Source organism: Camellia sinensis, chromosome 4 (genome assembly GCF_055761805.1).
Source record: "Camellia sinensis isolate YWXY chromosome 4, ASM5576180v1, whole genome shotgun sequence".
Classification (NCBI taxonomy): Eukaryota; Viridiplantae; Streptophyta; class Magnoliopsida; order Ericales; family Theaceae; genus Camellia; species Camellia sinensis.
The window spans coordinates 47,029,029-47,173,207 of record NC_138964.1 but is presented as its reverse complement, the minus strand read 5'-3'; the positions used below and the strand labels follow the sequence as shown (position 1 = coordinate 47,173,207).

Below are 144,179 nucleotides of genomic sequence, written 5' to 3'. Positions count from 1 at the left end.
AATTGTGGCCCAAGAGAGAGGAAACCAGTTTTCTAGCAAGGTTCAAAAGGGTCAGGAAGAAAAGCTGGTCAGCCTACCCATATTGGTGGCCTCCCAGATGAGCACAACACAATGGTGGTATGGGAGACCAGAAATTATGGCCCAAAAGTGAGGAAAACCAGCTTTCTGTCAAGAAAACCGGCTGTAGGAGAGAGAAAATGGTTTCCAAAAGAATTGCTGGTCTCCCACCATGATACCACCTTCCTAACAATGAAAATAGGGTCCATACCAAAAATGAACCCTAACCGATGCAAAACGAGGGTTTGGGGGCCAAAACAAGCGGCCCGGGCCCCCGAAAACAGGCTATTAGTTACCGGAAGTGGCGTGCGACCACGAAGGTGGTCTCTCGAGCCATAGTGTCCCTCAAAAGAGAGGAAACAAGGTGTGTGCCAAAAACCGGAGCAAACGGAGGTAGTTAAGCGGTCCCGAACCGAGGCACACGGCCGACGGCTCCAAAAATCAAAAACTGGTCTCCAAACAGAAAAAATGACCTACGACCACGAAACGTAGCCTACAGCCACTGAGAGATGGTCTACAAGACCTCTCCCTTCCTTTGGGAAGAGAAAATAGAGAAAACAGGACCTGGTTCGCAAATCGAGGCAAAGCACAAAAGAGCCCTAAAGTCCGGAGGCAAGGCTCGCAACCGAGACTCTGAAACCTTAGAACGAGCACAATATGCATCATCACCGAGCACTCAATTGGTGACGTCTGAGTGTTAAGGTCAGTCAAAAATGGGGTGTCTACAGAGTCTTATTAGAATTTACAAAATTTAGGGGTCTCACAGGTCGTCAAGCTTTTCCTTTCCCCTTCTCCTCTCCTCGATGCCTCCACCTCGTCCCGTACGTCCACCTCCTCCTTAAACCATAAATCTACACCCACTCTATTTGTCTTTCTTTTGCAAGGATTATGATGGGATAGCGGGTTCATGCTCAAGAGGGGCTAGGAGTGGGGTTCGCGACTAGGTTGGGGGGTTCACGGCGGGGAAATGGCTTGGGGTGGGGCTTTGTGGCAGGAAGGAGCGGTCGCAGCAAAAAAAGGAAAGAAGAAGAAGAAAGGGGTTAGGAAAGATTGGCTAGAGTTAGAAAGCGGCAATTTGAGGTGTGTTTAAAGCTTCCCTGTTATAAAACTTACATAAAGGGGCAACTTGTATTCAACTTTTTGGGAACAGGCTAATTTAGTAACTTTTTGGTTATTTGGCTAAAAAGGTAGGTAAAAAAAACTTGTATGTTTGGGATGACTTTTTGGTTAATTACGAAAAGATGTGCAAAAAGTAGAGAAAAAAAAGAATCTTTGACTTTTTGGTATGAGTTGTTAGCTTTTTAACTAATTTAGTAACTTTTTGACTAATTAGCTAAAAAAGTAAGTCCCCAAACGGGGCCTAAGTCTTTTAATCAATGATGTTAAACTAGAGAACAATTTTATGGTGATCTTGCTTCTTATCTACAGTTGTATTGATACAAACTTTATAGTCACTCATTATTCAACTTTCACAATTGATGGGATGATGTGCAAAGTAGATGAATAAAAAAGACCTCTAACCCAATGACTAATTTTTAACTAATATAAACAATTCAGTTAATTGTCTAGGGTTCACCAAACAGGTAGAGAAATTCAGTATAAGAAAGTAGTGTTATAGAAGATTATATATAGTAAAGTATTTGTGGGCAAGGAAGGTTAGTAGAGTATTTGTGGGTAAGGTAAGGAAGGTGACTTGCACGCATTATAAAATTGGGAGGTACAGTTGTGTATAGTCTGTCACTATGTTCTTAATTAAGTAGATGCTTGCATTAAATCTTTCTTAAATTATTAAATGAGAAAATTTATCATTTATTAAATAAAAGGTGAGAAATCAATTAGGTTACTTTAGCTAGCCACTTTCAATTCTTATCAAAGATAAAAATTGATTATTTATTAGCGATTTTTTTAACCAAATCAAATTTGATGAAATCATGTATACGATCCTACAATTTTAATAAATTGGGGTTTTGGATACACGACAATGATTTTAAAATAGGACTTTAAGCTTGAAATTTTGTTTTGAAAACATTTATTTACAAATTACCATGGGTTTAGGAAATAAGTTCAAAACAACCTAATTTTGGAAACTATGTTTGAAAAAAGAAGAAATCTACAATATGCAGTATTTTTTTTTAGATAGGGTACAATATGCACTATTAAAAAGGTGCAAATTGTAAAAAAGTTGTGATTTTTAGTTGTGAAAAATTATGAATATTTGAGGTATGTTATGTCACTTTGTGATAAAATTACGAATAGTAAATTTATGGTATATATCCTAAAGTTACTAATGATAAAATTATGATAGTCTGTAATTTTTATTATTACATTTTGTGGTAATAAAAGTTATGACATATTAAAATTTTTGTTATAAAGTTTTGTGAAAAAATTACAAAAAAAATACCATATATGCCTTTTTAGGGATGCATGTAATAACCTCCCTGTTTTACATATATGATTGCACTTTTTTCATAATCCTTGCATATTAGAGATGCTTGAAAAGGGTTTGATTGACTTAATGGTTCGTTGGTTCACATCTTTTTTGTTACTTGAAAAATAGCTACTTCATTTTAACTACTTTAATTTTGGATATACCTCCTTAACAAAATGAATGAATTTTGATGGCTGATATAATTTTTCATTACTTAAATTCCAAGTATTTCTTTTTTATTTCAAGGAATAAATCTTGATAACTAATGCAATATTGTTTGTGAAGCAAAGACTGTATTGGGATTGGTTTTTGCGTAAGAATTAATATTTTATTGTTTATATTAGATACTTAAGCAAAGTTGAAATATAAGTGGTTATTTGTTAATTCCATTGTTCAATTTCATTTGAATCTAGTTTCTGGAGTCCAGCTAAAAAAATTATGGGCAAATTATATCAATAATTATGCCTTGTATCAATTTAGTCCTTGATTTTCTCCTTGTATTTAGGATAGGGGTGCAACTCGAGTGGGTTCGGTCGAGTTGGAAGGTTGTCCAAGCCTAGCCCAAGTTGTACTGAGACCTGCCCAAGCCTGCCCAAGCCCGAATTGTAACCCAAGGTTGTCTGCCCAAACCCGAGTTGCCCGAATTGCCTGAGTTGTAAATGAATTTTAATTTTTTTTTTCTTTTGCAGCTACATTATTAAATTATTAAAATTTGACTATATTTACAAAATTTTTTATTTATAGAAAATTATTAATACCATCAAAATAAATAATTTATATAATGTAAGAGAGATGTCACTATAGTAGTCCTTACAATTTATGAGTGAAAATAAAAAGAAAAAAAGTAAGATTTTATGTTATTTATATATATAAAATATATTCAATATGATTTAATAATATAAATTACTTTAATATCATATAATGGCTAATAATCTATATGTATATTTAATATTTATATATATATATATATAATTCGGGCTTCGGGTTTTTGACGTCTTTGTCCAAGTCTGTCCAAATTTAATTCGGACTTCTAAATTTTTGCCCAAGCCCGTACCAAATTTGAAAATATTTTGTCCAAACCCTAAAAAAATTCGAGCTGGGCTCGGGTTGCTCGGGTTGAACCCGCCCAAGTTGCACCCCTAATTTAGGGAGATGTTACAATGTTCATCCTTAGAAAGGTGCATATAGTATGCTTTTTATAACTTTTTTACAAATTTTCATAACTTAAACCTAAAATGTCATAACTTTTTCACTACAAAAGTCATAACTTTTTTTCACTGAAATTTGACGTAACAAAATCTCAAAATGTCATAACAAAAATCACAAAATGTAATAACATTATTATTCCTAACTTTAGGATACACATCATAAATTCCCTATTTATAACTTTATTACAAAATGTCATAACACACATCACAAACAATCATAACGTTCATCATAAAAAAATCTTTACTTTTTTATAATGTGCATCATTTGAGAGGGTGCACATTGTAAATTTCTCCTTGTATTTAACCTTAAAATTTTAAATTTGTATCAATTAAGGACAACTAGAGATGGTTATCACTTTTTTTTTTTTATGGAAATTGATCATGTACATGACACATGACCATGCCTTAAGGGTAAAATTGTCAATTCATACACATTTCTTTCTTTCAACCAATTAGATTCACTTATTTTGATGTTTCAGTACACCGAACTACACCAAATCAATACTCCCTCATCCAAACCAGAAAGCATAGCTTCCTAATTAGATTCCCCATCCTCACTCGCTGCTCTCTTCCCTGCCCATTTTCCAAACTTCGCCTTTGCTCATTTCCCTAGAATACATCGCTGCCCCCATTTGTTCTTCCATTTTTTTGTTTCATTTGGAATTCTTCATTAATACAGACACAACATAGAAAATATTTTTATGGAATTCTCTATAAGGGTTGCTAAATGCCCTTACCTTTTTATTTTGGACCCCCTATTTTTTTATATTTTATTTTATTACAATTTTGTCCTCATCCTATCCTCCCAAGTCTAACCCTAACCCTAATCCCACTAGCACTTCCACTCCCATTGGCAGCCTTTGGCAACCAACCCACCTCTGTTATTTTTCTTATTTGGTGAGCCTCTTGCCGCCAACTATTGTTCACAGAACTATCAATGGCGGCAAAGGTTAGGGTTTTGGTGGCGGCAACGGAGAAGGAGCGACTGATTCGCGAACTCTCTTTCATGATCTTCATCTTCATCCTTTGGAACCTACTTTCTTTTCTCTCATTTGTGTGTGACTCTCTCTTTTTCTTCCCGTCGATTTCTCTCTCACCTTTACAGGTTGGTCAATTTCTTTTCATTCGATTACACAGAGCCAAACTTGTTGAATATGTTTGGTGCTCCACAATCGAGCATATGCCTTTTGTTCAATTGCTTAGTACCAAACATCAAGCTTTTGTTCCGAACTGGTTTTCTGAACAACAAGGAGAATGGTCGTGAAGGCAAAAAAAATGGGTTTTTCGAACTAGTCATCCATCATTCATCTCCAGCAAACATCAATGTGATTCTCTACAATAGAGGAATCACCCTTCGAACTTGGGCCCATTATACTTCCAATGTTGTTACATTCCTTGAAACATAGTTCGCATTTATCTAATACTTCGAGGAAGTAGACAGTTGCTTTATTGCTACTGTTGCCATTGTTTGAGCAGGTTGCCAGAGAGGGAAGGTCACCGGAATAGAAGGGGGACTGTCGAAGAAGGAAATGAGTAGTTGAACGTAGAAGGTGTAGGGGTGGGGTTCAAAGGGTGTATTAGAGATTATGGTAGATGTCTAAACAAAAATAAAGAGAGATGCAATTTTGGTGGTGTCGCATCACCCATGGGGTACACGTGCACGCTAAGTTCGGACCGTCGATTTATTTGATCTAATCTCACGAGTGCAATGTGAAACATAGATGAGAGTCCAAATCCGACAATTTTTTTATAGAAAATTCATTTTATTACAAAATCTTTGCCAGAAAATGGACTACATCACCAGATTTCAGAGTCGCCACCTAATATTTTAAAAAAATTAGAAAACCCGTGACTCATACCAAGGCCACTGTTCTTTATAACCAAAGATGCTTGGCTTGGAATCTTAGGTATAAGAAGGGAAAGTCATTAATTGAGCGCCCTCCCCCCCCCCCCCGGCTCACTCGATCAAAAGATTGGCATCTACTAAACCATGATATGAATTTTATAGACAATATATGTTCATATTCTGATTGTTTAATAAACCCTAAGATTTACTATGTGAAGCAAACAAGTATATATCATATCATTCATTTTGGAACAACTTGATTCCATATATTTTGAAAGAGTTTTGAAGATGTGCAACTCAAAAGAAATCGCTCTCACAAACATGAAATCAATATTATTTCTGTGTGAGTGATTTTCTGACCACATTGCCCACCTCAGTACTCAGCTGGAGAACACTGGCAGAATAGATGACACCTGGCTAACCTGTAACAGAAAGAGAAGATTCCGGCAGTGGTTCGTCCACCCGGGGGCACTCCGACGATCAAGTCAGTATATTTCTCAAAGATAATCAATAATGCTAAACTCAATGCTCAAAGCATAAAACTGTGTACCTTAGACCCACGGGGGTGCCTCTCTTTTATAGTTACCTCAATCCTAATCTCAATAGAAGCCTGACTTCTATGGATTCGTGTTCAGTACTAACTTTGGACTCTTTCAGAGATAAAGATAAACTCCCTAAGAGCTTTATCATTATCTTGGCTAAGTCTCCTCTTTATTCTAGGACTCTTGTCCCTTATCCGCTTATCTCGGACTCCGATATCTTCGGAGATAACCTCAGTTTAACCGAGTTCACCTCGACGTCATGACCCTGACATGTGGCACCTCGGCTGACACATCGGCGTCACCTTGCCACGTGTCGGTACTCAAAAATATATCCCCACAACTGTCCCCTAGGTTTTATTATCTCGGCATCCTGAGGTGATGGAACCTATATCATTCATTTCTTTCAGTACGTTAGTTCACAGTATTTCAGCCGAGATCATTATATTGGCCGACATGCCTTCGTTAAAAAACAAGAATTCCAAATGAGCGCCTTCATGCGTATGAGCTGTCAAACATAACTTTTCAACCGTTTCGTTCACGCGTTTCATTCTTATTGGATCGTGCTTATGGCGCGCCAAAAAATCGTCTTGTCTGCGTGCGCCGTCTGACGTACTTGTTGCTCTAGGTGCATTTAATTTCCTTTTGCAACCGTTTCAAATTTTTTTTTTTTTGACAAAAACTTGTTTTCCCTTTTTCATCTTCTTCACTTTTACATCAATTCATTTGCTCTTTCTCTCTCTAGCCTTTGAATACGCCATTGTTTCAGACCTCAAGCTCTGCAACTGCCTTCATTCTTCCTTCTTGTGAAGCTTTCTGCCGTTCTGCTACTTCTGTAACCATTGACTGACTTCGGTAATTCTTATACCGGCCTCTTTTCTTCGGTGAGTTTACTGTTCCATTCGTTTTCAATTTCTTGATGTTTTCCATTACTTGCCACCACTACTGCATTTGTTTAGACTTTTTAATTTGTGAATCATATACCTGAATGTGTTTTTCCCACAATTTTGCCCTTGCCCATATCTTGAACACACACACTGTTTCACCACTTTTTTGTATTTTTGCCACTGTTTATGGCCCTATACCTCTTGTATTCTTTATGTTCTTGATAAACCATCTCTGTTCTTGTTTCTGAAACTCGTTCTTGTTTCTGTTTTCCAGATTCATTCCTTCAATCTTTATCTTTATAGCTTTAGGTTTGGGATTTGTCTGTAAAACCCACAATTTAGGACAAAACTGAAACATCCCTTACAAATTTCTGCACCAGCTCAAACCTAGGTTTTTTGCCGAGGTCCCAATAACCATATTTGAAACATCTTCTTACTGAAATCCAATACCTTTAGTTATCCCGATATAATGGGTATATGGAAACATCGGGTAGACACCCCCTCTAAGCTAGAATTTTTTAGGCAAGAGTTTGAAATCCCAGCCGATGTCAATTTGAGGTTGGCTGGGGATGATGACTCCATCATGCCTACTGATCACTCCATGCCCTTCCCTGTAGTTGCCTTTATTGAGTGTGGACTTCGGTTTCCACTTGACCCTTTTTTCCGTAATATCCTTCACTTCTATAAGTTGAACCCAATGCAACTCGCCATCAATTCTTACCGAGTTATTGCTGGTACCATAGCTTTAGTCAAACAAGAGAATACCAAGATTACGCTTGCCGATTTCCAGTACTGTTATACCATGTGTCGCCGTAGAAAAGACACGGACTATGTCTATCACCTTAAGCCGAGATCCACCGAATATAAGATCGTAGCCGACCTCCTAGACTCCAATAAGGGAGCTGGAGATGATTACTTCATTGTCTCGGGCAATTGGGAGTTTCAGCCAAATGACGACCTCCATCTTTATCCCTTAAGCTGAACTGTTTTGGGGGAAGAAGCTGGTAAGGGCCACCCTTCATCAGTTTTCTTATTTTCTTGCATAAAGTTTTCAATATTCTGTTCTAATGTCTGTGTTGTTCTATCTTTGCAGTTCTTCTTCAGCCTCCAAAGAACTTTCGCCAATCCTTCTTCCTCAATAAAGATTTGAAAAAGCTACTGAACCTTCCAGTCCATAAACGGAAGGCGTCTTTGCTTCTCAACTTTATCCCAACCTATAAGTCAGCCTTGCCCGACGTCCCTAAGAGGAAGAAGAAAAGCCTCTCTTCACCTTCTGCCACAACTCCACAGACTGCGTCCACATCTCGGACAGATCAAGGGTTAACTTCTGATCCAGTTGATCAGCCATCAACCTCGGCTCCATACTTGATTCCAATATCACAGCGCTGCCGCCGACGCCGAACAGTTTCTACTGCCGAGATGGGTCACCCTAAACCTATTGCAAAATATCTCTTAGCTAGTATCCCTTCCGATGTTGATGCACAACCAATACAAACCCTGCCTCCATCGAAGCCGAAAAGAATAAAAAAGGCTCAGCCCAAGGCTAAAGTTACTCAAATTGAGTCTAAGGATGCTCTGTCAATCTCCAAGTTGGCTAAGAGTGAAAAATCTCAACCTTCTGCTGGGAAGAGGCGCTCTGAAGCCCAACCATCCGAATCGCCCAAATCAAAAAAGCCGAGGTCATCTTCTGCAACAACCTCAGGGTCTAAGAAGCCTGCTGCCCCCTGGGCCCCCGAAATTACTTTGAAGGATAAACCAGTCATGGCAAATAATAGTGCCGAGGATATTAATGTCAGCGTTACGCTCAGTACTGCTCTGCTGCTACCAGGCGATCTGGAGCGAAACGCCGGGTTCAGCGAGTACGAGAACTATGCCTTGATGCTTTAGCATTCTATCCAAGTAAGTGTCTTTCATCCGGCACTTTTTTCCTTCTTTTTCATACTTAGAAATTTTCTAATAACTTTTGTTTTGTTTACTTTCAGGCCATTCAGCATGCTCATTCCTTTTCAATTCAGTCTTTTGAAAACCAGGAGAAGTTGGTCAAGATGAAGAGGGAGTTCTCTTCTCTTCAAAAGACCAATAAAGGCTTATAGTCAAACATGAAGAAGATGGAAGACCAAGCTGAGGCCGCCATCAAAGCCCAAACTGATGCCGAAGAAAAGGTTGAATCTGCCGAGGCCATCAGAAAGGTCTCTGAAGCCCAAAGAAAAGAGGCCGAGGAGAAGATGATCCAAGCAGAAAAAGAGCTTCAAGAAGCCTTGGCTACCAAAGAGGTTGAAATTAAGGACACTGACGAAAAGGCATACGCTAAAGGCATGGCCGATGTCACAGAGGCTTATGAACTTCAAGTGAAGTAGGCATGCAACAAGGGTTTCACCCTTGGTTGGATGTCTCTTCTAAAGAAGCTTAATGTCCCCGAGGACTTGCCCTTCAAAAATGCCGACCTCATTTCTCTTCCATTCCCTCCAGCCCCAACTCCAACTCCTGCTCAGTCTGGTTATGAATCTGATTCTGAGGATGAGGCCGAGGAGGAAGTTTTGGTAAGGAAGTTCAAAGATGCTGTTGGGGCCAAGTCTCCTCCTCAGAATGAACAAGTCCTGGACTTGACTCAAGATGAGGAGGATGATGAGGTTCGCAAAGATGCTGCTTCCGAGAAGACATCAGCCGATGTCACCATTGCCGAGAAGAGTCTTGAGGAAACTTTGCAAGAAATTGATGCCGAGCTTGCGGTAGAAAAGGCGGCCGAGGTGGCTTCTCAACAGCCTTCCGAGGTCCAAACCGAGCCTGTTGCCGATGTTGAGGAGTCTTAATTTCCATGTCTTTTCCAAGTGTTTAAACAATGATTTCGGTTTAACCTAACTTGTAAATTGTCCACAAATTTCAACAAGTGTTAAACAATGATTTCGGTTTAACTTAACTTGTAAATTGTCCACAAATTTCAACAAGTGTTAAACATATTCTTCTTCTTTCTGCCTCCTAATGTGAACCTGAGTTCCACTTGGGTTCTCATTATGCATGTATTCTAGAGACAATGTCAAGTATCTTGGAAAGAGAACTGAATATTTATTTATTTACTTCGGCAAATGGCAAAGGAACAAAGAAATTCTAATGATAGAAAAATTTCAAATTACAAGTGTTCCAAGGTCTTGGCAACTCTTTGCCCTCATTATCTTCAAGCTGATATGCCCCATTAACCAGTACAGAGATGATTCTGTAGGGTCCTTCCCAATTTGGACCAAGCTTGCCCTCTCTAGGATCCTTCTTATTGCCGACGACTTTCCTCAGGACTAGGTCGCCGACTTGAAACTCTCTTAGATTGACCTTCTTGTTATAAGCTTTTGCAAGTTGCTGCTGGTATGCTGCAAGCTGGATTACAGTTTTCTTTCTTCTTTCTTCTAAAAGATCCAGATCTCGGGCTAAGAGTACATCATTAGTCCCGTTTTCTACTCCCTGGGTTTTGATTCCTGGGATGCCGATCTCCAGCAGAATGACTACTTCTGTGCCATAAGCCATGGCAAAGGGGGATTCTCCTGTTGATCTTCTCGGCGTAGTCCGATATGCCCAGAGTACATTGGGCAATTCATCTACCCACTTGCCTTTTGCTGCCTGCAGCCTCTTCTTTATTCCATCCAAAATTACTTTGTTGGATGCTTCAGCTTGTCTATTGCTTTGTGGAAAGCTTGGGGTTGAAAAGTAGTTCTTGATCTTGAACTTTGCACAGAAGTTCTTGATTAGCTTGCTGTCAAATTGAGTTCCATTGTCTGCAACAATTACTCTCGGAATCCCAAATCTGGTGATGATATTTCTCCATATGAAGTTCTTGACATCCACATCTCGGATCTTGGCAAGAGGTTCTGCTTCTATCCATTTTGTGAAGTAATCTGTTGCTACCAGCAAGTACTTTCTTTGTCTAGTTGCTTGGGGTAATTGCCCAACGAGATCCATGCCCCATTGGGCAAATGGCCAAGGACTAGATACAGGGTTCAGGTCAGCAGCTGGCTGGTGTATCAAAGGTGCAAACCTTTGGCATTGTTCACACTTCTTCACGTAGGCTTCGGCATCTGTTTGCATGTAAGGCCACCAATACCCCTGGGTAATGGCCCTGTGAGCTAGTGATCTGCCCCCAGCGTGGCTTCCACAAATTCCTTCATGGATTTCGTATAAAAAATCTTCAACCTGCAAAGGGTGTACGCACCTTAAAAGGGGTCCAGTGAAGGATCTTCTGTAGAGGTGTCCTCTGTTGTTAGACTGAATCTTGCCGACTTCAATCTGATCTTGTGTGCCTCCTTGCGGTCGTCTGGCAGCTTTCCTTCCTTTAGGAACGCAACAATTGTGTCCACCCAACTTGGTCCCATGTTTACACACATTGCTTCATGCTCCGTGGTTACTGGTTCAATGCTCGGGCCCGACAGGTATTCAATCATTATTGTCCTTACTTTTCCAGGTTGTACTGCGCTAGCTAGGTTGGCCAACGCATCGGCGTGGCTGTTATCATCTCGGTTTACCTGAAGTAGTCGGCAGTTCTGAAACAAGGCTGACAATCTGATGACTTCCTTTGCGTAGGCCGACATTCGTTCATCTCGGGCTGCAAACTCACCTGTTGTCTGGTTAACTATTAATTGTGAATCACAAAAAACTATTACCTCATCTGCTTGCACGGTTGCTGCCAACTTCAGTCCTGCAATGAGTGCTTCATACTCTACTTCATTATTTGAGGCCTTGAACCCTAAACGAATTGACTATTCTAGTACCTGTCCATCTGGGGATATTAATACTACTCCTGCCCCCGCTCCTTGTCGGTTTGAACTCCTATCAACAAATAGTCGAAATGAGTCGCCAATGTAAATGCTGCAGGGTCTGAGTTTGTCCTCTTTCCTTTGTTCTTTTGCCTTTGGCTGTGCTTCTCTTTGCTTAGTTGGACATCGTTCATCCTGGCTCAACGGAGCCCGATGTTCGATGGATTTTGGTGTGAACTCGGCCACGAAGTCGGCCAGAACCTGGCCTTTGATTGCTGTCCTTGGCCTATACTCCAGGTCATACTAGCCTAGGGTGACTGCCCATTTAGCTATTCTTCCTGTCAGGTCTCCTTGTTGTAGTAAGGACTTCAAGGGGTGTTCTGTTAGCACTACAATTTTATGGGCCTGGAAGTAATGGTTCAACTTCTTTGAAGCCATTACTAAAGCTAGTGCCAATTTCTCTAAGGGTAGATACCTCGTTTCTGCATCGGCTAGGGTTTTGCTTACATAGTAAACAGCCCTTTGCTCCCCTTTTTCTTCTCAGATTAGTACTGCACTTATCGCATGTTCTAAAACGGCTAAGTACAGAAACAGCTCCTCCCTAGATTCTGGATTTGAAAGAACTGGAGCTGTGGTCAAGTACTTCTTCAGGTCGGCCAAAGCGGTTTCGCATTCTTCTGTCCACAAGAAGTTTGTGGCTTTCTTCACCAAGTTGAAGAAAGGTCTGCACTTATCTGAGCTTCTGCTGATGAATCTGTTTAGGGCTGCGGCCCTTCCAGTTAGCATCTGCACCTGTTTTGCCGACGTCGGGCTCTTCAACTCTAGGATGGCCTTGATTTGATCTGGGCTGGCCTCGATGCCCCTTCTAGTCACCAGGTATCCTAAAAACTTACCAGATCCAACTCCAAATGCACACTTCGATGCATTAAGTCAGAGCCGATATGTTTTAAGGATTTCAAAGACTATTTTTAGATCGGCAAGATGACCCTCAAGCTCCTTGGTCTTAACGACCATGTCGTCGATGTAGACTTCTACTGTTCGACCAATCAGGTGTTTGAACATTTTAGTTACCAGCTTTTGGTAAGTTGCTCTTGCGTTTTTCAACCCGAAAGGCATTACTCTGTAACAGTACAGGCCTTTTGGGGTGATGAATGCGGTCTTCTCTTCGTCTAGGGGGTACATGGCTATCTGGTGGTACCCCCTGTAGGCATCTAGGAAGCTCATTCTTACATGCCCTGAAGTGGCATCTACTAGTTGGTCAATCTTGGGTAGAGGAAAGCTGTCTTAGGGGCAGGCTTTGTTGAGGTTGGTAAAGTCCACGCAGACCCTCCATTTACCGTTTTTCTTCTTTACCACCACTGTATTGGATAGCCACGTTGGGTAGTGTACTTCTGTAATGGCCCTGGCCTCCAGAAGGCTGTCTACTTCTTCCTCTACTGCTTCGACGTGCATCAACGTCGGTCTTCTGGCTCGTTGAATTACAGGTTTGGTCGACCTGCCAACATTCAGTTTGTGGCAAGTGACCTCGGGGTCAATGCCAGGCATTTCGTAAGGTGTCCAAGCGAACACCTCAATATTTGCTCTCAAAAAAGTTTCCAACTCTTTTTCCTCTTCTTCGGCTAAGCCCGAGCCGAGAAGAAAGAAGTGTTCTTCATCCCCATCCTGGACGAGGATTTTCTTCAGTGCCTCTTCGCTCTTCTCGGCTGGCTCCTTGCCGACGTCTTCTAGGACTTCCATGTCCTCATCTTCAATTTCTGCCTTCTCTAGCTCTCGTACGCTGCAGGTAGATTTCATTGCTGCCATGGAGCAATTCTTCGCCTGCAGTTGATCGCCTCTGACTTCCTCTATCCTATGCTCTGTTGGGAATCGCAATAATTGATGCAATGTTAAGGGAACTGCCCTCATTGCATGCAACCATGGCCTTCCCAAGATGAAGTTGTAAGGGGAGGGTGTATCGATGATGGTGAATTCTGTCTTGATCTTCCTGGTGCCAGCCTGCACCTCCAAGCTTACTGTTCCCAGTGGCCATGTCGGCGTTCCATTGAACCCGACCATTGGGCCATTGGATTGTTCCATATCATCTGGGTGAAGGCCAAGCTCCTTGTAACATCGGACGTACATGATGTCGCAAGAGCTGCCTTGATCAATCAGGATGCGTTTCACTTGGCACTCCCCAACCTGGAGGGATACTACCAAGGCATCATTATGCGGATGCTGGACCATCTCTAGGTCGGCTTCAGTAAAGGTTATCATTGGTCCCTAGTACTCTTCTGCCCGATGTCTTTTCTCCTCGACTTGGTAGATATGTTGCAGGTGCTTCACTTTCTGGGCCTCTCCTCAGATTTCGTTTTCGTTGACCTTCGAGTGGATTACGTTGATTACCCGAGGTCCTCCTGCTTGCAGTTGCTGTGCTGGGAGAGGTGGGGCTGCTGGTGCCTAAGGCAACCTTGCCCGTTCTTCCCTTGTCCTGGTCTCATTGACAAAGTCTCACAGATGTCCTTGTCTCACTAGGTCTTCCAAATATGTTTTCAAGGCTTTACAACTCTAAGTTGTATGCCCATCTTCATTGTGGTAGGCGGAATGTCTGCCAATGTTTCTTTCCATGAACTCTCCTTGAGTTCTCTCTGGCATTCTAAAATAGGGTTAGTTCTGAATTTGATCCAGGACTTTGGAAATTGGGATTCGAAACATAGTTGTTACTGCTTGTGTGGGTCTCAGTTCTGCCTCTTGCCTGCTCGTTTCATTGTTACCTCGGCCTCGCTTCGGCGAGCCATTTCCTTTCTCTTGTTTTATCTCCCTTGTTCCTGACGTGTCTTCTTCGGCTCTGGCATATTTCTCGATTCTCGCCATGAGCTCCTCCATACTTTTTGGCAATGTCTTTGCCAAAGACTTTCGTTGTGGACAGTTGTCTTTCAAGCCGTTCTTGAAAGATACGACTGCCACCTCTTGATTACATTCGGGTATTCGATTGAATACCTTATAGTATCTTTTTGCATAGGCCCTAAGGCCTTCATCCTTGCTGATCTTTAGAGCCATTAATGCGTCCACCCTTAATGGCTGCAGCTTGTTTGTCACAAACCTGGCCACAAACATCTCGGCCAGGCCTTCCCAAGTCTTCACGCTTCCCTTCGGTAGTTTGTGGAACCAATCTGATGTAATCTCCCTGAAGGATGAAGAGAACACTTTGCAGAGCAACGGCTCGTTCCCACTATACAATGCCATTGAATTCAGATATAGTCCAACGTGGAAGTTCGGGTCTGACTTACCATCGTATATTTGAAACCTCGGCATACTGAATTGCTTTGGTGCCTCAAATCTGTCTAATTCCACCGAGAATGGTGTCCTCGGCTTATCTAGAGAGGTTACCTCGGCTTCGGCATTCTGTTGCTTCCTCTTGAGGTAATCTTTTAAGTCTTCTTTGCTTCGTCCAGGAGCTCGGCTATCTTTCGACTTTAGTCTTTTCGATATACTACTCTCGACCTCGTGGTGAGCCCTTTTCGATCCTTCTCCATGAGTTGTGTCGAAGCACAGTGACTGCCCCTGAACATGCCGATGTCCTTTGGGGTCTACCTCCTTTGTGCGATGCGTCCTCCGTGATCCTTCTCTTCTTGATTCTCTTTGTCCATCCTCCCTAGAAGGTCGGTGAGAGTATCTCTCATTTCTGTTGTGCTGAGGGGCTACGGGGATTGTTTTCTGTCCTCCCTTCTGGGTATTGGCTGCTGGAATCGGTGTGTCCTGCAGCGGGAATGGTGGCTGCATGACGTTATTTTGCATCATGAAATTGACGACCGACTGCAGGTCTACCAATTTGTTTGCCATCTCTTTTACCTCTTCGTCCCTCCGTAGGCCCCTATCATTCCAAATTTGGAGGTCGTCCTCGTTGTAATACCTGTTTTGATCAGGTTTCTTTGGCGCGTCGCCAGTCTGGCCGACGTCTTTTACTCTATGAGTTTGTTCATGAGTTTCTGTGTTCGACCTTTCTCCTTCGCCATCAAGGTCAATAGGTTTCCCACTCCCAGTAGGAGTGTCGTCCCTAATCTTTTCCTTCTGTCCGTTACTGGCCATCTATTCTACTTTCGTTCCCACAGACGGCGCCAAATTATGTGAGTGATTTTCTGACCACACTGCCCACCTCAGTACTCAGCTGGAGAACACTGGCAGAATAGATGACACCTGGCTAACCTGTAACAGAAAGAGAAGATTCCGGTGGTGGTTCATCCACCCGGGGGCACTCCGACGATCAAGTCAGTATATTTCTCAAAAATAATCAATAATGCTAAACTCAATGCTCAAAGCATAAAATTACATACCTTAGACCCACGGGGGTGCCTCTCTTTTATAGTTACCTCAATCCTAATCTCAATAGAAGCCTGACTTCTATGGATTCGTGTTCAGTACTTACTTTGGACTCCTTCAGAGATAAAGATAAACTCCCTAAGTGCTTTATCATTATCTTGGCTAAGTCTCCTCTTTATTCTAGGACTCTTGTCCCTTATCCGCTTATCTCGGACTCCGATATCTTCGGAGATAACCTCGGCTTAACCGAGTTCACCTCGGTGTCATGACCCTGACACGTGGCACCTCGGCTGACACGTCGGCGTCACCTTGCCACGTGTCGGTACTCAAAAATATATCCCCACAATTTCAAATTAAATGACACAACCTTTATCTACTAGCATTCATAAAGATATATCACATAAGCAAGTAGTCACATGGTGGAATGTTTGACATAATAAGAAAAGCACATACAAACGAGATGTTGAAATATAAAAACTCACATATTTACTAACGTACCACGAATAGTTATAAAACAAAGTTAGGACATATGCATGATTTTATATACAAAATCCTAATGCAATACATATATAAAATGTAACTAGAGATTCGGCTACTAAAATATGACATGTGAATCATCTCAAAAGCATGAGGTAGCGCACATAATCACATAATAATTGATATAAACCACAGATGCAACTGAGCCGAAACTAAATGCATGAAATATGGATGCAAAATATGGATATGATGAAAAACAAAATATGATGCATATTTACAAATAAGAAAAGTAAGTAAAAGAATGTGATAGAAAGAAGCGGGGCGGGGGATTATTACAACACTTTAATTACAATACCAAATAAAAGGCATGGGGTTTGAAAATTATTAACAAATCAAATATAGTAATAATAACAATATAATAATAATATAACAATATAACATAGACAAATATAATAAACATAATAATAGTAGTAGTAGTAATAATAATAATAATAATAATAATAATAATAATAATAATATAATAAATACATACACATATTTGAGAGCAGTGTGCGTGGTGGTTTCATCCATCACTGCACGAAAAATATATATTGTTATTATGGTATAATAATAATAATAATAATAATAATAATAATATACAACATAATATAATTAATATATTATTATATTATTTATATTAAAAATAAAGAAACTGCATATTTAAAACAATAAAGAAAATATAAGAAAATAAATAAGAAAATTGTAAAAACTCACATTTGGAGGGAATGATAAATTTCTTGATTTATCAAACTTTCTTCTTTACACCCTCACGATTATGAAGTATGCTTTGAGATCTCAACAAGAAGTTGCAAGTTTAAGCTTCGATGGAATTTTTGGATGGTATATATCAGTAGATGAAAGATTTAAGATTTGTTGAAACAAAAATTCTTTTTTCAAAATTTTCTCTTCTCAAGACTTGTGAAATTTTAATTTTTCAAAATTTTATCTCTTTTTGAAATAAAATTTTCTCTATTTTTTCTCCTTTCTTTTTTGAAACAAAATTTTCTTTCTCAAAATTTTCTCTCTTTTTTTTTTTCTCTTTTTTTTTTTTTTTTTTTCTTTTAAACAACAAAATGAGGTGGTATTTGTAGGATTTTTGGATCACTAAAACACATGGCTAGCCATGTGATATTTCCAAAAACACATGGCGTGCCATATGGTATCTCAAAATCATGTTGCTTGCCATGTGGTGTGAGAGCTAATTTTTTTCAAAACTGTTAAATTTTTTGAAAAAAGAAAAAATTTAGAAAAATATTTTTGAATAGGTCTAAACTAATTTGGCTAAAACGGGTGTAAAGTTGGAATTAAAGCTTAAACTTGACTTTTTTGTTGCGAAATTCGTAAAGTAGCACATTCTAATTTTTGTCATTGGGTGTTCGGAAGAAAGCGTCCAAATCTTAAGGTTAGTCAAAATGAGGTGTCTACAGGTGGTTAAGGGGTCAAAGAAGTGGGGGGTCCAAGGTAGAAATGTAAGGACATTTAGCAGCCCTCTTCTCTATTACTATTTTGCTTCTTATCTTCCATTCCTATTATATTTTTATATTTATTTTTTGTTTTACACATAGATTGAAGAAATTTAGCAGCAGGATGGTCATTCAAGATTTACGAACTTTGCCCCCTAGTTGTTTGATAAAATGTTTGTAAGAGGTTTATAAATTTCTTCTGTTTGTTTCATGTTTTGCAAAGGTCTACAGCATAGCGATTGTGTTGTTTGATGTTGGGTGAGGTAAACGGGTGGTGAGAAGTGTTGTTTAGTGGTTGTGGGTGACAGTAGAGTGTTGTGAAATGATGGTAGAATGGTGGAAAGGTGCCGTGAAATGGCAGTGGGTAGTATGGGTGTTGCGGAATGGTAGTGTGGTGGTGGATGATGCTGTTTTTATGGTGGTGGGATGTTGAGTAAATTAGGTCCATAGTGATTTTATGTTGGAGACAAATGTGGAAAAAGAGGGAGGAGAGAGAAAGAACGGTGAAAAATCCATTTTGCCCTTGAGACATGGTAATATGTCATGCACATGATCAATTTCTGCCAAAAAATGTAACAATCCTCATTGATTGTTCTTAATTGACACAAATTTAAAAATTTAAGGTCAAATGTGTTATAATTAGAAAGTCAATGACCAAATTGATTTAAAGGTCAAATGTGTTATAATTAGAAAGTCAATGACCAAATTGACAAAAGGTGCACATTTCAAGGACTACTGATGTAATTTGCTCAAAAATTATTATTATTATTTTTTAATTTTTTTGTCTTATGAGTTTTTAATTTTTTATAATTAAATTCCCTATCCCTCTCTTGTCGTCGCCTTTACGCGCTTTTCTGTCACCACTTTGCAATCATCTTTTGTAGCCTCCTCACTTCATTGCCTTTACGATTGCCCTCTCAGCCTAGTCGTCCCTCTCCAATTTCTTTCCCTACCACCATCTCCTATTCAGCCACCATTGTAGTCGTCTACAACCCCCCCACTTTTGCTACCCCATCACCATCACAACTTCCACCATTGCAACCAACCACCTCCACTACCCCACTTCTATTGCAACCCCTACTCCTACGACTAAACCACCTCTGCAATCCCCATATCCCCTATAACCTTTACTACGTAGAGAGAGATAGAACTATTTGAAGAAGAAAAAGAAGAAGAGTGGATTGGTAGTTGTCGTAGCCGTTGCTATTCCAAACACTAGATCTAACTTCCCAACTAGAAATCTAAATTCAGAAGGAGGGGAAAAAAGATGAAGAAAGATAGAGTATTTCCAGAAACAGTATACTATATAAATTCTAGTTATAAATTATCAATAAATATCAATACATGGTTTAGATTCATTCTATATATGAACCTAGTTAAAAATTATTAATAAATATTAATACGTGGTTTAGATTCATTCTAATATGAACCCACAGTATACACTTTCAATTTTTATCACACATTCTCATTCTTGACACAAATTTTTAATCTTTCAGAAAGTAGTACTGTAATTTCATATATGTGAGGGGTGTTAGTAAAACAAAAATGTTAGAAATCCACATTCATAAAACACTAATGTTACATTTCACCAATTTTGGACCCTTAATTAATACTAATTCCTAATGACATGATAAACACTAATTGGATTATATTTTAATAGAGTTCTCAAGCAATATAATTTATGACACATCACTAAAAATTAATTTGGTGATCCAAAACATTTGTCCTCAAAAAAAATTATGAAAATCTCAAACATTTTCTAGTATAATTTATCATAAAAAAAATATAAAACATTACTAGTGAGATCACATGGATTAAATTAATTACATATTCAAGAGAAACAAAAAGGTCCCTATGCAAATTACTAGTACAAAATAATAGATTTGCCCTTTTTCTTGATTTCCCACTTTTTAGCAATGTTCTTTTTCATTAACAATTGTCACAAGATTCTCGATCTGATCTAAACCGCACATCACTCCCATTAACTAATCAACGGGTAAGATCAATTCTCACAGTCACACACATTCTCTGTCTCTCTCTCTTTCTCTCTCGATTTGGTGCGAGCTCATTGTCAATTCTTCTCTTGTTATTAGATCCCAAAACCAGAAACGAGTCCACAGAGAGACAGAGAGAGGAGGAGAGAGAGAGCATATCTGGATCTAGATCATCATCATCTTCTTCTTGTGTGGCTCTGGTAAATGCGACCATGACGGTTCGACGAACTCCTCTCGCAAGTCATGTATGGTTTTCGGTGTCTCTTCTTCTCTTCTTCATCCATGCTCACTCCTTCTACCTCCCCGGTGTTGCTCCCGAAGATTTTCACAAGGCAAGTCTTTCTACCCATATCTCTATGTATATCTATATATATGTATATGCAATTGTGTAAGTATGTATGTTATGGATTATTTGGTTTGACCTAACAGTTACTTGGTGATTATGTTTCTTAATAGCGTTTTGGTCTTAGATCTGGCTCACTTGTCCCCTTTTCGGTTCTAGGAAATCGATTTTGACCGTATTTATTTTTCTTAATGGCGTTTTTGTGGCTCTGAAATTGATGATTTCTGTGAATCTCGCTAATTGTGGGTCTTCGTCGAGTAATTTTTGTATGCAGATAGGGTTTATGCCTTGTGGTACGTTTATGTTGGGGTGTTTGGGGAATAGAATAGGAGGCATATGCATTTGTGATTTGTGATTGGTGGGAAGGTACCCTATTCGTATACAAAATCTTCTTTGTGTTTATGATATGATTGTTTACATAAAACTCACATGTTGCATATATCCAAAACCGCAAATAAAGACTGGTATGGGTGTTTTGATGGTTGGTTGATTCTCAAATTTCATCTTTTAATTTGAAGGAAGGTGTGTGTGTGTGTGTGTGTGTCTGTGTCTGTGTCTGTGTCTGTGTCTTACTTACTGGAAAAAGATGATGGCCATGTTTGATTTGGTTTTCGGAAACTTGTTTTAGAAAAATTTTCCTGAAAAACTAAAAACTAAGTTGGTGAAAGGAATAAAAAAAATCAAAAACTCTCATCATTTTTACGTAATTTTATTTTTTGAGAGGTCAGAACTAATTTTAAAAAATTTAAAAATATGTTTTTGAAATTTATGTTTATCAAATTAATTTCCATTTTTCAAAAAAATTTCTAAATTTTTTTCCTCAAAAACAAATCAGACAAGGCCGGCATCTTTTTAATTGTAGGGGAAATATTAGATTAAGTGTTTGAATGTTGGCTCCAAATGTTGATTCATGCGGGGTATAATGCCTGCAGATGTAATTACTTAAATGGTAAATTACACTGGCAGTCCCTATATTTTGCTTCTTGTGTTATTTTGATTCATACACTTTTATTTGACTCAATTTTGACCATTAATTTTAGATTTTGTGTAATTTTGGTCCAATTGATAACATCGTTAAGGTTTTTGACGAAAAATAATCACTGGGTTGGTTGAAATTAACTTACTGGGCTGACCGAGTTTCCAATTTTGTCCTAAAAGCATGACACATCTACTATGTGCGCATTTTCCATAAAAGAAATTGCTAATAATTGTAATCAATTGAACCAAATTAAGACAAAGTTATAAATTCATGGATAAAAATGAGCCAATTGAAATTACAAGGACCAAAGTGACAAAAGCACCGAAATATAGGGACCATTGGTGTAATTTACCCTTACTTAAATGTTTTGTGTTGAGCTTTCACTATGTGAGGTTTGGTATGCTGTTAACATGCCAAATTATGGCTGGCGGGAAGGACACAAGTGATTGATTCTACAAATTTTGATGTACTATTAACCAATGTGGAAGGTTCATGACTTAAAATTCTGAAATTTAGTTATAAGTTTCATAAATATTGAAGCTATCCCGGTGGCTGGCTGCATAAGCTATAGTCTTAATTCTTTCTGCTGTCTGATATATGGTGGTCTAATGGTTATTTATAATTTTTCCCCATTCAACTCACTTTTCTTAGTTTTATTTTAATATGAATGTGAAATAGAGAAGCCTTTGAAAGACCACTTCACATCCAAAAAGCCCAGGAATTTTCTCTATAAAAACAAGTGGGCTCTCTCCCACTTTGTCACATGATCTCACAAATTAAAATCTCACAAGAGCTAGTTTATGCATGGGTTGTTTTAGTAGATGAAAACCGACATTATCTCTATCATGTTGAAGGTTAAAAGTTCAAATTTCTCTATATATTTCTATAGCTGCATTAGAGACATCGGCCTCTCTACTAACAGTAAGAGCAAAAGGAAATGTTAAATATCTGCAAACAATTAATAGGACTGGGAAAAGGTATGAAATAAATAATATATATATATATATATATGTATGTGCATCTTCTTTTCTTCTTGACTTTATCAGGCCAATAACTTCTGTTCAAGGGTTGAGTAAGTTTTATGTATATTTGTTACAGGGGGATCCTTTGACGGTTAAAGTGAACAAACTGACTTCTATAAAGACGCAGCTTCCGTACTCATTCTATTCTCTTCCTTACTGCAAGCCAGAGAAAATAGTTGATAGTGCAGAAAATCTCGGTGAAGTTCTTCGTGGTGACCGTATTGAAAACTCTCCTTATGTGGTCAGCTAATGATTTTGGTTGTCCTTACATGCCTTTCTTTTAGTGCATATTGTTGAAATGTCTTACCAAAGTTGTTTTTTGCAGTTCAACATGCGAGAACCTCAAATGTGCAATGTTGTCTGTCGCGTAACACTTAATGCGAAAACTGCAAAGGAATTTAAGGAAAAGATAGATGATGAATATCGGGTGAACATGTGAGGCACCTTCTTAAGCGAATCCCAAATATGAATTTAATGGCATAATGCTTTCAGTTTTTGCAAAATTTATTTCTCATCTGTGTTGCATTTCGCAGGATTTTGGATAACCTTCCTCTGGTTGTTCCAATACGAAGGCTGGATCAGGAATCTGTCATTGTGTATCAACATGGCTTTCATGTAGGTCTAAAAGGACTATATGCTGGAGTAAGTACCAAACAAATCACCATTTTTTCTTTAATTTGCTGCAAATATTTTAGACTTTGGTTAAATGTCTAAGCCAGGAATTCTAATAATTTCTTCTTAACATTATTGTTTTCAGACCAAGGAGGAAAAGTATTTCATCCATAACCACTTATCATTCACGGTGAAGTTTCACAAGGACCCACTTACAGAATCCTCAAGGATTGTAGGATTTGAAGTTAAACCATTCAGGTACTTCATGAATTCCTCCTGTGTTCATTTCATTAGGTGCTGATATCTTCTGTAGGGGTTACTTGTATCCAGGTTATAATATTGGTTTATTTTGGTGCAATTAGTATCAAACATGAATATGAAGGTCAATGGAGTGACAAGACTCGTTTAACAACCTGTGATCCCCATGCAAAACGTACAGTTACCAACTCAGATACTCCTCAAGAGGTTGATGATAAGAAGGAAATTATCTTCACATATGATGTTGAGTATCAAGTAAGCTCCTATATCTTGCACTCATAATGAAAAAATAAATTCACAGATAATATTTTAATTTTATGTTAGTTCCAATAATATTCTGTTGTGCCTGTCTTGCCTGTTCCACAATGCAGGAGAGCGATGTGAAGTGGGCATATAGATGGGATACCTATCTTCTGATGGCTGATGACCAAATTCACTGGTTTTCAATTGTCAATTCATTGATGATTGTTCTTTTTCTCTCGGGCATGGTGGCCATGATCATGCTACGGACACTGTATCGCGATATATCCAAGTACAATCAATTGGAAACCCAGGAAGAAGCCCAAGAAGAGACGGGATGGAAACTGGTTCACGGAGATGTTTTCAGACCACCTACAAAATCAGATCTCCTCTGTGTTTACGTTGGAACAGGTGTTCAGTTTTTTGGAATGATACTTGTCACCATGATCTTTGCTGTCCTTGGATTTCTTTCTCCTTCAAATAGAGGTGGTTTGATGACAGCCATGCTTCTGCTGTGGGTCTTCATGGGTGTTTTCGCTGGATACTCTTCTGCTCGGCTCTACAAGGTGTTTAAAGGAACCGAATGGAAGAAGATCTCTCTCAGAACAGCTTTGATGTTCCCTGCAACAAACTTTGCCATCTTCTTTGTCTTAAATGCTCTAATTTGGGGTCAGAAATCGTCAGGGGCTGTACCATTTGGAACCATGTTTGTACTGGTTGTTTTATGGTTCGGAATCTCTGTTCCTCTTGTTTTTGTGGGTGGTTATGTCGGTTTTAGGAAGCCAGCACTGGAAGATCCTGTGAAAACCAACAAAATTCCGAGGCAGATACCCGAACAGGCCTGGTACATGAACCCGGTCTTCTCTGTCCTTATTGGTGGTATACTCCCATTTGGAGCTGTGTTTATCGAGCTCTTTTTCATCCTTACCTCGATTTGGTTACAGCAATTCTATTACATTTTTGGTTTCCTCTTCATTGTCTTCATCATCCTACTCATCACTTGTGCCGAGATCACAATTGTGCTATGCTATTTCCAACTGTGCAGTGAGGACTACCTTTGGTGGTGGAGGTCATACCTTACTTCTGGATCCTCAGCGCTCTACCTCTTCCTTTACGCTGCCTTCTATTTCTTCACAAAGCTCGAGATTACAAAGCCAGTTTCTGGGGTCATGTACTTTGGTTACATGCTGATTGTGTCCTACGCGTTCTTTGTGCTCACTGGTACAATCGGTTTCTATGCATGTTTCTGGTTTACGAGGCTCATCTACTCGTCAGTGAAGATTGATTGAGCGATACAACCTGAATATCATTGGTTGATTTGCATCATCTTGACGAATCATCTATCACCTTGTGTTGATCGCGGGAATGCAAGGATGAATGCAAGGATATTCGATACCCCAGAGTTACCTGTGGATTTCAGTTTTAAATCTTATATCATAGAAATTATTTTTTCTTTTTTCTTTTTTTTTTTAAATTTTATTTTCTCGTAGTTTATATTTTTGGTTTATTTACTGTTTTTCTTTTTTCTTTGCCAGTTGTCATGTATTGAGACATTTTGAGAGGATGGTGAAGCAATTTCCCTGTCCTCTATGACTGCATACTTTAGAAATGATCAAAGGAATTCTTGTATTATCAAAGTGTTAGTGTTTGTATTACATTTTTATTTTTTTTTTGGTATTGCTTTTAAGTTAGTTTGTTCATCATATTTATTAAGGGTAATTCTATTTCGGCACTCTATAAACTTTCAATACACACTACTAATGGTGTTTGCATATGAATTTTTGAGCACAAATCATATATTCAGATATAAATTTATGAACATAAAAGTAATTGTTCAGATATAAATAATTAAATAAAATGAATATTTAAATAATTTATTTTTATTCATAATTTAAATCTAATATTTGATATTTATTTAGAAATTTATAGTGGAATATTCGTGGTGTGATGTGAGAGTTCGCAGGAATTTCTCATTTATTAATAAATCTATTGATTGAGGAATTGACCATTTTATCCTTGGCTCCGTTAAATTCATAATATTTATTTCTTGTGTGGTTCAAGTATTCCGTTGTAACCCAAGGGATTGTGGCATTGTGGTAAGGTCTTAGGGTTTAAGCTCTAAGGTTACAAGTTTAATTTCCTCTTTGGGCCAATCTCCTAGGCGAAGCACTGTTGGTAAGGAGGTTAGACCTCAAGGATGCCTAATCAGCTACTTGGTGTGGGTTTAATGCTTTCCCGCTGTGCGAGTCCTGACTTAATCGAAACTTGCCTTGGGAGGTCGGGACAAGCTTTCAGGTTATAATCTCTTACTCGGAACGGACAACAGGACACCCTGGTGATCTCCTCATGGGGCGCTGCCTTGGACCTGCGGGAGGGTGGGAGGATTACCCTGTAACAAAAAAAAAAAAAAGTATTCCGTTGCTGTTTTATTTTATATTGCTATTTTATTATTATATCATTTTTTTGGGTACATTTTTGTTATATCATTAGATAGCTTATCATTTTGATGTTTATTTTGTTGAATTTTGTGTAGATCATTTACAGAAAAAATCAAATTGATTTGATAATTAATAGTTATATAATTTTGTTATATTTATTTTCAAAAAAATAAATGATAATTATAATTTTAAAAATAGACTATTTATTTTTTTAAGACAAGTATAATAAAATTATATAGTTATGATTATCGGATTAATATGATTTTGGTGTCGAAGATTTACACATAAAACTTAATAAAATGAACAATATACAAGTCCCTAGTAAATCTCACGAGGCCCAGCAACAACCTATAGTGGATTGGAGACAAACTTAAGCCTTTGGTGATTCATTCATTTGGACTCTCCCTTTTTTGTTTATAAAAATGTTATAAGTTCTAAATTTTCTACTAAATAAATGATCAAATGTCTCATATGAGTGTGGGTTCCATAAAATTGCCCACTCCACATCCATATGAGACATTTTAATCATTTGTTTGGTAGAAAATTTAGTATCTCTAGCATTACCCATAAATAAAAGTTGCACTTATGAGACATTTTGATCATTTGTTTAGTAGAAAATTTAGTATTTCTAGCATTACCCATAAATAAAAGTTGCACTTTGTTAATCAGTGCTTTCAGTGTATTTATTAATAAATTTATAATAAATATACATTTTTTTTATTTTATTTATAAGAGTGCTTCTTGTAAAATATTTACAACTATTTTAAAGTTTATTAACTAATATTTGAAGACACTCAGGGTTAATTATCTAATAAAATTTACCTACATGTATTTGTAATTACTATTCCTATAACATTTGAGATCCTTAATGTGGGATTGATGAAAGAGAATTCTACTTTTTATTAAAAAATCAAACCAAACTAAATTAAATTAAGCCTTAAGTCTTATCAAATGGGGTCAGTTGTATAAATTTTTTTTTCCCACCTGACTCTATCCAAAACCAACCTTTTATTAAAAAAGTAAAACAAAAATAAAATCATTAATATTGATGATGTATTTTTTTTTTAAAGTGAAAATTACTTGTGTTAACGATCCTTCTTACTTACAATCCAATTAATCCTGTTTGTAACTGTAAGAGGGGCTAATTTGAGCCCACTAAATTATTTAGGCCCAATAGCCCAAGATTAGTGGGCCCGAATTTATCGCAAGTCCAAGAATCGGTGGGCCCAGATTTATCGCCATCAAACGGATTGAATCGCTCTAAGCCTCGAAAGGGTTCGGATCCACGAACCTAGAGACTTACTCGTGCCCGGACTCGAAAGGGTATTAAGCAAGCCTAGAGATCCGAGGCACTCGGACTCGAAAGGATTCGGATCCACGAATCTAGAGATCCGAAGTACTTGGCTTCGAACGGATTCAGACGCAATCTAGAAGTCGCTCCGTTAATGAGTCCCAGAACACTTGCGGGCTCGGAGCTTTCCGGGATCTACGCACCAGAACCATGGGCGTAATGGAGTTCGAACAAAGGACCCGATCCCGAGGACGGTGAGTGGAGATAAATTCACTCTTCGGTTAAACTAGCCTATACCCGGGTCGCGGTGGCACGACCACGGGGGGTCCATGAGACTCGGCAATATTTTGCGGCAGGACGTCCTCTGGGACTACCCCTGACCCTTTGGGATGATTGGGGATCATTGGTTAGGTGTGGCTAAGAAGAAGGGTTCGCCGAGGGATTGATCTCCTCTTCGGGGTTTTCTCATCCTCGGAGAAGTCACCTCCTCGGAGAGGTCACCTCCTCGGAGAAGTCACTTCCTCGGAGAGGTCACCTCCTCGGAGAGGTCACCTCCTCGGAGAAGTCACCTCCTCGGAGAGGTCACCTCCTCGGAGAAGTCACCTCCTCGGAGAGGTCACCCCCTCGGACAAGGTGGTTAGAGAAAATATCCCCCATGTGCCTTGCACATGGGCTCCATCCTACATCATGAGGTGCCTATAAATAGCACCCACCCATAGCTTTACAAGGGATGGATTTTGGAGATTTTTAACTCTTGGGAAAGAACTAATTTCCCTTCTCCATTATCAACCTTGAGAGTGAAAGTGGGAGATCAATGGGAGAGCCTTGCCATTATTCTATTCTCTAGCCATTTTGCCTTCTTCTTCACCCAATCTCTTATCTCCATCATCTCCTTTATTGTTGTGTTCCTAAGTTGAGATTATTGAAGAATCTAAGCCTCTCATCATATTCTAGAGAATTCGATCTTCGAATTTTCCAACTCCTTTCTTGAACCCTCTCCTACATTTTGGCGACTCTGCTGGGGAGGCGGATTGGTTAATGGTCTCAACGAGATCTGGAATCCACACAACTCCAACAAGGATGGCGGGAGAAGATGAAGTTCACCAACAAGGATCCTCTAATGGTGGTGATGACAGAACCATGACTCCAGATCAACCACTTTTGCTTGAAGCCATTCAAGGACTTCAGAATACTCAGCAAGAGATTCTTACCACTCTTCAGAATCTCACTCACACCATGTTGGTGATGAGTTCTAACTTTGCACCGGCGCCAAACGGGAATCAAACTGGTGGTGGAGTTATTCTCGCCGGAGCGCAAAATCAAATCCAAGGAGAAGTAGGCCCCAATCAGCCTATGGCTCATGGCAACACGGCCACAGTAACACATGCTCAAACCACAGTAGGCGGCGGCAGTTTGCCCATACCCGGGCTCCATGGCGTGCCAAGCCAAGATCCAATGGTGACTAGGGGAGTTTCTAGTGTAATGAATGGTGCTCCGGCGACTGTTGGTGTCCAGGAAAACATAAGGAGCATGATGGCGCAAAAGGGAGCTATGCCCGTACCTAATCTTGTTACGCCACCAGTGAATGTTACCCAAGCACCAAGCGGGCCTCCTTTGGTGCCAACAACAAATCTGCAAGCACAACCCGGTATAGCGGCGCCGTGCGGTGGACTCTATGGGCCTCAATTCAATATCCCATCACCAACTGGCTTGTCTATAGGCGCTGATGGCCAGTATCGTCAAATGTCCTCACCAATGATGAATTCGCAGCACCAAAATGGCCAAGACGCCCCTAGCTCAGTCTTCGGGTACATAAGCCAAGTCCCGGGAATACCACCATCAAACTCTCTCCCTCAACAGTTTCTCACTCTCGCCGATGTGCAGGCCATGTTCGATCTCGAACGGGGCAAGAGGACCTTACCCTCTTTGCCTGATCCAGACGTCAAGCCGCCTTACCCCATTGAGATGCTGAGTTATCCATACCCTGAGGGGTATACAGTGCCGAAGTTCATCAAGTTCGACGGCAAACAAGGAAATGCCCGAGAACATGTTGTGCGATTCATCGAGACTCTAGGTATTCATGGTTCAAACCACGTCCTCCGACTGAGAGAATTCTCTAAGTCCCTCACCGACCGAGCATATAGTTGGTATGTTAATTTGGCCCCAAACTCTGTCCGAAGTTGGGAGGAAATGGTTAACAAATTCCACTCCAAGTTCTTCCAAGTGGCGGAGAAGGTGACCACACTTACATTGTGTAAAGAGAAGCAACAAGAAAGTGAAGACATCATTGACTACATTAAAAGGTTTCAGGACAAGGCCGTGGATTGTCATGAAGCAGTTGAGGAGAGTTATCTGGTTCAAATTTGTCTAGAAGGGGCATTGAGCAGGTACAAAATGTTTCTAGTTAATCACAAGCTACCCACCTTCTCGGCATTAATAGAAGCAGCTCGGAACATTAGCATTCCTCAGGCTCAGGAGTCCGGATTTAAGGCCAATTACAAGACTAGTTTCAAATCGTCTCGTGGACCTATTGTTGCTGTTGCCTCTGCCCCAGATACCCGAAATTCACAAAGAGGAGGTCATACAGGCCAGAAGAGAAAGCAATATAATGGTGAAAAGGAGAATGTTTCTTATCCATGTGGAATCGAGGAAGTGAAAGCTCTAGTTAAGGAGTGGGTGGCCGACGGAGAGCTAAAATTGCCTTATGTCGAAGAAATGCCATCAAAAAAGGACCGCGAGAGCCCTGAATTTTGTGTCTACCATCGTACATTGAAACATCCGACAGAGAAGTGTTGGACTCTCAGGAAAATCTTCAAAGATAAAGTCGAAGCAGACGAATTGAGGTTCAAAAAGCAAGGGACTCAAGACATCCGAGAACAACCATATCCTCAACACCGAGACAAGGGCAAGAATGTTGCTATGATAGCTTATGAAGGCCCAATGATCGAGGCTATCGTTAATCTCGATGACGATGACTGTTATCTGGACGACATCCTCGAGCCAGAGGGTGAGCAAGTTTACTATGGAAGTGCTCCCTTTGATCTAGAAGGAGGAGAAGAATACTATGGAAGAGGAGGACACCATGTTTATGTGGCATCTTATTTTGAGGAGACCGAGGAGATGGTTAACTACGAGCCTCCAAGAGTGGAAAAAGATCCGGATCACTATGCCAAAACCTTGCAAGACTGTGTAAAGTTCAAGCAGTTCTTTGACCAGTTTGGACTTTCCAAGGAGGCAAGAACAGAAATCACCAAGTCTATCATTAATATAGCCGAGGCACACCATGAGGGATGCATGTCGACTGAGGGATCTATCCCGAGGAAGGCAAAAAAGCAGTCTAGTGCCATTACTTTCTCCGAGGTTGATCGGAAGTATCCTTTTTCTCACAATCGCCCGCTTTATGTGACTGCTTTTATTAACGGGGTTGAGTTCAAAAGGGCCTTTCTAGATAGTGGAGCCTCTATCAACATTATGACTCGCGCTACTCTAGAAAAGGCCGGAATCTCTGAAGAACGCATTGTGAAGCAGCCGATAGTCATCACTGGCTTCGGTGGAGAAAGGAGAGTTACTATCGGATGCGTAACAGTTTATTTAGCCGTTGGAGAGATTCGCTCGGCCACCAAGTTCCATATTATCGATTCTGAGACAAATTATCACATCATTCTAGGGAGGACCTGGATGCATAGATATGGGGCTGTACCATCGAGTTATCATCAGTGTGTTAAGGCAAAATGGGGAAAGAAGACGGTGACAATTCAGGCTACAGAAAGGCCTTTCGAGATCCATGAAGCTCATTATTCTGATGCCATCTACTTCACCGAACTGGCTGTCGAAGAAGTTCCCACCACCTCTAAGCCTCGAGGGGTCAAAATTCCTCGTTGGGAGGATATCAAAGATGACAAGGAGCTGATGGCAGAGTCAAGTAAGCAGGCAATGTCTAGACCAGAAAGTCCGCCTATTCCTCGGAAGGTGATGAAAGTTCGAGAAGGAGGCAAGATGGTGTACTATTTATGATGGTGCATGATGGCCACAACCCGAGCAGCTGGTGAAAGCTTTCCAAATGATCTTGCAACTCTAGGGGCAAATTTCAACATTCCGTAAAAGAAGTCTACCTATGACATTTACAGTTTGCATTTACTGCATTGTCCATGAAGTTCTATCTTTCTTATGTTATGAAGAAATTTATTTCCTCCATATTATGTATCTTCATTAAAAGTTATTTTCTCTACATTGTATATCTTCATTGTGTTATGTTGCTTGAAACAGTTTTCAATTTTTGTTGCCCCTCAAAGAAGAAAAAGGAATGGTAGACTCAGTTACCAACCTGAAGGGAGTTTTCTTGACGTAGTAGAAGTATACTCCCACTCAGACCTCCGAAGAGCAGCTATTGCTTCCATCAATGCAAGCTTTAAGGATCTTTCTTATTGAAGCAGAGTGTGTGTTCCCACTCGGACTTCCGAAGAGCAGCCCTCGCTTCTATCAGTGCGAGTCTCAAGGATCTTTCTTACTAAAGTAGAGTGTGTTCTCCGCCTCAGACTTTCGAAGAACAGATCTCGCCTCCGCCAGTGCGAGCTTCGAGGAATAGCCTTTGCTTCCATTAGCTGCCGAAGTAGAAGTGTCCATCCACTCGGACTTCCGAGAGACAGCCTTGTTTCTGCTCGAACTTCAGAGGGAGAGCCTTCCGAGGGACAACTCTTGCTCTCATTAGTGCGGGTCTGAAGAACAGCCCTTGATTTCATCAATACGAGCTCCGAGGATATTTCTTTTCAAAGTAGAGTGGACTCTTACTCGGACTTCCGAGGGACAACCTTATTTCTGCTCGAACTTCAGAGGGACAGCCTTGCTTCTGCTCGGACTTCTGAGGGACAGCCTTATTTCTGCTCGAACTCCCGAGGGACAGTCTTGCTTTTGTTCGGACTTCCGAGGAACAGCCCTTGCTCTCATTAGTGCGGGTTCCAAGGGCCCCGAGGTCGTGGATTTCAATCAAGAATTCATTTGCCTGAAATAGCAAAGCCAACAAATGAGACAAACAATATTAATTTCAGATCATGATTCAGGCATTATCAGAATGGGGCAACATCAACAAATAATAATTATCTATTTAAGCTACAACAATTCTACTCCTTTGAGCGAGCTTGTGAAAAAATGCAACAATCAAGTTTTTGTCTCTTCGGGCCGGCTCCTCTCAAGCCGACGTAAAGCTACAACGGTCACACAAAATTTTGGCATCAGCTATGTATTTCCCAAGCATCCACAAGTTAAACAAACAACAATATATCATCTTTATTATTCAACGAGAGGAAGAGGGAGCCGAATTTCATACTCACAAATTTGGGACTGTTAGAGGGGTGAAGTCCGAAGCCGATGTTGGAAATTCAAGTTGAAATCAGAGAGGTTTTATAGACTGTAATCAACAGGACTGAGCTAGGCTGGGCAAGACCACACACGTTGCGTTGAGTGGGCGAACGTGCGTGGTCGGCGTTGGACAAGTTGAGGCCGGAGGCAGCAATGGTGTCGGAAAGAAGGTGGCGACCATACACGACGTGTTGAAAGGGTGACGAGGTCCACGTTGATTAATCACGGCCGAATCCAGTGAGTATGCAAAAATCGAGATTCAAACTCCGAAAAAAAAAAAAAAAAAAAAAAAAAAAAAAAAAAATAGCGCCGGACTGTGAGACTAACGAGCTGGATGGTGTTAGGCAAAACCACACATCGCGTTGAGTGGGCGACGTGTGGTTCGCGTTGAACAGCCGAAGACGAAGGCAAAGCATCGGGCATCCACTATTTATCTTCCGAGCATCTACAAGATCGACAAGACAATAATTAATTATTCAACATCAGACCTGTATGTATGTCAAAATTATTGTCAAAATTATCGACACAGGTTCAAGATTCAATAGCATGGATTCAAGACAACAAAGGCAGATTTCTTCAATAAAATTAGCAAGGATTCAACATTGATTATTCCAATATTCACACAAAAAAAAAAAAAAAAAATCAAGATCTCTTCATCAAGATGTGCAACAGCAGAAATTTATGGGTTACATTATCCAAAATTTTATAAATCAGAATTTATACAAATAAGAAGTTCAAAAAGAGGACTTCAAATACTTGCTCACAGATCTGATGTAACAATGGTTAAGGCGTGAAGCTAAAAGAAGGAAGAAACAACAAATGGCATAAGCCATAAGTACAGATTGTCCACGCAAGGCAAGACTGCGGCTGGTTCTCTTGAAGGCCGACGGCGCGGTGAACGGCGCTCGGCTAGACATTGCTGTGATGAAGTAACGGCACCGATTGGCAGTGGCAAAGTAGACAGTGTTTGGAGCAGAAGAGCAAAGCAAGGCCGAGATCTATGTAAGAAAGATGCTAGACGGACCAACGACGCGTTGCGAGGGCGACGTGGTCGGCACTGGCCGGTCGCGTCTGATAGAAGCAGCGATCTCACAGGTGCTGGACATGAAGCGCACATGCTACGCGAATTGGGTGGTCGCGTGCAAAAAATAGTGCCACGGCTGACTCTCGGATAGGCCGACTACGGTGGTTTGTGGGTCTTCAGTGACGAGCTAGGCTAGTGATAGCATGAGCTGGTGGCGCAAGACAGCAGCGACAGTGGTGTCGCAGACGAGTCAGCGTCGGTGTTGGTCGGCGAAATCGAGCTCCGATGTGCCTGGATCTCTGAGGAGTTGGGCCGCTAAGCCGAAGTAAAACAGGTGAAATAGAGCCTCTGGTTTGTTATTAGCCTCTGATTTGTTAAAGAAAACAAAAAAGAAGAAGAGACCTGGGTTGGTCTCTCTGTGTAGAGAGAGAGAAAGCCGAATGGCTGTGGGCAACAAACATTTAGCTATAGATTAGGGTTTGTCTTTTTCCCCTTATATTAAAAAAAAAAAAAAGGTTTGATTCTTAGCATATTCTCTCAAATATCCTGAATATATATATATATATATATATATATAAATGATGGCCTTTGATTTGGGCTTCTGGAGTTAAAAAAAAAAAATGGTCAAACTTTTGATTTTATTTGCTTCACGAAAAGAAAAGAATTATTATTATTTTCTTTGAGCAACTTATTTGGTGCCTTATTAATTACATGTCCAGGTTTGGTTAAAAAAAAAAAAAAAAAAAAAAAAAAAAAATAAAATAAAAGAGTACAAAAAAATAAAATTTTTGCTTGTCAATTTTTTCTGTAAATTGAAGTGCGTCATCAACTTTATCCATAGACTCTGTCGTGACAAAACGTTTTTTTTTTGGGGAACGTGATGCGAAACAGGGTCGAAGAAATGACAGTATGCATGTCTGAGAAATTTAAAATTTCTCATACACGCAAGGGGCAAATGTAAGAGGGGCTAATTTGAGCCCACTAAATTATTTAGGCCCAATAGCCCAAGATTAGTGGGCCCGAATTTATCGCAAGTCCAAGAATCGGTGGGCCCAGATTTATCGCCATCAAACGGATTGAATCGCTCTAAGCCTCGAAAGGGTTCGGATCCACGAACCTAGAGACTTACTCGTGCCCGGACTCGAAAGGGTATTAAGCAAGCCTAGAGATCCGAGGCACTCGGACTCGAAAGGATTCGGATCCACGAATCTAGAGATCCGAAGTACTTGGCTTCGAACGGATTCAGACGCAATCTAGAAGTCGCTCCGTTAATGAGTCCCAGAACACTTGCGGGCTCGGAGCTTTCCGGGATCTACGCACCAGAACCATGGGCGTAATGGAGTTCGAACAAAGGACCCGATCCCGAGGACGGTGAGTGGAGATAAATTCACTCTTCGGTTAAACTAGCCTATACCCGGGTCGCGGTGGCACGACCACGGGGGGTCCATGAGACTCGGCAATATTTTGCGGCAGGACGTCCTCTGGGACTACCCCTGACCCTTTGGGATGATTGGGGATCATTGGTTAGGTGTGGCTAAGAAGAAGGGTTCGCCGAGGGATTGATCTCCTCTTCGGGGTTTTCTCATCCTCGGAGAAGTCACCTCCTCGGAGAGGTCACCTCCTCGGAGAAGTCACCTCCTCGGAGAGGTCACCCCCTCGGACAAGGTGGTTAGAGAAAATATCCCCCATGTGCCTTGCACATGGGCTCCATCCTACATCATGAGGTGCCTATAAATAGCACCCACCCATAGCTTTACAAGGGATGGATTTTGGAGATTTTTAACTCTTGGGAAAGAACTAATTTCCCTTCTCCATTATCAACCTTGAGAGTGAAAGTGGGAGATCAATGGGAGGGCCTTGCCATTATTCTATTCTCTAGCCATTTTGCCTTCTTCTTCACCCAATCTCTTATCTCCATCATCTCCTTTATTGTTGTGTTCCTAAGTTGAGATTATTGAAGAATCTAAGCCTCTCATCATATTCTAGAGAATTCGATCTTCGAATTTTCCAACTCCTTTCTTGAACCCTCTCCTACAGTAACTATGTTAAACCGATTTGATTCGTTTGAACAATCTAAAATCATAGGAAACAATTCTGGGTTGCCCAAACTTTTGTTTCAAATATAACTTCATAATCAACCTAATCATCCACACCTGTACGGCTCTTAGCATATGATGAAAAAAATATATTCAACACACTCAATTGTTGAAAAAATTTTCTTAATAATTTTGAAGTATCTATCAGTATGCACAGTATGGTGATGCTCTTGATCAATGAAATTGTGCAAAAAGAGATGGATCGGCCCGACATTGTATTCTACTTAATTGACTAAGGGGAAAATTATACAATAGTTCTGGAGTATTACGTGGTCATACTCCCTCATCAATCACTATTCATTATGTTTCTTCATATTTTTCAATCATTCAACAAAAATAGTTAATACTCTACGGGCATGTTTGATTGGAAGGATTAAAGTATGGGATTGAGATTATTAATCCGTGGGCCCAATCATCCTATGTTTGTTTTGACATTTTGGTTTAGGATTATTAATCCAATGGATAATTAATCCAACAAATTTGTAGGATTATTAGTAATGGGATAGGGGTGGGATAGCTAATACCACACTAATTTAATAGAATTATTAATACCTCACTATTAGTATTGTGAATCAAACATGGCCAACATTCTCTACCAATCACATTACCATACAATACCATATGGCCGTACTCTTGAACCACCAAATAATCACCCTACCAAATAAGGTACGCCAATCAATGTCATTTCTCTCGTGACTTCTACTATTATTTTTTTAAGCACAATATCAACGTATTAAGTTGACACTCCAAAACTACTAAGGTGCCGTTTGGTAACACTTACGTTTTCAGTTTTCTATTTATATTTATAAAAATTTTAAAAACTCAAATAAAAACTTGTTTGGTAAAATTTTTAATTTATAAATCAGTGGTCTCAGTTTATAAATTTGGTCAAAAAATGAAAACACAAAAAATGTGTTTCCGTTTTGAGTTTTCAGTTTTTTTTTTTTACCACCCAACACGAGCCACCACCCACCACCATTTTCCACCACCGTCTTCCGCCACCGCCACCACCACCCGCCGCCACCACTACCACCCCCCACTAGCCACCCACCAACCACCACCCACCTGCCACCCACTCGCCGCCACCACCCACCCCTCGCTACCACCACCACCCACCTGCCATCCACCCGCTACCACCCACCACCTGCCACTACCATCCACCGCCCGCCACTACCACCCGTCACCTACTTACCACCACCACTCACCACCCACATGCCACCACCATCCGCCACCAGCCACCCACCACCACCAGCCACCTGCCACCCACCCGCTACCACCACCCCACAACCACCACCCACTCGCTACCACCTACCACCCACCACCCACCACCGTCACCACCACCACCCGCCACTTACCCGCTATCACCCGCCATCCGCCACCCACCTGCCACTACCACCCACTGCCCGCCACTACCACCACCACCACCACCACCACCACCCATTCGCTACCACCTACCACCCGCCACCGTCACCGACCCATCGACCATCCGCCATCCACCTGCCACCACCACCCACTCACTACCACCTACCATCCGCCACCGTCACCCACCCACCCACCGCCACCGTCACCCATCCACCCACCGCCACCGTCACCCACCCACCCACCACCACTCGTCACCCGCCATCCACTTGCCACCACCACCCACTACTCGCCACCACCGCCACCACCACCCACTCGCAACCACCTACCACCCGCCACCGTCACCCACCCACCTGTCACCACCACCCGTCGCCACCACCACCACCACCACCACCACCCACTCGCTACCACCCACCACGCGCCACCGTCACCGTCACCCACCCACCCACCACCATCACTCGCTACCTATCCGCCACCGCCACCACCACCCACCCGCCACAACCCACCACTCACTTTCTACCACCACCCACCACCCGCCACCACCACCACCACTACCACTACCACCATCTACTCGCTACCAACCGCCACCGTCACCCACCCACCCATCACCACCACCCACCCGCCACCACTCACCACCACCATCCACTTGCTACCACCCATCACCCGCCACCGTCACCCACCCACCCATCACCACCACCCACTCGCCGTCGCTCACCACCACCAGCTACCCACCACCCACCGTCACCACTTTCCACCACCGTCTTCCGCTGCCACTTGCCACCACTTGTCACTTGTCACTCTTTTTTATATTTTTAAATTTTTTTAAATATTTTTTCAATTACCAAACTCATTTGTAGCTTATGTTTTTTTAAAAATAAACAAAAACCAGTTTATAAAATTTTTGTAAATATAAACTGAAAACGTAAACGTTACCAAATAGACCCTAAATAATTATTCTTAAGAGAGCCAAAACTATCCAAACCTCAACATAGAACGGGGGTTATGTTGGGAGTTATATCTGTAAAGAAAGAACCTTAAATACTAGGATCAAATATTTAAGTGAAGATTTGTCAAGAGAAAGGAAAATGAAAGAGAAGACCAAACCAAATCAAACGAAACCACACCTTAACTCCTATTAAATGGGGGTCAGTTATATGAATCTTTTTTCTCCATTCAACTCTATCAAAGGTCATTTGGTTAGTTAAATTAAGAAGATTCATATATCTATTTACTAGACTAACCCATGTCAATTTAGGTCTACCCCTTCCCCTAACACTTTCATCTACTAACACTGTATCACATCTCTTCACTACTGCCTCTGTTGGACTCTATTATATATGACCAAACCATCTCAATCTATTCTCTCTTACCTTATCTTCTATCGGTGTTACTCCTATCCATTCACGAATATACTCATTCCTAACTCTTTCTTTTATAGTCTTGCTACACATTTATCCTATCATCATCATCTCAGTAACACTCATCTTATCTACATGTTGTTTCTTAGTTACTTAAAATTCTATCCCATACAACATCGCCGGTCTAATAGTCGTTCTAGAGAACTTTCCTTTTAGTCTAGTGGGTACTCGCTTATTGTACAGTATCCCAGACGTATTCCTCCACTTAAGCCACCCCGCTTTAATTCTGTGGACCACATATGCTCCAATCCCCCAAACTATTGTGATAATCGATCCTAAATAATGTTCGTTCTTAAGTAGTTCTTGGTTCTCAATTTTCACTTTTCCTTTGTTTTCATTGTTACTGTTACTAAAATTACACTCCATATACTTTGTCTTAATTCTGCTTATCCTAAATCCTTTAGATTCAAGTGCTTCTCTCCAAGTCTCCAACTAGTGTTAAGTCCTCTAGTCTCATCCACTGACATGGTATCATCTGCAAAAAGCATACACCATGGCATATCATCTTGAATATTTCTCTTCAACTCATCCATAACTAAAGCAAAAAGTTAAGGACTTAAGGTTGATCTTCGGGATAACCCCGCAGTAATTGAAAATTCACTTGTTTCTCCAGCTAGCTATCTAATAGTGGTCACCACACCTTCATATATGTCCCTAATCACATCAATGTAGCAATTTGTCACCCTTTTCTTCTCTAACACCCACCAGATTATATCCCAAGGTACTTTGTTATATGCTTTCTCAAGATCGATAAAAAACCATATGATTGTCTCTTTTCTTCTCTTTATACTTTTCTGTTACTCTTCTCAAAAGATAGATCGCTTCCATTGTTAACCTACCGGGCATAAATCCAAATTGATTATTTGACACCCCTGTTATATCTTGCAATCGACATTCCATCACTCTTTCTCACACTTTCATTATATGACACATTAGCTTGATTCGTTTATAGTTGTTGCAATTCTGGGCATCTCCTTTATTCTTATAGATTGACACTAAAATACTCTTCCTCCACTCTAGTATTTTCCTAGTCAACATAATCTTGCTAAATAACCTAGTCAATCAAACAACCCTCTTCTTACCTAAATATTTTCAAGCTTCAATAGAGATATCATCGGGTCTGAAAGTCTTATTCAATTTCATATTCTTAAGTGCAATCTCCACTTCAAAGTTCCTAACCCTGGAATAGAATATGTAGTCTTAGTTTTCATTATTACTGGTTACTTTCTTCCCTTTTGACCTTCCTCCATGTTCCTCATTTAATAACTTTCCAAAATAGTTATTCCACATCTCCTTAATCTTTTCATCCTTCACCAACACCTTAGAATCCTCACTCTTGATGTACTTAACTTCATTAAAATCTCTTATTTTCCTCTCTCTTATCTTAGCAAGTTTGTATATTCTCTTATCTCTTTTCTTACTATCTGATCTACTGTATATGTCATTATAGGCATTCAACTTAGCCTCTTTCACTACTTTTTTGACCTCTTTATTAGCCAATTTGCAGCTCTTAAGGTTTTCTTCAGTTTTATCCTTCTGACACTTTTTAAATCACTCTTTTTTCGTCTTTACTACCGTTTGAACCTCATCTCTCCACCACCAAGTTTTCTTAGAGTTGGGTCCCCTTCTTTTCGACTCTCCAAGGACTTCCCTTGAGATTCTCCTCATACAATTGGTCATCGAGTTCCATATAATGTTAACATCATCTTTCAAGTCCCAAGTACTTTCTTCATCTATTCTATTCTTAAATATTTCTAATTTATCCTATTTTAGGTCCTATCATCTCGTTCTACGATGCCCACTATCCTTTTTAGCTTGGTAGTACCCTTTAAAGCATAAATGTAGTATCAAAATCCTATATTGAAACGTCAGGCTCTCTTTAGGAATCTTTTACAATCACTGCATTTTAGACGGTCCACTTTTGTTATTAAAAAGTAATCTATTTGACTCCTAATTGACCCATTCTTAAAGGTTATCAAATACTCGTATCTCTTCTTATATATAGTATTGGCCACCACTAGGTCAAAAGCTAATACAAAATCTAAAATACTCTCTCCAGCTTCATTTCTATTACCAAAATTATACCCACCATGCACCATCTCATAACATAGTTTATCTATTCCTACATGACCGTTGAAATCTTCACTTACAATAAGGTTCTCTCCCACAGATATCTCCTATAGTACCTCATTCATTTGGTCCCAAAAGTCTCTCTTAGTCTGATCATCTAATCCTACTTGGAGGGCGTATGCACTAAGAATGTTTACTATATTTTCTCCAATAACTACTTTAACTAACATAATCTTATCACCTTTCTTAATGACCACAACTACATTTTCTACAAGTTCTTTGGCAACTATTATTTATAATATAGTTTAAAACGTATCCTCTATTTCCTTACCTTTCTCACCTATCCACTTAGTTTCTTCTACATAACTACACTAACTCTCCTCATAATCATGACATCTACCAATTCCATAGTCTTACTGTGACAATTTGTTTTAGGTGACCACTCGAGCGGTGAAAAGACTACTTGAGCGGAGATGAGGTGTTCCCAGTATTTGTTTTGCAAGTTGAAGGACCGCTCAAGCAAACAATGGTCGCTCTAGCGAATATGAGGGGTTCCCAGTATTTCGTTTTGCAGACAGAGATACTAAGAGGTCTCGTTCACCGCTCGAGCGGGGAAAAGACTGCTCGAGCAGTCTGCGCGAATTCAGTAGCTCAAAAACCACTTTTTGGATAATTTATTTCACTTTTCTTTTTCTCTCTTTCTTCCTCTCACACTAATTTAGAAAACTTTAGATTTCTCTCTCTATATATCTCTCAATTCACTAAGTTTCAAGCTTAAATCACTTGCAGGAAGTGAAGTCTACGTAAGGATCTTACTTTCTACCGATTCGATTTTGATTCTACGAAGGATTCTTCTTAAAAGTCTAGTTTTCTTGCTCTTCCTTGAGGTAGAGTTGCTTTTAACTTAGTATCTCTTTAGTTTGAGGATGATTATGTGGTATTGTTGTGACCATGATACTTTGTTTTGATGATTGAGCAAAAGTTAAGTTTTATGTTTAACACAAAGGGGATTTTACCCAACATTTATTAAAATTTCAAATAAATTCTTATGGATTATGAGTATTGGTGTTGAGAACTACCATAAATATAAAGAGGGGGTAAAAGCCCCAAATTTATTAAAACCCTAGTTTTGATTTTGGTGAAATTGACTTTCAAATCTTGAAATTATGGAGATAATTAGAGTTTAGAATACATTATTGATATGTGTTGAGTTGAGATTGTGGACTTGGAAATTGATAACCCATGTATTCTATTTTCACTATTCATCTCGTGTTTTATTGAACACTTGATTACTTGGAATGTGGTAAAAAAGAGGAGGCAAATAGAGTATGAGTCCGGGTAGAGAGTTGGTTTTTGAGAACAATGTGTTGTGTTGGTATCCACGCGGGGAGTTAAGGTGCCAAATTGCCTTGTCTTGAGTTTATCGCTGGACGAATGTGAGAAAATATTTATGGGTATCCATTAGTCCTGCCGTATAATAGTCAGCAAAAGTGGAAAAACGGATGATTTTGGGTGTCCACTACTTGCCGTATTAATAGCCGGCAGATGTGGGGAATAGTTTTGGTTATAAACCTGTAAGTATATGTAGTATGGGGCTCCTACAAGAGATTCATGACATATTTACCCTCCTGTGTTGATAGAGGTTTTCAATAGAACAGAAATGTATTTATTTTCTTACCCATTTTATTTTTGAAAACTTTAAATTATGATTGGTTATGGTGATGCAATGTAGATGTTCAAATAATTAGATACTCTGTTAAATGTCTCTATTAGGCATATAGCTCATCTCTATTTAACATTTTCAGGAATTGGTGATGTGCCACCACCTCAGTGAGATGAAATATGCTATTTTGTTTCGATTGGAGCGCCGAGGCTCATGGATGATTAAATGTGGAAGTTCCGAGCTTATTTGTTAGGACTGTGAATCCATTTTTGTTGTAATAAGGCAAGGCCTTGAATTTTTGTACGCCATTAAGGTATTCTATTTTGTAGCCTCTAACTTGTTGAACTTTATCATATGTAAGTGTATTTAATATGTTAAACACGAAACTGTAAATAAAAACCTTAGTTCAATGAGAAAGAGGATCTTTTGGTGTTTAACTATGTTTTGATTGATGTATATTTTGGGGCCATTACACTTACCAGTTAAAGTTCTTACATTCTGTGTGGCTATCCTAAATCTATAGTCTTAGACTAGCTTCTTTATCTGCGCTCGTTCAGAAAAACGTAGAAACCTTTGCCTATTTTTCACTGCACCCAAGCGTTGATGCGGCACCCTTTACTTTTCAAAACACTCAAAGGCAAGCGCAACACGTCACTTAAGGGGAACGACCTAACATTTAATCGATTCAAAACAAGATTCATTTTCATAAGGGATTTGAGGGACTTTTTTACGTGTTTTCTTTACAAATTCTTTTTTAAATTTTTGATCCAAACAAAACCTCTAAAAATATTTTGTTCTAAACAACAATCAACTCGTTACATATCAGACATATATGAAGGAATCAACCATTCTTTTCCACCACTTCGTTGAAATTTTTAAAGGAAAGCAAAATGTAAGAGGCATGAAATTACTGATATCTTTTTTATTTTGTATGGGTAAATAAACGAGAAAATAGTTTTTTTTTAATATCTATTTTTTTCCCTTCAAGTTCCTAGCCTAACCAAAAAAAGAGAACAAAATTATCTCCTTTTACATTATTTTCTATTCGTATCTTTTCTTTGTTCTCTACAAATTTAATATTCAAACACAACATTAAAGTAATTATTTAGTCTTTGGTTGTAAGGATAACTAGGAAATGATAGATATCTTAAGAGTGGCAACTTGAAGACGAACACATATTCGCTCCATTACTCACACTAGTATATTTGCACAAGCACTTGCATTAGTTCTAGGAAGTGAGGTTTTAGAATTACACAAAATTGACTTAGTTTGAATCGAGTTTATTTCTATATTGAAAACATGTCTCAAAACAAGAAACAAGAAACAATGTGTGCTGAAGAGCACTCGAGCGAAGGGGTGTTTTTGTAGAGATGTTATGAGCTTTGCTTGAAGCATGCTTGAGTAGTGGTCGAGCGGAGGTTTGCCCACAAAACTCCTGAGAGCTACATCTAAAGCGCGCTCCACCGCTTCTACTCAACTTCTTCACCAGAAGCTTAGAAATCCATGAGTTGTCAATCATAAACTTAAGTTTCTTCAGTACAAATAGTGTTCTAGATTGAGTTTTTATTTTTATTTATTGCACAAAACCCCACTTGTCATTGTTTGACACATCCTACCGTTGGCCGTTGAGTAGCAGAGCCGCGAGGAGTTTCATGGTGTGATATTGAATCAAGAGGGTTTAGGAGGATCGTAATCACATAGAGTAGAAAGCTAGCAACGAGATCCGCGAGACTGTAAGAGTTAGGTTAATTAGGCAAGGGTTTCGTCTCAAGTCTTGTAACTTGTGATTTATAGTGAATTTAACTTTTTATGTCCACGATTGGGTGTTTTCCACTGTCTATTATCTTGTATGAATAGTTAGTATATGCACGATTGAATAACTGAAAAAAAACAAAAAACAAAAATACCACTATATAAGTTTTGAATCCACTGAATTACTAATTTTTTGTTTGTAGAAAGGTTCTAACCATAGACCAGCTTAAAGATCTTGTAGTTACATGGAGTTAATTGAAATGATCTAAATAAGTATACTTTTTAACTTTTTACAAAAAACACATAAAATATGAATTGGGTTTGAAATAATGTAGTAAAGAAATGGTATGATTTAAATAAAATAATGTGATTTAAATAAGATAGTGACTTTTTAATTTTTTTAAATTATGCCAAACTAAGCCTAAATCTCCATTCAATTGTTTCCGACATTTTCTAACGTTTCGTATGTGACAAACGAAAATCAACAAAAACACGTTTGTCGCAATCAACTGAACAAAAAATGTTTCACTTTTTTAACAATGCCACCACTACCACTGCCACCACTGACAACCAAGGTAGCAACCATATACCGAAAAAACATTTTCTACCCAAAAAAAAAAAATACATTGAAAAATATTTTCTCCCACAACGAAGTGTAAATTGAAACTACTGAAAGACTTTACGACTCTCGATGTTCATGCAAAATGTAAGACGAAAAATAAAGCACCAACAAGACATGCATATACAGTTATACAACTTGTTTTTGCAACCATCGAAACCACCACGATACGAGTAAATGATACATTTTTCTTTACCCTAAAAGCAAGTGCAATCAACAAAAAATAGTCAGTCATCAAATTTAAAAGAGTCCTCAGAATACAAACTTACTCTGCATCGGCAGTGAAATCGGGCTCCGGTGGCTTCTGTAGTTTCACCAACTCCCTTGCACTCTTAAGATTCCGGTTTCGGTGGACCCCACGAAGAGCATTCGCTGCGAATTTAGAAGCCAAGAAGGTGGCACCGAGGCTATATGAACCACCACCACCACGGCCGCTTGCCCCTGCCAACCCTTCTGCTTCCTCCTCCTCCTTTCGACGAAGTTCCATTGTTTTCCGCTTCGAATATCGCCGCCACGCAGCTTGGATAAAGCAAGCGGCCCACGTCCTCCACTGCTGTGAGTAAAAACGAAATGTGTGTTGAACTTGTTTACTGTGGAGTCGCCTGAACTGACTCGCCACGAATTTTAACTCTTCAGCTATTAAGGCAAATGCCTCCACCTCTGTCAAAGCCCTCACCGTTCGAGTTGAAGATGGTAGGTTAGAACCGGATTTAGGGTCAAGTGCCCATGTCAGAAGCTCCTCTCCACAGAAATCACCTCCTTTTAGAAAACTACGATTGAAAAATCCACTTCTTCCACCATCGGTGGTCACGCTCTCGAGGCGGCCACGGATGATGAAAAGCATCTCATCAACTGGATCTCCTTCTCGGACTATATACGTATTTTCTGTGTATAAACATGGTTTCAGTCGCTCACAGATGGCATCAAGCAACCTTTCGTCCATATTCTCAAACAGCGGAACCTGCAATTCCACAAAGACGGAGTTTGGTATAAACACAAAATTTTAAATTATATTTGGGAATTGCATGGCAAGCAGAGGAAACTATTATTCTACAACTAAAAAGGTACAGGATGAGATGGAAATTGCATGTTTGGCGATTATAATTCTAATATAGCTTTCATGAATTTGAGCAGAAAACGCCAAAAAGACACACATTAAGGAATTCTTTCGAATGGATTGTCTGCATTTCTGTAATTCATTTTCTGGCATAATAAAAAACATGCAAGTATTTCATTACATTCAGAAATAGTAAAAGGCCTAAACTTCCCAACCACTTCATATCGTGTAAACTTAACAATTTTTTATTTATTTTTAAATAAAAAATACATGATCATGGTAAAACTATCATAGACACAAATGGCTACAAACACCAGAAGCAAACTCTGTAGAGAAAAAGGAAATTACCCTTTTCACCAAAGCCAGACAGAGATGTCGTTTGATGTCCCTTCTAAGATCCTTGGGTAGACTCTGAACCAAGTTCTCTTCATCCACTCCACGTGTTTCCAACCACTTGTACTGATCATAGCGCCTTACTCGTTCCCTGAGATCTTGTGGAAGCAAGCGATGATGCATCCACTGCTCTGAGTCACGTCTTTTGACTCTCATCTCCTCGAGTCGAATAGTAAGAGACTGAAGATATGTCTGCAATAATAGACAGCAACCATAATGTGAACACAAAGTTACTAACACATTGTACTTCAGATGCTAAAATTTCTTTTTCCTACATGGTAAGAAACCAACCAACAGCATATCATTAGTGATACTTTGCAAGGTTAATTAGTCATATGTAGAGGTAGGAAATAGATTCACTTTTACCATAGAAAGATTCCCTTTTGGCTAGAAATGCAAATTTTTTAGCAATTGCAAGAATTCAAAAATTACAGAATTGGTTGGAAGCACGAACAGTATAGGAAGGGTTTGAATTACCAAGGCTCTATCATCCAATTCTTCCAGAATCCTGTAACTACAATAGGAATATATGACCGCCTTCACATTGACTTTTGATAGGTTCATGGATATGGAAACTTCTAAAGCAGCAGTTTGATGCAATGGTGATACTTCCATTATCGTGCCATCAGGAAAATAGATAGCCTATGGAGATTGTAGATCTTTGAAAATGAAGGAACCTCATCCAGTCTTTGCTCTAGGAAATGATGGAAGGATCTCTCCATTTCAAAAAGTTATTTGTGGTATAGCAATGCCTTGAAATTCAATAGCAACAAAAATAATTCCTCCAACTCCTTTTATATTCATAAGATAAAACAAACCACTAGACTTACAACTGATTGGACTCCTAGAAACAACACATTCCCATTTCTACTCCAATTATTAAGCAAAACTAAGAACAAATGCCTCTAACCCCAGCCTTCCACACTGACCAGAACAAGCAAATATTTCCCATGAGGTCATCCCCTTGGTTCTTTGATCTAATACTCCATGTATTCTAAATCTACTGGTCTTACCATGGAAGCTCTTTACACCCCGAATATTCTAATAATAAATGACCAAAACCTTGCAAGATTAAGTCCAAATTTTGCAGTCCACTTCACCTGACCCAGTCTTAGACAAAACTTCTAACTACAGGTGCCCCATTCCAATATAATGATCTCTAACTCTGAGCTTTGTCCAAATTGCATTTTAAATGTGGAGGGCTACTTCTGCATTAAGCATAGTGCTTTTGAATCATCTTTAATTGATGAATTTGTTGATCCACGCTCCATCTGTTGGTCCATGCTCATTTGCATGGATCAGAAGAACAGTTGGGATAAACAATAAAGATTCTGAAAGTAATTTTTACCTGAAAGATACATAACTTCTGAATTTTGAAAAATACCAGTGGCAGATAAGTTTGGCCAAAGGTTATCCTCAAAAAGTCGAACAAGGCATGGTGCTACTATAAGTTTCTCATGTACTGGATTACCTCGATTAAATTCCAGGTATTAATTTCGAAACGAAAAAGGGAAAATGATTTACTGTAATCAGTGAAAAACGTGTATGAATGAAGAAAGAAAACACTTTGGTTTAACAAATACATAGCCACCAGGGAGAAACATGGAAGTTCTGATTTTACCTGCATGTTGCCAATCAATAAAGCAAAGAGGATGAGCCCAAATATGGCCAGTGCTATGGAGAATATAGACTCTCCAGGATAAGTGCTGGTTTGAAGTCCCTGGCCAAGTGTACTGTAGAAAACAAAAGAAAAGGTAACTAAACAGTGATTCTTAGAGATTCAAACATGTTAGACATAATCAGATCTAATTATTGCAGGATGCAGACAAGGGGAAGAAAAAAAATAAAATTTATTTTTTAATTAGTCAAGTGATAAAATCTGTCAAGTTAAATCACCTCAAATTCTGCAGTCCCCACCACAGACAGTAACAGTATTTAGAAAGGAAATTCCTGGATGAGACAATGCCAGATGACAAGGCCTGTTTGAAGATTCCAAAATCAAATGGTGGTGAATCACCATCTACAGTGCAAGCAGGACCAAGAACTGAATCACTGATGCTCTGCCAGGCACGGTAACCTTCCATGTACTGGTTGCCACAATACAAAAAATTCACATTGCATGTAGTATTATTTTTGCAAGCCCTCTGCAAGCATGTATCATTACGTTCTACGGATAATAAGTACCAGAATGACCCAACTATCTGCAAAAGTTCCATCCAATAAAAAGAAATGTGCATCAATTTTATTGCAGAATAACTAAAGATATGAGAAATGATAAATAAAATAATTTGGAGAAACAATGCAACGATTAAAGCAGTGAAAGAGCACTGAGTTATAACAGTATATAATTGTACTTTTACAGGAATGCCAGAGAAGAGATGATTATGACATCCTGGGGATTATTGATAAACTCATGGCAACTTTTGACTCCTATCTAAAAGAGCACCCAGAAAAGCTATCCAAATACCACCAGAATCGTCAGATGAAAGAACCCATCCTGTGTGCGTGTGAAGACAAAAATATGTTGATAATTATGGCCATCTCATTCACAAACTTTAGCTTAAAGGTGCTATACAAAGTTGGTGCCTTTCTAAAGTTGCTCTCCCAACAACGGCTGGAATTTGTGTCACATTAATACATATATATATATATATATATTCAAGAAATCGGACAATAACAACACCAGAAAATGCTGTAGACAATCTTTAGACCACTAAATGTTTAAGTGAACTTGGAAATATAATCAACATGAATGAAAAGAAGGGGAAAAGATAATGAACTTTGTGAAGTAAAAAAAATATGTCAAAACTAAGAAAATACTTTTATAAATAACAAGGGGTATAACTAAACAATCAGCATTCACAATTTTGCCAAAAAAAAAAAACATATGACAAGTATGACATTTATGACATGAATAGCACGTGTTCATCAGCACCACCTAATAATTGAAAGACTTCACATAACACGAAAATTTTGTAACTAACTATTGACAGGATCATTATGCCACAGCCAAACCTGGGATTGAGGGCCTTGAATGGACGCTGATTGATGAGGCATTAGCTAGGTGGGTGGAAAGGCCTTTTGAGGAGGAAATTAAAGAAGCAGTTTTTAACTGTGAAAGAGATAAAGCTCTAGGGCTAGATAGTTTTTCTATGGCGCTTTTTCAAGATTGTTGGGAGGTGGTGAAAGGTAATCTGGTGAGAGTCTTTGCAGAATTTCATGAAAGAGGATTTTTAATTTGAGCACAAATGCATCATTTATATGTTTGATTCCCAAAAAAGAGTTTTCAATTAAGATAAGTGATTTCAGACCCATAAGCCTTGTTTCGTCACTCTACAAGATTTGGGGAAAGATTTTATGAAAGAGACTTGGAATGACTTTGGCAAAGACCATTTCTACGGTGTAAGGAGCTTTTGTAAGGGGTTGTTAGATTTTGGATGTAGTTTTGGTAGCAAATGAAGCAGCAGAGGAGTATAGAGTTTTGAAGAAGGAAGGTATTGTTTTTAAGGCTGACTTTAAAAAAGCTTATAAACATGTGGATTGGCGCTTTTTGGATTTTATAATGTCTAGAAAGGGCTTTGGAGAGAGGTGGAGGAGATGGATTTGGGGCTGTTTGTCAACATGCAATATGTCAATCATAGTTAATGGGAAAGAGGGAAATTCTTCAAGGCCACAAGGGGTCTAAGGCAAGGCAATCCATGGTCCCCTTTCCTTTTTATCCTGCTAGCGGATGTTTTGGGTAGATTGGTTGATAGGGCAAGAGAGTTAGATCTCGTAGATGGATTTGTGGCTGGGAGAGATAGAGTATGTATTTCCCACCTTCAATTTGCATAACCAAACCAAACCAAACCTTAAGTCCCGTCAAATGGGGTCGGCTACATAAATTCTTCTTCTCCACGCGGCGCTATCAATTTGCATATGACACCATATTTTTTTTCATTAAAGGAGGAGAGTAGGGTGAGGTGCATTTTATTACTTTTAAGGATTTTTTAGATGGTCTTGGGTCTTAAAGTAAATTTGAGCAAGAGTAGTATTGTGGGCATTAACTTGCAACAAAGCAAAATTCAAGGTTTGGCAAAAATCCTAGAGTGTTCCACTGAGAAATTACCCATGAAATATTTAGGGCTACCTCTCGGGGATAATCCTAGAAGTGAATCTTTTTGAGCACCGGTGGTGAATAAGTTACGCAAGAGGTTGGAGGGTTAGAAAAGAGCTTTGCTTTCAAAGGAAGGAAGGTACATGTTGATCCCATCTATTTCAAGCAGTATTCCCATTTATTTTTTGTCCCTTTTAAAGGTACTGGTTAGGATTGCTAAAACTATTGAGAGCCTAATGAGGGATTTTTTATGGAAAGGAAAGAATGAGGGAGAAAGATGCATTTGGTGAGATGGGAGACAGCCTCGTTATCTAAGGATAAAAGGGAGCTTGCATTAGGGAACATTGTAGCAGTGGTGGATAAGTTAGGCAAGAGGTTGGAGGGTTAGAAAATAGCTTTGCTTTCAAAGGAAGGAAGGTACACGTTGATCCCATCTATTTTAAGAGGTATTCCCGTTTATTTTTTGTCCCTTTTCAAGGTACCGGTTAGTATTGCTAAATCTATTGAGAGCCCAATGAGAGGTTTTTTATGGAATGGAAAGGAAAGGATGAGGGAAAAAAGATGCATTTGGTGATATGGGAGACAATCTCGTTATCTAAGGATAAAGGGGGGCTTGCCTAGGGAACATTGTAGTTAGAAATCTAGCCCTTCTCGGAAAATGGCTATGGAGATTCCGTCTAGAGAGTGACTCATTATGGCATTCTATTATTAAGAGCAAGTATGGGGTTCGTATTGATGGTAGGTCAATGTGGTTTTGAAGGGTAATTGTCGTTCTCCTTGAAAGTCGATATCTCATGTCTGCCTTCTTTTCTCTAGATTTCTATCTTTAAGGGTGGAAAATGGGGAGTCAATTCGGTTTTGGGAGGATATTTGAGTTGAAAATTCTTCTTTTGCTAGTGATTTCTCAGGTCTTTATAGGTTTGCTCTAGTTTGGTTACAATTGCATGGAATCTTAGCTTTGTTAGAAATCTTACTAACAAAGTGGCTGATGATTTAGCCTCGTTGTCTCACATTGATCATTTGTCATTGGTTTGGCTTTTGCATACTACCGGTGTATTTTCTTGTAAGTCCTTTGAAAAAATCACTGAAAAGCCAAATATTCCATTTTTTTTCCTTCACAAAAGAAACTGGAAGTCTTTTGCACCTCTCAAAGTGAAGTTTTTTTTTAATATGGTTTTTGGTTCATGGCTTAGTTGCACGAAGCAGGAGCGCGGGTGGGATCAGGAACGGGAGCGAGGAATCGTGAGCCAATAGGAGTTTCTTAGGTTGGGAGCGCCTCTAGGAGCGGTAATATATATATATATATATATATATATATTTTTTAATACGCATTAGAAGTTTTTTTATAAATATTTTTATTTAATACACACTAATTATTTTATTTATTTATTATATTTTACATATATGTATTTGTGTTTTTTTTATTAATATGTATAATATATACTCATATATATATATATTTATATAAAGATTATATATGTTTTATTGTATATATATATATTACTTATATATATCGTGAGAAGGCCACAGAGAGAGAGAAGGCAAAGACAAAGGCAAAGGAGATGATCAGCAAGAACAGAGAGGGAAAAGCAGAGGGGGAGACGACGAAAAACAGAGAGAGAGAGACGATCTGCGAGAGAGAGAGAGAGAGAGACGAATTGCGATAGAGAGACGAAAAGTGCACAGAGTGAGAGAGAGAGAGGACTTTCGAAGCGATGAAAGCAGAAGAAAAACGAAGCAAAGAAGGACATACCTTGATCTAGGACTTCAACTTCACCCTCTTGAGCTTCAACATGTTCAAGTTCTTCTTCACCTTCTTTCTCCTCTCTCTTTGTCGACCAATAGGCTAGGGTTTTTGTTCATAGCCACCAACGATCCCATCTTGGATAAGATCGCACGATTCTTACACTATTCTTTCTAAGAAACGTAGAATCGCGTTTCTTACGAAGATTCGTCACCTAGTTGCACGATTCCTGCAACTAAGGTTCATGGAAGCATTTTGGCCAATGAGTTCCTTCAAAAGAGGAGGCCTAATTGCCAACTTTCTCCTCAATGGTGCATTATGTGTAAAGGAGAGGGGGAGAGTTTGAATCTTTTTTTGCACTGTTTAGTGGCAAAAGGTTTGTAGCAGCAGTTTTTTGCTTGGGGTGGCTTTGCTTGGGTGGCTCCTGAATCATGCAGTTCAATGCTCTCTATTGACTTTTGATTCTTAGGCCTAAATAAATTAGCAAAGGTGTTGGGGCTTTGTGCAATTTTCGCTCTTTTTTGAGTTATATGGTTGGAAAGGAATGCGAGGATCTTCGAGGACAAAAATGCTGACGTAACTTTGATGTGGGAGAAAATCAGATTTCTTACATCTTTTTGGGCATTAGTTGCTCCCCCATTTAAGGCAATTCTACTTTTTTAGATTTCTAGCGCTTGGAAGTACGTATGCCATTTGTAGATTTTTTTTGTTTTCACTATGGAGGACTTCTTGTCCTCCTTTGTATCTCTTTTTTCTCCATTTTAATAAAATTATTCTTTTGTTGCTGATCAAAAAAAAAAAAAAATTGTTCCTATTCCTGTAGATGTGAATTAGTAAACAATCAAACGATGTTACAAATCAGACTATCCAAGCTCATAAAACATTCTCGGACAAGTGTCTGATACTCTTGTTTTTGTGTCCACAATTACAAATAAAAATCTTCATTTCGAACATGTGTCCGACCCTCATTTTGCAATGTGTCCGTCACTTTGCCATGTCTATTACTAAAACATAAACATGAGACCAACACTTTTTGGATTTTTGCTAATGCGTGATTTCCAAAGTTTGAGAATTTGACATATATATATATATATATATCTTATATCCTTAAAAAAGTATAATTCTTAAGAATATGTAATGTATACTTCTTAAAAAATAAAAAATGTATAAGCAGATGGCTTTAAAAGGATGAGGGAGATGTTGCAATTACATATGTTCGCTAGTTTGTCTAATTTTAACTATTGATTTAGGTAAGAAAATTAGATACAAAATTTAATTAATTTTGTGGCATGTCCTAACCATGTCCATTTTTTTAAATTTGTCGTGTCAACATGTCCATGTCATGTCGTATCCATGTCCCGTGTTTGTGTCTATGCTACATAGTGTAATAGTAGGTATACAAAATTTTATGAACGGAATGGATCAACCGAATCAACCTATAGGCTATAGCTGAATTGGCTAACTTACAAATTGGCATAGCAACGATCAATTGACAACTTGCTTCTAATAATTATGACACATATTTCCACAATCAACTAAATATTTTGCGCTAAGACATAACTAATCAATAAGTGAATGCCACCACAGCCATACAAGGCTGCAGTTGTGCTCTAAATACAAGATAAAGGTTGGTTGAAGCTTAGACTTTATGCATGAACAATGTCCTACTATCACTCATGGGTCCCATTTCAAGTAGAATTGAGGATTATAATTGGAAACCTCAACCCAAACCCACCAACCAAGGTGGTAGAATTTGTGGAGGCTTATGATAGAAGCCTCTTTCCTGGGTAACTGAAAACTGTGCAGTGTGAAAGTGAAAGATCTCCATCTGGTCTCCTCTTCAATTAAGAGAGAGTCATTATATAGTCTCTCTAAAATAACACTGTAGTACTACATTTGTGTTTATTGTTGATACAAGTAAACAGAAGTAAAGACAATGCAGTGTTCAAATAACTGTGGCCGTGGCCTCTCATCAGGGGTTGTCACTAAGACAAAATTCATGCTTCCAACAAATTTAATAGCAGAGTTCCAGAAAAATTGAGAATATTCATGCTTCAAACGGATACTTATGAACCTAATCAGAAATGAATATATTTTGGAGATATTTCAATTATTTATTTTTCTGAGAAGTAAAAAAAAATAATAATAATGAAACATCTCCAAACCATATTCTTTTGATTTTTGATGTCATTTATTGAAAGCATGAGTGGAAAAAATAGCTAACAATGAAATAAGGCATCCTGACTTGAAGAGTTGCTTACATGACTAGCAAGCATGTATAAAAGCAAATAGTATACAGCACCAGCCCATGCAGTTTCAGCAAAGACACCCGACGTCCTTTTCAGTTCAGAAGTCAGAGGTAGGATGCGGACAAATCGAGGAATATACTGAAGCAAGATAATAAAAAGCAAGGCTTGTTTCGTAGCCAGTACATCTGAACCTTTTGATCTCTGCAGAAAACTCCAGACTACAATCTGCACAAATTGAAAAATAATGATAAACTAGTCCTGACAAATCCTTACACATAGAAAACCAGCTAGTTATATGTAAGACACCAATGTAGCTAAATTTAATGCAGCCTTTTGACATCACCATAGTCTCATATTTTCAGTGAAGTTGAATTTAACCCAACTGTTCCTAATCAAATGACAACAGTATATGCTTTATCTATGAATATTGATGTCTGTTTCCGTAAGCATCCTCAAGCATTTTCACTTCACCAAAGTCAAATTTGCAGTGAAATTGAATTTGACGTGACTATTATCCTCAAGAAGAGAGTTTCATATTTCTTTTAGTAAGATTAAAGATGCCCATTACTGAAATAACCACGCATTAAAACTAACTAATTATTTGAAAAGCATTGAACAGGGAAATCATGTAGCCTGAAAGGGAAAAGGATTTTTAAAAAATGATACAAAAAATTAAAGAGAACTCCAGACCTGTGGTAGGGGAAGAATTGCAAGAAAATCGATTATAAAATAGCACCGTAGATATCGCTTAGCTATTTGCCGAGGATCTATCACAAGTTCACCTCGTCCAAAAACCCGAGATGATGGGGCAATGTAAGCTGTTCTGAATTGTAGTGCCATGTGAATAAGGTAGAAAACATCAATTATTGTTCGGAGTGTTGTACCTATGATTGCTAACTTTCGATCTATATCCAGACAGTCTGACTCAGATGACTGACTGAAAACTGGAAGATAAAAAAACAGAGGATCCACAGATACTGCCAGAATACATGATACAACAAACAGTTTATTCCAACACTGAAGAAATTTATCTTGAGGATCAAATATCTTCTTCTCTGACACTTTAAGATCTTCTGGAAACACTGCCCGAGAAACCCCAAATTTAAGTGATCGACCAATGGACTTAAGTCCCTCAGATCCTTTTCTCATTCCTATCTTAAAAGACTTTGATGGGGTATTAGCTGCATGCCTTTTGCGTGTTAAATCCTCGATGCCAAATCCACATTTGTTCATTCCGACTGAAGCAGAAGGAGAAGATAATCTAGAGTCCAAGTCATCCAACCTAAAAACAAAACCAATATACAGAATATTAGATGCCATTTCCTGAAGCACTCAAAAAAGAACACATGCAGTTAGGAATCAACAACCCTTGATGTTTTCATCAGTAGCAAGAGAGGAAATGAAAATTTTCACGTGAAAATATGTAAATTGTTGTGCCTCTACTTAAGAAAGAAGTATTGAAATAGAGCAAAAAAAAATTTTTCCACAAATCTCCAGTCACTGAATGAAGTCTTGCCAATTTTCTAGCAAATATGCATTTACCAGCATTTTAATGGCTGTGAATGGTGAGACACAATTACAGTTAATGATAAGTGAAATAAATAAACAAAATAGCAAGCCCATGTGAGCATTCATTCATATCCTCTGCCCAAAACCAACATATTTCCCGAAGATACCTGAAATTCATATTTTGGGTGAATACGCAAACGAGGGGTACCCCAACCAAGTCAATGATGACCAAGAAAAGAGGAGAAGATTCGACGATGCACCCCCCTTGCCTCCCAATATCTACCAAGGAAGCTAAGGCACTCTTGAATGCATGACAAAGTCAAACTATTATATCTATCTACCACACTGTATACTATGCCACCCCACCAAACAGCGTTGGGGACTTTAAGAGATCTTTATACTGTATGAAGAGTATTTTTCCATGATCATAATAAACTTAAAGAGTTGGAGAGAGCTGACCCTTGCTAGAGGTTCTTTTGAATTTTGTAGGCACCATGGAGTACGAAATTTCATAGGAAATAGTTCTGTTTTTTGATACATATAATGACCCTTGGGCGAAAGATTTTAGAAAAGAAGCAATAGTACCATATATTAGAGAAAAGGCAAAAGATTTGAATTTTCTCCCTTTTCCTTAATCATTGATCTTTAGCACCCATACTGCCTCCTTATGAGTGGTGAGACCTATTTAGATAACTCAATGCAATTCTAAAATTGCATAACTCAGATAAATGAAAACCGTAGAAGCATTTCATGTTTGAATCCAGAATCCTTATCCTTCTTGAATAATTAACTACTTAAGAGCAGCTACAAGAAGTCAATGAAACACGTACAAATTCGGCCCAAGGAACCAAATACAGATGCAATTTTGAATCTAGAGGCCTTTTGTGAAAAATCGCTCACTAGAAAATCAAATAAAAGAATAAACTTGTATTGTATAGAAAAGCTAGAAGGAACAAATATATGGTACCTTACAAATTTCTCTTGCTGGCCACCCATGTATTGTGACTTCAAACCACAATCGAACATTTTGCACAAACAATTACATAAATACTAGCTGCATCCAGCGAAAAAGGGTAAGTTACTGAAAAATTTAAATGACGCTCAGATGTCATCAACTTTATGGCCAAAAAAACTAGACTTCTTTTTTCCTTTTCTTCTTTTACTTCAAGGCTGGAATTTAGGCTTCTATAGACTATGTTGCTTGTGTAGTTTCTGGACAGGAAGCTAAGCTCATGTTTTGAACTGATAAACCATCAGAAAGTTGTTCACAATGAGAAAAAAGGGTTAACATATAATCCACATCAACAAAATAATTTATCAGACAAAAACAAAATTTCACGCTGATTCAAAACTGGAGTACAGGAAGGATGTATGCTTCGCTACTCTAATTATGTTGATATGACCCAACAACTGCAATTTGCAGGTTGAAAAAGGGAGTTGCAAGTTACTTCTACATTAAATGGAGTACTTTGAGTTTCACTATAGTATGCATTGCAAAGAGATGAACGGTCTCATCGTTGAATTAAAAACAATAAACTAAATACACATTATATAACAATGGCCCATACCACTCCGGAGGAAAACTTCTCATCATTAAGAGGTGGTACCCGGGGGGTACACTTACAAAAGAAAGAATTCTCTAGTGTCCCCCTTTGGGTTAGTTTGTAAAACATGCCATTAGAATTATGGACAATGGAAGAATTGAGCTTTGTGGCTAGCACTATTGGAAAGCCTTTATATTTGGATTTGGATACTAAAACAAAAAAAAGGCTTTCTTTTGCTTGTATCTAGGTCGAAATTCAAGCCTCCTATGATCAAGGAAGCACGGGTGCGAGTACGAGTACGGTACAGGTACGAGTGCGGATACGCCGATTCGGCAAAACTCAAAAAAAGTACGATACGGGTACGGTTGCGGTACGTCGATATTGTTTTTTTTTTTTTTATAAATATAATTATGATTAAAGGATCCAGCCTACAAATTAAAATTATATATGACAATTAAAAAAAGAACTACTCATTTTCCTATAATTTAAAACTATTAAGCATTAAAAATAATGTTTGTGAAATCTCTCACTTTAACATACACTGTGAATTTGTGATCATAATTTATTTTTAAAATCTTTCTTTTTGCTCATCAATTTGCTATTTTTATAGGGTGAGACCAAAGAAATAACAGGAGACCAAAGAAAGATTTAAAGTTAATCGCCAACAGTAAAGGGAAAAAAATTCTCAATTAGGACAGGTTGTCAATTGCAATTTGCATAATACATAAAATTGCATCATTCCCAACCACTACTAATCAACTAATACAGTATCAATTTTTAATGTTTTGTGCATAAACTTTAAAAGTTTGTTATGATTAAAGATTTTATAAAGAAATTCTAGGAGGATCTGAATCAAAAGCATAATGCATAGTCATACACAGAACTATCCTTTATGGGCCTTGTTATTTTTTTTGGTTCAAATTGCTTTTTAAAAACATCAAAATCATTTGCTGATATGCTTATACAATTTATACAGACAGGACAGCAGAGAAATATCAAAATTACTGATCTGCAAGGGCACCAAAAAAAAATAAAAAATAATAAAAATAATTGCTGATCTGCAAGGGCAAGGAAAAAAAAAAAAAGAAAAAAAAAAAAGCCCTTTCGTACCCACGCCGTACCCGTGGCGTACCCATGCCGTACCCAAATGAACCAAACGTACCGGACCCTCTTTTGCCGTACCCAGTACGCGTACCCGCACCCGCACCCGGTAAGTACCCAGTACTCGTACGGCACTATTTTTTGAGTACCCGTGCTTCATAGCCTATGATATTTCCAAATCTTTGAAGCTTGATCAAGGCTATGATGACCCCTACAAGATTAGGGTAGAAACTTCATGGAGCCTAAGAGGTGTGTTACTTGCAAATTATATGGGCACTCTCAAAATATTTGCCCTTCCTCTTCAAATCTTCCTAGTACAATCAAGCAAGAATGGAGGCCAAAGGAAAAGGTGAATAGGAAGCGAATGGGTGGATGTTTCAACAACTAGGAATACCGGAAAGAATATTGTTCTTGAAGAGGGCATGACCAACGTGCCCCCGAAGTATGAACACTTATATGTTTGGAATTCTTCATTCTTTCCTAGCAATGTTTGAATGTGAAGACAAAGTCGCCTCTAGAAAAGACAACAAATAAAACTAAGAGAAAATCCATGACTTGAAGAGGCTCGAGGGAAGAATCCTTCTAGTGCTGCTAATATTGAATACCGATATGAGGAAGTATAATAAAAAATTCATAGTAATGCTCATGATAACCTAGTTTCACTTGACGTCTCAAGTTGTTAGGTCAACTATTTATTGACCTGGGCTCTCGGGTTGTGAGAGTTTATTTTATAGAGTCTAGGTACACATGGACTTTGTAGTTATGTCATGGAGCTAAGAGGCTTTGCCTTGCGAGTTTTGTCCTTTTAAGGGTTTTTATTAAGTCTCATCAAATGGAGTTGGCAGCATGAATTTTTCTCTCCACTCGACTCTATAAATGGCCATTTGATTTTTTTTAATTTTTATTTTGGTAATGAGATGCTCACATACCAAAACACAAATAGAACATAGACATTTGACTTTGGAAAATGAGTAATGCTACATGTACTAAAACTTCTACTTTGGCCTCTTGTATTTTTAGTAAATTGTTAGTATCTGTAGAATTATTCTCAGAGAATACATAGTTGGCTAAGCTATTGTTGGAATATTTTTATTTTAAAAAAAAAAAAATCAAAAAGCATGAAGATTTCATTACCTTTCTTGTGCATATGTATGTGTTTCTGACAAAATTCATTACCTTTCTTGATTTTAAACTGTCCATTTATTTGATGACTATGTTCTTCTCCACATCAGTGGACTTTAATAATTAGAAGATGCAACCATTGTTACAAGCATTAAAATCAACACTTTAGGTTGCAATTTAACATCTCACAAAGGTAACAATAAAAAGCCTAAAATAGATCCATTGACTCTCTCTCATGATCAAATTAAACCCCTCTTAGAATCTACAAAAACCCAAATCATCCCATCTCATGGTGAATAAACAGTAACAACAGTAACTGACTATTACAAGCAAAAGTAGTTTGTACAAATCAATAGCTCACCAAATTCAAACTTCAATTACATTAAAAAAAAAAATCTCGCATTTATCATACACAACAAATTTACATAATTATATATGTATGTATTGTATGAATGATTTGAGATAAATGAGATTAGGCGGGGGAGAGAGGAGAGAAGATCGGAGACGAACTTACAGAGAGAAATTGAAGTCTTCGGAGGAAGCGATGGAGAGAGAGAGAGAGCACTATGACATGTTGGGAAAGAGACAGGAGAGAGAGAGAGAATAAAAGAAAACAAAAGTGGTCAAAAAGTCATAAATGTTCTGCCAGGCACGGTTGGGAAAAACCAAAGTCAGATAAAAGGACTGCGTCAGTTTTTACTTTCTTACGCTACGCTTTGGATTATATTGCGAATATAAGTTTCCTATTAAATAAATAATTAAATAACTTACATGGCTATAGGATTGTAATTTTATGAATTCTATATTTACGTGAGATTTTTAATTATTTATTTAATAAAAAATTTAAAATTTATAAATTTTTGTCTTTTTAATTTTTCTGTGTCTACCACCATCGAATTTATTCAGTCTAGATCTTATTTGGAAATAGGATTTTCTATTAATTTTTTAACTTTTTAATTAAAATATAATGTAAAAAACTAATATATTTGGAATAAATTTTAAATTTTTTTATGAAAAAATATATTAAAAAGTAGAGAGAAAAATTTTTTTTTGACTTTTTAATATAGATTGTTAGTTTTTTAATTTTTTTTAATGACTTTTTAACTTTTAAGTTAAAAATGATATTGTCAAACGAGACCTAAATTTATTTAAATAAAACTCTTCTCCGTAAGTGTTTTTTTGTTTTGAAAACTCATATGACACTCTTCTCAGAAAGCCTCCGTTTGGCATGCCGAGCTTTTTAATTTTTTGACTATTTTAGTTATAAAAAAATAAAATAAGTTTTTTAGCCCTGTAAAACAAAACATCACATTCAATCCATAATCATTTCATTTTTTCTTTCACAAAAAACAAAAAAACCTAAAAAGTCTATCCCAAACGAGACTTTTTAATTTCAAGTTAAAATAACTAAAAAGTCAAAAAACTAACTCACATCCCAAACAAACCCAAAGAGTATTATTAAGACAATATTAAGACTGAATAAATTTCATAGATGAATTATTAATCTAAGGTGTTATTTGGTAAGTTGGTTTATGGCTAAAATAGTCACAAAAGACAAAATAAGCTATTTTAGTCACAACAAACAAAATATCACATCTAACCCATAATCATTAAATTATTCTCTCACAAAAAAAGTTTAAAAAGTCAAAAAGCTAAAAAACTCTTCCTAAACTAAGTTTTTTAGCCCAGGATAAAATAGCTAAAAAAGTCAAAAAAAATAAAAAACCAACCCACTTCCCAAATGGAGGCTTAATTAGATTGGAATTTGCTCTACATTTTTGTGTTTTTGCATAAATTGATTTTGGATCCCGTAGATGAATTATTAATCTTAATTAGATTGTAACTTGTGTTACGGTTTGTGTAAAAATGTTTAAAAAATTCAAAAAAATTATTAAAATTTTTATCAAATATTTTATATGGGTGTAAAATTTACATGAGATCTATATTGTGTGAATTTCATACCTATATAAAATATTTGATAAAAATTTTAATAGAATTTTTAAAATTTTCTAACATTACTCGTTTGCATAAATTGATTTTGATTCCCTTGAGATTTAGGAAAATTATAGATTCTTCCTTGATTTTTGAAATGGTTTAAAACTTGCCTTAGTTTAGTTTTCAGTTGCACTAATCTCCACGAGATTAAAAAAAAATGTCGAAACATCCTCCAAAGTTTTTTTAAGTGACAAAAACTTCCTTTGAGGTTTAATTGTGGGCACTTATGTATAGATCTTAATAAGTGAATTTATTATTTAATAAGTCTTATGAAAAAAAATCATCATAAAAAAGTTACTAATTGTAAGTTTTAACGACAATTTATAAAAATTATGACAAAAAAAATTACTAATTGTCAATTTTTAGCGACATGTAAAAAAATTGTCACAAAAAAATTATTTTTAACGACAATTTTACTGAGACTTATTTTTAATAAGGCTTGATAGAAATTAAGTCCAACTATTAAGACTTATTGATAATTTATCTTTTAATTTTTAATTACACTCATCTCTCTCGTGGGATTTCATGAAATTATAAAAACTTTCCTTGAGCTTTAGTTTTTTATTATAGATTCTTTTTCATGTTACTTTATCGTAAAAAAATAATAGAAAATGCTAACATCATTAAATAATTTAATTATATTTTTAATTTATCCTTTAAAATTAAGTCGGGTTATAAATAAGAATAATGTTAAAAATTTTAAATAATCTATCAAATGTTTTATCAAACCTCTCACAGTGGTCATGCTACACACAAATCCACATATGTGTAGGCCTTACACCTATATGAGAGATTTAGTAGATTATTTGAGATCCCTAATATTACTCTATAAATAAATATAAATAGAGAAAAAATTTAAAAATTCCAACCTAATGAGAGTATAAAGCATTAGATCTAGTGAATATTTTTTATTCATAAGAGATCCGCCATTTGTGAAATAATTTGGTGAGAAGGACTTTTGTTTGTTTTGTTTCCAATTTTACCCTTAATTTATCTGTTGACAATTTTTTACCTGATTAAATTTTTTGACTATTTGTTCAAATTTATATCTATTTATTCAAATTATTCTCTATCTTTTTAAATATTTTTTTATCTATTTAATTTTTTGACTATTTATTCAATATTCCCCCTTATCTGTTTAGATATTTGTCCAAATTTTATTATCTATTGAAATTAGCTACTTAAAAAATCTATCTATTGAAATTCCTATATGTTGAAATTCTATCTGTTCAAATTATCTTTTTTAAAAATCTACCTGTTAAAAATATTTGTTAAAAAAATCTATCTATTGCAAATCTAGTTGTTCAAATTCTCTCTCTCTCTCTCTCCTCCCACTATCTATACAAATAAAATTCAAATTGGCAACAAAAAAAAAATTATCCGTTCACAGATTGAAGAACACATGACCAAATTAAAAAACTATCTGTTCAATTCAAACAGATATGTGTTTGTGATCTATTCAATATCATTTTCTTCGCAACAAAAACAAATTTAAACATATATAATAACAACAACCACCACCACGATAAAAATGTAAAAGGAAAAAAAAAAAACAACTACAACAACAACAAGTATTCAGATCTGAGATCAAATAATAATAATAATAATAATAAACAAATATTCATCCATTTGAACAGATTTGAGCCATTTTTTAATAGATCTGTCAATAACACAATTTTGTTCAAATTGGAGGATGAATTTGGGTTAGGATTTTGGTTGGGAATTAAGACTGATCTCTAGCTTCAGAGGTATTCGATCAACATCTCTCTCTCTTAACATCTCTTTGTTTGCGATTTCTTGACCGGAGCAATACCATAAGAGTCATGGAAAATGCTCTGATTTGTGATGGAGTCATGCCTTTCTTTGCAAACATGAAGATATTCTCTTCAACCTAAAAAAATCACAAGAAATTCGAGTATAAATATGATCAATCAATGACTTTCACAACTTTCAATAATTAAAACACAAAAAATAATAAACAGATAAAATAAATTCAAATAAACTCAGCTCATTGATGCATATTATGCGTGTATATATATCAAACTCATGGTGGTTTTGACAAGTTCGTTGGAGTAAGATCCGACACGGACGACAGAGACACAAGGAGAAGCGAATCAGCAGGAAGATCTTGTCTGTTGATTGAAGGATTGCTGACTGATCCAGTGAGATCTTGGGCCAACTGAGAGGGGTTCGCTTGTGAGGTAAAGCCGAAGCGAACTTGCGAATAAAGGCCCACCGGAGCTATGGCGATTCTAGATTTGAGGCGATAGAGTCCGATAATGCGGAGGAGAGCCGGATTTGAGTCATCATCATCATCATCATCATCATCATCACAAAGGGAGAGAAGAGTAAAAGAGAGAGATGGTTAATTGATGCTGAGTTGCGCTACGGTGGTGTCACCGAAGCCATAGAGGAGGCAATCAACAACAGTTGCAGCGGTGTTGATCGGAGAAAGTGAAGAAGTGGAGGACAACAATGAGGCGACGATGACGATTGCATAAGAAAGAAGAGAGTCGATTGCAGAAGAGAAGAGAGAAAGGGAGTTGGGCTTCGTTCATATGTATATATAGAGGTTGTTTGGTCATTTTGCGAGAGTTTGTCATTATGGACAAAATAAATAAAACAAAATAAAATAAATTAAATTAAAAGTGGATTTATGGATTGAGATTTATCTTAAACAACAAATATAATTTTTAGATTAAATCATTAAAATAAATATGATTTGATAATATAGTTATGGTTATCCGGTCATGAATAATGTTCTCAAAAGACATTACAAGATGAACGATTCGAATCATCGAGGTAAATCCCGTTATGGGCCCACGGTGAGCCGACGATGCCGTCCAATTAAATTATTCAACTAGAGAGGAGCCTCCTCTTATATATAATAAGCTTGATCGGATATTTATAGAGATACTAATTTATCACATTTTATTTTATAAAATAAATGATTTAAACCTAAAATTATATTTACCATCAATTTTATAAAACAAAACATAATTAATTAATGTATCGATAGTGTTCGACCAAATTTATTTTTTACATATATACTCTTCTTTTCGAGGCCTATGAAATGGTCTCGCGGGGCTCAAGAGGTGAAGTCTTCAGGGGTATGGAAATGATGATGAAGCCTTGAGGGGAGTTGCTTCTGTTTGGATTGTTGATCAAATTGAAAAATAATCAAGTCAAAAGTTATTAGTTCAATTTGATCAATTAAAATAAAATCGTAATATCATAATTACATAAAAATAAATTTAAAATTATATTTAAATAAAAAAAATTAAGTATTAACCTATTTATTTAATTTAAAATATTTTTATACTTTAACATAGATATACTATACAAATATATAAAGTGAATGGAGTTAATGTCAATGTCACATAAATTATTTTCTAAAAATATCCCTAAAACTTTATAACAACTACAAATTTTTTCAATTCTCTCCGATTGTCATAATTATCATATCTAATTATAAATTGTACACATATTGTGTGTGCCCACCTCTAATATATATATATATATATATTACCAAATAATATGTTTATATATATGTGGAGGTATATTTTTGTGAATAACAACACGTGGCCAAAGTGGCACCGAAGTGCCAGCCGAGGTGCCACATGTCCGGGTCATGGCGCCGAGGTAATCTCGGCTAGGCCGAGGTTAACTGCGGAGAAATCGGAATCCAAGGTAAGCGGATAAGCTATAAGAATCCTAGATAGGGGAGGACCTCAGCCTAGATAAGGATAAAACTCTTAGGGAGTTTATCTCTATCTATTAGAGAGTCCAGGATAAGCATTGAGCTAGAGTCCATTGAAGTTAGGCTTTTACAGGGATCAGGTTAGTGCAGGCTATAAAAGTAAGGCACCCTCGTGAGTCTAAGGTACGCTTTTTGTTTCCTGGCTAGTGAGTTAAAGCACTGTTTGCTATCTTTAAGAGATAATTGAGTACTGACTTGATCATTGGAGTGCCCTCGGGTGGAAGAACCACCGCCGGAGTCTCATCTTTCTGTGACAGATTGTTCGGGCGAAATCTATTCTGCCGGTGTTCTCCAGCTGAGTACCTGTTTAGCAGTGTGGTCAGAAAATAACACACATAATTTGGCACCGTCTGTGGAAACGAAAGAAGAATAGATGGCCAACGACGGACAAAAAGAGAAGATTGGGGACGACATCCCCACTAGAAGCGGTAAACACTTTGATTCTAACGTAGAAGATGAGAACTGTAATGAAGAACCCCGGGAGCAGAATCTCGAGAAAAAAGACGTAGGCAAAGAGGGAGACATGCCAAAGAAGGCAGACCGAGACGAGTATTACAACAAAAGCGACCTCTAGGTATGGAAAGATAGATGCTTGAGGAGGGACGACAAGATGAAAAGGATGGCAAACAAATTGGCAGACCTGTAATCAATTGTCAATTTCATGATGCAGAACAACGTCATGCAACCATCGTTCCCATTGGAGGACACGCCGATCCCAGCGGCCAAGAATGATGCCTAGAAAAGAGGGGTAGAAAGCAATCCCAGCAGTCCCCCAGCATAACAGGGTGACGGGGCATTCTCATCGGCCTTCACAGGAGGTCGGGCGAAGGGAGTCGATGAGAGGAGAGTCTCAAAAGACACATCATACCAAAGAAGCTTATGCCAAAGAACATCGGCATGTTCAAGGGAAAGAGCTTTGCTTTGACACAACGAATGGAGGGAGATCCAAAAGGACTCACAATGACACCGGGAGCAGTGCACCCAAAAGGCTGAAGTCCGTCGACAGCCAAGCTCCTGGACGGACTAAGGAGGATTTGAGGGATTACCTCTAGACGAAGCGACAAGATGTCGAGGTAACCACTCTTGTCAAGCCAAGGACACCGTTTTCGGTAGAATTGGACAAATTTGAGGCCTTGAAGAGGTTTCACATGCCGAGATTTCAGATATACGACGGTAATTCTGATCCTAACTTTCAGGTCGGCTTGTACCTAAACTCCATGGCACTATACACCGGGAACGAGTCGTTGCTCTGTAAGGTGTTCCCCTCATCATTTGGGGAAATCACATCAGACTGGTTTCACAAGTTGCTGAAAAGAACTGTGAAAAGCTGGGAAGGCCTAGCCGAGATGTTCGTGGTTAGGTTTGTGACAAACAAATTACAGTTGTTGAGGGTGGATTTCTTGATGGCTCTGAGAATTGGCGAGGATGAAAGCCTCAGGACTTATGCTCAAAGGTATTGTGAAGTGTTTAACCGAATACCAGGGTGCAATCAAGAATTGGCAGTCGTTTCTTTTAAAGAACGGCTTGAACAATGACTGTTTGCTTCGAAAGTCACTGGTAAAGACGCGGGCCAAAAGTATGGAGAAACTCATGGCCAGGATCGAGAAGTATGCAAGAGTCGAAGAAGACACGCCAGGAACAAAGGCGTTGAAACAAGAGAAGAGAAACGGCTCGCCGAAACAAGGCCGAGGAAATATTGGCTATAACAGGCAAGAGATAGTACTAAGGGCTGCACAGGCAGTCACCACAATGTTCTAGATACCGGTCTACAAATTCCTAGAGAGAATCAGGAACCAGCCTTACTACAGAGCACTAGAGAAGATCCCTAGCGAATTTATGGAAAGGAGCCTGGGAAAGCATTGTGCCTACCACAATGAGGATGAACACCTGACTCAGGGGTGCAGAGCCCTAAAAACACACTTAGAAGACCTGGTCAGACAAGGCCACTTGAGGGACTTGGTGGATGAGGCCAGAACAAAGGAAACAAAGGTTGCCCCAGTCACCGGCAGCACCACCCCCACCAGCACCGCAACCACAAGTAGAAGGACCTCGAGTGATCAATGTGATTCACTTGAGGGTCAATGAGAATGAGATACGTGGGGAGACTCAGAGGGTAAAACACTTACAGCACATGTGTCAGGTCCAGTAAAAAAGGTCTAGGGCAGGCGAGTACCAAGGACCAATGGTATCTTTTACTGAAGCCGACCTAAACATAGTACAGTATCCATACAATGATGCTCTTGTGATATCCTTGAAGATTAGAGAGTGCCAGGTGTAGACGCGCCCTCGGGCCTCGCTACAGTTCGAACTCAATTTGTGTCACGGTCCTGTATCTAATCTCGCAAAGTGCAATGCAAGACCGATGACTCATCAAAGAGTTCAAATCCGACAAATCGTTTTGGAAAACAGATTTTTTAGAAAGAAGTGCCAAACATGGACTGCTTTACCAAATACAAAGTCGCCACCTAAATATTTATTTTGGGAGAATTTAGGAAACCCTGACTCGTTGCCTAAGGCCACGTGTCCGTCATCACCAAAGTTGTCTCGGCTCGTGGGTACGATTGGGGAAGGTCACTTCGTGAGCACCCCCGCTCGCCCGATCAAAGATCGGCCTCTACTAACCATGATATCTAGTTTTGAAAACATTATGCGTTCTTATTCCGGTTATTAGCCTAGATTTACTATGTGATGCGTACAGCATACAAGTATAGACTGGATCGCCTGAATTGGAACGAAACATCTCATGTTTGTTTTGAAAACGGTTTGCTACTCGCAAGTAGGCTAAAATGTGGATTTGCCACCCTCAGGTGGGCTTAGAAAACAAGATGATTTGTCACTATCTAGTGGGCTTAAAACTCACAATTGATGAATTGTTCCAATCCAAATAACCTAACCTTTACCCACAGGCATTCAGGCAGTTATATCACATAAGCAATTAGCCTCATGGTAAGCATGCTATCATGGCAGTCACTCACACACATGCAAAGATGCTAAAGTGTAAACACTTACCGAGTACTCCAAGCCAAAACAGAAGCTATGTTAGAAATCCATGCATGATCCTAACTATACAGAAATGCCTAATGCAACACATGCAGGAATGCAATTACAATAGGCTCGGCTATTCTAAAGATGGCATGTGATGATGCTACAACTAACAAGTATTCAACTTGGAATTGAAATACAATGCAGTTAGTATGAGATGTCGAGCCCGGTGCATGTAAGACAGATGAATGAATGCAAACATGCTATCATACTGTGTGCTAATTGAAACATGCCCTAAATTAACCATCATAAGCTGGTAAATAAAAAGGAGAAAGACGTGGAATTGGAAGACATACATTACACTTACGCACACTTATTACAACATTGCCCTTGCTCGGAGGGTCCGAATAAATAATATATAGTCTGAATAACTAGTACAGTTCGAATAAATACAAAATCTTAATTAATTAACAAATTAATCTAGGAAAGCAGGTAAATTAGAACGCTAATCCATGGACCGCCTCAGCTCTGTTCCAAATGATGAATGATGCATGCTTGAGTTGCCTTGCGCAGAAATCCATTACGATGCCCCAGTTTGCCTTTGTTTGTAATTATTCTTGGAATATTGCGCGACGCTTCAAAAGGCTGCTGATTTCTGATTTACTGCAACAGAGAGCAACAAAGGGGCATGGCAAAGCATTTTCACATATGTATGCATGACTACTCTTCAGGGAGTGTAGTCCTCGATCCTCGTGTCACCAATCACGCATATCGATGCATGATGGCCGAGGAGTCGAATTGCACACGGCCTGACGGCTCCGAAAATTGGAAACTGGGCTCCAAACGGAAAAAATGGCCTACGACCACGAAGCGTAGCCTACGGCCACTGAGAGATGGTCTACGAGACCTCTCCCTCCATTTGAGAAAAGAAAATAGAGAAAGCAGGACCTGGTTCGCAAACCGAGACAAAGCACAAAAGAGCCCTGAAGTTTGGAGGCAAGGCTTGCAGCCGAGACTCCGCAACCTCAGAACGAGCACAATATGCAACATCACCGAGCGCTCAACTGCTGACGTCTGAGTCTTAAGGTCGGTCAAAAATGGGGTGTCTACACCAGGTAAGACGCACTCTAGTTGACCAAGAAAGCTCTTGTGACATCATGTATGTCAGATGCTACAAGGAGTTCGGCCTTTACCAAGATGATCTGGAACAGTCCAACAGTCCAATGATCGGGTTCAATGGAACATCGACATGACCCTTAGGGGCAAGAAAGTTGGAGGTACTGGCAGGCACCAGGAAAGTGAGCATAGAATTCACAATCATTGACACCCCATCATCTTACAACGTTATCCTGGGAAGGCCATGGCTGTATGCAATAGAGGTTGTTCCTTCAACACTGCACCAGCTGTTGCGGTTTCTAACAGAACATGGAATTGAGGAGGTCAGAAGGGATCAGGTGCAGGCAAATAATTACTTCATAGCAGCAATGAAATCCACCTGCAACATACGAGAAGCAGAAATAGTAGAGATTGAGGATGAGGACATGGAGATCCTCGATGACGTTGGCAAAGAGCCAGCCGAGAAAAGTGAGAAAGCCCTGAAGAAGATCCTAGTCCAGCAAGCGGATGAAGAGCACTTTTTCATTCTCGGCTCAAGCTTGGCCGAGGAAGAGGAAAAGGAGTTGTAGGCGTTCTTGAGAGCAAACATTGAGGTGTTTGCCTGGACATCATACAAGATGTCTGGCATTGACCCCGAGGTCACTTGCCATAGATTGAATGTAAATAGGTCGGCCAAACCTGTCATCCAGCGAGCAAGGAGACCTACATTGATGCATGTTAAGGCAGTAGAAGAGGAAGTGGATAAACTTCTAGAGGCCAGAGTCGTTTAAGAGGTAAACTACTTGACATGGTTATCAAATACAGTTGTTGTGAAGAAGAAGAATGTGAAGTGGAGGGTCTACGTGGACTTCATCAACCTGAACAAAGCTTGTCCCAAAGACAGTTTCCCACTCCCCAAGATTGACGAATTGGTGGATGCCACTTCAGAGCACGGAAGGATGAGCTTCCTGGACGCTTACAGAGGGTACCATCAGATAGTTATGTACCCCTCCGATGAGGAGAAAATTGCATTTATCATCCCAAAAGGGCTATATTGCTATAGAATGATGCCTTTCGAGTTGAAAAATGCAGGAGCAACTTACCAGAGATTGGTGACTAGAATGTTCAAACACCTAATAGGCAAAACAGCGGAGGTATACATTGATGACATGGTCGTGAAGACCAAAGAACCTGATGAACATCTGGCCGACCTGAAAGTAGTCTTTGATATCCTGAGGACATTTCGGCTCCGACTCAATGCGTCTAAGTGCGCATTTGGAGTTGGGTCAAGAAAGTTCCTGAGGTACTTGGTTACTAGAAGGGACATTGAGGCGAGCCCAGATCAGATTAAGGCCATCTTGGACTTAAAGAGCTCAACATTGGCAAAACAAGTGCAGATGTTGACTGGAAGAGTCGCAGCCCTAAATAGGTTTATAAGCAGGAGTTCTGACAAGTGCAAACCTTTCTTTAGTTTAGTGAAGAAAGCCACTGATTTCTATAAACAGAAGAGTGCGAAATCACCTTGGCTGACTTGAAAAAATACTTGACCACAGCTCCAGTTCTCTCAAATCCAGTACCTGGAGAAGAACTGTTTTTATATTTGGCGGTTTCAAAGTATGCAATAAGCGCTGTGGTAATCAGAGAAGAAAAAGGAGAACATGGGGTAGTTTACTATGTGAGTAAAACCCTAGCAGATGTAGAGACCAGATACTTACCCTTGGAGAAACTGACATTGGCCTTAGTAATGGCTTTTAAGAAACTGAATCATTACTTTCAAACCCACAAGATTGTGGTATTAACTGAGCATCCTTTAAAGTCCCTGTTGCAGCAAAGAGATCTGACATGTAGGATAGCCAAATGGGCAGTAGTTTTGGGCCAATACGACTTGGAATTTAGGTCCAGAACAGCAATCAAAGGCCAAGTTCTGGCCGATTTTGTGGCCGAGTTCACACCTAGAGCCATCCCACGTCAGGCTTCGATGAGCCGCAGCCTAGGATGTCCAGGAGAACAAGAAGAGACCCGGCTGGGAATGAAAAACCCCACAGCAGAGCAAAAAAAAGAAGTGAAACTCAAGCCCTGCGATATTTACATCGGCGACTTCTTCCGCTTGTTTGTTGATGAGAGTTCAAGCTGACAGGGAGTGGGAGCATGAGTAATACTAGTATCTCCAGATGGACGAATGTTAGAGCAATCAATTTGTTTGGGGTTCAAAGCCTCCAACAATGAAGCAGAGTATGAAGTATTGATCGCAGGATTGAAGCTGGTAGCAGCGATGGAAGCCGACGAGGTTGTGGTCTTTTGTGATTCCCAGCTAATTGTGAACCAAGCAACAGGTGAGTATGCAGCCTGAGATGAAAGAATGATAGCCTATGTTAAAGAGGTTGTTAAACTACTGGCCTTGTTTACAGCAGGTAAGTCGGAATGACAACAGCCATGCCGATGCCTTGGTTAACCTAGCTAGTGCAATGAAATCAGGGAAGGCAAGGATAATAATGGTTGACTACTTGTCATGCCCAAGTGTAGAACCACTAATCACAGAGTATGAAGCAATGTGTGTGGAGATGGGACCAAGTTGGATGGATGCAATAGTAGTGTTCCTTAGAGATGGGAAGCTGCCAGAGGACAAAAAAGAGGCACACAAGTCTAGACTGAAGTCGACAAGGTTCAGCCTAACGGCAGAAGGACATCTCTACAGAAGGTCCTTTACTGGTCCCCTTTTGAGATGTGTGCCTCTTTCACAAGTTGAAGACTTCTTGTATGAAATACACGAATGAGTATGTGGAAGCCACACTGGGGGCATGTCACTTGTTCATAAGGCCATTACTCAGGGGTACTAGTGGCCCTACATGCAGAAAGATGCTGAAGCCTATGCCAGAAAGTACGAGAAGTGTCAAAGGTTCTCACCTATGATACATCAACCAGTAGCAGATTTAAATCCAATATCCAGTCCTTGGCCATTTGTCCAATAGGGCATGGATCTAGTTGGACAACTACCCCAAGCAACCGGAAAGAAAAAATTCCTACTAGTAACAACAACTACTTCACCAAGTGGGTAGAAGCAGAACCCCTTGCAAAGATTCGAGATATTGATGTGAAGAACTTCATATGGAAAAACATCATTACCAGATTTGGGATTCCATGGGCAATAATAGCAGACAATGGCACACAGTTTGACAGTAAGCTAATTAAAAGCTTTTGTGCCAAATACAAAATCAAGAACTATTATTCCACTCTAAGTTTCCCTCAAAGCAACGGTCAAGTAGAAGTATCCAACAAAACTATCTTGGATGGGATCACAAAGAGGCTGCAAACAGCAAAAGAAAAGTGGGTAGATGAGTTGCCCAGTGTACTCTGGGCATATCGGATTATCCCGAGAAGATCAACTAGGGAAACCTCATTCGCCATGGCTTATGGCACAGAGACAGTAATCCCATTAGAAGTCAACATTCCTAAGATCAGAACCTAGGGAGTAGACAATGGGACTAATGAAGCATTTCTGGCCTGAGATCTGGACCTGTTGGAAGAAAGAAAGAAAAGAGCAGCAATTCGGTTGGGGGTATACCAGCAGCAACTTGCTAAGGCTTACAATAAGAAGGTCAACCCACGAAAGTTCTAAGTAGGGGACCTTGTCCTGAGAGAGGTCGTCGGCAACAAGAAGGATCCTAGAGAGGGCAAGCTTGGCCCAAATTGGAAGAGACCTTATAGAATCATCTTGGTTGCCGGTAATGGGGCATATCGGCTTAAAGACAGCGAAGATAAAGAGTTGTCAAGACCATGGAATACTTGCAACTTGAAGTTTTTCTATCATTAGATTTTTATTTTTTTTTAAAGTTTTTTTTTATTAGCCGAAGTAATAATAAAATTTTAGCTCGATTTTTCTTTCAAACTTGTGTAGTACGACTAACTAGTCACTTGGCAATGTTTCTGATTGAGAAACATAACGAATAACTTAGACTTATTATATGACAGAGTTGAATTATACTTGCATATAATAGAGTTGAACTAAGTTGGTGATGTTTCTGATTGAAACATGGCGAATAACTTAGACTTATTATATAGTAGAGTTGAATTATACTTACATATAATATAGTTGAACTGTTTCTGATTGAAACATGATAAATAACTTAGACTTACTATATGACAGAGTTGAATTATACTTGCATATAATAGAGTTGAACTAAGTTGGTGATGTTTCGAAGTGAAACATGACGAGTAACTCACTCATTATATAACAGAGTTGAATTATACTTACATATAATGGAGTTGAACTAAGTTGAATTAACTTGGACTTGCCATATCGGCAGAGTCAAACTCAGATTGGAACTAAGTGCATTTGAGTAAGATTGACAGAGGAACCAAGGTTGAGAACCTCGGCTAGTCTCTGTTTGAATCTAACTTCGGCAACAAGGTCACAGCCACATACTTAATGAGAACCTACGTGAAACTTAAGTTTACATTAGGGGGCAAAGAATTGGAGAATGATGAGTAAAAGTTTAAAGCGCTTTGGGACTTGTTGAAATTTTTATAGAAAAATTTACAAGCTAGAGTTGGCTTAGTACTTGTTGAAATTTTTTAGAAAAATTTACAAGTTAAAGTCATGCCGAGGTAAATTTGAAAGAAGTACATACGTACTTGCCGAGATTACCAGGTTGCAAAACTTGGAAAGTATGGAAGACTGAAGTCTTGATAAAAGACAATAAGTAAAGTGGCAAGTTCTAGATAACACTTGTGAAAATATTTTTTACAATGTTTTCAAGTGTTAAGACAAGGCCGAGATAAACGAGATAGAAGTTATGTCTGAAGTATTTTACTCCGAGGAAACTATACAGCTAAAAGAATAAAACTGAAGACATGCAAAATATTTCTAAGTATGGAAACAGTGAAGCATACAAACATACAAACACTTGAAAGAAGAAGTTATACTTGCATTCGAAAGAAGAAAAAGGGCACTTCGACCTACATAGAGATTACTTGTTTAGATTACAAAAGCGACACGTCGGCCAAATATGAAAACTACAACATTGTTCAGAATGTAAAAGTACTAAGTACAAAGAAAAAGCTTATAGTCAGACTACTCGGTGTCGGTGACAGGCTGTGGCTCGGCCCCAAAAGACAACTGGGAAATCTTCTTGGTAGCCTTCTCAGCCTTGAGCTCGGCGTCGATCTCTTGTAGAGTTTGATCGAGGCTCTTCTCGACGATAGGCACCTCAGATGTAGTCTTCTTGGGGGAGGCACCTTTTGAGACCTCGTCCTCCTCATCCTGAGTCAAGTTTAGGACTTGCTCATTCAGAGTTAGGGACTTGGCCCCAGCAGAAACTTCAGCATCAGCTGCCACCTTGGCCTCTTCGTTTTCGTCTTTCTCTCCATCTTTTTCTTCTTCTTCTTCTCCCCCAGCCTTAGCCTCAGATTGGCTTGAAGCGGGAGGGAATGGCAGCACAAGTCGGCCTTCATCTTTGAGAGAAGAGGCCTTGGGGACAACTAACTCCTTCAGAGCAGCCATCCAACCAAGGGTGTAACCATTGTTGCATGCCTGTCTAATTTGTTTCTTGTACTCGTCACGGACGTCGGTTGCCCCCTCAACATAGGCCTCTCGTCTGCTGTTTTGATCTCGATGTCTTTTGTGGCCAAGGCTGCTCAGAGCTCTGTTTGGGCTTCGGGAGTTTTTGCTTCGACCTCTTTTTTCTCGGCTTTGAGAACCTTAGCAACCCTCTGCAGCACCTGTCTTTTCCTTGACCTCATCTTGAGCTTGTTTGGTTGCCTTGGCCTGATCTATCAACACTCTCATCTTGGCCTCAGCGTTGTTTAAAGATTTGAGCAAGTTAACAGCTTCCTTGGTCTTATGGACCAACTCCTTCTTCATGTCCTCGGCCTGCATTGTAAAGAAGTGTGCGTGCTGGATCGCCTAAGAAAAATGGAATGAACAGAGTTAGTGAGCACCACGTGTTAGGTATTTACCAGTACAAAGTGTTGCACCATCAAAGCAAAATTTTCATATTCGCTGACCTCGGCTATATGGTTGAGGTCATTGGGAAGGAGTAGCGCAGTGGAGAGGGCGACGCCGACCTCAATATCAGAGGTGCTGTCACCGGCTCTAACTGGCTTGTCCTCAATCATGATGGAGGGGGCATAAGGGTCATCAGATTTAAGAGAACCCAAGGTGGCTGCAGAGACCGACCTCGGCTTCTTTGACTTAGTTGATTCAGAGGGGTCAACCTCGGCGGGCCTCTTCTCGGCGGCGGAGGTGCTTTTCTCAACCTCGGCTAGCTTGGATATAGGCAAAGTGTCCTCAGAGTTGATCTGAGTCACTGTTGCCTTGGCTTTGGCCTTCTTCACCCTTTTTGGCTTGGCCTTTGGTTGGGATTGCGATGGTGAAGATTGGACTATGACAACATCGGGGATATCGGCTAGAACGTCTTCGGCGACGACCTTGTTGCGCACTATTTTGTCGATAGTGGCAGGGACTGTAACCTTGGTTCCAAAACGAATTGCTGGCAGTGCAGTAGGCGGGTTTGTTGGATTGTAAGCCGACGCCTCAATATTTCGGCATTTTCGGCTACGTGTTTTGCCTGCAGAGGCGAGCAGTGGAGCTCGACGACAGTGTTGATGCTGGGTTGAAGGAATTAGTTGCGGAGCAGATGTTAATGGTTGCTCTGTTGGGTCAGAGGTTGAGGCCTGATCAAGCCTTGGCGATGAAGTAGTTGGGGAAGTTGTCGCAGAAGGTAAAGACTTGCACTTCTTAGGGACGTCGGGCAAGATGGATTTGTAGGTTGGGATGTAGTTCAGCAGCAGAGGAGCCTTACGCTAATTAACAGGCAAGTCTAGCAGCTTCCTGAAATCTTTGTTGGGGTAAAAGGTTTTGCGGAAGTCTTTCGGTGGCTGAGGAAGAACTGTAAGTAATAAGCAGACGTTAAAACATACAAATGTATCAAAGTAATACAGACTTGAAAGCACGTAAAGTGACACTTTGTTCTTACCATTACCCTCTTTGAAGAGTGATCGGCTCAAAAGGTAGAGATAGAGGTCATCATCTGGTGGGAACTCCCAGTTGCCCGAGACGATGAAATAATTATCTCCAGCACCGTTGTTGGAGTGTGGGAGGTCAGCAACTAGTTTGTATTCGGTTGACCTCGGCTTAAGGTAATAGATGTAGCCTTTTTCTGACTTAAGGCTACATATGGTATAGTAATATTGGATGTTGGCTAGAGTGATCCTAGCGTTCTCTCGGCTAGCTAGGGCAATTATACCGTTGATGACTCTGTATGAGTTAATAGCTAGCTGTATTGGGTTCAGTTTGTAATAGTGAAGGACTTGGCGGAAGAAGATGTCAAGAGGAAACCTAAGTTCGCACTCGATGAAAGCTACCATTGGGAAGGACATGGAATTGTTTTTGGGCATAATGGAGTTCTCCTCCCCAGCCAACCTAAGATGAACGTCGGCAAGGATGGAGAACTCTTGCCTCAAGTATTCAAGCTTCTCTGGGGTATCTACCTTCTATCTAAACATACCCATGACGTCGGCTAGAGGGACAAGGTGTGAGAATTCGGAAGAAAGAGGTTTGTGTGGGTTTCAAGGACCTCGGCTAAAGCCCTAGAGGGTATTGAGGTAAATTTTTCTGAAAATCTAAAGGGTTTTTGGTTCAATTTTCCTAAAGAGCAAGGTTCTAGAACAAATCCCAAGCCTAGGACTATGAAAACAAGAATTGAAGGTAAGAATCTGGAAAATACAACAAGAAAACGAGACAAAGAGCATGATTCAGACTCAAGAAGGTAATAGAAATTCAAGAACACATATTAAAAATCAAGAACAGTGATAAACTATCAAAAACATCGAGATACATGAAACAAATGTGTGCATAGGGGCCATGAATCAAAAGCAAACAAAGCATGTTTGGTACTCAAAGTGATGGAATTCAAAACACAAGCAAATATATTCAAGAACGTGAATAGATTCGCAATAGCAGTGTGCAGAACGTAACAAAGTTTGAAGTAAGTCAAGAACTGAAAAGAGGGGAACAGTGACTTACCGAAGAAAATGGTGCCAGTGTGAGGTTTGCCGAAGTCAGACGACGATGGTGAATGGAGCGGGGTGGTGAATGTTTCACTGAAAGGGATGAACGGAGCAAGTTGTAGAAAAGCTTGGGGAAAACGAAAATGGAATATTTCGGAGAGAAGTATTAGAGAGAGAAAACTTGAGCGAAATCAAAGATGCAAAAGTGAAGAGACGAAGAGAGAGGGAAATGTTTTTGTTAAAACAAGAAAAGGCGGCAAAGTTTCATTGAATGTGCCTAAGACGACGTGTCTGTCAGGTGGCACACGCAGAAGTGATGCGACCTGATGGCGCGTGTCAGGTACGGATCAATAAGGAAGAGACGCGAGGCGAAAACGGTTGAGTTACCGTGCGTGACAGCTCATACGCATGTAGAACTCTTGGAGTTCTTGATTTAATAAAGCAAAGACCGCGGCTAGGGGAACGATCTCGGTTAAGGAACTTGAAAAACTTGGTTCTTGGTTCTAAAGCATTGACAAAACACACTGAAGTCTAGGTCATATGGAGCCGACGTGTGATGACCTCGGTAATAGGTAGTAGAGTAAGCTTTAGCCGACGTGCTATGTGGGCAAAAGATATAGGTTCCATCACCTCAAGATGCCGAGATAATAGAACCTAGGAGGCAGTTGTAGGGGCATATTTTTGTGAATGACAACACGTGGCCAAGGTGGCACCGAAGTGTCAGCCGAGGTGCCACGTGTCCGAGTCATGGCGCCGATGTAATCTCGGCTAGGCCAAGGTTAACTGCGGAGAATCCAAAATTCGAGGTAAGCGGATAAGCTAGATGGGGGAGGACCTCAGTCTGGATAAGGATAAACCTCTTAGGGAGTTTATCTCTATCTATTTGAGAGTCCATAATAAGCATTGAGCCAAAGTCCATTAAAGTTAGGCTTCTACAGGGATCAGGTTAGTGCAGACTATAAAAGTAAGGCACCCTCGTGGGTCTAAGGTACGCTTTTTGTTTCTTGGCTAGTGAGTTAAAACACTGTTTGCCATCTTTGAGAGATAATTGAGTATTGACTTGATCGTCGGAGTGCCCCTGGGTGGAAGAATCACCGCTAGAGTCTTATCTTTCTATGGCAGGTCGTTCGGGCGCAATCTATTCTGCCGATGTTCTCTAGCTGAGTACCTGTTTGGCAATGTAGTCAGAAAACAGCACACACGACATACATTTTTATATTGATATTATTTAGAAGTGAGGGGGTAGCGACGAGAAGTGGTTGGAGGGGGTTTTGGTGGACTAGGTTGCTCGGTGGGAAAAGGGTTTAGAGTGGCAGAAAGGGATAGGAAAAGGACTGAAAGGGGCAAGGATAAGTGGGGTAGTGATTGTCGACAACAAGAACTAGCCAAAGTTTCAAAGGAGAGGAAAAGAACAAGAAGAAGAGCAGAAAAGAGATGAAGATATTTTAGTAAATTGATGGAGTAATTCCCAACTCTTTATGAAATCTATTTGCACGCCATTTCTAGTTCCAGTCGTACCACACACAATTTGAATTTTCTAATTTTTTGTTAATTCACACAATTATTTTTTGAATAATATCAAAATGCCCCTATCTTCTCCAAAATCAAACCCTAATCCTAATATCATCCCTCTGCCACCCATCACCAGCTCCTCTCTCAACCATCACACCCTTCCCAGTCCCCTTATATCATCGTTGTCGATGTCATTGTGGCCATCTCCTTTTCACCGCCTTTGCAATCCACCTCTCCAACTTCTCCTTAGCCCCATTTCCATCGCGATCCAGCTCCCTACCCCTTCCAATTGATCAAACGATCGATCAAGAAAAAGAAATGAAGGGATTTGGTGAAAACCCCCTCATAATAAAACTTTAATGTATTAAGGACAATCACAAAAAGTTTTTCTTAAAATGTCTAGAACACACAACTATTACCAAAATATCCTTGGACAAATTATACTAGTGGTTCTTATATTTTAGTTTTTGTGTCATTTTGGTCCTTATATTTTTAATTGACTCATTTTTACCCTTAATTTTAGATTTTGGTATAATTGATAATATCATTAGTGTTTTTTTAAGAAAAATTATCATTAAATTGGTTGAGGTTAACTAACTGAGTTGAGTAAATTTATAATTTTGCCCTTAAAAATATAGCACGTAACACTCATACTAAGAGTTGTAATCAATTGAGATAAGTTGAGACAAAATCATAAATATATGGTCAAAATCAAGTCAATTGAAATTACAAAAACTAAAATGACACAAAAACCAAAGTATAAGGACTACTGTCGTAATTTGCCCAATATCCTTAGTGACTAATTTAATATTTTAAACTTTAAAATGATATTTTTTTTATTTAGATGTCAGTTTTTAATAAAATTAGTATTTTTATAATTCTCTAATCAAGATCTATCAAATAAAATCCAAGTTAACTATGAAATTCTTAAAATAAAAAATAAAAAAATAACCGTTGTAATTGACATAAATAGTAATATTTTACTATTAATGTTAGTTTCAACAATGAAAAAAAAATTACGATTTAAAAAAAAAAAAAATCATTGTCAATATAGATCTTGTTTAATAGATGTTGACGGGAGGATTATAAAATTACTAATTTTATTAAAAACCAATATATAGATAAAAGGTTATATCTTTTTAAAGTTTGAAATATCAAAGTAGTTACAAATGGTAAGATTGTTTATAAAAAATGGAAACAAATTTGTTTGTCTTTGATGAAAGAGACACTTTTTCTCTAAGGGGTTTACAAATTAAAAAAATTTGGGCTATCCTTTTTACTTTAAAGGAGACCAATGAGGGACTGTTGGCTAAATATTCACGACCGACTCCTCATCTTCTACTTCGCAACCCTACAAACAATTGATAGAGAGAGAGAGATCCTCACCTCCTTAGGGTTTTCAGATTTGATAAAAAAGAAGGAGAATGATGGTTGTGGCAAAGGAAATGGCAAATCTAATAAGGGGGTGGTGAGAATGGGTTAGGGATTGAGTCAGATTGCATGTCATCCGTTACCCGATTAAATGAGATCTGGTCAAGAAAATCCCATTTGCATTTGACCACTCATGGCTTCGAAATTGACTGAACCAATTAAGCAGATTGAGGGTGAATGCAGATCAGGTTAGTGAATTGAGTCATACTATTTTGGGTCTTTTGTGACTTTATTTTTGGGGAATTTACTGGTAGGTCCCATATACAAAATTCAATACCCATCTAGTCCCAAAACAAAACGTTTGTACCAGTTAGTCCTATATATTTTTAATTGTTACCAAAAAATCTTAATTTTTTTTTTTTATAATTTAAAGATGCTGTTACATCCCACTACCACTGAACTTCCGTCAAACGGTCACGGGAGACTCACGCGGAATGTTTAACATTAACGGGAAGTTGCTGGAGTATTGCTGGAGTATCGCTGGAGTATTGCCGGAGTGCTCTAAAAGTCACTAAAAGTTGCTAGAATGTCGAGAACATTCGTTAAACGTCAAAAACATAGTCGGAGATTCATCGGAATGCCCGAAATATTGTCGAGAAAAAAAAAAGAATAAATAGAGAAGTTAAAGTAATAAAATAACAAAATGTGTTAAATATTGATAAACTAAAAAAAAAAAAATTAACAACAAACAATAACAATGGGAAAAAGACATGTTATTTTTCAATTTTTAAAGGATTTAAGAAAATAATTTTCAATATTGATCAAACTGAAAAGTAAGCTTTCAAACTGTAAAATGTTATAATTTCAATGCATGATTCTCTTAAGCATTTATCATTATTAATCAAACTAAAAAATATGTTATGAAACTGCAAAATTTTGTAGTTTTAAACCATGATTTATTTCAGCACCAAAAAAATTGAGATTACAAAATTTACAATTTTCACAGCTTATAAGGAAAACTCAAAAACAATTCGTTCAAAATTTGAAAATTTTCTCCATTAAAACAAGAAAAGAGAAGTGTGTAGTAGAGAAAATATAGAAAAACTAAGAGATCGAAAGAGAGACAGATATAGAGAGGATTGTACTCTAAGAACTTTTTTTTCTTTAGATTTACATTAGATTTGAGTAGATCTACTCATCTTTTTCGTTGAAAACTCATCTCCTTCACCGTTGGTGAGAGCGAAACAAGAAATTGATGGTTGCCGATGAACCCCAATCGATGGTGGTTGTTGGTGATTATATATCAGAAAAAGAAAGAAAAGAAGGTAGGCATAGTCATTGGTCACCGAAAATCAGGAAGAGAAAGAGAAAAAGAAGAACGAAGGTACAAAGACAGATAAGAAAAATGTGAACAAGACTTTTAAGTATAAACAGAAAGCTATGAGACTAAATAAACACCCCTCTTTCAAAGAAGACTTGTAAGTAGTTTGCCTCTTAATTTTCTCAAGTATTTTCATTTCTGGTTAGCCTTTTTTGAACCTTTTTATTTTTTTTCCAATTCTGCATTTTTTTATTTTTATTTTTTGGCAAAAGACTACGTTTGCTCCAAATCCCACTGTCTAATTATTTTCCTTTTCCTTTCTTATTTTAGGCAAGTTATAAATACCTCATATGATATGACTATAGATTTTTCCTCATGTTTGAAAAAATTATAGATTTTTCATTAGAGTTGATCTGTTATCATAAAAAGTAAAATTATTTTATTATCCTCTAAGCCAAATCAAAGCCACTCTAAAAGGGCGTTTGCAAATTAAATTTTTTTAATAATTTTTAAATTTTTATTTTTAAACAAAAAAAGTCGAGAGGATAGGTGGACCATTTTAAGTCCTTTTTTTAATTTTTTTTATTTAGGCCAAGTTTGGCATCTCTCTAAAAAGACAAAAAATTACTCAAAAAGTTATTACTATTCACAAAAAAAAATATTAAAAAATTAACTTTCCACACATACATACAACTCACCAATCATGTGATGAAGAAAGTTGTGTAGCGTTTGTGAAAAAAAATTACACAGTTTAAGTACAATTTTCACACATTGCTGTTCGGCCCATGGAGCCATCACGGGTCCCGTTTTGATAATCTGAACCGTTGAATGTGTAAAACTCGTCGAGTACTATATGTCTGTAAAAAATCACATTGATCAGATATCGATAACTACATGATCAAATCAGTTTTATATAAAAAAATGGATAGTGTTATAATTAACGATTGAAAAAAAAACAAATCTGATCAGATAGCTCTCGATATCCGATCAACGTGATTTTTTATAGGCACATAGTACTCGACGAGTTCTATACATTGAACGATTCAGATTATCAAAATACGACCCGTGATGGCCCCCATGGGCTGAACAAAACCGTCTAGTGCAATGACCAAAAAGTAGCCAATCATTTCTTAGCCTCAATTGAACTGCCCAGAAAGTACAGCAGCACAACTTTTAATCCTAATGTTTCTTTACACACTAATTTATACAATTTTTTAATACACATTTTTCCATAAAAAGTAAAAAAGTTAACCCAAATATTCATATTTTTTTCAACTTTTTAGTCTAAAAAGACAAAAAGTGCACTTATTTAGGACACCCCAAACAACCCCTAGTTTTTTGGAAGGTTCCCAAACACCACCTAAGTTGATGTATGTTATGCATTGGAGGCTCATAATCAAGCAAAGCGGTACTTGAGACAGTGACTACAATGGCTTACTTGGTGTGTATATATGCATATAGAATGATAAGTACTAACAAAATCAATGTTCTACAAAATCAACTTTGATGGCATTGGTATACAATGAAATATATGCAAGTTTAATCTGACGTAACACGGCAACAACGTTTTTATCATATACTTATGGCCAATCTATAAGGTGTGAGCAAAATCCAATGCCACGCTTAAGACATAAAACTGTGAGCAACTGGTATAAGTGGATGGGATTGATTCAATTCATCATGACACAAACTCAAGAATAGGCGTGACAAGCTCTGATGAGAATCTAAAAAAATGCCATGACTGTTACATGCGAGAGCTTGCTCATCATTACCTCAAGAAAACTAGAACACAATTCTCAAAATGAACTGTTAGAATGGTACACAATCTGCAAAAAAGAGGAAGGCGTCCATATGTCAAATGTCATTTACTAGAAAGCAAGTGCGAGAAGAAACTACTATGCAGCCAATAATAAGCACTGAGCACAAAGTTCAAATCATGCGATACGAGCGAAAACTGGGCAGACACTATTTTATAATCAGCAGCACAAACGAGCAGGTACATGTGTTCAAACTAGTATACTATTGCCAACAAACACAAGTTTAGTTCTATCACAACATAATTCAATTTGATTACTCATAAACATCAAGTAGCTCTTTCTCAAGCTTTCAGTATATTGTAGTGTAACTAGTAAAATGCCAATTGTGTGGCATTTCATAGGGGAGGAAAGAGATCATGTTCCTTGAGGCCATGTTTGATTCGTGGACAGGATATAGGGGGATAAGTCATTCCACGGGGAGCACTTTAGACATTGTGCAACAAAAACCTTATCCTAGGATAGGGAGCTTCTATTTGCACATCACGCGTTCAGATATCAACTACCAAACAGTGTTTTCGTTCAGCAGTTGATATCCAAACAATTGATTTTAATTTGAAAGTTCTATATCCAAACAGAAAAATAGCGTGAAATAAGAATTTTTGTGGTGTATGATTAGAAGCTCCCTTGGGTGAGCTGTACAGACTGGCCTGGCCGCCTAGGACATATTAATCCCACAAATGCAGGCTAAAATAACCCCGATAACCCCAAGATAAGTTATCCCGTGTCATCATATGTGAACCAAACATAGATAAAATAGTCCTATCCGGCCCATTCACTTATCCACAAATCAAGCATAGGTTAATCTGCAACAAAGCAGTAAAATAAAGCCCAAAAAAGGGTACAACAGAAACGGGGCAGGCAAAATGCAGATTGAATAATGACTGAAATAAAAAAAAACAGTAATTGCTAAGCAGGGTAGAACTACGGACCAGCAAATTTATACCTTACATTCCCTTTGTCCAAGCCTACGCTTTGGTATTTGAAGAACAAAATATACGCAGCATATACTTTAGCCTTGATGAAGAAGCCCACCTGCAATAATGTTTCTGGCTTCATGGCAAAGTACTTCTGGATCATTTCCTTCTATAGGCTTGTGGATAACAACTCTAACAGATCCCGGATTCAGTATACTCTCACTTCCAGTAGGCATGATTTTACCAGTTCCATTTATAGTGATTGGAACCACGGGCACTCCGGTTTTTGCCGCAATACTGAATGCACCTTTCTACAAATCAACAGCAAGATGCAATGACACATTTAGCATAGACAATGTGGTGGTTCTCTACGCATTGCCTAGTTACACCCACCAAACCCATGTCATCAATAACAAAGAAAATGGAATCAAACAAGAAAATGACAAAGACTAATGCTCCGTTTGTTTCGGTGGAAAACATAACCCAATGAAAATGATTTCTACAAATAACTTTTTCCAGAAGATATTTAGAAAATGTTTTCTTACATTTGGTCACAACCTCGAAAACTAATATACTAATAGCTGTATTAGTGGTGGTGGTGGTGGTGGTGGGGGTGGCTGTGGCTGACGGGCCATGGCGGAGGTGGAGGTGGTGGTGTGGTTGTATTGGTAAGGCTTTAGTTCAAAAAACATCTTCCGCCCAAATAAGCTTATTTTGCATTGATTTCCATTTTTTGTTGTACCAAACTCCAGAAAATGCTGAAAAATGTTTTCCACTGAAACAAACAAGGCGTAAGCAGGACATAGGAAAAGTCCATCCACATTTCTATAAACATACCCAGAGGATGACAAAAAAAAAAAAAGAAAGTTTTTTGGAGTTAGGTGATTCCTTCCTGGATATAACCTTGTAGAACTCAAAATTATATCAGGTTTCTTCAATGACTTCAATTTTTGTTAATTTTGGTTGGATTCAATGTCACATGCGCACGTTGAAATGAAAATTTTGACATTGATCTTACCTTGAAGGCACCTAAGTTTCCATCTTTACTCCGAGTACCCTCTGGGAAGAAAAAAACAGATGCTCCCTTCTTAACAAGATCCATACATCGCTTGAGACATTCCTATATTGAAAAGGGAACAAAATACAAATGAAGTAACACCATAAGTTCACCACAAAGACAAAGGAAAATTTGAAATATATATATCAAATAATTATTGTTGTTATCCCATAAATAAACCAAAAAAGAAAAAGAAAATACCAATTGGCTTCTGCTGTCCATGCGCTTTAAAGGAATTACACCCATCAAAAACATAGCCCACCCAATTACAGGATAATAAAAAATTGAAGTCTTGCTAATGAACTTGAAGCTTCTCCCAAGAGTCAAAAGAGTATATATGTCTAAAAAGCTCTGGTGGTTGGACACATATACAGCAGGGGTATCTGGCGCAGGCAAATTTTCCAATCCCTCATACTCAAACTCAATAAACGGAGTGACAGTTGCTAGTGCCCAAATTTTGGCAATAAGATAATGAGCTTTTCTACGGTATCGATCCATCAAGAGTATGAAAGGATGTGCTACCAGCATCAGTACAAACAGAAAAACGGCAGCAACAGAAGTAACAGCATAAAAGCAAATTCCTCTAATTTTTGAACCTGAATGAGGTGCTGCATGTAAAGAAAAAAATAAATGTATATATATATATATATAAGAATTTGAAGGTTGTGATTAAAACAGAGAAGTAGCTGAAGGTCTTTTGCGAGGAACCTGAAAATGGATAAGAAGCATCAGGAGTGCCAGTTCCAACAAGCTCGGATCTTGCAACTATGTATCTTGACAAGTTATCCTGGTTATGAAATTTATTATCATGATATAGCCTAGCAAACTTTGGGATAAAAGAGCACCAAGTTGCATTTGAGTAGTTCCTTGGACTAAATAAAATGCTATCTGGAACATCTGCAGGAGAAAACAAGCAAATTAAATAGATTAAAAGAAATCCATTTTTACTCCACAACCAAATAAATTTTGGAACTTGATAGAAAGAAATGATGAAACCACAACTAATTTAGCATATATAAGGTGTGACGACAACCTATATTCCCCAAACAGTTTTATGTGGTCTATCATTTACCAAATAGCCACTGGATTTAAGATACACATGGGAACGTAGTTCATTAAATGCGTTAAGGTGGGAATATGCACTATTGCATATTCTTTAAGATTGACTTGCGAACTTGCAAGAAGAAATGTAACAATTAAGAGAACTTTGCAAATGGACACAACAAAAACTACATCTTTATTTACTCTTAGAAAGCTACAGCTGTAAACATTAGCTTGCGAAAGAAAATGCTAGAATTCCACAGCAACTTTCCAATTCATGTTTGAAAATTCTAAGATCCCATTTTGAAAGATTTTTTTTTTTTTTTTTTTTTTTCAGTTTAAAGGGAACTTTTTGGTGGGCATTGGCATTTGTTGCCATAAGGTTAGGTACTGTCTACTTGCATAAGCATCGTAATATTTGACAAAAATCTCAACCAAATTATGAATTGAATGCAAATCATTAATTTTAAAGACATACAAATGCATGGATAGAAGCCTAAAGTTTTAATTTAGAAACGGTGGAAAAATGTGATGTGACATTGAACGAACCATGAAGACATGCAAAACCTAAAATACACTACAAACATTAAGGAAAATCTGACAATATGATGATTCGCTCACAAACATAACTACTACATCAAACCAAACCAAAACAACACAAAGCAAAAACAAAACAATATACGACAAAATTAAAACAATACAAAGCAAAAGCAAAAGCAAAATTGCCACAACAATCGCCCGGAGCACCCAATTGATTAGGGTGATCTTCTTTGAATTTGGGTCTGCTTCATCCTTGTCACCATCACACAATCACCAACTCCATTGCCATCACATAGAGCCACCAGCGCCACCGATGTTGCCCTCGTCACCATGGCACACACATGTCCATCATCATCGTCATGGTTCAGAGTAACGATCAAGTTAGAACCGCATTCCCATCAAGATAAAATCGTGATTCCAAATGGAATGACACCACTCTCAAGCATATAAATCCCCAAGAAAAAAAAATTACCATGACAAAAGAAAGTTAGTAATGCTACAATAACCATATTTATATACCACAATTAATTTACCATGTGATGTGTCATCATTGTATTGGTAACAAACATGAGTGGTAGGACCCACTCAACTAATGCAATTATGACAAATAAGATGGTAAACATAATGTGATATATGAACATGGTCATTGTAGCAGTATTCAAAGAAAATAAGTAGAAAAAACTATTTATCCTGGATTTTGGTTCTCTCTTGGGAATTCAAGGATGAACAAGGATGAAATTTTTTGATGGATCTTTCAATATGGATTATGCGACGATTAAGGAGTAAAAATATAAGTTACTTTTGCAATGAGAATTTACTTTTGAAAGGGTGGTTTGTCCCAATGATAAAGTCTTCTCGTAAGCGTCCTAGTGGTGTGGGTTTAAGTCACGAAATCAATCTCTCAAAAAATAGGAACAGTTGTGTACATCTTTCCCTCTCCCAACCAAGCTTTAGCGGGAACGTCATGTACCGGGTAGCCCTGTTTTTTTTGTTTAACATTTTCAGTGGTAATGGAATGTAAACATTTTAATATATATATATATATATGTATATATGTATATATATTACAACTAAACAAATAAAATAATTCTTGCAATATATATTATGTAAAAATATATTAACACTCTCTTCGAAGTTGCCAACCTATGTGTTTCACTCCCCCCGCCCTCTCTGTGCAAATAAGATTTACCCAATCAAAGCTTCTTAATTTTTCATTTCAGTCTAAGTGCTTGTACAACCAAGAGTAGTTCAAGAGCCCAAAAGTACATGTAACAACTTTTGCATTCAATGGAGCTGATTTTTGAGAATTTATGCAAACCTTTAAATGATTTATATGATGTGTAATGCAGCCTTGGGGTTTTTAGATTCTTCTTCTCCTATTCCTCCTTTTTCTTCTTTCTTTTTCTTTTTTTTTTTTTTATCGGCGAAAGTTAATAGTTAGTTGTTAGGTTAGCACCTCAGGGGAGTTGAAACTCACACCCGTAACCTTGCAAGAAAATCTTGCCCCCCATTCCACTCCTAAGAGTGGAACCCAAGACCTCCCCCTTAAGAGAGACTTGGTGGTCAAAGAGCTAGCAAACTAGGCTAGAACCCCGTGGTTTTATCTGATTCCTCCCCCCCCTTAAGAGAGACTTGGTGGCCAAAGGGCTAGCAAACTAGGCCAGAACCCCTTAGTTTTCTCCTATTCCTCCCTTTCTTCTTCCTCTCTTGCATGACTATTCCTGTGCTACTTGTCCATGGGACACAACGCCTAAATCAGACCCTAAACTCTCTCAAACCAAGCCTAAGTCACGTTAACTCTTTCCCCCACCTTTGGTCCTTAATTTAGAAATCAAAACCCTTAAGATACTTCCTTAACAAAAATTTCGACCTATGATGCACAGACACGGATACATGGACATGTAAATTTTCAAAAAATAAGGGACACGACACACTGGGAGCACGCTCAATATATATAATTTTATTTATTTATTATATGTAAAATTAAAATAAATATTATTTATTTATGTATTTATTTTATTACTTTAAAAATAAATATCATTCACAAATTAATTTTTTTACAAATAAAAATAATTTATTCTATTTATGTTCAGATTCATCAAAAATATTTAGATAAAAAGAAAAAAAAAAAAAGAGAGGAAAAAAGGTTTTGTTCAAGAAAAAAAAAGGTATAAAAAAAAAGAAACCGGGGGGGGGGGGAGAGAGAGAGAGAGAGAGAGCAAGAGTGAGAGCGAGAGAGAGTTGAATATAGAGAAAAAGAAAGAGGAGTGTGAGTCGAACCAAAGAAACAGTCAAACAGAGAGAGAACACAGACATACAGAGAGAGCAATGAACAAAAACAAATAAAGAAGAAGCAAAACGAAGAAGAAAAATGAAAAAAAGAACATACCTTGATCTAGGGCTTCAACAGGTTCTTCTTCACTCACTCTCTCTCTCTCTCCAACGTGTCCATAACGTGTCCAAGATTGTCCCAAGCGTGTACGGTTGGAGAAATTCAAAAGAAGGGGGACACGTTAGGTAGAGTGTCCGACACGTGTCCACCGTGTGTCCGACACGTGTCGGACACCCAGACGCTGCCTCCGGAGAGGTGTTTGTGCTTTATAAATTTCAACACACTTTATTATGAAAATCCAGCAACCATCTCTGTAGATTCTTCTAAATTTGTGAGTAACTGTGTCTGACACTTGAAACTTGGGTAAGATTATGGGATATGTCTACTATGCCTAGTTGGATATGCACCCACCAAGTATATATAAGTAATCGAATTATTATATAACCAAGCATAAGACTTTCATTTTATTTATAATTCTATATTTTAGTTTGTAAAGGTCATTTTATGTTAGAAAAAAATATAAGAAGTATTTAACAAATAGATGAATCTAACACTTAAACAACATACTCGCATCCAACCACCGCACATGAGTCCATGTAAGATAGGTAACCATTTTCTTCAAAGAACAAGACAATTCCCTCTGTTTCCCAATTTCCAAAGCCTATAATCTCTTTCTCTACCCATTAACTCTCTAAACCTAGAAGCTATCCACTACTCAACCTCCGACAGTTCAACTGCAAGCAATAATTATCATAATTTTCTTATGTCTATTATCAGTTTCTTTGGGCCTGTTTGGTTTAGTTTTCAAAAATCAATTCTACAAAAAATTTGAGAATATGGTGTTTTTGGTCATTTAAGTATTCTTGACAGAAAAAACAAGAGCATAAAAGTTTTTATTGAAAAAAGATTCTTTTATATCTCATTTCTCCAGAAAGTTTGAGAACCATGAGCCAAAAAAAAAAATTACTCTTCTCTATTTTTGTTTACTCTGACAAAAAAAAAAAAAAAAGAGTGAATTATACTAAAAGTCCCTGTAGTTTGGGGTTTGTGTCACTTTGATCCCTGACTTTTCAATTATGATACATTTGACCCTGAATTTTGAATCTTACTCCAAATAAGGACAATCAAAGATGTTTCCTTTGTAAATGGTCCATTTCAAGGGCAAAATCATCATACAACTTATTTTGTGTTGGTTAACTTGTATGTTGTTTGAAATGTAATAGCTTTTTTGTAATGAATAATGCTGAAACATTTTTTTTTTATTATAAAGTTTTGTTTGATTTGGTTTTTAGAATCTATTTTTAGAAAAAGTTTTTAAGAAACTAAAAATTAAATTGGTGATAAAAAGTACAAACACATCATTGTTATATAATTTTATCTTTTGAGAGGGTAGAAATATATATATATATATATTTTTGTTAAATTAGTTTCAATTTTTTCAAAAGTCAAACATTGTGACAACTTTGATGTCATTATTAAACCAATCCATTAAATCAAAAAATCCAAAACTAAATCATATATTAAATATAACGATTACACAATAAAAGCCTAATAACTATCCATTACATGACAACCATAAAAAAATATCTATTAAAAACAAATACAATCATGTATTACATTATAACCATCCAAAAACATCAACAAAAACAACCACCCATTACATGATCATCATCCAAACACATGCTAAAAATTAATTTGATAAAAAAAATTTTAAAAATAAAAATGTAAAAGATTTATCATTTTTATAAAATTTTATATTTGGTAGATTGAAATAATTTTTAAAAATTCAACAATAATTTTTTGGCATTTGTTTTTGTCAAATTAGTTTATATTTATCAAATTGACGACTTTGCCCTTGAAATGGAGTAATAGTGTCTTCAATTGTCCTTATTTGGAACGAGATTCAAAATTTATGATCAAATGTATCACAATTGAAAGGTCAATGACCAAAGGGAGACAAGTCCCAAACTATAGGAACCGTTAGTGTAATTCGCCAAAAAAAATAAAATTGTTCCTAAAAACTTTATCAAAGTCCTTCCTTTCTTTTATTTCCCTATCCACTCCTTGAAAAACACCAAAACAAAGCAACAAAGGCTAGGGGAACTGAGGTTAGTTTCATTAGAAAGTGGAGGAATGAATGAATGGCCAATTGGCTGGTTTTTCAACATTATATGTGCCCAAAAAAAAAAAAAAACTTCATGTATAATCTTTTGTGCAACATCATACCATACCTCTAGATATCACCATGAGTTGCAGAAACTTATTGTTCACTAATAAATTAAATCTAGAAGATTAATAACCACATTGTACATGGGTCAAATCAAAGCAAATTTATATGCCCAAAATGATGTATACTTACAGTCTACTGTATTTCTGCGAATTGCCGGTTTTAATGGAGAAGACCCCATGTATAGTCCATTGCACAACTGCAGGACAAGTTAACAGCATAGTCATAAAACAGATTAATGGTAGCTAAAGTTACATAAAAAAAACCAGGCATAATCTCAAAGTTTTACTTTCTAATCCATTACCTAAGCTTTGTCCGTGCATGAACCAGTTATTCTACTGATAGGAGAGTTGCATGAAGAATGCACATAAAGAAGCATCATAATAAAACTCTCTTAAGACTTATTCCAGGACTGGTTGTGTTTATCAAGTATATGCACCAGAATGATAAAACTTCAGGAAGAAAAAAAATGTAGAAGAAAGAAGATAACTTTAGAATCTTACTAAGGCATCCTAAGAATCTACTCCGCAAAGACGGGCAGACAAAAAGAGAGAGAGAAAAAAAAAAGAGGCATATAGATGAGCATATTACAGGATGTCAAAACTTTCTAAATTTGGAAAAATCTGGTGAACAAAGAATTTGTGAACTAACAGACTCAAAAGTCAAAACTAGTTCTACCCGAGAAATGGACACAACCCATAACAAAGCACCAAACAGGATGCCCGACAAACAAAACAAATACTACAGAACACCCACCACGCAAAATCATCAAAATACCCTTAGCTATTACAAAACCCAAATTTTATATAAATGAAATGGAATTAGATTCATGGAGTTCAATGGAAACCATCCAAGTAAAACTCCATCACAAGATACTATGGTGGGTACCACATACTCCAGAAGGGAACAACAACTCTGATGATGTTAGAGAGAAGACGAGGCTCCCTAGACCATGAATGAAAAAAGAAAAAAAACTGAAGCAATCACACTGCAATTCCTTGGTAATTTTCTAATTCCTGTTCAAAGTTATGGAAAGAATCCAAACTCCTGCAATGATGCATTGCCAATATGAAAGTGCGTAAAGTATGAGTAAAAAGTAACTTCTATAAGAATAATAACAGCAAGAATTGACCCTAAAAAGTTGTTTGAAATGACTTATGGTGGGATTTTTTTTTTATTATTATTATTTTGTTTAAGCACAGTCCAACGTATGCACTAATTTTATATTAGTCTAAGTTGTTATGAAGAAAATTTTACATAATTTTCTTTCAACTATTAATAATTTCATGTGTCATAAATTTAGAATGGACCAATATACTAGTATGCAGTGTTTTAAAAAGCTCTAGGCACACTGCGGCGATAAGTGTTAAAACCTACCAAAACCTACCACTACACCTACTCCACCCACTTCACCTACTACTCCACCTACTACATACCTACCTCCTCTAATCTTCTATATATAGGACTCATTGTAAACATAACAAGATACAACAATCAATAATACATCAATTTTAACAATTAGTAGTGATACAAAATCGTTTTAGATTAAAAAAAAAAAAAAAGCATATATAGCATTAATTTCCATAGTGAGTAATTTTATTTGGGCGTCCTTAATATTTTTTGGGGTGTAAATAGAATCCCCCACTTTAATACGAGCTTCGATCAAGAATGGAAGCAGATCAAAACTTTGATCTTTCCCCCAATTTTGCTTCCCTATTGGATACGGGCTTTAATACGTTGTTTGACAAGACTTAGAGACTATAAGTATGGGGTTTGTTCCATCGCTGAAATCACAGAACCACACCCAGCCTCACACAAATGGATGCTGGAAAGTTCGCTCGTGGGGTGGGAGGGCGGGTCGTCCCGCCTGGGCGGGTTACTGACCGGTCAGCCACAATGATCGACCCGGCGGAAGCTTCGCGAAAGCGCCGGAGGGCGGAGGTGGACATCAACGATCGCCCCACGAAGAAAAGGAGGATCGATCGCGCAGGTAGATCCGTTGACGTTGTTTTGGGTGAATAGATCATCCGTGGAGTTCATCTTCCTAGTCCTTTTTTGTATATAAATATGAACTCCACGGATGATCTATTCACCCAAAACAACGTCAACGGATCTACCAGTGCGATCGATCCTCCTTTTCTTCGTGGGGCGATCGTTGATGTCCACCTCCGCCCTCCGGCGCTTTCGCGAAGCTTCCGCCGGGTCGATCATTGTGGCTGACCGGTCAGTAACCCGCCCAGGCGGGACGACCCACCCTCCCACCCCATGAGCGAACTTTCCAGCATCCATTTGTGTGAGGCTGGGTGTGGTTCTGTGATTTCAGCGATGGAACAAACCCCATACTTATAGTCTCTAAGTATCATCAAACAACGTATTAAAGCCCGTATCAAATAGGGAAGCAAAATTGGGGGAAAGATCGAAGTTTTGATTTGCTTCCATTCTTGATCGAAGCTCGTATTAAAGTGGGGGATTCTATTTACACCCCAAAAAATATTAAGGACGTCCAAATAAAATTACTCACTATGGAAATTAATGCTATATATGCTTTTTTTATATTTATTTTAATCCATCTTTTTGAAAAGAAAACGAAACACAAGGTTTGCACACCCATCATCGTACTTTTCCATTAGTGGTAGGACCCGTCCAAACAAATTTAAATCTCACATTTCCTTTTTATTTTTTTTATTACTTCAACTTTATTCACAAACTTCTCTTCATTTTTATTTTCTTTATTTTCTCACACCAGCGCACATGCTTTCCTCCTTAATATATTATTATTATTATTATTATTATTATTATTATTAATCCACAAAAAAAAAAAAAAAAAAAAAAGTGGGACAAGCAACCACGTGAACCACTTTCCTTATTTCCCCCATCTTTCATTTTGATTTCAAATTTATTCTTATTATTTCTTTCTTTATTTTTCTTTCACATTATTTTTAATCTTTTTCAAATTCCATTCATACCATATAGCTTTGCACACCAAACCATCTTTTATTCATCTCAGGGATCAACCCCGATCACAATTTTACACACAAAAAAAAAAAAAAAAAAAAAAAAAAAACCACAAACAACCAACCCCAACACAACACCCAAAGATTTGTTTTCTTTTCTGCAGCCGGCCACCCACCGACCTCACTTCTTCGCCTATTCCGCCGGTCTTTTCTTCTTGCCTCCGTCCTGGGCGGCCCTTGACGGTGTTGCCTCCGTGTTTCCCACTCCACTGGGCACGATCACTCCACCCTGCTCCTCCACTGCAGCATATGGCGGCCCTCCAAATCGGAACATCACGGTGGCCTTCCGCTTCAGCTCCTTATTTTCCGCCTTTAGCACACTTATCTTTGCTCGCGCATCCTTATACATGCGCTGGAGCAGAGCCAGTTGGGCATTTAACTGCTGCACCTCATTTGTCCTACTCTGCAGCCGGTGCGACAAGTTTGTGACCGCAGTCATGGTTTCCACACATGACTTCAATGTATACTGATTGGCTTCAATATCCGTTTGCACTGTCATTTTTTGCTCCACAGACCGCATAAGAAAGTTCAATGGAGCAAAACCAGAGGTGTTTGGTTGAGGTTCACGGGCCACCGCACCAGTTATCTCTCTTGTTGACTCGTTGAGGTCTGGAAAGAGAGTGAGCAGACCACGGGAAGAAGAGGCCATTTTCTAGGCTACAGAGTGTTACAAAGTTTCTCTCTCCGAAAACGCAGAGTTTTTTCAGAGAAGGGTTGGATCCAAAGTATTTACAAAGTGTTTCAGAATGACAATATTCAGATGTTTCAGCCTGGTTTGGTTTCCACAGCCTCCGTATTGGTTTATATCGACACTGACGACGCGGCCGACACGCCGCTCTATCGCTCACGTGCCTCGCCGCGTCTCCGGCTCACCTTTTGATGGCTCGACGCTTTCTGTCGGGCACGACTTTTGATGGCCTTTTGAGGGCGCGACTTTTGAGGGCTCGATATATATATCCATGTATATATATATTTGGGCAGCCTATATACACCATCATACAGTGTATTTTCCAACGGTCCGACATGACCCCATAAACTGTTCCGACATTTGATTCCGGTTAGCTTCTCCATCGGTCCGGTGTGACCTCGTCACCTGTCCCGACTTTATCTGCTACAACGGTTTGCCACAACCATCCAGTGTCCTCTACAACGTTATGACACCACCATCCAGTGTCCTCTACAACGTTATGACACACCCATCCAGTGTCCTCTACCCCGTTATGACACAACCATCCAGTGTCCTCTACAACGTTATGACACAACCATCCAGTGTCTTCACCAACGGTCTGACACGACCATACAGTGTCTCCTATCCTATTTTATTTTATGTATTAGTCTATTTTCTTGTTTTGTTACTCTCTCCAAACTCAAGTTGGTTAGTTCCTATCCCCCTTGAGTTTGCGGGGGCTGTTAAAACCTACCAAAACCTACCACTACACCTACTCCACCCACTTCACCTACTCCACCTACTACATACCTACCTCCTCTAATCTTCTATATATAGGACTCATTGTAAACATAACAAGATACAACAATCAATAATACATCAATTTTAACAATAAGGTCTCCTATAGCCTAAGCGCAAAGCGCGAGGCAAGGCGCACGCCTAACCAAAGCGAGGCTCAAGTTGTAAAAGATAAGCAAAATTTTTAATATAGGCGAAGTTTTCAACATAAACAAATATATATGCATTCCAAAATTCATAAAGTAAGTTTCACTATTTAAAAAAACCAAAAAAGTGAACATTCAATCATTGGCTGCATAATGAAGAAGAAGAATAACAGTGGCTGGACCAAAAAGAAAGAAAAAAAGAAAAAATAGAAGAGAACCAGCGAAGAAGAAGAAGAAAAGAGATAGAGAGAACACAACGAAGAAGAAGAGAAGAGAAGAGAACAGAAGGACCTAAAGAAGACGACGTCAATCGTTGATGAAGAAGACCATGTCCTTCTCTCTTCCTATTGATCCCTTCTTTTAATCACTAGCATTTTTTTTTAATCACTTTTCTGATCTCATTTCACACATTTGTTCATTTATATTGAAGGGTTGTAATCCCCTACGGCCAAGGTTTTGAAAAGCGGTTGTGGTCGCCATAATGGTGGTGGTGACGCGGTTACGGTTACAGTTGCGGAGTGTAAATGCCGTAGCGTAATAGTTGCGGTAACCGGAACCGTTAATTTTTTTATTTTTTGCACAATTTTAAAAAAACATACCAATACACATATTTTTTTTCTATAATCATATTTATTGAGTTTCAAAATAAATTTGATCAATTTTTGTAAATTTTTAAGTATGATCCAATATATTGTATATTTTTAAATCACTATAAATTGAGTTTTTTACATTTTATTTTAATAATTAATGACTTTATATGTCATAAATCCATATTACGCTTGTGGAAAAAAAAAAATTATTGGAATTAGATGTATAAAATTATTATTTTTAATTATTATACTTGTGAAGCATATGCAAATTTTAATTTGAATAGTTTTTAAAAAATAAATTATAAAGAATTTTTTTTTTTTTTTTTTGGTTTGGATCACTTGAATATTCATTCTCTTTTTGGATAATCTGTAAATAAAAATAAAACAAACTAATAAAAAAAAATTGACATGTATAAAATATGTATTATATATAATTATAGGTGCTATGTTTTCTAGATATTTTACGAAAAAATCAATCACTAACCATTATAAGATAAACAATGACAAAAGTAAGAAAATAAATAAGAGTCTAAATATATATATTTTAATCAAGTCAAATAGATAATGACTACACTTATTATTATTATTTTCAAACAATATATAGATAGACACACACAAACAAAATGGTTGAGTGATAGCAACTGAATAAAATAGCATAGGTGTTACAGCTTTAACAAATCAATAACATGTTCATCATCTTCCCTCTTCTCTCTCTATCTCTTGCTCTTCCATCTTCTCTCTTCTCTCTCTATTTTTCCCTCATTTTCAGATTTTTTTTTTCTTTTTGTGTTTTTTCGAAAGAAACAGCTCGGAACCATTGCGTAACAGGCCGTTACGACCGCTACGATAGCCGCTACGTTCGACACACCTATGAATCTCAATCACACTGCAAAAGCGGCCATAACGGGTGGTGATAACCACCACAACCATTACGTAACGGCGTTATATAACGGTTGCGGCCGCTTTTTAAAACCTTGCCTGCGAGTATCCACACAAGAATCACTTAAATCAAGTGTTGGAGTAAAAACCTACGTAAAGCCCGTAAGGCCCTCGTCTTGCACCTCATCCCCAGGGGCATGCCTCAGCACCTTTTGTTCAGCACCTCGCCTCAACCTACTTGAAGTGCCTCGCACTTAGACTTTTTTAAAACACCATTATTATGTATTTTGTTGTTGTATTTCAAACTTATAGGAATAAATAATAATAATAAAAAATCCAAGTTAGTAATCACAACTCCTTCCTAAACAAAAAATATCCAAGTTCATAATCATAAAGCCAAGTTAACAATACCAAACCTTCAAGTAATCACATGAAAATTTAGGAAAAATAAACCAAATGCAACTAGTAGATTTGAAGATTGGTGGCTCAAATCTTGTACATCTGGGTTTGTTAGATGCCAACAGTGTGTTTTGTATGAGATCGAGAAGTTGAAAGGGGAAAAAAATCTGGAAAAATCAAGCTGCTACATAGGAAGGAGCCAACTGTGAGGTTATGATCGCCATAATGGCATCATAACGGGTCATTACAACCCTAAATGGAACCAAAACTGTAACGATCTTTACACCTGCGATTTTATTCCCACCAATATTGCGGCCGAGATAGATAGTGGAGACAACTTATACTGGTATGTAACAACAGCCCCATTTTAAAACCTTACTTAAGACAACAAAAAAGAAGGAAAAAAACGAATCAACTTCCCTAATTTTCTCGTACATGAAAATAATACAAGAAAGAATAGCTATTTGCTTACTTATTCTTCAAAATATCTCTAGTGTTCACCTCTTTGTGAGCTACCATTCACACATGAGCATTTAATTCGGGAGTGCCATAAAAAACAAAGTGAAGGATATAACTACCAATAGGTCCTAATAGTTTGACTTAATTCCCATTAAATCCTATTGAAAATAAGACTTGGTAGAATTGTCGCTAAAAATAATTTTTTGTGACAATTTTTTATATATGTCACTAAAAATTGACAATTAGTGACTTTTTTTTGTCATGATTTTTATAAATTGTAACTAAAACTTACAATTAGTAACTTTTTTTATGACAAATTTTTTCCAAAGGATCTATTAGACAATAAGCCCACTTATTAGGACTTACACATAATTACTCCTAAAAAATCGAGGATATTGGTGATGACCATAAGAAGATGAAGAAAATGTAAAATTAAAGAAGTGAAAGGTTTGGAAATTGATTGGTTTCAATTTTGAAACCAGTTGGACCAAATGAAATTAATTTTTCAAACCTACATACAAAATAAATCAATATCAAAACTTGTGACAGTGAAAAGACTTAGGATTTACAAGACAAGCATTAGAAAATATGAATTTTGTTAACGAATGCCCGAGGGGCACTTGAAGATTGTAATAGTTGTATACTAGTTATTTATAGAAATGTGCTCGATAGAAAATAAAAAACAATTTTAAGTTCTGTTAACCAATTTTCTTGGGGAAATCATTAACAATTCTAATAAAACAAAACATATTATATGGGCATTACAGAAAGTGGGGCATTTCCCAATTTGGGCGGGCCCAAGGCAATGGCCTTAATGGTTGTGCACTTGGGCCGGCCCTGTCACCACCCATCACCTAATTAATTAACCCCCATTTCCATCCTACATTCGGTTCCCACTCAGGCCAAGATCATCATAGGGTGATTCAAGTATTCAAATAGAATAGGATCGGAATAATCTCTGTCATTAATGATCTTTTACTACTCTTCTAATTTATTCCAGGACTCCTTACAATTATCTTTACTTTTCTTGCCTCGTATCTTGGATTTGCAAGGAGATGAAATTTGATAACAAGGGAATTAAATTCAAGTAATTTGAACTGACATGAAATATCAAACTCCATTACTTCTGAATTTTTGTGATGAAAACAAAACCTTACAAGAAAATAAATCTACACTACATTTGAACTTCTCACAAAAGAGAACATTTTCTATGAGACTAATGAATGGAAAAGCAAAAGAAAATTGAAAACTCAACATATATATAACAGTTTATTCAATTCCTTTACTTGACTACTTCTATACAAGTTTCCAAGGGTAAATTGACAACTTTTGCATCTAATAACCTAATCCTCATTACTTATATATGGTTTTCAAGAAAACCATCATCACAATTAAAACCACCACAACAAATGCCCCACAATGTCACTGTATAAGCTTATGCCTATCAAGTCATATTTTAGAGTATGTAGCCCACTGTGTTCCCCTTACACCTATGCCTGTTAGAAGAATATACATTTGTGGTAACACTGAATAAAAAATAACTATGATAGGGTTAAGAAGGCTAGGCTTTAATGGGTTGTGCTATGGTTTGATTTTGTTCCTGCTCTAGCAATCCACAGGTTAGCTTGAATGTTATGGGCTAAGAAGCACAGACACTTTTAAGAAGTTGATGTATCCGTGTCGTGTCCATGTTGTGTCCGTGCTTCTTAGGTTACGGGTCAAACATGGCTTGCATAATATAGGGACAACAATGGTGATCAAAACCACCTCATTTAGAGAAGAAACATAAAAATTAAAAATTGGTTGAAAGTTGAAAGATTTCCTCCCTCTTTTTCCGGAATTCTCTCCTTATAAAATTTTCTTTCTTCTTGTTAAATTATTTTAAAACAACCATTTTACGTGATTTCTTTTAGGTTACAAATTCTTATTTTGAAAAATTTTCAAATATATTACTTCTAAAATATTTCCTTAATTACTTAATATGTATTCTTTTTCAATAAGTAACTCTAATTCAATAAGATACTGTTTGTACTGAAAAATGACAGGCCGAATATGTGGTGACACATGGTGCAGAGGCGAGGCTAACAATAAGTGATGTTAGAAAATGAAGGATATGTGTTACAATATATATCCTATTTGCTTGGGATTTGGAGATAATGATGGCATGAGTCGTGACTACCACCCCTAGATCCCTAGTAAGTAGAGAAGGATTCTCTCTTGGGTGTATCTATAATGGTAGAGACGTTCTTTTTGAAAAAGGGTTTTGAAGAACTAGGGCCACGTGGCATTCATCCAGCTAGAGCTGGAACCCATGTTTCTTTAATCCAACAGTGGACGGTGAAGATGAATCAACCACTACCATTTTCTGAGAAGTTCACCAAGAAATATGGGGAAGGTGGGACAGATGGCACTCATCCATCCAAAGTTAGAGATCCATTACTACTTGATCAAATGACCATGAATTAATATAGAATAACCACTTCCATTTCTTGGGGAATACATTAGAGATGCTTAGGCAAGGTGGCTATCATGGGACACATGACAATTAAAGAGGCAACAAAGTAGGTCACCAACTGAGATGGTTGGGAAAAATCATTGGGTTGCTACCAACAGGAGGTTCAAGCCATTTAGAAGTTTACTTGAAAGACATCCATTTCAATCAAACTCAAATCAAATACATAGCTCAAGGCACACGTGTCAGTCAATTTATTTAGCTATCCGTAATTTTAGTTTGGCTATCCATAGCCTTAGTTTAGTTAATCCCAAACTATTTGTATTTCAATCCGTTGAGTGCAATTTAGTTTCTTGTTCTTTTCAACATTCTGTGTCTTCAATCCGTTGAAATAATGAAGTTTCAAGTTCTTGTTTGTTCATTACTTGCTATGTACTCTTCCTAATTTTCAAACACTTGGGAGATTTGAAGTCCTCTTCATTGAAGCAGGAAAAGAACCAAGAGGTTTTTAAACCTTTGGACCTCACACAATTCTCCTAGTTAGAAGTCGGGCGGTTTTAACACGTGGACAACACTTTGTCCTGACAAGCCCGCATCCAATCCTCCTTGCCAAATTTTATCAAAACAGGTACATACAGCTTATGCAAAGGACAATTTACATGCTTTATCCCATAGTGCATCCTACTCCGCAACCTTACCTTTAAAAATCCAAGCATTTCTCTCTAATGTTGACATTTTTCTTACTAGTTCCTTGCTTCATTCTCTCATCTATCACATCAAAGAAGTAATGTTCGCATTCAAAGGTACCCACATCCCCAAATCATAATTGCACCCAAAGAACCTACACTAATTAATAGTTCCCCAGTCAAGAATTGTTGTCAAGGTGAAAGAATTCTTTGATTATCCACCTACAACAAGCATACATTTCAATTTCCCATTTAACAAATAAATAAATAAATAAAATCAGATAATTCCCAAATTCATGGGATTCATAGTTCTGGTCTACACAAAGTCTGTTGATAATCAAGAACGATGAAATTATTCACAAACACACACAGACACACAACAAAATACTTTTCGATAACACAACACTATGACAAGAAATTACCGGCCGAAGAGGAGATGGAAAGAAAAGCCTCGTTTCCTTCGTACCTGAAAATTGGAGTAGAACAAAGTTAAGACACCATTTGGAGAGAGAGAGAGAGAGAGAGAGAGAGAGAGAGAGGGACATACAGAGACGAAGTGGAGTGGAGGGTCGGAAGAGAAAATTGTTAAATTTAAGATGGGAAGAGACTTCCATTGAAGGAAAGCTTAATTCTCTCTATCGTCTCTCATATTCTTGTTCTTGTTCTTGTGCTAATATGTAGGGTTTGTCTCATATTCTTCAACTCTTACCAGTCTACTGACTTTCCATGCCTCCTCGCCTTGGGAGTTGGGACTACAATTTTTTTCTTTTCTTTTTCTTTTTTTTCAAAAGGCAATGGAAACTCTCAATTAAATTGGATAAAATTTCAATGAGAAATGTTAACCACTCATATCATTGTAGATGAGGAGCACCCACAAAATGCAAGTTGGGTATTTCAATTTAATAATATTTTTTATTTATTTTTATTAAATTTCTATATAAAATGATTAAAAAGTATTTTATTTATAAAAGAAAGTGTAAATAAAAATGTTTCTGACACTACATTCATCATCAGTTATAATATTTAGAGTGGGTTTGAGAAGTAGGTTGATATTTTAGTTTTTTTGGTTATTTTAGCCTGAGCTAAAAAGCTTGATTTAGGAAGGATTTTTTGACTTTTTGACTTTTTTAACTTTTTTTGTGAGAGAAGATTATGGATTGGATGTGATATTTTGTTTGTTGGGGCTAAAATAACTTATTTTGTCTTTTATGACTAAAATAATCAAAAAAGCCCACAAAATCCCTTCCCAAACGGTGTCGATCTTCATATCTAATCCTAACTCAACCCTATTTGCTTTAACTCACCATTCTTATATTTTATTTCATATTGAAATTGATAATTGATAATGAATAAAACGTTGCCAAGGAATTTTTTTATCATTTTGCGTAGGTTGGTTTTTTGAATTGATTCGGCACTGAGTATCCAAATAAATTTCATATGTTTGGAATTAAAATATCTGGATAAATATATTTTGTTCTACACTGAATATCCATATAAAATAATTGGAATTAATATAAATAAAAGCCAAATAATAAATACAAATAAAAAAACATGGTATTTATTCCAAGCCTTGGTCATTCTTTATGGGATAAAAACTCCTCCCTAAGTTTCATTACCGTTTAACAGTTATAAAGTGCATGGCAGAATGATAAATATTATACTAAAAGCATAAGGGATATACAAGTCACTATGAATAATTATTGAGGCTAAACAATGAATAGTTTGATTTGAATAAATATATTATTTTAAATAACAGAAATATAATATATAAATCATATAAGCAAAATAATCATAAAATGGTACAGAACAAGGGTTAATAGATTCTTGACAAACAGAGGATCACTAAAGTGAATAATCAAAGAACCAATAGTTATTTAAGTCTCCCAATACATGAAACCTTCATAACGGTACTTATGGAATAATTGTTTACATTATCAATTATCAAGTTATTTCCAAAAACACATTTGATAAACAGTTATATCCATAACTGTTTTTTTTTTAAATTAATAGAACTCATTAAATAAATAATAAAAGTTAATATAATTTATGAAGTATAATTTATATTAGCTCAAAAATAAAAGTATTCTTCTTCAACATTCACTGGCTGGCTCATTTCCTTTCCTATACTTCTCGTTTGTTGTTGTTTTTTTTTATTTTTTTGTTTCCCCTTCCTTCCATTAAGTACAAACTCACCTCACCTATTTATAGGTGATTCAATCTTTGGATGCTGAGCACGTGGCCTTATCTTACCTTATTCTTATCCGTTGTTTTGCGAAAGGGAAAGGCTAGGTTTCATGAAGAATTTTCATGAAAACTATCATGAAAATCATCTGCACCGTTAGATCAGGTATGTGTCTCATGATCCAACGATGTAGATGATTTTCATGACAGTTTTCATGAAACGTAACAGGACCCTTTGCGAAATGCTTGGGAACTCTAGAGGAGCTCTAAATGGAGCTTTAGGGGTGGGGTTGACAAGATGATGTGATGTAGTTTTAATTTTTTTTTTTTTGGCTTACCTGCTGTTTAGAGTTCTAAATCACGGTTGCATCACTTATATGTTTGGTTTCACTTTTTAAAAAATATTTTTCAGAAAATTTTATTTTTTTATTTTTCGTATTTTTTTTTTACTGATTTTTTTTAATATTTTAAGCAATTTTTTTAATTTTTAGGTATACCTAACTTAGATGTATTTAAAAAGTAAAAAATTCGTGAAAAAAACCTTTTAAAAATTTACTAAATACCCAAAATATAAAAAAAAATACGATAATTCAGTACGTTTTTTATATTTTTATGTATTTATTAATTTTTTAAAATATTTTTTCACAAATTTTTTACTTTTTAGATACATCTAAGTAAGGTGCATCTAAAAAGTAAAAAAAATGTTTAAAATTTAAAAAATATTCACTAAAAATAAAAAAACACAAGAATCAAAAAACTAGTTTTCAAAAAACTTAATTCAAAAAACTCAAACCAAACACGAAAACCAAACTTGTTTTTATCCTTAATCTATTGAGCAAGTTATCAAAACAAAGGCAAAGTTTAACTAAACAAATACCTAATTATTCTATGGTCTAAATACTAAATTAATTACATTAATTTTTTTAATTGTTGTGTTTTAGAATATAATGACCCCTAACTTAAATTAAATTATATTTTAGCTTTTTTATTTTATTTTTTATCGTGATTAGTTATTAGTGTAGTGTTAAAATTAATTAAACATTTGAAATGCCACAAGGTAGATCGGAGAATTTATGTAAGGTTTTTAGAAAAAGATGAGAGCAAAAAAAGGAAAGATAGGTTCTAGAGAGAGAAGAAGTAAAATGTGATCAAAATGTAACTTTCCTTACAACTTTATTCAAATAGATTGCTTGAACGGTAAAAATTTATGCTCGAGCGTCAGACACAACATATCATTCGAACAATCAAAACTAAGCTTGAGCAAAGAAATCAAACTCCTAGAATTTCATCTCTGTTGAATAGATTGCTCGAGCGATGAAACCTAAACTTGAGTATTAAACATCAAGGACCGCTCGAGCAACAAAACTTACGCTCAAATGAAGAAAACAAACTCTTAGAAGCTCAGACTGCAACCCCAAAACTGAAAGAAAGAAAAGACTGCTCGAGTAACCAAACCATCGCTCAAGTTCACACAGCCAAAATCACCCCAAAAATACTAATCTCAACCTGTTTTAAACATAACTCCAAAACCCAATTCTCAACTCAAAAGATAACATAAGATATGAATAGTTTAGAAGAACAAGAATATATGTCAACGAAGATAACTCAAAGTTTTAAAGACAATAATAGTCCTAAAGCAGAATAGAAATCCGAAACCAATACATCACAGGGGTAAAATTAGAAACAAAATGTCCTCAAAAACCAACAAAATGACTTCTCATCAAACTATTTGACAAAAGGTGGATCTCTCACTAACAGAAAATATCCACTAGACCTAATACCATATACCTTTCCTTAGATTGGACTTTTCAACAATTTTGTATTTTTTATGTTCATAGCATAACTGATAAAATTATGGTAACCTCCATGTTTGAAGAAAATTTTGCTCACTTTCATCAAGTCTCATAAATTTGACATAATTACATTAAACTTCTTTAAGGATTTAATTCACAAAACATTTTTCCATTCTTTTTCATTTGTAATTTATTAGTTATATAGATGAAAAAGTGTTTTTGTTTTCTCTTTAAAATTGAAATATATATTTTCTCAGTATCCCACATCGGGAATGGAGGGGGGGTTCTTGGGCTATAAAGTAAAAATTTGGACCCTTATATAACATCGAGGCCTTTTCCCGAGTAGTGAAATCCCTAGCAGAACTCCATAGTTAAGCGTGCTAAGGTTGGAGTAGTTCTGGGATGGGTGACCCACTGGGAAGAACAAATCCGTGCAGGTGTGGCCCAAAGCAGAAAATATCGATGACATGTGAAGGATTGGGGGCGTTACATATTTTATTTTGTCTGTTCTTATATTTGTACATCATTTGCATTAATTCTAATCCTTTTACCTTATTAAAAGAAAGGTCGATGTAATATGTTAAAATTATGAAATTCCTTGTATTTTCTTCAAATTTCAAAAAAAGTTAGTGTAATTTACTAAATATTTCAAGTACTAAATTTTAAAACATGAAAATTTAAGATAAGTAAATTATATGATAAGAATGATAGGTGGGTATGAAAATGATAACTACCTCTCCCATAAAAAAATTGTAGTGTTTGTTATGTATTTTTTGCATAAATAATGAAATTGTCCATGTTACAAGATAAAAGAAGAGATGTAGTGTAAAACATTTTGCTACAAAAATGTATTTGAGCCATAAATTTAATTTTGAAATGATAGCTCCAAGTTTTAATCTTTTGGGGGCATAAGATAATAACAATTTGAAAATCATATTATCCCTATCTATCTGTCTGTCTACTATTCCACTTATTTGTCGTTGTCATTATTTATCCAATGTCACGTATCAATTAATGTGTCATTTATCTATCTACATATATGTCCACGTGTCACATATTTATTTACATATATGTCTAATGTCACCTATATGTCCATGTACCACCCATCTATCCATCTATTTGTTCATCTAATCTACCTATCTGTCCATATCACTAGCACCACTAGCCACCGTTGACTATTCCAATGATAGATGGTTCGACAACAGTGGGTACAGATAGAAAAAATTATCCTTCAAAATATTAATTTGTCATTCTCACAAAATAATTTCATTAATCATATCTTTACAATCAAAACAAAATAATCGTTAAGTCCTAATCAAAACAAAACAAGCTTTAGACCTAAAAAGAGTAATAAGAGTAAGAGCATCTCCACCCAAATCTTCACAATTTAGTATGTCAAATTTTTTTGAAGCCTTGGGTGGCAAATTGACATATGTCAATTTGACATGGAAACTCTCTATCCGATATGTCAAATATATTAGTCTATTACTTTTTAAATTTGAACTCTTGTATTTTACATGGAAGCCTTTTTATTTTAAAAAAATATATGAAATAGAAACATGTCAAAATATGACTGTTGAAATATGTCAAAATTGGCATGAAGGGATAATACCAAATGCCACATCAACTTTTGACATACCGAGTGGAGTTGATATTTGATGTCAAAATATAACTGTTGGAATGCCATATCAGATTTGAAATATCAGGTAGAGGTGCTCTAATACCCTACACTAACGGTGTCCGCGGTTCGGATTTGGATAGTTTGAGGATTGGTTTGGACCCGCCCCGCATCTATGCGGTTTGGAAAAAAGTCAACCTACAACCGCTCGTAGTGTGGTTTGCAGTTTGTGCGAATAAGATTCGCAGATGTGCAGGCAGTTGCGGGCGGTTTGCGAATTGGACCTTTTTTCTTCAAAAAATTTATTAGCCTTTTTTTCCCCATTTTGTAAATATTTATTTTGGACTCTTTTCCCCAAATTTTCTAAAATGCTCAAACATTAATAATTAATTAATTAAAACTTATAAAATTAAAAACACAACAAAATCAATTCCTAACACAAACAAATTATTCAAAATCCTAAATCAAATCATAAACTAACACAAGAACATATTTCAAAATCCTAAACTAAATCATCAATCCCATTCACTATCTACTATCCCAACAATACAATTAAAGTAAAATCATTCAAAATCCTAAGCTTACCTAAAATTAATTCTTCATTAACTTTTACATTGATCCAAAATGCAATAAATAAAAAAAAGTAATTCTTCATTAACTTTTACATTCATCCAAAATGCAATTTAAAAAAAAAAAAATTTGTTGTCAAACTTCATTCAATTCAAACCCATGAAATAAAATAAAAACATTTCCAAGATCTCAAACTCCATCATGAATCACATCTAATCCAACTTTCAAAAATTTCAATTCCATGCATTTGATTGATAAACCCTGCACAAAAACAAACTGAAAAATATGAACTTTAATCTTTAATCTTCTTAATTCCTTTGACAAGAAAAGTGTAAAAGAATAAAGTAATGAAAAGATAAACAAATATCTATATATTGCATCTCAATATAGTAAGAAAATGTTTTGAGTATATGAAAAAATTACCAATGAGCAAATGGATATTAGAGTTCAATTATAGCATCAACATTATAAGTTGAACTTGAAGATAAGCTTGACTCCAAAGTACTTAATTAGGAGTCAACAAGAGAAGATTAATAAAACATACATTAGAAAATGAACAATACAAATAAAAATGAAGATAAATAAATTTTCATATGACTTGAGTCATATTGCTCAAATTCCTCTACATCATCCATCGCCTTTCGAAGAGAAATTGGAAGGTTGCTTCGAAACCAATTTTGAGTACATACAAGAGCTTCAACCATAGAAGACAAGGGCGAACTACGAAATAGGTCAAGAATACGCCCCCTTGTACTAAAAGCCGACTCCGACGCAACGGTAGAAATATGCATGGCCAACACATCCCTTGTAAGTTGCGATAGCACTCTATATTTGGTTACATTCACCTTCCAATAATTCAAAATCTCAAATGTTTGATACTTTGCAAAATGTTCAACCTCGGACAAATATTGTTCCAATTTCGACTTAGATCTACTAGTGCATCGCCCTTCCAAATAGGAATTAAATTAGGAGTCAATTAAAGAATAGGGATCATCATCATCATCTTTCACTGTATTCACAACTTCACTCACACTTAGAAGTTTGTCATTTGAAGGATAAAGTGTGACATAATGGCTATATAAATGACTCAAACAACTCTTAAACTTGTCTACCATATCTTCCACCTTCTTATTATTTCCAAGAAATAAATTTGAAAAGCAAAACTTCAAGTATGCCTTTTTTTTGGTAGGATCAAGAATAACCGCAACATACAATAACAAATTGATCTTACTTCGCCCCCCTCCCAAAATACTTGCTAAACTTTTGTTTCATAATCTTTGCTATTGTGCTCAAAGTATCATCCTCTTCCAAAATTAATTGGTTAATTTTGCTTTCAATAACAAACATTTCTTTGTAAAAAGCATTGGAAGTTACAAAGAGAGATCCTGAAAATTTCTTAGTTGCAAGATAAAATAATTTTAGAAACCTCAAAAACAATCTACATTTTTTCCAACCCAACTCATTCGGACTTCTCCTTATGCCACCATCAACATCCTTGAAATAAGGATCAAAATTGGAATCCACAAACTTCAAGCGGTTAAAAGCTTTCTCATACTTTTTGGCGGTCTCTAACATCAAATAGGTAGAGTTTCACCTAGTTGGTACATGTAGGCATACAAGAGCTTTTGAATGAAGTTTGAGTGTGGTCGTACACTTCTTAAAAACATTATGCCTATGAGGAGAAGACCTTATATATCTCAACTGTAAGTCTAATGTTGACAATATAATCGTCCATTTCTTTCAACCCATTACTCATAAAGAGATTAAGAATATGTGCACAACAACGCATATGAATAAACTCATGTTGCAAAATAGTCCCCTTCCAATCTTTGGTTATCGTTTTTAAATATTGAATGGTAAGATTATTAGAACTAGCATTATCAACTGTTAAGGTGAATATGCTTTCAATGTTCCACTCAATCAAACACGAATCAATTTTCCAACCTAATGTTTTTCCTTTGTGATCTTTAACTTGTTGAAAATTTATGATTCTTTTTTAAAGTTTCCAGTTATCATCAATGAAATAAGCAGTCAAACAGATGTAACACAAATTTTGAATAAATGTCCAAGTGTCCGTAGTAATGCAAACTTTACGACCCTCCATGGCCTTCTTTAACTTATCCCTTTCATTATTAAATATGTTAAGCACTTCTCTAGATATGGTTTGACAAGAGGGAATTGGTGTGAATTTGGGTTGCATGACATTACAAAATCTTCGAAACCCAACTCCCTCTACAAATCTAAATGACAACTCATCAATGATCACCATCTCCGCAAGAGACCTTTTACAAGCATCAAAATTAAAAGTTGTTGTTACAACCTCAACACCCTCTTCATTTTATTTCAGTTTAAGATTTAATGTTTGTTGACTATCTATATTCCTATTTGGATATTCTTTACAAATGGGTGTATGACTCCTCAAATTGCTAGTCCCATGAAGTCTAGAGTCAACTAAATACTCTTTCTTGCAATATTTGCATACGGCTCTACATTTCTCATTGGTCCCTACAACCTTATCAAAATGATCGCAAACTGTGGATGATGCTCTCTCCTCTCTATCCTCACTCTTTCTTTTTGGGAGTCTAGGAGGCTTAGGTTCGGGTTTGGCTAAGGGAGGATTCATTTGAGAATTAGAGGATTCCGGAAATAAAAGATTAATTGTAGGAGATTCAACACTATCTGGATTACAAAAATTACAGATTCAATTAAAACAACATAATTATAGATTCAACACAATTATAAATTCAATTTTAATTACAGATTCAACACGATTATAGATTTAATTTCAATAACATAACAAATCTAATAACAGATTCAATCACCCTCTAAAAAAATTTTAATAACAAATTCAATCTAATAACATATTCAATTTAAATTTTCAATAATGGATTTAATTTTCACTTCTAACACAGATTCAATAACAGATGTAATTCCAATAGCACGGATTCAATAACACATATTTAATAACAATTTAATTCCAATAACACAAACTTAATTTCAACTCTCAGATTTAACACAGATTCAATTACAGATTCAATAACATATTTAATTCCAATAACAGATTCAATTAATTTTCAATATATTCAATAAACTCAGAGAATAAACAGATTCAATTTCCACTTCGAATTCAATTTCCAAAATCTTAATCACCATTTGAAATAGAATCTTAGTCACCATTGAAATAGAATCTTAGTTACACAAACATAAATAAACAAATAAACTTAGAGATCTGTTGCTACACATCTGATTGCATAAAAAAAATTCAGAGACTGGAGAGAGAGAGAAAGAGAGAGAGAGAGAGAGATCTGATTGCCTAAAAAAAAATCAAAGTTGATCTTGCGAAGGTCAAAGTTGATCTTGGGGAGAGAGAGAGAGAGACAGAGAGACGCTTACCTGAGAGTTGCAGAGCAAAGTTGATCTTGCGAAGGTCAATCAGTCGCTTCGCCGGTCAACACACACACAGAGGAACAGAGAGAGAGAGATGAAAGAATGAGAGAGTGAGATTAGAAGAGAGGCTACGCATAAAGAGGGATAGATCTGATTGTCTAAAAAAAAATCAGCGATCCGAGAGAGACACAGAGACAAAGACAAAGAGACGCTTACTTGAAAGTTGTGGTTCAAACCGGCAACCAGCTCGCAACCCGAAAATCAGCCAGAATTCAAACCGCACCCGACCTTATTGTGTTCGCGAAATCGCCCATATGTGTATGAGTCAGTTCGGGTAGGGTGGTTTGGGCAGGTCAAATAACCCTCTGCCCAGCCCTAACCTTATGAATAGATCAAATTTGCATTCAGTTTTATAATTAAAATTATAGTTGGTATTTATTTTTATAAATACAAATTTAATTTAATCATAAGGTTACTAACGTTCGATTAACATGATTATTCACAAATATATGTTATTCGATGTGTTTGACAAAATAAACAATTTAACTTGGATATAGGACCGAAGTGGGCCTCATTGTGCTTGACTTCCGTGCAAAGCGCAGGACAGCCCCACCTCATCCAAATGTTAGAGGTCTGATGATAGTTTTATCTCCATTAGGCTTAGATTGATTTGACAAAATACTCGATTTAATAATAAAAAAATAAAAATAAAAGATATTTTCTGTATTTGATTTCCATTTTTTTAAATTAAAATTTTTATTTTTCGTATTTTTTTTATTTTTAATAAATATTTTTAAAATTTTAAGTATTTTTTATTTTTTTATATGCACCTTATTTAGATGTATTTAAAAAAAAATATTTATAAAAAATATTTTAAAAAATAAATAAATATATAAGAATACAAAAATGTACTGAATTCTTATTTATTTATTGATATTTAGTGAATTTTTTAAAGATTTTTTTTATAAATATAAAACTTTTTAAGTGTATTTATGTTATGTGTATCTAAAAATTAAAAAATTATTTAAAATATTAAAAATATTCAATGAAAATCAAAAATTTTAATTTTTTAAAAAACAAATCCTAAAACCAAACAAGCTTACGACACACAAAGTACTTTGAACTTGAGAGTGAATGACAACATTTTGGGGCTTTTTCCATATTAAGCCTTTTTTTATCTTATTTCTCAAACTAGGTCTAGTTTGGACGGATTTCACAAACTAGGCTAAAGCGCTATTACAAATTGCGTTTTCACTGTTTGGAGCCCAAAATTTGATGAATAGCGAAAGCGCTATTACAAAACGCGCTTTTAATTAAGAAATCGCTATTTCAAATCGCGCTTTTAGCATAAAATTTTTTTCCTGAAGAAAACGCTATTTTAAATCGCGCTTTCACTGTGCGTATAAATTTTTTTTTTTTTTTAGAAAACGTTATTTCAAATAACGTTTTTACTGTCAACACAAACCAGAACCAACCCACACTCTGACACACTCACACACCCACACACACCCACAACACTGTAGCATTGAAATAATATAATTTATATATATAATAATAATTTATAATAATCAATTATATAATTCTTATAATTTTCGTAAATATAAATCATTTTTAGGTTATAGATGGTTTGATTTATAATACGTATGTAAGGGTAAAAATTTTTATAATCAAAAATAATTTTTGCAATTTTTATAATCAAAAATAATTTATAAATTATCAAAAATAATTTATAATACGTATGTATTATAAATTTTTTTATAATAATTTATAATACGTATGTATCTACTTTAAATAAATGATATATAATACGTATGTATTATATATATATATATATATAATTTTTATATATTTACTTTAAATAAATTATTAATAAATATATAATAATTATTTTATAAAATAAATTATTAATAAAATTTTATAATACGTATGTATTATAAATTTTTTTATAATAATTTATAATACGTATGTATTATTTAAATCTTTACATTTTTGATTTAAAGTTTTTTACAGTAAACCCATCTTCACATTTTATAATACGTATGTATTATTCAAAAATAATTTATAAAAATTTATAATTAATACTTATGTAAATAATTTAATACGTATCTTCACATTTATATTTACAGTAAACCCATCTTCACATTTACATACGTATAGTTTAAGGGTAAAAATTTTGATAAATGATAAATCAAATCATCCATAACCTAAAATTTTTTACCCTTACATACGTATGGTTAAATAATTTATAAAAATTATTGCCATACGTATGTAAAAATTGATTATAAAAATTGCAAAAATTATTTATAAATTGATTATAATTTTTATAAATTATTTAAAAATATACAATAAATAATTATTAATAAAAATTATAATCAATTTATTTTATAAAGTAATCAATTTATTTTACAATCAATAATTTTTATTAATAATTTATTTTATAAAATAATTATTATATATTTATTAATAATTTATTTAAAGTAAATATATAAATATATAAAAATTATATATATAATACATACGTATTATATATAAAATACATACGTATCAAAAATAATTTATTTAAAGTAAATATATAAAAATTATATATATAATACATACATATTATATATAATTTATTTAAAGTAAATACATACGTATTATAAATTATTATAAATTTTTTTTATAATACATACGTATTATAAATTATTTTTGATAATTTATAAATTATTTTTGATAATTTATAAATTATTTTTGATTATAAAAATTGCAAAAATTATTTTTGATTATAAAAATTTTTACCCTTACATACGTATTATAAATTAAACCATCTATAACCTAAAAATGATTTATATTTACGAAAATTATAAAAATTATATAATTGATTACTATAAATTATTATTATATATAAAAATTATATTATTTCAATGCTACGGTGTTGTGGGTGTGTGTGGGTGTGTGAGTGTGTCAGAGTGTGGGTTGGTTTTGATTTGTGTTGACAGTAGAAACGTTATTCGAAATAACGTTTTCTAAAAAAAAGAAAAATTTATACGCACAGTGAAAGCGCGATTTAAAATAGCGTTTTCTTTAGGAAAAAATTTTTATGCTAAAAGCGCGATTTGAAATAGCGATTTCTTAATTAAAAGAGCATTTTGTAATAGCACTTTCACTATTTATCAAATTTTGAATTCCAAATAGTGAAAACGCGATTTGTAATAGCACTTTAGTCTAGTTTGGAAAATCTGTCCAAACTAGGCTTAGTTTGGAAAATAAGATACAAAAAAGACTTAATATGGGAAAAGCCCCCAACATTTTTGTTAGGTTAGTTCTATGATACGATAAAGGACACAGGTTTAAATTTGATTAAAAATTAAACGAAATAACTTTCTAAGTAGGGATTTGTCTCACTAGACTTAAATTAGGGTATGCTAAAATTTTATTTTATCATAGTTTTCATAGTATTCCTCCGAAGCTCCTTGTTGTCCCTATTTTTCCTGCAGCCTCCTTGGGAAGTTCCTGGTACAACAATTATTTAAATTATTTGACGCTATTCCTAAAGCGAAATAATACAATTTAAAGCATAAATAAGGTATATGATCATTGTATTTAAAATAACAAACTCCAACGGAAAAGAAATCAAAAAACACATAACTTAAACCTCAAAACCAAACTATCCAAGGAACGGTAATAAACATGAACATAAGGCGGCAAACATCTACAAGCTGACAGATATTAACACCTGCACAAGAACCAACACAACACAACACAAGACCATGCCTGGATGATAACGAAAATTTCACAAGTTACTAATGAAAGAGAGTCCATCTTAGAGGGATCTGGAGCGGACTTTGGTCAGTATAACTGTCTTCTATGTGATGCTCTCATTTCCGCTTGTTATGATCTGAACTTTGAGAATACTGAATAATACATTCTGATCATGTCTGATTCACATGACTAATAGTGACGTATTAATAATTCTATCAAATTAGTGTAATATTCACTATCCAATTGGATAAATTATCCATTGGATTAATAATCCCACCCCTACCCCATTACTAATAATCCTACAAATTTGTTGGATTAATTATCCATTGGATTAATAATCCTAAACCAAAATATTAAAACAAACATAGATAATTGGGCCCACAGATTAATAATCCCAATACCATGTGCTAATCCATCCAATCAAACATGCCCTTTGTGCTTTATTTCACTTTCTACATGTATTCATACAACGAACACATAATAAAACAATGGTGCAACTACAACAGCTGAATTAAGGATACTACCTACTAAAAATTGAAGGAAAAACAAAATATTCATCTGCATTTTTTGTGGGTGACAATCATGTTCAATTTAATTACTCTACAATCTACATACATTTAAAAAAAGGAAAAAAGAAAAAGAAAAAGAAAAGGGAAGACTCAAACAACCATTTCAGCTTCTTTAACACTTGTAGGAATCCCCACATCTAACCTCATGGTTGGCATGTATTGCTCAGGGACAGCAGCACCACCCTGCACACAGATTTCCACCACTGCCGGAGCTTGACCATAGAAGTTCCTCAGCTCCCTTTCCAACACTGGCTTATTCACATCTGGCACGTGCCACACGTATCTTGGCGGTATCAAGTCGTCGATCACTGCCGCTTGCCACCCATGTTGCCCATTTCGCTGCTGGTGCTTATGGGCCCCACAATTCTGGGCCTTGTGTCCACTGGGCCCCACGTGCACCTCCGGGCAATACCCACAAACCCTCACTGTATACATCCTCATTAGCTTCTTGGCTCCTCGCCTCATTTTTTCCCATGCTTGGAGTGTTTCCTCGGCAAGCAAGGCTGTTTCTTCTGCATTTGCTGGGGGTACTATTTTATCAGCGGGTAGTTCAGTTAATAAAGGTATTTTGGGAGGTTCTGGTTCAAGGTCTGGTAGTTCACTTTCGTCTGCATCAACAAATTCATGTTTTCCAATACGAATTATTGGCTTTCGCCTCCTTTTTGTGGGGAATTCGGGTAAATCAACTCCGGCCTGGATGCAGAGCTCAACTATAGCTGGAATTCTGGGGATTGAAAATCTCTCTTCATGAGGCATACGATTCCCAAGCCGATCAAAGAGGTGGTAGGCTTCAATTGGCACCAATATGTCTTCGACAACTGCATTTGTCCACTCATGGGTTCCCCTGCGGAATGGAGCACCTTGGCCTCTACATGACTTGAATGGATGCCCAACGGGTCCCACGTGGATTTCATTACACCACCTGCAAATGTATTGCATGAAATTGTCACTGGACCAATTCAAAGAACAAGTGTCCCGAAGGAGTCAAAAAAATTGATAAAAAGTGTATGGAAGTCCACATGGTATAATGATTTCTAACAATTAAAATGACATTCAAGGCCTATTTCAGATGTGTATTGAGATGGGGGAGAAGGTGATGCAGGTATTAGAGTGCTATGAGCGCAATTTCAATGGGGCACTTTTACTGCAGACAGGGACAGTCTAGTGCTCCATTTGTTTTGGCAGAAAACATTTTCTATGAATTTTTTTTTCATATTTGGTTGCTTGCTTGAAACTAATGTACAAATAGTTATATTGGTGATGGTGGTGGGGCAAAGGTGAAGGTGTGGGGGTGGTGGTGTGTGGTGAAGGTGGCGGTGGCAGTGATGCTGGTGGTGGTGATTGCATTGGTAAGATTTTAGTTTATAAAACATTTCACTTTTTAAAAGTGGAAAAAAAAATTCCGCCCAAATAGGCTTGTTTTCCGTTAACCATGGAAAACATCTTCCATTTGAATTTCATTTTCTATACCAAATGTCAGAAAACATGGAAAAAATGTTTTCCATCAAACAAAAGGAGCATAAATGATTCTGAACCAGCTAGACAGCCAGACATTCCAGTTGACACACAGGTCCAAAAGACTGATGTTCCAAATTAGCCGAAGGCAATCAACAGGGGAATGAAGAAAGAAAATTACTTGCAAGCATGTACAAGAACCACTTTTGAGAGCTTTTTTAGATGGTTGATCAATGTCACTCTTGCATCCAACACTTCGTATGCAAGTGGAATTAGGCTTTTAACCACCAAGCCATTTTTGGGGGGAGGTGCTGGTCTTTTAAGTTGGCCTTTTCTGTTCTTAAACCTCTCCCTTGCAGCTCGCCTCAGCTCGAGTATGGGTATAGGGAAAGGCTTTTTCTCCTTTTTTGAGTAGTACCGAGGCAAATCAGCATTTTGGGGATAGTTGCATCTGAGCACCAAAGCATGAGGTTGAGACAAACTCTGTGATGGTCTCCCAAACTTCAGTCGAAGTTTGAGTTTACTGCCACCATACTGCAACATGTGAAAACAAAAAATTTAAACAGTTTGAATCTGTAAGGTAGTGTTTGGTTCACTAGAATAAAGGTGGATTGGAATGGAACGGCCATTCTCTTACAATGGTGATAATTCCATTTACAATGCATTTTCCATCATTTTTTAATGAACCAAATATGAGAATGGACATTCTGATAGAATAATCATATTCCAATGAACCAAACATAAGATAAGAGTTTCAGAAAAAGCCATCTAAGGAATTGAGAGGGGTTTAACTGGTAATCTTTAGATCTAAAATTTGTAAAGGAATATAGGTGTTAACTAAACTAGCTGAAGAAAGCAATTAGCATCAGTAAAAGTGCTCAACTCAACACTGGCGCCTGGAAAGCAAGCTAGGGTTCAGATTTGATAGTTAAAATATTCTTATCAGCGGGACATTTCAGAGCAGTGAGGTTACTACTGAGAATGGTTTACCAAGCAACAATAGCACATCCATTAGTCCTGGAACATATTTAAGTAGAGAAACCAATCCAACAGAAATCCTATTACTGATATCCAATAGATGATTGGCATTTCCCCAATAAAACGAACTGGAAAAAGGGAAGTCCTCTTGGTTTTTTGCTTTTTCTTTTTCCATTTTTTTTAATTATAAAGACGGTGCATTAGGAAGATCCCCAAGGCTTTCTGAAAATTAATCACTTGTCAAACAAAAAAAAAAAACTACTTCACTCTTTTTTATATAAATAAAAAAGCCATTCAAGTGACTTCATTGAACCTTACATGAAACTACTTTTTTTTAAAAAGATAAGACAGTACATGTGAACTACACACAACATTATTAAAAACCTAGTACAAACATAACAGAAGATTTTATACATACAAAAAAAATTACTCACTTATTTTTCTCTGGCAAATCAAATATAAGTTAATATCTGCAGCCTAATCAACATGCCAAATCTCGCGTACAAATATAGAATAAATGTGTATACCTTAAGAGAATCAAGTGAACCAAGACCTGAATATGGGTTAAACTTCAGAGATTCCACTTTGGGAGGTTGAGTCCTCCCTTTCCCAGGAGGCAAAACCACAGCACCAAACTGTGCGTGAAAAGAAGCACAATCCATTCCTAGAAGCTGCAATTAATAACTTCAAAGATATAATTCATACGACCAAAAAGATTAAAAAATAAAATAGAAAAGACTTTTTTTTCTTTTTCTGTTTTTTTTTTTTTTTTCTCCAAACAGCAACAAAACAATTTTATTAAAATAAAAAGTGAAAACAAGGGGAGGACAAGAAGTCCTCATACAAAGACAATAACTCAGCGCTAAAATCCAAAGAAGCACCAACTAAAACATAAGACAAACCGCCACTAGTTAAAACAAACAGCAGCCCAATCCCTAGAAATAAAAAAAAAAAGAGGTATGTCCTTGAAAGGACGAGACACAATGGCCTAAACTGATGCGAGATGCCTCACCCTCTGCCACAAAGCATCAACCTTTGATTCCTTTTCATTAAAAATTCTATCATTTCTTTCCAACCAAATGGCCCAAAAGATAGCAAAGGTAACACAATAGCACAATGTTTTGGCCTTCTTATTGCTTCCAAACCCACCATATGAAACCAGCAGCAAATGCGTGCACACCTGCGGAGCAACCCACAGCACGTCACAAAGGCCAAAGAGACATTGCCATAGTGTAAGGGCCAACGGGCAATGTAGAAACAAGTGATCCGCCGATTCCGCCTCCCTTTTATACATTATACACCATTGAGGGCTAAGAGAATGAGGGTTCACAGGCAATGAAAATGAGAAATTAGCAAGATTCTATGAACACCCAATTGAAGAGAAGACTAGAAAAAGACAGGTTCTATCTCCTTACAACAAAAGATCAATAAACAAATAGAAGAAAAATGAAGGGGAAATTACAAAACAAACAAAAAGAAAAACCTTGTAACAGATCAAACCCTAGATTTTTATTTTGGGCAATTTAAATTCTGGTCTTTTGAATTTGTCTCAATCTAAACCATCCCGTCTATTTTCTGTTAACTAGACTAACGGAGAAAAGGTAATTTTGTCAATTCTGTCTCTATCTCTCTCTCTGGGCCTCTGCTTTCACCAGAAAAACATCACACTTCTTTCTTCAACTCTCTACTATACTTTTGCTTTCTTCTAGTATTATTCATTTCTTTAAAATATGGAACCCATCATGGAGTTTTCAATTATACCCAGATTGCTTGATCTTTTTGCAGGGTTTGGCTATGAAAAATAATGATTTGGCTTCTGGGTAAGTTTGTTTTCTGAGAGACAGTGTGACTCGGTCTCTTGTTTAGGTGTGCCTGTGTGAATGGTGGCTGCTATTTCAGCAGCTTCGACTGACCCCCAAAACCCCAAAACCAGGACACACTCACAGCCACTCTTCACCACCATTCTACCACATATGATAGATCGACTGTACAATAGAAATCCAATCAAAATTTCAATATTCAAATTCAAGCAAAAATCTAACACCCAATTCAACAAAAAATTTAATCCAAAATAAAAAATAAAAAACTCAGAGAAATCAAAACCCCAAATTAACCCCTACCATCATTGCTTGAGCAACCTAGAGTTGTAAGAGGAAGAACGTGTTACAGAGCAATTGCATATGGAAGTGGAACAGAAGGCAACACAAAGTCTAATATTGATATTGTAAAACTCAGTTGACCTGGAAATTCATCACTCGTTGATCGTCGATCTTCAAATTCCCATCTTTGATAGTGGAAGAGGGAGGTGGAAGGGAAAAAATGGGGGGAAGGAGTGAAATGGGGAAAGGTAGAGAGGGGGAAATTAGGTGGAATGAAGTGAATGGTAAAGTTTAGAAGGATGGTTAGGATGGTCTATGAGAATGATGAAAGTTGGGATGAACATAAAATTAGATGAGGGAATGTGATAATGCACGTGTTCATAAAAAAACTTCTGTTTGTGTTTTTAGACAAAGATAGACGGATGGTTTGAATTGAAATCAATTAAAAATTAGGGTTTAAATTGAACAAATTAAAAATTCAGGTTTGATTTGTTACAAGGGTCAAATCTTAAAGGATTTTTTTGTAATTTTCTCAAAAATGAATAATCAATTTAACATTATGAACCCCATAATATATTCAAATCACAAGTGTTCAAGACGGAGTTACGGAGCACAGAAGATCCACTTAAGACCGTGACTCCTTCACCCCTATTGGTTTTTGTACTATTCCTTTGAAGCATATATAACCCCTTGGGAGGGTAATTCTACTTGCACAACATTTTTAGCCCATTACACCCTCCATTTTTCATTTCTTTTTATTACAACTTTATCCTTGCATGAAATTACATTTTAATCCACAATTCCCAACCCTAATTTCTCTTCTTACTACCATCTCCAGCAAGCCACTATTGCCCTCTCCGCCGGCACGGCGCTACTCCATTCCCAATACGGTGCCCACCTCTCTCATCCCCCGCAACCCTCTCTCATCCCCACGACCACTAACATGAATCTACTCCAAATCTAGGATTAAGAAGAAGAAGAAGAAGAAGAAGAAGAAGAAGAAGAGAGATTGAAAGATAGTGTTTGGTCTATCAATGTCGAACATGCGGCTGGAGTTCGAATTACCAATGTCTAACATGTGGCTTTCGTTCGGTTTCTTAATGTTGAATCGATGGTGATTCTTCGGAGGTTTGTCAGTGACTACGTCCCTCTACTTCTTCTTCTTATTCTTCTCCTCCAAATCCTAACCCTAATTTCTATACTTTTTTCCCAAACCCTATATTTGAAAACCTTAGGATCTAGGAAGGGGGTTGAGGTGAAAGAGGGGAGTTAGGGCGATGTTTCCAGTAGGAGGAAGAAGGCTGAGAAGAGAGCTGCCGATGGGGCTAGGAGGACGGAGGGAGGTTGCGGTAAGAAAGGACTGGGGTTTGACAGCTGGAGGCAGAGGCAGCGGCAACGATTGTTATCGGTGGTAGGAATGGCAACGGGGCGGGGCGGGGCGGGGCCAGGGATTGCCCTTCTCGTCCCCGATCCCCGAAAGTATGGAACTCCCCGTCCCCGTCCCCGTCCCCGCCCCTGATCCCGATCCCCAACGGGGAACCCCTCACTCCCCTCACTCCTGTTCCCTAACGGGGATCGGGTTTCCCCGACCCCGAAAAATCCCCGACGGTGATGGAGTTACAGAGCTGAGTCGTCGTCGTCCTCATCATCATCATCACACACACACACACACACATCTGAGATCTGAGTCGTCATTATCATCATCATCATCCCCCACACGCACACACACACATCTGCAGATTTGAGATCTGAGTCGCCATCATCACACACACACACACACAGAAAGAGGTCTCGATCGGTGATGGGCGGCGAGCTTGAGAGAGAAGATGGAGACTTTGGTTGCGGTGGAGCAACGAGCGGCGGAGCTATCAAAGCTCTGGTGCAACGAGCTTGAGAGAGAAGATGGAGCCTAGTTGCGTTGCTGGTATCAAGCGGTGGAGTGTGGCCATGGCGGCGGAGAGACGAGAGACAGAGAGCGGCGAAGGAAAAGGGGATCTGAGATGAGAGAGAGAGAGATCTGAAATGAGAGAGAGGGGCCCGAAAATGATCGGGAACTTTTTTTTGAATACCGTCCTCGGCCCGTCGGGGGTATTTTTCGAGGAGTCACCGTGTTAATCGGGGTCGGGGGGTCGGGTCCCCGTCGGGTCGGGTTTAAATTGCCATCTCTAATCGGTTGGGGGTTGCAGGTTGGGGAAGAAAGGGTTGTTGGTATGAGAGAAGGGGCTAGAGAAGGGGTCACGGGTGGGGTTCGGGGGTTAGGAAAGGAGGTCGCGGTAAGAAAGGATTGGGGTTTGGCAACTGGAGACAACTAGTGTAGTAGTAGCCAAAGGTAGTAGAAGGAAGAAAGAAAAATGGAGAGAGAGGAGAGGAAGATGGTTGTAAAGAGAGAATGCGAGGTTGGGAATAAGGTGAAAATTAGTATATTGAAAAGCATAATGTGACAAAACAAAAATTTTGAATTTTTTGAATGAGTGTAATGAGAAAATATGTGTAAGAAAATCAAATTGTTGTGTAAATAGAATTACCCCCTTTGCAAATAGCATTACCAATAATTAATAGGTAAATTACAAATATACCACCTAAGGTTTGCTGAAAATACGAATTGCCTTTTGTGGTTCTAGAAATTACAAATATCTCATTCATAGAGTTTGTTATTTAAAAGAATCAACAGAAAAAATGAAATTCCTAACTACCCTTCTATACAACAATAAAATGACTAGAACTGTTAATTAATATATATTTATGACGTCATTAAAAACTATTAATTGGCTTAATGATTGATTAAAGAAAAGGGTAATTTATTATGCGATTAGAAATTTGAAGGGACAATGGAATTTCCAGAACTACAGAGACAATTACTATTTTATGTAAACCCCAGAAAGTGTAGTTGTAATTTACCCATAACTAATTTACAGAAAACAGCTCATGAAACATGCAATTGCACATTTCATTAGGTTTGAAACCAAAACCAACAACTGAGAAGTAAGCATATATATAGAAAAGGCTATAGCTTTTAAAGGGGAATATGTAACGCAGGGTGTTTACCCCTTATCGAGGCATAAGCATTTTGAATTTTCATATTTAGTAAATAGATAAAATAGTAAACTAACAAAAAATATTAAAAACTAAATATAAAGGTGTAAATATTTTTCTCCTCAAAGTATAGAACATTTCACTATAGAGAAGGAGGCTTGCACTTATTGAAGGTGAAATCAACATTTTCAGCTTTAGTTGTTAAGCTTCTCAATTGAGCCTTAACTTGGGGTTTTTTTTTTTTTTTTTTGCTTCATTTTTCTCAGGAATATAACTATGAAAGAGCTCCTTTTTATTATTTATGTTTAAACCATGTATTTTTTTACTAAATTTAACACCTAGACAAGCTCTCCATGTGTGGACTTCTTATATGCTTATGCGCAAAAAGCGAAGAAGGAGCATGTCTCATACTGTGATAAGCATGCCTTCGGAAAGTGCCGACTAAAACGTAAGAGTCTCAATACGTTTTGTCTTAGTCTTGCCTCAAGGCAACTTTAAAACTTTCAAAATGGCAACAGGGTGCGATGGAGCGGAGCTAGAGCAGTTTTTTTTACTCTCAACGTCCCCGATCCCCATTTATGCTATTTCCCTGTCCCCCCTCTGATCCGTAATGGGGTATTTTTTTAGTCTACCATACCCTTCCCTAGCGGAGACTGGTAATTCCCTGACCGCCCAGCCCCACCTTGATCTGCATTTCTATAAACTAAACTCTGAAGTGTCATTTTGACCCCAATTGCTGCATTTTCTGTACACATTAAGCATAACCATCCAACACCTTTCATGGCAACAATTTAACATAAAGACATAAGATCCTAAAGCAAATAACATGTCTAAATCATCAATGTGTCATAACCCATCCAAATTATGTGTTCACTGTACACTGCTTATATATATAACTAAGACCAGACCAGCACCAAGAACAAGAAGTTGGATTGTTTGAATCAACTACCTAGTCAATTAAAATATTATAGAGTAGTTGGTTCCTTCAGTGAATGAACAAGATTGAACATTCAATTTATCTTTAAGATTTAATATTCACTTTATCTTTAAGTTAAATTGGTCATAAATCATGATATGTCACAAAAATTACCAAATTCATAAAACTTTACACAGGACCACCATTGCCCTCTTCCTGTGACAAAATTTGTACCATTTTTTTTCTGTTCTTTCTGCTTTCAACTTCACATAGCCTATATAATACAGACTAGGTACAAAATAAAGAGAGTAGCAAACAAAGACCAAACGGCCAAACATAGACCAAACAAAGATTACAAAAGCAAAACCAAATGCTTCAGACTGAAACATAAACAAAGAAAAGCAACACACATCTAACTCAATAGTTAAAAGGAAAATGATGCAAAATTTTAATACAGAATTTAGGACGAAACAAGAATGATGTGGCGATGGCATCGTCGAAAATATAAGTTATCTTGATTGGTCTTTTGCTTTAAAGTGATAAAATCAAAACTTGCAAATCATTCTGTATTAATGTTCTGTATTAAGTGCACTTTTAGAAGCCCAATACTTCAAAATCTTTTCATATAAACCCTTTTAGCATAAAAAATTACTCCTATCTAGTTTTCGGATGTTTGTTTGTAACCCCACAAATAATTTTCACAAGGACAATACTTCAAGTTTATAGACAACTTGAATTGGCATTTTATCAAACAACATACATGCAGATATTTTTCCAAACTGAGTCAAATACACAACAAAACTAGTCTATGACCCTGTTAAAGGGAAATTCTATGGTAAAACCCCCCTCCAAGGGTGTGTACCGTATGCACTTAGTACGTATTTTTGTGGTGTATGTTATATATTTTTTTGGTAAGAGTTACAACAATTTATGATTCAGAAATAAATTTAAGTAGTATTTTATATTATTGTTACAAATTTTGTGGCAAGAAAATATTTAAATAAAAAAATTGTGTAACATTACCACAAAAATGCATATAAAACTAGCACAAAATGCGTAACTTTCATTTCGGCCACAAATCATCGTAAATCATATAAAATAAAAAATACGCAACATTTATCACAAAAATGCGTAACAAAGTGCATGTGGTACATAACCCATGTATAAATAACGCAATTGATGGTTTTGCAAAGAAGTTTGGTGACAAATGAAGATCACAACGTCCAGTGAAGTAACAAAATACTAGGAAACAGAGATTGGTAATACATGGTATCAAAAATTGCAAAAACTGGGACTATGAATCTAGGATGCATAGCATCATCAATCAAACAAAAACAAGCAGATGATGGAGGATTAATACACTTCACATATAGATATACACATATACATGCATTTATTATACTCGTATAAAGCATATAAAAAGACAGAGAGAGTGAGTTTTTCTCAGTGAAATTGAGGCATTTCTAATTAAGTTCTCACCGTACACTTGAACCTCCAAATCGCAGAGAGGGTAGAGAAACGATGTCTTGGAGGAAGTCGAATTAGGTGACCACGATAATTGTCTGTTGGCACAAGGGAAGAGAGAGAGAGAGAGAGAGAGAGAGAGAGAGAGAGAGATGAGGGTTCTGTGCTCTTAGCACACTACGTTTGGATTTTTATTTATTTTTATTTGGATTTTTATTTATTTTTATTTTTCTTATTTTGGGTGAATTATACAGAACTTTAGAAAAGAAAAAAAGAAATGATATGTAAAATTCTGTATTTGATTAGGGTATTTGGAAAAAAGAAAAAGAAAAAGAAAAAAAAGTATATAAAATTAAATGAAATAAAAGTATATTTTATTTGTATTTTACTTTCTTTTTTTATTTCCCTTCTCCAAATCATTTTTCAAATTCCTCAACCATACGCAGCGCTAAAATTTCTGAAATTATAATCCCTTCCCCACAATATAATAACCTTCCGTCCAGGGTGGTGTAAAATATCGCTCATTCCACTAGAATCGTCCAAATTCTTACTGATCTATTTGTTAACCGTAGATTAAATTTTAAAATTTATAATCTGTTTCGAAACTGCTCTGTTCTCGTATAGTTAAAATATATATATATTTTAATTTTTAATAAAATATCAAAAGTCTGGGAAATATTTAAAATATAAAATTTGTTGAAAATTAGTAGTTATATGAAAGAAAAATATTATGTAAAATTAATTTGTGTTATATATACGGAAAATATTATGTAAATTAGTGTTATATATTATGTAAATACTTGATAATTATTTAAAAATATTTTTCCATCAAGTAACAAATTGAAATCGCGTCAAACTGTGGTTTGATTATTTATCAATCCATCATTCACGGTTTGATTTATAATTTTACTCTCATACTGTCTGAATCGTACCGCGTACACCTTTAACTGCAATTGAACTTTATGAAAAATAATGATCTTTTTTGTATTTTTAAAATGCCAATTTTACCTTAAAAAAATAATATAGGAAAATTATTTAAAATTATTGAACGTTAAAGAAAGAAAGTATTATAAATATAAGGGATAAAAAAATTAACGGGATTTATAAATTTACTGTTAAAGGGTTTACTAGATTGGAATTTTCCAACACACCCCCCTGTACATCTAGCGAAAGAAAAATTAATAAATTTACTCTTATTATATTTTTACGGAAATGAGTCGTATCTCGACACCAAGGGCTCGAATTGGCTCGAAAGAGGGAGAGGAGAAAGAGAAGGGAGGGAGACGAAGAAGGGAGGGAGGAAATCGTCGCGCAGCACCACCGTCGTCGCCTCGTCGCCGATCGTTGCAGCTTCAGACCGTCGCCTCGCCGATCGTCGCACCACCGCCACTGCCTCGCCGATCGTCGCAGTCGCAGTCGCAGTCGCAGTTGCAGCCCCGCCTCCTCCTCCAGCCGATTTTTATGGCCCCCTCCCCTCCCCTCCCCTTCTTCCTCCTCCTCCTCCTCCTCCCTTCTCTTCTTCTCCCTTCTTCTTCTTCTTCTTCGTTCTGCAACAAAAACACGGAAAAAAGAAGAAGAAAAAAAAAAAAAATATCGACACCAAAACGACGTCGTTTTGGTGTCGAGCCAAACTCGAGCCACGGGTTTCGAGCTACGTAACACTACCGATATTTTTATACCGTAATAAATTTTAACTTCTCATGTGTAACATTTATAATCATGGGATAATATAATTTATATGACTTTCATTGCATCAATGATTAGAACATGTTGGATAGTATTATTAAAGAAAGAAAGAAAGAAATAAATAAATAAAAACCTAAATTGAATCAACTAATTTATATTAATAACAATGTACAAAAGTATATATAAATAAATAATTTTTAGGGTACTTGGTGTTGGACAATCTTCACTGTATTTAAAAAGATTAAATTCTGTTGTGTACAAAACAACAACAAGAATACAAGAAATAGAGAAAAGGAGAGAATTTGTTTGATTACAAAAATCAAACTCAAAATAAAAATAAATAAATAAAACCACAGATTTTATTTTGTTACAAAAACAAAATTAAAATCTGATTAAATAAACAAATAAAAACAGAATTAAATTAAACAACTTACTTGGTTAATTTATTTGAATAACTTTTCTGATCAAGTCCAGTGTTTAACACTGTGTCCTTAAGACAGATTCGTCCTCTCCACGGTGCTTTCAGAATTTGGACGTCTATCTCCCAGGATGAAATGATCTACCACAAACAATAGCAGCACTACAAATTGTTTGCCTTACGAACACACTAAGTGTTTACACTCTTTCTTTCGGAAATAAAATGCAGCAAGATGAAGAATATAATTAGCAGAAGTGAAATACGAAATTTCTGAATTAAAAAAACATCAAATGAAGGTGGTCCTATTTATAGATGTAAAGGTGACTCTTGGTTTTGAATTGAACAGGTATGATACCTGTTGGTTTTGAATTCAAACAGATTTGAATCTGTTAACAATTCAAACAGATAGCAAAACGGGAAGGGCCCTGTTTGGATGTACAAAAAATCCAAATCAGTTTAATTTAAATTCTGGATTTTATTTTACCAAAAAATAAAATTAAATTCAAATGTTTTTGGCCCAAAAAGATTAGAAGCCCAACCACACACCCGCGCCTAAGCCCAGGCCCAGCCCGCCCGACCGGACGGCAGCGCGCGAGTGTGGTGATTTTTGGGTCCAATGGGTCTAGCCCATTTTGTCCAGAACCTCTCCCTCTAAAACACTTGGGTACCCCTTGGGGCACACCCTAAGTATCAAACCCAAGCCTTATAAACCCTTTCAAAACTTCCCACCAAATCAATGTGGGACAAGCCAATTTACAACCTTAAGGAATTTCCACCAAAACTCCATTTCCATGGAGCACACTTTGGCTTCAATTTCCCATTCACTCGGTAATGGTTTTGAGCAACCAAATATACCACGCGAATCACAACGCGGCATAGAACGCGTTACCACTTTGACCCGAGTAAATCGACACTCGGGGCCCACCTAAAAAATAGACCAAACTTGAGGAAAAATTCTGATTTTACCCAGAATTTTTTCCACCATTTCCAACACTCGGGCCATACATCTAAATTTAAAATTTTTAGGGCAATAGTCTAAAACTCTATTCTTTTGGGGTTAAAAGAACAATAATAATCTGAAATATCATATTATTCCTACCTAACTATTTATCTATTCAAGTGTTATCTATTTGTTTATTTATTTGTCTAAGTGCCATTCCTTATTTATCTATGTGTCATCTACAAGGCCGACCCTGATTTTTTTGGAGCTCGACAAACTCAAAAGATGGACCCTAACTTTTATACATATTTTAATATTGAGATTTATTTTTTTGGTGAAATACCAATAAATTTTAAAATGTGATATTGTGAACTGTTTAATCTTCTATTTTTTCTTATGAATCTAAAGGTCCTACTAAAGTGGAAATTACAAAAAATGATAGTCAATTACATGTTTGAGTTATTTTTTAGGAATAAAAGTGGGTTTCTCAAAATGTAAAATTACATATTTGGATAATTTGTACTATAAAAGTTTTAGATTTTCTCTCATTCTAAAACAAATCTCACATTACGAACAAAAACCTAACACTCTAATGTAACATTTCAATAACGTAACACTTCAATGTAACAAACTAAAAAAACTCCTTGGTATACTTTTCCCAAACGTAACAACGTAACACTAAAAAAAAACTCTTTGGTGTACTTTTCCTAAATATAATGCTCTAATGTAACACACAAAAAAAAATTCTTAGTGTACTTTTCTGAAACGTAACACTTCAATCAGTATAATCCCAAATGTAACATTCCAATATAACATACTCCAACGAAACACATGTATTTTTTTCAAATATAACACTCACAGTTTGAAATTATACATTTGCTCAAAACTTACTAAGAAATATTTGTACTCATTTTGGAATGGTTTGAAGAATTTCACTCTTTTTTTTTTTTTTAGTGTCACATTGGGGTGTTACGTTTAGAAAAAGTACATTAATAAGTTTTTTTTTTTTTTGGTTACATTAAAGCGTTATGTTTGGAAAAAGTACAGTAAATAGTTATTTTTTATTTTTTATGTTACATTAAAGTGTTACACTGAGGAATTTTTTCGAGTGTTATATTGAAGTGTTAAAAGTACACTAAGGAGCTTTTTGTGTGTTACATTAGAGTGTTACATTAAATATTTTTTTGGAGTGTTATATTAGAATGTTACGTTTGAAAAAAATACACTAAAAAGTTTTTTTTTTTTTTGTTACATTAGAATGTTACAATGTGTGTTACATTAGAGTGTTACATTAAGAATTTTTTTTGAAATGTTATATTAGAGTGTTATGTTTGAGAAAAGTATAGTAATGAGTTTTTTTATGTGTTACATTAGGGTATTACACTAAGGTTTTTTTTTTTTTTGAGTGTTATGTTGGAGTATTTCAGTTTAAAATTATACATTTGGCCAAAACTTACCAAGTAGTTTTTGTATTTCTTTTGAAATGCTTGAAAAATCCCACATCCTTTTAGAATGTTTGAAGAATCCTATATTTTAAGTCATTTGTTTATTCCTTTTGAAATGTTTTTCAAATAAAAAAGATTTTTATATAAAAGTTCATCCCAATTTTGATTTCTATATATTGTGTACCTTACCTTTCTATCACAAAAGAAAAAGGGTAAACTACCAATAGGTCCTAATAGTTGGACTTAATTCCCATTAAGTCCTATTGAAAATAAATCTTGATAAAATTGTCAGTAAAAATAAATTTTTTATGACAATTTTTTATATATATTGCTAAAAATTAATAATTAGTGACTTTTTTTTGTCATGATTGTTATAAATTGTCGTTAAAACTTACAATTAGTGAGTTTTTTTACTACAAATTTTTCCTATAAGATCTATTAGACAATAAGTCAATTTATTAGGACTTACACGTAAGTACCCCAAAGAAAAAACAAAGATAGGGAACATAATAGAAATAAGGGTATAACCGTAAATCTAATTTTTAAATAATATATTAAATCTAACTTTCTAAAATCAATAGGATTAATTAGTCTATAAGAAAATCCTTCGGACAACATGGATCATTATTTCTCAAAATGGAATTTATAGGTAAATTTTTCTTATTTTTTAATATTTTTTATTGTTAACATTTTTAGTTTATTCACATTTTTTCATGATATAGTAGATTGAATTGTAAAATTTGATAAACTTCAACTTAAAAAAAAAAAAAATATATATATATATATTATTGCTCTAGAGACAATTTTAACTAGTATAGTCAAACAATATTTTACAAATAATTCATATAAATAACCATCCAATATTTTTAACTAATTCACTAATTCAATTGTTTAAAAAAAATTGTAAAATTTTATTTTTAAACTACTAATATACTCGTGGGCGGAGCATGTGAATGAGTGGCTTCAAGTGAACCCACTGGAAACTGGGAAAAAAAGGATTTATATATGTATAATTTTGCAAATTTTTAGGGAATTTTAGAAATTGAACCCAATGGAAAAAATTTAAAATTGTGGTATTTCTTTTAGTTTGTAATTGAATATTGAATTTAGAAAGAGATTTGTAGAAGGAAGAAAAAAGAGAAAGCAAATATATATGAAATATAAATGTTTATTTTTTCACTGTTATCTTCCCTTCATAAGGCATATTTTGGAAAATAGGTGAAAAATTAATTTTTGACTGTTAAATTTTTTTTTTAAAAACGTTTAAAAAAAGAGAGATAATATGATCCAAAAAAGCTCAAAAATCAATAAACTAGCTTTAACCTAATTGTCAAAAGAGGCCTAAATCTGCCCCCAAATTCAAGATTCATACATACTTAAAAAAAAAAAAAAAAAAAAGAGTAAATAATTGAGACTTATTAAACACATTTTCCATGATTACAAGATATACTTTTGTTGGTGTTGGGAATATATATATATATATATATATATATTAAAGTGTGCCATGAGAATGTAAACGTTTATAAATTTTATAAAATTAAAAGACAATAATGTTACAAATCAATTAGCATATCAATAAATGTACCAATTACATACATGTAGTAGATCTCTCATGGTGGAAAATCCCACATTTGTGTCTTTTATATATGTTGGTTAGCACCCATTAGCATCTCTAGTGTGGGGACATATTTTGTGAGTAGTAACACATGGTCAAGGTGGCACCGAAGTGCCAGCCGAAGTGTCTCGTGTCCTAGACATGATGCCCAGATGATCTCGGCTAGGCAGAGGTTATCTGCGAATATACCGGAATCCGAGATGAACAGATAAGGGACAAAGAGTCCTAGAATGGGGGAGAACTTCAGCCTGGATAAGGATAGAGCTCCTAGGGAGTTTATCTTTATCTAATAGAGAGACTAGGATGAGCATTGGACCAGAGTCCAAGAGAAGCTAGGCTTCTACAAGGATCAGGTTAGTGCTGACTATAAAAGTAAGGCACCCTCATAGGTCTAAGGTACACTTTTTGTATTATGACTAGTGAGTTAAGCACTAATTTGTAATATTTGAGAGATAACTGAGTATTGACTTGATCGTCAAAGTGCCCCCGGGTGGACGAACCACCGCCGGAGTCTTATCTTTCTGTGACAGGTCGTTCGGGGGCAATCTATTCTGCCGGTGTCCTCCAGTTGAGTACCTGTTTGGCAATGTGGTCAGAAAACAACACACACAATTTGGCACCGTCTGTAGGAAAGAAAGGAGAATAGAGGGCCAATGACGGACAGAAAGAAAAGGTTGGGGACGACATACTTACTGGGAGTGGTAAACACAATGACCCTAGTATAGAGGAGGATAACTGTAACGAAAAAACTCGGGATTAGAACCCTGGAGAGAAGGACGTCGGCCAGGAGGGCGACGTACTAAAGAAATCAGACTAAGGTGGGTATTATAACGAGGACGCCCTCCAGGTATGGAGAGGTAAATGCCTGAGGAGGGACGGCGAGATGAAGGGAATGGCGAACAAATTGGCAGACCTGCAATCGGGCGTCAATTTCATGATGTAGAACAACGTCATGCAGCCACTGTTTCCGTTACAAGATACGCTGATTCCGGCGGTCAAAAAAGATGCCCAATAAAGGGGGGCAGAAAGCAGTTCCTCCAGTCCCCCAGCACACCAGGACCAAGGAACACTCTCACCGGCCTTCAAGGGAGGTCGAGCAAGGAGAGTCAATAAAGGAGGATTCTCGGAGGACACATCATACCAAAGAAGCTGATCCCAAAGAACATCGACATGTTCAATGGAAGGAACTTTGTTTCGATACGACCAATGAAGAGAGATCCAAGAGGACTCATAACAACACCAGGAGTAGCGCACCAAAAAGGTTGAAATCCGTTGACAGTTGAGCTCTTGGACGGACCAAGGAGGATCTGAGGGATTACATCCAGAGCAAGTGACAAGATGCCGAGGTAACCTCTCTGGTCAAGTCGAGAACGCCGTTCTTGGTGGAGTTGGACAAATTTGAGGCCTCGAAAAGGTTCCACATACCGAGGTTCTAGATATACGATGGTAAGTCCGACCCTAACTTTTTACGTTGGCTTGTACCTAAACTCAATGGCACTGTACACCGGGAATGAGCCGCTGCTCTACAAAGTGTTTCCCTCATCCTTTGGGAAAATCGCATCAGACTGGTTTTACAAGTTGCCGAAAGGAACTGTGAAAAGCTGGGAAGGCTTGGCCGAGATGTTCGTGGCCAGCTTTGTGACAAACAAACTACAACCATTGAGGGTGGACTCCCTGATGGCCCTAAGAATTGGTGAGGATGAAAGCCTTAGGGCCTATGCCAGAAGGTATTACGAGGTGTTTAACCGAATACCAGGGTGCAACCAAAAGGTGGTGGTCGTATCTTTTAAGAACGGCCTGAAAGATGATTGTCTACTTCAAAAATCACTGGCAAAGACATTAGTAAAAAGTATGGAAGAACTTATGGCCAGGATAGAAAAGTATGCCAGGGCCGAGGAGGACACGCCGGGGACAAAGGCGTCAAAACAAGAGAAAAGAAACGGCTCGGCGAAGCGAGGCCGAGGTAACAGTGGATGCAATAAGCAAGAGACAGGACTAAGGGCTGCATAGACAGTCACAACCATATTCCGAATTCCGGTCTACAAAGTCTTGGAAAGAATCCGGAATCAGCCTTATTATAGAGCACCAGAGAAGATTCTGGTGAATTTATGAGAAGAAGTCTGGGGAAACATTATGCCTACCACAATGAGGATGGGCATCTAACTCAAGGGTGCAGAGCCCTAAAGGCACGTCTGGAAAACCTTGTAAGACAAGGTCATCTTAGGGGCCTAGTAGATGAGGCCAGGACAAGGGAAGAGCAAGCAAGACTGCCTCAGGTACCGGCAGCACCACCTCCTCTAGCATCACAACCATAGGCGGGCGGACCACGAGTGATCAATGTGATTCACTCGAAGGTCAATGAGTACGAGATACATGGGGAAACTCAGAAGGTAAAACACTTACAACATGTGTATCAGGTCTGACAAAAGAGACCTAGCGCAGGCGAATGCCAGGGACTAATGGTGTCCTTTACTGAAGATGACCTAGAGATGGTGCATCATCCACACAACGATGCCTTGGTAATATCCCTCAAGATTGGAAAGTGCTAGGTAAAACGAATTCTGATCGACCAGGGCAGCACTTGTGACATCATGTACATCAGGTGTTACAAGGAGTTGGGCCTTCACCAAGATGATTTAGAACAATCCAATGGTCTAATGGTTGGGTTTAATGGAATGCTGACGCGGCCCCTGGGAGCAGTAAGTTTGGAGGTGCAGGCTGGCACCAAGAAGGTAAAAACTGAGTTCACAATGATTGACACTCCCTCCATTTACAATGCTATATTGGGAAGGCCATGGCTGCATGTAATGGAGGTTGTTCCTTCAACATTGCACCAGCTGTTGCGGTTCCCAACAAAACATGGAATTGAGAAGGTCAAAGGAGATCAGGTGCAGGCAAAGAATTGCTCCATGACAGCAATGAAATCCACCTGCAACATACGAGAAGTAGAAGTAGCAGAGATTGAAGATGAGGACATAGAGGTCCTTGAGGACGTCTGCAAAGGACCAGTCGAGAAAAGTGAGGAAGCCCTGAAGAAGATCTTGGTCCAGCAAAGGGATGAAGAGCGCTTCTTACTTCTCGGCTCAGGATTGGCTGAGGAGGAGGAAAAGGAATTAGAGGCGTTCTTGAGAGCAAACCTTGAGGTGTTTTCCTGGACACCATACGAGATGCTTGGCATTGACCTCGAGGTCACTTGCCATAAACTGAATATGGACAAGTCGGCTAAACCTGTCATCCAGCGAGCAAGGAGGCCTACGTTGATGCATGTTGAGGCAGTAGAAGAGGAAGTGGACAAACTTCTGGAGGCCAGAGCCATCTGAGAGGTAAACTACCCAACATGGTTATCAAACATGGTTGTTGTGAAGAAAAAGAATGGAAAGTGGAGGGTCTGCGTAGACTTCACCAGCCTGAACAAGGCTTGTCCCAAAGAAAGTTTCCCACTGCCCAAGATTGATCAATTGGTGGATGCCACTTCAGAGCATGGAAGGATGAGCTTCCTGGACGCTTATAGAGGGTACCATCAGATAGTCATGTACCCCGTAGATGAGGAGAAGACTGCATTTATCACCCCAAAAGGGCTGTATTGTTACAGAGTTATGCCTTTTGGGTTGAAAAACGTAGGAGCAATTTACCAGAGATTGGTGACTAAGATGTTCAGACATCTAATAGGCAAAACAATGGAGGTATACATTGATGACATGGTCGTAAAGACCAAGGAACCTGAGGATCATCTGGCTGACTTGAAGACAGTCTTTGATATCCTAAGGACAATTCGGCTCCGACTCAATGTGTCAAAGTGCGCATTTGGAGTTGGGTCCGGGAAGTTCCTGGGATACCTGGTCACCAGAAAGGGCATTGAGGCAAGCCCGGATCAAACCAAGGCCATCTTGGAGTTAAAGAGCCCAACGTTGGCAAAACAAGTGCAGATGTTGACTGGAAGGGCTGCAGCCCTAAACAGATTCATAAGCAGAAGCTCAGACAAATGCAAACCTTTCTTCAGTTTAGCGAAGAAAGCCACAGACTTCTTATGGACAGAGGAATGAGAAGTCGCCTTGGCTGACTTGAAGAAATACCTGACCACTGCTCCAGTTCTCTCAAATCCAGTACCTGGAGAGGAGCTGTTCTTATACTTGGCGGTTTCAGAGCATGCAGCAAGTGCAGTGGTAATCAGGGAAGAAAAGAGAAAACAAAGAGCAGTTTACTACATGAGTAAAACCCTAGCAAATGCAGAGACCAGATACCTACTCTTGGAGAAGCTGACACTGGTTTTAGTAATGGCCTCCAAGAAGCTGAATCATTACTTTCAAGCCCACAGGATTGTGGTGTTAACTGAGTATCCTTTGAAGTCCCTGTTGCAACAAGGATATCTGACAAGTAGGATAGCTAGATGGGCAGTGGTGTTAGGCCAATATGACCTGGAATTCAAACCCAGAACAGCAATCAAAGGCCAAGTTTTGGCCGACTTCGTGGCCGAGTTCACACCAGGCGCCATCATACATCGGGCTCCGTTGAGCCGAGGTAAACAATGTTCAGGTGAACAAGGAGAAACCCAGCAGGAGATAGCAGAACAGAGGAAAGAAGAGAAACTCAGGCCCTGCAGTATTTATATTGGCGACTCCTTCTGTCTGTTTGTTAACGAAAGTTCAAATCGACAAGGAGCGGGGGTAGGAGTAGGCATGGCACCGATTTCTATGGCACCGTATAGATTTGCACCTACCGAGTTGAGTGAGTTGAAGATTCAACTCCAAGAATTATTAGATAAGGGTTTTATCTGCCCTATGTAGCTTGCTTTTCGTGCTCCTTTTGGATACGACTAGCCTTACAGTTCGGACTCCCATGGTTTTGAATTTGATTTTAAAAGTGCAATGTGAAACAATGAAAACACAAAGAGTTCAAATTCGACAATCCTTTTTTAGAAAATTGACGTTTGAATCAAATGCCAAAAATGGATTGCTTTGCCAAATTTTAGAGTCGCCACCTAAATATTTTTTTTTTAGGAAATTTAGGAAACCCGTGACTCGTGCCAAAGGCCACTTATCCGTCATCGCCAAAGTGTCTTGGCTGGGGAGCTTATGTGATGCAAGCAAGTATAGACTAGGTATATCAATTATGCACTTAGCCTCATGGAAAACATGCTTGGCATGGCAACAGAGACATGCAATGCGATATGCTAAAACAAAAAATGCTCATCTAATACTCCAAGGCAAGCCAAACAAAGCAAAATAATTAGCAAACATGCATGCTCTTAAACAATGCAATATGACTAATGTGACGCACACATTATGTAATTTTTAATAGGCTCGGCTATGAGCATGGTATGTGATTCAATTCAATACATGTGATAAATCACGTTTTCAAACAATGAAATTGATTTAAAATGATGAGCCGAACCCAAATGTACATGAAACAAGTGTATGCGAACATGAGAATGCTAAGAAAATATGATGCTACCATTATAAGCGGGTAAATAAAAGGGAGAAAGAAATGGGGGTTGGAAGCAATACACCATTATTACATATTTGCCCTCATGCAAGAAGGTTCGAATAAGCGTCCAAGTGTCCAGATTAACACCTAACTATTAGAAAACCATACGAATAAATTGGACTAAATAACTAACTAGCTAAGCTAATTAACTACTTATTACAAATTCAAGGGGCACTAAGTTAACTATCTAATTTATTGCAACAAAGATATTATATCAATACTAATTATGCGACAATAATATCCAATGCAATTGCAACAGCAATTAATATTTTACAATAACAATAATTACAACAATAAGGCACAATGATTGCATTTACAATGCCTAGAAGCTGCTCTGTCTGCCCAGACTGCTCTGCCTCATCCTCAGCCATTGTCTCCTATTTCTGCAAGAAAACTCATTGCTTGCCAAACATTAGGAGTCGGTCGGCTCCAAATGAGATCCGGCCGGCTCCAAAAAGTGTCGGCCTGTAGACACCCCATTTTTGACCGTCCTCAAGATTTGGATGTCATCGTTTGAATACTCGATGATTATCCATGTTCGTGTTCGTTTTGAGTTTCTGAAGGTCTCGGTCGTGCGCCTTGCCTTGGAGCCTCTTAACTTGTCTGTTTTGTGCTTGGTTGTGGACCCAAGGCTTGTGTCTTTGCTTCTGGAGGGAAGAGGGTGGCCTGTCGGCCGGCCATACAACCCATCGGCCAGGGCTTGTGTCCATCGGCCATCAGTGGTGGCCGGTCGGCTACACTGATGGCCGGTTGGCCATTTGTGTTGGCCGAAAGCCCTTTTTCTGCTTTTTCAGATATTCTGTGTGCTAGCTGTGGGGTACTGAAGCCATCATCCATACACGTGTATGGAGGGATGGAAACAAGCTTCTAGCTTCTGAAGGAAGCTTTGGCTTGCTTTGTTCTATATAAGGGGAGTTGCCTCCCCCATGGCAGGGGTTCAGAAAATTGAGAGACAAAAAAATACCTCTCTCTCTAGAACTCTCTCTCTCTCCCTCTATATTGCTTGAAAGTGAGTGTTCTTCACACATTTTGCCTACAAAACCTTAGCCAAACCTCTTGACATTGGAGCTGAGATTCCATAGGACTTGTTTGGGCATCCTAAAGTTGGTTTTGGCTCAGAAAAGCTGCTGGTTTTGCTGTTCTTCAAGGGTGAGACCTATACCCTCTTTAAAGCTTTATTTTAATTGCTTGTTTGGCCATTCTTGCACGCTCTTTTAGGCCTTACTTTCAACTGAAAAAAGTCTTGTTTTGAAGTGCTTAAAATGGTTGTTTAAGGCTTTGTTTGAGTTAGGGCTGGTTTACCCCCTTTGGTGGTTTACTTTGCTTTACTTTGTACCATCTCTTAAGGCCTTTGCGATCATCTTTGTTTGGCCTTTTAGCCACTAAAATCCAATGGATTTTCAGTGGTAGAAATGTGGTTTTGAGGTCCAAAATGGCTGGGGGTGGTCCCCCATCCTCTTGTCTTGTTAGCATGTGTTATTGGCCTATCAAATGAGCATGTATTTCTATCCTCTTAAGGCTTAGTTTGAGAATGTTTTTGTGAGTTTTGGGATCTGATATAACTCTGTTTTTGGCTGGTTTGGTTGTCTTTTGAATGCTCCATGCACTTGTAGTGTAATCTTGCCATTTAGCCTTGTGTGCTCAATACTTTGATCCATCATGCTAGCCTATTTTGGTTCTATCTCAGCATGTTTTGGTGTTATTTTGGCATGTTGTAACTCTGATTTTGGTTGGTAGAGCCACCTCTTGCATGCTTCTTACACTTGTAGTGTAAACTTTGCTCACTAGCCTAGTATACTTGGTGTTTTGGCCCATTATTCTAGCATGTTTTGGCTCCACTCCAACAAGTTTTTTTACTTATGTTTTAACATGCTTTAGCTTTGTTTTGAGCCTTTTTGGTCGTATGGTGCTTGTTATGCATGCTTGTAGTGCAATAGCCTTGACTAGCTTTGAGTTTTGAATGCTTGTAGTGCAATAGCCTTGACTAGCTTTGAGTTTTGAGGTATCTTGCATGCTTGGCTTGAGGTATTTGCATGTTTTGGCATCATTTGGAATGATATTTCAGAGCATATAGGGTTGTCACACTTCCATGTTTTTCACTCTTTAAGTGCTCTTGAGAGTTGTGTCTTCATGTCTTGTTTGCGAGCTATCAAATGTGCATATTTTCCTTGTGTTATATGCCTTGATCTTAGTATATTTCAGCCACTGTTTTGGCATATTTAACCTATGTCTGGGGTTGGTTTGGTCATTTAGGCTTAGTATTGTATGCCTATAGTGCTATGCTCTTTTCTAGTTTCAATGCCTTTGACTTCAAGCATGTTTTGCATGCATCATTTCCATGATTTTAAGTCATTTAGCATGTCATTTCAGTGCTGAAAATTATGCCATTGCACTCCATGCCTCACTCCTTCATTTATTTTGAAAGAGGTCTTGAGCCCCTTGTTGGCTTGAGCATGAAATTGAGGCTTTCATGCCTAATGGTTTTAGCCTTTTTTTGAGGGCTTCTACTAACCAAAAGCATGAGGCTTCTTTAATGCTTAAGGTACTTGTGGTTTAGACCATCTTTCCCATTAGAGGACAATCACATTTGGAAAAATCAATTAAAGGATTAATTGGTAAGTTAAAATGAGTAAACAAAATTGAACCAAGTAAAACATGCCAAGATAACATGTTTGAGTTGCATTGCATGTGTTTGGATCGGATGTTAATCCAATCACAAGAAATATGAGACGTTTCATACTTGAAGTGATGAAACGTGTCACGTTTCTTGGTCGCCGTCCCCCTTGATTGTGCATGATAGGGTGGAGGCCTCTTGAGTCTTGTGTGTTATTTGTGCATTCATTGATTTGTACAAACCTGGCTTCTCGGCCATCGTGCATTGCGATGCTAGGTTGGTGGCCCGAGAGTCAAGTACCGCACTCCTTTGAGCTTGAGAAATGATAAGGAGTGTGGTGGTACACACATTTCCTTGCAAATACACTGCCATGCCTGTGTTTGTGCTCTGCTGCAGCAAAAGGAGGAAATTCAGGGAATCAGTGGCCGACCGGCCACCAGAGAAGCCGACCAGCCATAAAAGCCTGCCGACCGGCCATCATTACTGGCCGATGGCCACCATCTCTGGCTGATCATCCCTCAGCATGTTCCTGAGATGGGTCAGAATCAACCTGGAAGTTAGCACAATTTTCAGAGGTCTAAAAGAGTGCAAACAGAGGCATTTAGAGGCAAGGTAGTGGATTTCTGGGAGGACGCGACCAAGCATGCATATCTCCCTCGCCCGCGAGGCCATTTATCGCTTTGTTAGCTAGATGTAGTTAATTACCTGTGTTGTAATTAATTAGTTTAAAATGTTGTAATATTCTAAATTAGCTTAGCATAGCTAGTTTTCAATTCGGATTGTAATTAATTAGCTAGAATAGTTAATTAGTTGGTTTGTAATAAGTAGCTTAGCTTAGCTTAACTTAGTCTATTTATTCGGACCCTCCGTCGAGAGGGCAAATGTTGTAATAAGGGTGCGTGCGTGTGTGCATGTCTTCCAGCCCCACGTCTTTCCCATTTTATTTACCAGCTTTGGATGGTTAGTTTTAGGACATGTTTCGATTAGCATACTTATGCTTTGCATGCGTGCATTTATTCATTTGTCTTGCATGCACCGGGCTCGGCGTATCATTCAAACTATATCGTATTTCAATACCTATTTGAATACATGTTATCAAGTGTTGCATTCATATTCCATCTTAGATAGCCGAGCCCACTTAGCCGCATTTTTGCATGTGATACATCAGGCATCTTAACATAGCTGGGATCATGCATTGATTTCTAACTAGCTTCTTTTTTGGCTCGGACTACACTGTAAGTGTTTATGCTTTAGCATCCTTGCATGAGTGTGAGTGTTGCCATGACAGCATGCTTGCCATGAGGCTATTTGCTTAACTGATATAACTGCATGAATGCCTATGGATGAAGGCTTCATTGCTTGAATTGGAGCAATTCATCGAAATATGAGTTTTAAGCCCACTTGAGGTGGCAAATCATCATGTTTTAAGCCTACTTGAGGGTGGCAAATCCGCGCTTTAGCCTACTTGCGAGTAGCAACTTCAAACCATTTTCAAAAACAACAAGCATGAGATGTTTTGTTCCAAGTTGAGTGATTTAGTCTATACTTGTGTGCTGTGCGCATCATATAGTAATGTAAGCTAATAAACCGGAATAAGAACACGTGTGTTTTCAAAAACAACATATCATGTTAGTAGAGGTCGATCTTTGATCGGGCGAGCGGGGGTGCTCATTTCAGAATCTTCCCTTCTCGTACCAAAGTTCCCGAGCCAAGGCAACTTTGGTGATGACGGACATGTGGCCTTAGGCACGAGTCAGGGTTTCCTAAATTTCCCAAAACAAAATATTTAGGTGGCGACTCTAAAATCTGGCAAAGCAGTATATGTTTGGCACTTTTTGATTAAAATCGATTTTCCAAAACAATTTGCCAGATTTGGACTCTTTGGTGATTTATCAGTCTTACATTGCACTTTGTGAGACTAGATACAGAACCGTGACAGGAGTCCGAACTGTAGTAGCTAGAACCCAATTCGCGCCCTCGCGAGCAGAGCGAGTTCTGGCGGTCTACATGGCTGTACCCTTATTTTATGTCAGAACTGTTTTTGTGCTTTGAGGTAAGAATAGTGTAGACAGAGCCCTTCTAGGCTCTGTTTGTCCCCTCTGTCCCTCTCTGTCATGGGAAACTCAAGAGAAGAGCGAGTTCAAAACCAAAATCACCAATAAGCACAATTGATGGCTTGATGATTTCAAGCACGTTTGGACAAAATTTAATAGATGTAATAGAAAACCACCCTTCACTCCTATCATGAAGGCTCAAAGAGGGAAGTAGACACACTTTAAGTCTTATCAACATATCATGGATTGATACGTGATAATTCTTGGAACGATGGACTTGGCATAACGTCTGGCCAACTCCAACCAACTCTGAACATATTCTTTATGTCGGTTTAGTTCATTTTAAGTTGATTTTGTTAGTCCTTTCCATTCTTTATTCAATTTGTCCAAAGTTATGGTTAAGTCCACCAAATGAGAAGAAACGTCACACGAGAAGTGCTTCTAAGCATGAAAGAGAGACTATGCCATTGATAATGAACCTCCGTAGAGATTAAGCCATTGAGCATACGTCTCTTTCTCATGCTTTGAATAACCATCAATCGGTCGAAATAACTCTCAAACAAAGAAAAGAAGAAAAGTGGGAGGTTGCATAAATGAATGCTAGATTGATTATGAGAATGAGACTCTTCAACATAGAAAAACCAAGCAAATAAAGCTAGCAACTCGCACAACTTGGCTTACACAACCAAAGCTATGAGGACATACGATACAATAGGCAACCTAATCAAAGCATGAGCTAATTCAATGAATTAAAACAAATATAAACAGCCTCTAACATGCCAAAAAAAATAGTGGCTAAAAGTGTATGAAAAGAGCCCAAAAGGTCAAACAAAAATCAAGAAAAAAACAAGACTAGTAAACAAGAACGAGGAGAGGTGGCTAACCCCTCCACTTTTGAGACCTCCAACCATTTTTTTAGCCTTTTCCAAACTTTGAAAATCAGTTTAAAAGGCACAAAAAAGAGTGTAAAACAAAGGTGTGAGCTATGAAGTACAGTGCAAGAAATGGTGTTAACCCTCTCTACCCTTTGGTAGCCATTCAAACCCAAGTTTCAACACTTGAAATAGGATCAAAACAATACAAAATCATAAGAAATAGGCAGAGAAAGACAGAAATGAAAGCAATAGAAAGATGTTAAGCTTATATCCCTTGAAAAAGGTAAGCCCTTCTTTGTGAACCAAACTTGGTCCAAGCACACTCTCAAGCTTGAATTGTGATTCACTAAGCTCAACCAAGGTTCTAAGTTATGGGTCGAAGGTTGTATGTAGTGTATAGATAGAGTACAAGGATGATCAAATATCTTGAAGGTAGCTTGCACAAGAAGACGGGGGCTCTCAACTATGTTTTGCTTCTTTGAAATTTTTCCAACCTCTAACACTGTGATATATGCTCGTATTTATAGAATTTGAGCAAAAGTAGGTCAAAAATATCTTCAAAAATGAACAGCTGGTTCATTTCCGCCCAGAACAATGTTTCTCGCTAAAGAGAGCCAGCCGGCTCCCAATGTTCTCCCTTGTTCCACTGTTTTAAACTCAGTGTAGGGTGGCGCAATGGTCAAAAATGAATTTCTGGGGTAAGAACGGTATGAATATGAAAGATTTGGGATTGGTTTTGGAGCTTGAACTTACATTCCTTCATTGAGACGTTGAATCACACACAACGCAACTTTCATCATCAAGTACGCAGGACAAAGCGTCCAAGTCTTACGGGCGGTCAAAAATTGGGTGTCTACAGTTGCCCCTCTTTGACAGAACTCAAAGTCATGGAATAACGTCAGTGAATGTCAAAGCCCAAAGACGACCCATTTGACGAGGCCGTAAGACTTGGGCAAGAAAATAAATCAAAATACAATTGCCACAGGTTGAACCAGAAGGTTGCCTACATATCCTTTTGCAAGGAATCAAAACAGCGTAGTTCAAGGGCAAAGTACACAATGAAATGCAAGAAACATAACTTATGATCATGCAATGAAACAATGCAATAAAACAAGAACGTAAATAACAAGTGACGAAACAATGCTATAAACAAAAGCAGGTACACAACGTCTGAATGCAAGCGAAACAACTCAAGCCGCGTCTCAGACGGAGAGAGGTGAGTAAACAAAAAAGAGTGCAACCCAAACCATGCCCCATGCAGGAAAAACGCCAACCTAACTATGTCTTACACAGGGAAGGTGGAGGGCAATGCTAACATCGGGCGCACCCGAGTTCTAACCAAGGAACTCGAGATCCTAATGCATCTCACGCGAAGGGAGGGAAAACGACTAACAAATAGGCACACCTGCTGTCTTTAACCGAGGAAAACAACAATCCTAATGCGTCTCACGCGAAAGGAGGAAGATGGTGTGAACAAACAGGTGCTCCTGCTATTTTTAACCTGCTTGGAACAATCCTAACGCATCTCACACGAGAGAAGGAAAGGATGGTGTGAACAAACAGGTGCACCTATTGTTTTTAACTGATTTGAACAATCCTAACGCGTCTCACGCAAGAGAAGGAAATGATAGTGTGAACACCGGGCACACTCGATGTTTTTAACCAGCTTTGAACAATCCTAACATGTCTCACGTGAGATAAGGAAAGGATGGTGTGAACAAATAGGTGCACCAGCTGTTTTTAACCGATTTGAACAATCCTACTGCGTCTCATGCGAGAGGAGGAAAGGATGGTGTGAACACCAGGCACACTCGATGTTTTTAACTAGCTTTGAACAATCCTAACGCGTCTTATGCGAG

The 144,179-nt window shown here is 37.3% G+C and overlaps 4 protein-coding genes and 1 long non-coding RNA gene across 13 annotated transcripts; 1 reads left to right on the top strand and 4 right to left on the bottom strand.

Annotated features, from left to right (window-relative positions):
• Positions 1-19,865: 19,865 nt before the first annotated feature.
• On the top strand, positions 19,866-25,061 carry LOC114258162 (transmembrane 9 superfamily member 10). The gene is made up of 7 exons (XM_028198051.2): positions 19,866-20,302; positions 22,391-22,555; positions 22,640-22,749; positions 22,848-22,956; positions 23,072-23,184; positions 23,289-23,439; positions 23,556-25,061. The coding sequence occupies exons 1-7, from the start codon at positions 20,183-20,185 to the stop codon at positions 24,711-24,713; spliced, it is 1,926 nt and encodes a 641-aa protein (XP_028053852.2). The 5' UTR covers positions 19,866-20,182; the 3' UTR covers positions 24,714-25,061.
• A 19,548-nt stretch (positions 25,062-44,609) lies between these two features.
• On the bottom strand, positions 44,610-60,046 carry LOC114258169 (putative cyclic nucleotide-gated ion channel 5). Of its 4 annotated transcripts, none has more exons than XM_028198067.2 (8): positions 59,839-60,046; positions 56,525-56,611; positions 54,739-55,330; positions 54,061-54,273; positions 47,856-48,160; positions 47,581-47,692; positions 45,915-46,151; positions 44,610-45,470 (listed from the first exon to the last, which is right to left on the bottom strand). In XM_028198067.2, the coding sequence occupies exons 2-8, from the start codon at positions 56,581-56,583 to the stop codon at positions 44,775-44,777; spliced, it is 2,214 nt and encodes a 737-aa protein (XP_028053868.2). In that variant the 5' UTR covers positions 56,584-56,611; positions 59,839-60,046; the 3' UTR covers positions 44,610-44,774. The 4 variants fall into 4 exon arrangements, with proteins under 4 accessions (XP_028053868.2, XP_028053861.2, XP_082780927.1 ...); XM_028198060.2 differs by having other exon boundaries at positions 56,525-56,799; positions 59,839-59,997; XM_082924801.1 differs by having other exon boundaries at positions 56,525-56,799; positions 59,686-59,843.
• LOC145824613 (uncharacterized) lies at positions 46,745-47,421 on the bottom strand. Its single transcript, XR_014366445.1, has 2 exons — positions 47,308-47,421; positions 46,745-47,230 (listed from the first exon to the last, which is right to left on the bottom strand). It is a non-coding gene; the product is annotated as an uncharacterized LOC145824613 (long non-coding RNA).
• Positions 60,047-82,852: 22,806 nt separating the features above from the next.
• ATS2 (Phospholipid/glycerol acyltransferase family protein) lies at positions 82,853-102,210 on the bottom strand. 5 transcript variants are annotated; one of them, XR_014366442.1, is made up of 8 exons: positions 101,933-102,210; positions 101,808-101,851; positions 91,428-91,494; positions 85,864-86,052; positions 85,357-85,763; positions 85,117-85,218; positions 84,128-84,409; positions 82,853-83,193 (listed from the first exon to the last, which is right to left on the bottom strand). XR_014366442.1 is itself a non-coding variant. In XM_082924798.1 (8 exons), the coding sequence occupies exons 1-8, from the start codon at positions 101,997-101,999 to the stop codon at positions 83,177-83,179; spliced, it is 1,086 nt and encodes a 361-aa protein (XP_082780924.1). In that variant the 5' UTR covers positions 102,000-102,210; the 3' UTR covers positions 82,853-83,176. The 5 variants fall into 5 exon arrangements, 2 of the variants coding, with proteins under 2 accessions (XP_082780924.1, XP_082780925.1); XM_082924798.1 differs by having other exon boundaries at positions 84,217-84,409; XR_014366443.1 differs by having other exon boundaries at positions 83,101-83,987.
• A 12,999-nt stretch (positions 102,211-115,209) lies between these two features.
• APO2 (APO RNA-binding protein (DUF794)) lies at positions 115,210-125,446 on the bottom strand. 2 transcript variants are annotated; one of them, XM_082924796.1, is made up of 4 exons: positions 125,205-125,446; positions 118,205-118,348; positions 116,881-117,233; positions 115,210-116,166 (listed from the first exon to the last, which is right to left on the bottom strand). In XM_082924796.1, the coding sequence occupies exons 2-4, from the start codon at positions 118,337-118,339 to the stop codon at positions 115,335-115,337; spliced, it is 1,320 nt and encodes a 439-aa protein (XP_082780922.1). In that variant the 5' UTR covers positions 118,340-118,348; positions 125,205-125,446; the 3' UTR covers positions 115,210-115,334. The 2 variants fall into 2 exon arrangements, with proteins under 2 accessions (XP_082780922.1, XP_082780923.1); XM_082924797.1 differs by having other exon boundaries at positions 118,205-118,960; positions 125,205-125,350.
• Between the last annotated feature and the right edge of the window lie 18,733 nt (positions 125,447-144,179).

What these genes read in the sequence shown, in the direction of transcription:
- LOC114258162 (XM_028198051.2), top strand. Translation starts at nt 20,183, where the DNA reads ATGACGGTTCGACGAACTCCTCTCGCAAGTCATGTATGGTTTTCGGTG. An exon ending in TTGAAAACTCTCCTTATGTG is followed by an intron (nt 22,556 to 22,639) that starts GTCAGCTAATGA and finishes TGTTTTTTGCAG; the next exon opens with TTCAACATGCGAGAACCTCA. An exon ending in CATATGATGTTGAGTATCAA is followed by an intron (nt 23,440 to 23,555) that starts GTAAGCTCCTAT and finishes TCCACAATGCAG; the next exon opens with GAGAGCGATGTGAAGTGGGC.
- LOC114258169 (XM_028198067.2), bottom strand. Translation starts at nt 56,583, where the DNA reads ATGTTCGATTGTGGTTTGAAGTCACAATACATGGGTGGCCAGCAAGAG. An exon ending in CAGCAAGAGAAATTTGTAAG is followed by an intron (nt 55,331 to 56,524) that starts GTACCATATATT and finishes TTTTGTTTTTAG; the next exon opens with GTTGGATGACTTGGACTCTA. An exon ending in TATTGATTGGCAACATGCAG is followed by an intron (nt 46,152 to 47,580) that starts GTAAAATCAGAA and finishes CTATTATTGCAG; the next exon opens with ACATATCTTCAGTCTCTTAC.
- ATS2 (XM_082924798.1), bottom strand. Translation starts at nt 101,999, where the DNA reads ATGGAAGTCTCTTCCCATCTTAAATTTAACAATTTTCTCTTCCGACCC. An exon ending in TCGCAGAAATACAGTAGACT is followed by an intron (nt 86,053 to 91,427) that starts GTAAGTATACAT and finishes TTTCTCCTGCAG; the next exon opens with ATGTTCCAGATAGCATTTTA. An exon ending in GAAACTTAGGTGCCTTCAAG is followed by an intron (nt 84,410 to 85,116) that starts GTAAGATCAATG and finishes GTTGATTTGTAG; the next exon opens with AAAGGTGCATTCAGTATTGC.
- APO2 (XM_082924796.1), bottom strand. Translation starts at nt 118,339, where the DNA reads ATGGATTGTGCTTCTTTTCACGCACAGTTTGGTGCTGTGGTTTTGCCT. An exon ending in GTTCACTTGATTCTCTTAAG is followed by an intron (nt 117,234 to 118,204) that starts GTATACACATTT and finishes CACATGTTGCAG; the next exon opens with TATGGTGGCAGTAAACTCAA. An exon ending in GTTCTTGTACATGCTTGCAA is followed by an intron (nt 116,167 to 116,880) that starts GTAATTTTCTTT and finishes ATACATTTGCAG; the next exon opens with GTGGTGTAATGAAATCCACG.